The following is a 126,227-nucleotide window of genomic DNA, read 5'->3' as shown; positions in this document are numbered from 1 at the left end:
CACTCAGAAGTTCCAGCATACATCAGTTTCCCCACTTTGTCAATTCATTCAGTGCTCAAGAAAATTGTATTATACACCTAGGATATGCCAAACACTGATTGGTTTGGGGATACAGAGGTTATATATATCCACCATACACCTGATTTCACAAACCTCACAGTGGGGAGTAGGAAACAGTCAAGCAGAGAATTACAGAGCCCTGTAACTGAAGACATGATAGAGGTACCTCCTGGGCTGAATTTGAAAGGAAAGGGAGAGTTGGACCAGAGGGAGAGGGTAGGAAAGAGTGTGCAGGGGGACAGAAATGTATGGCAGGCCCTGAGGAGGAAGCAGAGCAGTTCCTAGGGGAAGTGCAAGAGGTTCCCTGTGGCTGAAGTTAAGGGTTCAAGGGGGCGTGGCCTGAAATGAGACTGGAGAAGTACACAGAGGTCAGACGCAGGGACACAAGGTACATGGGTCAGGAGTTTGATGCTGAGGATAATGGGGGTCCTTGAATGGTCGTAAGAGAAAAAGAGTGTGATCAAATTCACACTTTAGGGAGGTCGATCTGGTAGCAGAGTGTAGGATGAATTTTGGGGAGAGGCTGGAGGCAGAGAGCACTTAGGAGACTAGCAGCAGTAACAGCACAGCAGCAGCCACAGCCGACACTGCCAAGCACCATTCTAAGCGCTTCACACACGTAGACTCGTGTAAGCCACATGACAGTGGGTTCCCCCATTATCCCCCTGCTGCAGTTGATGAAACTGAGACCTACTGAGATTAAATAACGTGCCCAAGGTCTACAGCCAGTAAGTGACGTTGCTGGGATCCTAACTCAGGCAGCCCGGCTCTTGGAATCCACAGCTATGGCCCCACTGCTGCAGCAGCTTGGGCGAGAGTGAAGTGTTGCCTAACACGGTCAGGGAAGGTGGTGAGGAGGAGATAACCAAGCGAGATGTCAAGGAGAGATCTTCTGTAGAGAGGAAGAGGGAGGGGAGTGTGAAGGGAGCGTGAGAGGCACGGGTCCTGCTCGCTCAGCTGCGTGGATGAGAGGTGCTCTGGAGGAGAAGCCCGTGGGAATTTGCAGCAGCTGGGGAACCTCAGGGGAGACTTCATGCGGTCAGTGCATGTAACAGTTGGGGCTTAGGAGAGAGCTTAGAAGAGAAATTGGGAACTATAGGTATGAGAGACACTGATGAGCTCGGTGATCACCAAAGTCAAGGGGGGAGGTGGGCTGGCCTAGGGGGAGCAGGTTGAGAAGAGGTCAGAGGCATAATCCCGGGAACATCCAATTTCAGGAGTGAACTGAGCATAAAGCAACAAATGAAACCACGAGAGATTCAGGAGAAAGAGGGGAATGGGATCAGTGGGGTTAAATGACGCAGAGGTCAAATAAGATAGCACTTGAACAGTCAGCATTTCACCATAAATAAATTTTAAAAGCACACAGTAGGCTGGGAGAAAATGGTTTACCATAATTGGCAAGTATGAGAGAGTGTGAGTAGAGAGGGTAACCGGTCCTTTTATAAACTGATGGTGGGAGATTAAACTGGCACGGTCATCTTGAAGGGCCATACAGTCTTGTTTATCAAAATTTAAACATGCCTAGCCCTGACCGGATGGTTCAGTTGACTGGAGAATCATCCCATACACCAAAAGGCTTCGGGTTCAATCCCGGGGCACATATGGGAACAACAGATCAATGTTTCTCTCTTACATCAATGTTTCTCTCTCCTCCCTCCCTCTCTCTCTAAAATCAATAAAAGAGAACATGTCCTCGGGTAAGGATTGAAAAAAAAAAAGAAAAGTTTAAATGCTCCCAAATACGACCCAGCAAAATTATACTTAAGCTACAGAAACACTCAGACACATTCCCAAAGACTGACATCCAAAAATGCTCCTAGCAAGAAGCTAAGTGTCCATCTATAGACAATTATTATATAAATCATGATACAGACATCCCATGGACCAATAGGTCATCATTAAAAAGAGCGAGATAGATCTCTATGTACTGATGTGGAATAGGTCCACGATACATTGCTAAGGTGCAGAAAATATAACTAGTTAAATATGTTATATTTTTATTAAGGAAGGAAAGAAAGAAAGCATGTTTGTGTGCAGGGGGGAGCATCTGCGGAAAGGCAAATATGAGTGAAGAGAGGGATGGAAGGGAATCTTTCAAGTTTTACTTTATAGGCTTGTGTATCACCTATAATCTTGACAATATGCATGCTTTATTTTTATAATATGAAAGCTGGGTTCAGTAACCCGGAGGTCATTGGTAACCCTGGCAAAAGCTGTCTCAGCAGAGCAGAGGGAAGGAAGCTAGCAGCAGTGGGTTGAGCAGTGAGCGAGAGCTGGCCAAGTGGAGACAGCTGCTTTGTCAAGAAGTTTCCTTATGAAAAGGAGAGCACAGGGGAACAGTAGCTAAAAGGAAACCAGAACAGAGGAAGGGAGAGAACGACATAAGCAAGTTCAGGGGCTGAAGGGAAAGAAGGCAGTTGAAGGGCAAAGTGCCGGGAGGCAGGATCCTCAAGGATGTGAGAGGCAGGGGGTCCCACAGGCAGGTACAGGAATTCACCAGACAGAGAAGGAGGGACAGTTCTCATGCTGACCCTAGAAGGAAGGAAGCGAGTTCGGGCAAGTGCGCACGAGTTTCAGGCAAGTCTATCAGCTGGGGGCTGGAGTTGCCTCCAGCTTCCTTTTAAAGAAGGAGGTACAGGTTCACAACGCTCAGAAACAGAGATGGACTGGGGCAAACCTCCACCTTCAGACTGGCAGTTCCCTCCAGAAGCCACTAGACAGGCAGGTGTGAAAATCCGAGCACTGATACAGAATCTCCTGGTGGAGCCTTGGCCTGGAGCCAGAGAATTTATTGCTCCTCTGTGGGAACACCTCCCCTTGTGGGCCTCTTGGATTTCCCCCTAGGCAACTCTGCCTCAGAAGTGTCCCCATAAAGTCCGATTCATTTTTTTTCCTGTCCAACAGCCCTGACTGCTGCCAAGCCCTGAGTCACAGCGGAAGTATCAGAGGCCACATCAATAACGACAGCAGCAGTAGCAGCGACAGCAGGTAGGTGAGCTGTTCAGTCTTAGGAATGCTGGGGACATATTTCTGATGGAAGGGACTTGGAAACTTCAGTCTGAGTCCCCTCCCTAAGAACTGAGGTGATGAATTGCTAAATCTTAGAGCTAAAGATAACTGTCTTCACCTAGACAGCCCAGTACCAAAGAACTTTCTGTTTATAAAAAATAACAGAAATAGTCTATCTGCACTATCCAGTATGGTAGCTACTAGTCACGTGTGGCTACTGAGCACTTGAAATGTGACTAATGTGGCTAAGAAACTAAATTTTTTATTTTAATTAATTTCAATTGAAGTAGCCACATGTGGCTAGTAGCCATCATATTGGGCAGTACAGATCCAGAACAATCTCCTTTTTTTCCAATGAACCACATCAAGGCTCAGAGACCAATGACTTGTCCAAGCTCACATGGCCACTAACAGCAGAACCAGGATTGGAAACTGGCTCTCTATTCAGCGCACCGTCAACGGACTCAGAGGAAATGAAATCAACCTAATGAAAATCAAGAAGTGAACCAGTTGGGAAATGTCAAATTTGGGCTCTCTTTTCTACGCCTTTGGTGTTCCATTGTCTGGGACAGAGAGGTACCTAATGGAGTTCAGAAACCTCAGGCTGAGATCCAACCCCTTGTTACAGTGAACAGAATACAAGATTTGAGGTCAGGTAAAAATCTTTAAAAAGTCTTAAAAACTGCTTAACATCTAATTCATATGCGTCATTCTAGGTAAGTTGCTTAACTCCTAGAGTCTTGGTTTCCTCATTCGGAAAGTATATTTTGTTCTGAAACTTAAATGATACACATTCTGAAAAGCACTTTTCCCGGAAGCTAGACCTTCACAGGCACTCAACACTACAGCTAGTGTGACTGCTGTTATCCAGGTAACTGCACATTGAAGACTCGCCGCTTTCCCTTGCTTGGGGATGTAGTGGGAGAGACAGCCTGCTATTAGTTGACAAACTATTTCAGTAATAATGATCATGACAATAAATGCAAACATCATGCTTTATATGTGTCTTAAGTGCTTTTCGGGTAATATCTCACATAATCCTCAGCCTCATTTTACAGATGAGTAAACTTAGAGACTCAGAAAGGAAAGGTCACTTGCCTGGAGTTGGTCAGCCAGCAGAGTTCTTAACTACCACTCCCATCTGCTGCTCTCCATGCGTAATGAGCCTCTATCTGGCATTAGCATCACCTAGCCTGGAGTCATCACATTCTTCCCCAACACGGGAAAGAGAGAGGGGACAAAGAACATTTGCTAAACAGCTGGACTCAGAGGTTCTCTCCTTGGAGTAGGCAGCTTAGGTGAGTTGGCCACAGGCTCTGAGCACTCACTGGGCGAGAGGCTGGGATAAGGAGTGGTGGAGGGATTGAGGTTGCTAGGTTGGGGCTTAGGAGGCAGTGGTGAGTTTGTGTTCACTGCTCTGCCTGTATTTATCCTTTCAATTGCAATCAATAGCAAATGTGACGAAATATATTCTTAGTGTCACTCAACACTGTTTTCAAAAATGTGTTAGGCCTTGGGTAGGATTTTAACTTTTACCAAAAAGCTTTCTTTCCAAATTACATGGTCTTGGCTCCAAAGCTGATAGCTATGGCAGACCCAATTCCAAGTGTACAAGCCAAGAAAGAAAAGCAATGCCCTAAGAGGGGCTCATGGTAAAAGCAGATGTTTGGGGAGTGAAGTGAAAGACAAGGAGAGGTGGAATGGGGCCCCCATTCAGGGGCGGGGGTTCTCAAAGGGATGTGGCATAGAGAAGGAATCTGTGATGATTGCTGGGGTGGGTGGGGCAGAGACAGGAGGCATGAGGTCCAAGGAAGAAAGCTACCAGACTCTCCAGAAGCTTAAGTTCCATCTCCATTCTCTTAATGAGCTGCTCCCCTTTCAGTGTGAAAGATGCTTAAGAGAGGCAGTGCTGCTGGATAGTAAACCAGGGGAAGGCTGAGGCAACCAGAATGTGGAGAGGGTCAGACAGGACAGAGGCTGCTGAGATCAGGGCACAGATGGAAGAAATCTGTGTGGTCCTGGGCAAACCACTACCTCTGTGTGGGCCTCAGTTTCCTCATCTGTGAAACAGAAAGATTGGCTAGAAAATGCCACAGGTCCTGCCCAGCCAGGCGTGGCTCAGCGGTTGAGCATCGACCTAGGATCTAGGAGATCCTAGAGGTTCGATTCCTGGTCATGCCCGGGTTGTGGGCTGCAGCTGATCAATGACTCTCTCATCACTGATGTTTCTATCTCTCCCTCTCCCTTCCTCTCTCTGAAATCAATAATGATATATCTTTAAAAAAAAAGAAAGAAAGAAAGAAAGAAAGAAAGAAAGAAAGAAAGAAAGAAAGAAAGAAAGAAAGAAAGAAAGAAAGAGAGAGAGAAAGAAAGAGAGAGAGAAAGAAAGAGAGAGAGAAAGAAAGAAAGAGAAAGAAAGAAAGAAAGAAAGAAAGAAAGAAAGAAAGAAAGAAAGAAAGAAAGAAAGAAAGAAAGAAAGAAAGAAAGAAAGAAAGAAAGAAAGAAAGAAAGAAAGAAAATGCCACAGGTCCTTTCCCAGTATGAACCTTACCAGTCCATAAAATGTCAAAGAGCTGACCTGGGAATTAATTATTCGAGTTATCAAGAGCATCCCACACCCTCAGGGACTCCGCCCCACAATTAAGCAATCTAATCCACCACTCACTTCCTCTACTGTGTTCTCACCACCGCCGCCCTTGTAGTCAGGCACATCTGCTCTCCTGGAGGTGTCCTACAGGTGAAAAGCCCAGAATCCTGGTAAGTCTTGGGATGCTCACCCTCCCCACCATTCAGAATACCTCTGTTCTCTGTCTCCCTTGACACCAGCTTCCATTTACCCCAGGTGTCTTTCCCTACCCTTGTTCTCTTCATTCTCTCTCTTTAGACCACCCTATCTTTAAAGGGAGAGTTTCTGCCCTCTCCCGTACACCTCTCTCCAACAACCACTTAGGGCAACTCGATGCCCACCCCCTTCCCTTCCCAACTCTACCAGGTCTCCATGCTTGGGTCAAAATTGGATGTGAGGGAGGACCAGATACTGTGGAGTCCCTCTTCCCATATGTTAAATGCTAATGTGTGTGGATATTTATAGAGAGAAAAAATACTGGAATTGTATTAAAATGACTGACTTTTTTGTTGTTAAAAAGATTGCTTAAGTGTTTGAAATCTTATAAAATCCTCATTCTATAGCATTTTCATGAAATAAACTAGAATCATCCCATCCATGTTTTTTCTGAACTACAGTGAGTCTTTAAGGGGCTGGCAAGTTCTCTGGATAAGAGAATCTCCTCCTGACACCAAGAACGTGACCAGGTGATCAGTAGAGGCCAGCCAGTTCAAGGGAGTTTGGTTTTTCATTCCTGAAAGGGCTGTATCTTTCATTCTGGGCTTAAGGAATAGCAAAGAAAGCAAATACACAGCACATTGAACAATGGCAGTAAACTATACACAGCTTGACTAGCGCTATCTCAAGGATTTAACTTACAAATATGTTTTATATGTGAACTATAATTTTGTTTTTGGTTGTCAAATGATTCTTTGCAGTTCTTAACTAGTTGGGCATTCCACCACACCACTGTTGATGTATAAGGGTAACAGCCATCAACAGGGCCGCCCACAGACTGGGTGATCCCCAGGATATCTTTAACGGTTCCAGAGAGTTCTCTGGCTAAAGATCGGTGCTATATCTGTCAGGCAGTGTTGACAATCTCATCAAAAGTGATGTTTCCAATGCACTTAATGTTTTTCTTTTTCTTCTGTCTCTTGGCGGTTCTTAGAGGGCTTTGATGGTCAGGACAGAGGCAGAGGTACCACCTCAAGCTGGGCCTGTCTGTTCTGAATGGTCAGTTTCCTGGTTATCCTCGGACCCTTCCAATCACCTATTGCCTTGGCATCATCACCAAGCCTTTTAGGAAACAGACCCAGAGGGCTGATCTTGAGATGAAGGGCAGACGTGGCACTGACTGTCTGGTACAGGACTTTCATCTCATTGAGGTAGAACTTAGGGAGCGTGATGGAGGAGGCAGGTATCAGGTGGAACTGGATTCGGGATGCATGAAGAAAGTTGCATTTGGCCTTCTCTGATCCTAAAGCTCAACGGTGTGATTTTTTTTTTTTTTTAAGAAGCAGGTCTGCAGACTGAAAATAGCCTGTAGAGCCATTCACAGTTGGAATTTTGGCTGCAGCGCTTCTAGGCTCTGCGACCATAGGCTGGTTTCTGAGCCTCGCTGTGTTTGTATTCTCACAGGTAAACAGGAGCTTCATCATATCTATTTGTAACGATCAAGGGAGATCATATACCTGGGAGGCACAAAGTAGATCTCAGAGTGTCATCTTCTTATTGTCCTTTCCTTAGTTTCTCCCCTCTAGAGACTGGTTAAAAAACAAACAAAACGTTCTCTCCACTCCCCTACACCCATCCCCCCACACACACCTGGCCAGTGGCTGGAGGTTATTGCCCTGGCCTGGTGGCCTGGTTCTCTTTTCTGAGTTCTCTGCTTCTACCCTTATTTGCATGAGAGTAGAGCTTACCCATATACCTGCAGCCTGGCCCCAGCAGAGCTGAGCACTGGATTGTCTAGAATGAGGGCTTATCTGTGAATCATGCTTGTCCGCTGCTGCCTTTTCCCATAGGAAAGTTTCTGTCGCTGCCCCAGCCCTGCCTTCTCACAGTTGATGCCCATAGATATGGGGTCTTCTCTCTGCAGGCAAAAGCTTTCTGCACCCATCAGTGATCGGCCTCCTCTCTCAAAGGTCCGTCTTCTCCTAGGTCATTTGATCCCTTAAGCACATCTCTGATCTTCTGTTCATAGAGGTGAGCCACCGTTGACCTCACAAGTTCATGACCCTGGGCCTCTGAGCAAACTTGCTCTTGACCACAGAACTACAGAGCCAGTGATTTCTCGCACGTCTTGCCAACAACACTGGCCAAGCCAGCTCAACTATCTGCCTCTCCCACTACCACCCCTTCCTCCTGGCCAGAGAGGGCCTCATTCTTATCACCTCATCTTTCTATATTCATGGGCTGATCAAATCTGCTCTACCTGTGGTTTCCATGTGCTGAGAAGGCAATTTATCTGGCCCCCATCACTCAGGGGAGAAAGTAATACCTTCTAAGGGAGGTGAAGACTAAGAATTCCATCACTGTAAGGGAAAGGGGCATTATTTTTCCAATTTCTCTTAACACTACTCAGCTTTCTTCTTTGTTACAAATGATTAGTGATAACAGACTTTCTTCTGCTAAAGCAAAAAGCTTCCTAGGAGTTTTGTTGTTGATGATGTTGTTTTAATATTTGTATTTGCTTTGCAAGGCTATACACCTTTGGTTAATCTTTTTTTTAATTGAAATATAATTCATACACCATAAAAGTCACCCATTTACAGTGTATACTCGGTAATTTTAGTATATGCACAAACTTATACAACCATCATCACTATCTAATACAGAACACTTTTATCACCCGGAAAAGAAATCCTGTGCTTGCACTTATTAACATTCTGCTGGCCCCCCCTTCCCCCCTCCCCCCCGGCAGCCACTAAATGTACTTTCTGTCTCTACCGATTTGGTTATTCTGGATGTTTCACATACATGGAATCATACAGTCTAAAGTGTTTTGTGTCTGGCTTTTTTCACTTAGAATACTGTTTTCAAGGTTTATCCATATTGTAGCATGTATAAGGATTTCCTTCCTTTTTATGGTTGAATAATATTCCATTGTGTGTGTATACCACCATTTGTTTATCTATTTATCAGCTGATGAACAGTTAGATTGTTTCTACTTTTTGGCTATTACACTGCTATGAACATTCATGTGCAAGTTTTTATGTGGACGTACATTTTCATTTCTCTTGGGTATATATTTAGGAGTGGAATTGCTGGATCATATGCTAACTCCATGTTTAACTTTTTGAACAGCTGCTACTTTTCCAAAGTAGCTGCACCATTTTACATTCCCACCAGCAATGTATGAGGACTTCAGTTTCTCCATACCCTCCTCAACATTGTTATTGTCCATCTTTTATTATTATTATTATGAGCATCTTAGTGAGTGTGAAGTAATTCCTGAGACTTTTATGTTTTCCTCTTTAACACTGGGTTCCATTTGGAGGTGGGTTACAGGCTTTCATATGGTCACAGGATGCTCATACCTTATGATAAAAAAATAGCATACTGGCGAGGTATTTTGCAGTTCAAAAGAAAGTTAATTTGGTAACTGGTTTACTTTAGTCTATTTCCTCTTTGAAAATTTGAATAATATTTTAGAGAGGCTACAACTTCCCCTAGAAACAAGCTCTCCACTGATCCCATAAATCCCATAACAAGGGCAGAATCAACAGAGACAGGTTTACCTGGGTGTGCTGGGGAGTCAGGAATGGGTGAAGGCATGCACTGGCAGGACAAGAAGGGTCCCCACCAAGACTGGGAAACCACAAAAACAAGGATAGTATGTCCCCCACCTGCCTTCTCTGCTTCCTGCTGCCCCTTATTATTTATCTTAGAAGCATCCTGGCTTTCTCTGGCCCCATATATGCCAGAATAGGACGACCCAGAGCTCCCACGATAATCTGTTACATTCCCACCCACTTGGAGAATCGGTCAGCCACCTGCTTATGGCTTTTAATATGTTTTTTCAAACTACACAAATACTCCCAGAGAAGGCCTCCTGCCTCCCAAAAGAACAATGCTGGAACATGCTAACTGAGTAAACTTTCTCCTAGCTCGAGCATCCTGAAATGCTACGCTGCTGTCAGTTTTTCTAGAACAGTCCTTTTAAAATAACTTACAGAAAGTTGGACAAAGGGATTAATCTCTCAGCTTTACAGTCAACCCTTATCTTTTTGTAGGGGTCCAACCCAATTGGATAGCTGGCTTAAACCCCCCCCATTGAGAACTGAACGGCACCTCATGTTTCTGACATTAAACTCAGCCTCAAGAGTGAGGGATGCTCACCACTGAGGCATCCAAGACAACAGGTTCAGTAGAGATTATCCGAAGGGAAGTTTCCACAGTGATTTGGATGATGGCAATGTCATGAAAAGTGCTAAGAGCCTCTCTTTGACTTTGAAGGGAACTATACTCTTTTCATGAAATGTACCATTTATCAGTAAATGTGTCTGATAACATTAGAGTTAGAGCCCCTACTATTTCCTGAAGTGAAAGTTACTTCCAAGTAATATACAACCAATGCAAAGAATCCTATCCAAGGTTTGTGGGCAGAAAGGCTGGAATCTGGGGAGGCTTTATTGTGCCATAACACTCCTCTGTCTTCTCTAGGCCACAGATATGGATGACTCAAATATAAAAGACTTTTATTGGGAGAATTACACCTGGGATGACTTCAATTACAGTTACAACACTGACATGCCCTTTTCGCCAGACTCTGCCCCATGCTGGCCAGAATCTCTGGATGTCAACAAGTACGCTGTGATCATCATCTATGTCCTGGTCTTCCTGCTGAGCCTGCTGGGAAACTCCCTAGTGATGCTGGTCGTCTTATACAGCCGGGTCAGCCGCTCCGTCACTGATGTCTACCTGCTCAACCTGGCCATGGCCGACCTGCTCTTCGCCATGACCTTGCCTATCTGGGCTGTCTCCAAGGCAAAGGGCTGGATCTATAGCACAATCCTATGCAAGATGGTCTCACTCCTGAAGGAAGTCAACTTCTACAGTGGTATTCTACTACTGGCCTGCATCAGCGTGGACCGTTACTTGGCCATTGTTCATGCCACACGCACACTGACTCAGAAGCGACACTGGGTCAAGTTCATATGCTTAGGCATATGGGCCTTATCCCTGATCCTGTCCCTGCCCATCTTTGTATTCCGTAGAGCCATCCACCCACCTAATTCTGGCCCAGTCTGCTATGAGGACCTGGGTGCCAATACAACTAAATGGCGTATGGTGATGCGGGTCCTGCCCCAGACCTTTGGCTTCCTCCTGCCACTGCTGGTCATGCTGTTCTGCTATGGATTCACCCTGCACACGCTGTTTCAGGCCCACATGGGGCAGAAGCACCGGGCCATGCGGGTCATCTTTGCTGTCGTGCTTGTCTTCCTGCTCTGCTGGCTGCCCTACAACCTGGTCCTGGTGGCAGACACCCTCATGAGGATAGGGGTGATCAAAGAGACCTGTGGACGCCGAAATGACATTGGCCGGGCCCTGGATGCCACCGAGATTCTAGGCTTCTTCCACAGCTGTCTCAATCCCCTCATCTATGCCTTCATTGGCCAAAAGTTTCGCCATGGACTCCTCAAGATCATGGCCATCCATGGCCTGATCAGCAAGGAGTTCTTGGCCAAGGAAGCCAGGCCTTCCTTTGTTGGCTCTTCTTCAGGGAACACTTCTACTACCCTCTAGGACCCTCACCCCTGTTGCAGCCCCACAGGGTTCCTCCCCTCCCATCAGCACCCAAGCCTTATGTCCACTGGCTATTCACAGTCTCTGTGTTAAGACAGCCCCTCATTGTGGTCACAGGAAGTTGCTGAAGCCAGGACCTTACCAGGCCCCATTGTATGTCTTAGAAAGCCTGCCCTGGTGCCCCACCCTTTACTGTAATTACTATGTCAACTGCTAGAGCTCTGGCCATCCTGCCACTGAGCCCATAGCACTCTGTCCTCTGAGACATTTCAAAGACATTCCAGTTCTGCTAAGAAGAATTACAGGCAAGGATGTGCTGGTAAGCCAGTCTCCTACAGGAAAAAGTCCTGATTTGTAAGGTTCACCATGTTCCATGTTATAAATACTCCCACCATAGCAATTTAAAGAGTAGTGGTGTTTAGCAACCGCTCACAAAATTCTAGGAAATGTGATAATCTGTTTTCACAAGCAGATACAAACTAGCCTCAGCAAAACATTGCTTAAGAGGAGCCTGCTGGGGCCAGAGGACTCCTGGGAAATAGTCCTGATTTAAAAATAGAGACATACGCACACTCACACATCCTTGGGTCTTGCCTTTGAGTATAGTTATAGGATATGATATGTGGCTCTCAGGCAGCAATTTTGTGACAATGAGGCAAAACGCTGAACACCCTTAAGCTGATGGAACCAAAGGATAAAAAGAGATAAAGGATAAAAGAAGGAGCCCAGAAATAAACTTAAGCAAGCACAAGAGTAAAACCGGTCCCTTACCTTACACCATATACAAAAATTAATTCAAAATAGATTCAAGAACCAAACATAAGAACTAAAACTATAAAATTCTCATAAGAAAACAGGATAAAGGCCATATAAAGAATTGCTACAACTTGAGAGAGGAAAAAAAAAGCATTATTCGAAAATGGGTAAAGGATTTAAAGAATAGACAGTTCTCCAAAAAACACATAGAAATAGCTATGGACATGTATATACTAATAATTATGGAAATGCATATCAAAACCACAATGAAGTACCACTTCACATAGATGAGGATCACCATTATTAAAACAAACAAACAAAATAACAAGTGTTTGCGAGGATATGGAGACACTGGAACGCTTGTGCAATGCTGGGGAGAATGTAAGATGTACTGCCACTTACAGCATGATGGTTCCTTCAAAAATTAAACATAGAATGACTGTGTGATCCAGCAGTTCCGTTTCTGAGTGATAGCAAAAGAACCAAAAGCAAAGACTCAAATTGATATTTGTACATTAATGTTCATAGCAATAGTCAAAGATGGAGACAACCCAAACGTCCATCAGCGGATGACTGGATAAACAAAATGCGGTAGATGCATCCAATGGAATATCACTCAGTCTTAAAGAGGAATGAAATTCTGATATATGCTACAATATGAATAAACCTTGAAAACATTACGCTAAGTGAAATAAGCCAGAAACAGATACTGTATGATTCCACTTATAGGAGGTACCTAGAATAGTTAAATTGATAGAGACAGAAAGTAAAATAGTGGGTACCAGGAGATTGGAGGAGTGAGAAATGGGGAGTTATTGTTCAAAGGATACAGGATTCGGTCTGGGATGATGAAAGGTTCCAAAGGTGGATGGATGGTGGCGATAGTTGCACAACAATGTGAGTGTACTTAATGCTATTGAATTTTACACTTAAAATGTTAAAATGGTTGGCCGGGAGTGGCTCAGCGGTTGAGTGTCGACCTAGGATCCAGGCGATCGGGGTTCGATTCCCGGTCAGGGCACATGCCCGGGTTGTGGGCTCGATCAATGGCTCTCTCATCATTGATGTTTCTATCTCTCTCTCTCCCTCTCCTTTCCTCTCTCTGCTCTCTGAAATCAATAAAGATATATTTTTAAAAATAATAAATAAATAAATAAATAAATATAAAATAAAAATTAAAAATCCTTAAAAAAAAATCTTAAAAAAAAATGTTAAAATGGTAACTTTTGTTATGTATATTTTACCATGATTAAAAAAAAAAAACTACTTACAAAAAAGCAAACCTGGAACCAACTACCTATAACTTCCTGTTAAGTGAGATGATTAAATATCTTTTTTGTACAAACCACTTTTAATTGGGTATTTCATTACTTGCAACAAAAGGCATCTAAACTGCTACAGAGAGGCTGGGCAAAGGTGAGCAGAGGTCCCTATCGGGGGTCTTTCCAATAAATAAATCCCTTGGCTGTCTATTGGGTGTATAGAGAGGATTGAAATAGAGATGGAGGCTAGCCTTTCTACCTGCTTCCTCCCCAGCCCAAGCCTTCTGCTGCTGAATGGTATTATGGAAGGACATGTGTCCCGGGATCATCTGGTGCTTCTCCTGTCCTTGGGTGAAACAGTAGTCAAGAGCATCAAGAGTGGGACTTAGAAGGGTCTAGTAAGTCCACCCAATCAGCGGAATTGGATAGCAGGAAGCCAGAGCACTTCCTTGAGCTCAACCAACAACTCCCACTTTGAGTTTCACTTCATTCTCTCCTGTGTAGCACCCAACACACACACACACACACACACACACACACACACACACACACACACACACACACACACACCCCATTCAGGGTTTGACAAAAGAGAACCCCAGAATGGAAAAATAATTCAGAATATATCACCCTGACAAACACAGAACTTGTCTCATTCCTAACAGTATGTATTGAGTGCCTGCTGTCCCAGGGTTTTGGGATAGAGCAGCAGTTAAACCAAAGTCTCACTTAGGCAGAGCTCCTGGTCACAGGCTGGTCTCTGAAGGGCCTCTGGCTCTAAGCAGCCTGCTAAAGTAGTAAGAAAGCAAGAGGACCTAAACTTCACAGTCACCAAACTTTTACCAGGTTCTACTCCCCTTCATGGTACCAACTATCTGACCACTATGTCAAGGAGATAGCAGCTATGGCTATGAAAAGAGGCCTCTCTGGGCAGGCAGAGCAAACCTCTGGAGCACACAGCGGGCAGGTAACTGCCACTCCTAACTCATCAAAGTGCTTTTCCTTTTGCATTCAGTGAACAGGATGAATTCATCTACAATAATCCCTCGTTCCTAGCTCATTCTATGCCAGGCACTGTGCTAAGCTCAGGATCAGTTGTGACTGCGCTGCTCTGGCTGGGCCTTCAGAACAGCTTCTGATTCAGTGGGAGGGAAAGGCAGGGAGCATGTATTTACCAAACACCTAAGTTGCCAGAGGGACCAGTGGTGTTCTGACTGGGCAAGGCAGACGGACCAGACAGCTCCCTGAGATGACTGTCAGTGGGAGGAGGCCAAGCTGAGTTTCACTCTGCTTCTAGGACTCTGCTCTTTCCTCCTCCAAAAAGAGTAGAGGAAACCTGCTTCAAGGCAAATACAAGGATAAAATAAGCCCAGAAACAGTGAGGCAGAGACAGAGTTGCTCTTAGGTGAGCTCTGTTAATATTTACCTCTGTCTCTCTGCCTCTCTCTCTCTCTCTCTCTTCCTCTCACAGTCTTGGCACAAATAATCTACCAACGAAGCCAGCACTAGGACAGGGCAAATCCAAAGCCTGCCTTTGAGTCATTGATTTCTTCCCTCCAATGTTGCCAGGCCTGAGTCCCTGTGTCAGGGGCCAGCACCCTTCTGCCTAGAGCTGCCTGCTCAGTCTGAGTGGGCCCCTAGTGCTTCCAGAAACATGTTTCTCTACTTACACTAGATCATCTGTCTTTTTTCTCTGTCCTCTGAGTTTATGACATCTTTCTCCACCAAAATCCCTCCCCAGTCTCTACAGGATGGGTTCCCTTTGTTCATGAAATCAGAACACCCTCCAGTCTCTATTGGGTGATATGAAGAAGCACCCCAGTTTGCATGTCACATTGAACTCATTTCATGGAGACCCATGTGGAGAACCACATCACATGCAATAGCAGAGCCAGAGAGACCTAGAGATCCCCTGGGTCACCCTTTTCAATACACAAATGAGCAAACTGCGGCTATAGCAAAGTGACTTGACAAAAATCTCATGTCTGGATAGTGGCAGAGCTGTAATAAAAATTCCGCATTCAATTCATTTTCCATATTTTTTGCTTTTCTAATGGTGACATTTCAGGCACCTGACAAATATATGGGAAAACATATACTATATAAACTCCTCAGAGCATTCCACTCACACAAATAGGCCCAGCCTACTTCTCCAATGCCAACACTCCTCTGTGCCAGGGGCAGGGGTTGCTGCGGCCTCAATCATTTGATAGAAGTAAGGGCCAGCTGAGGTTAGGGGCACAGACGTGGTGTAGGCTCCGATGGATCACTCTATTCCCTACTGGCAGGCAGGGCAGTTAAAGGGACATTAGGAGCCCAACCCAAAGTTCAAAGACAGGTAAAACTAGCCCTGGCCAGTGTGGAGCGTCGTCTTATACACCAAAAGGTGACTGGTTCAGTTCCTGGTCAGGGCATATACCCAGGTTGCAAGTTTGATCCCCAGCCGGGGCGCCTGTGGAGGCCAGCGATCCGTGTTTCTCTCACATCAATGTTTCTCTTTCTAACTTCCCCCTCCCTCTCCCTTCCACTCTCTCTAAAAAAAATTTAATAAAAATTTTTAAAAAGAAGAAGTGGGGGTGGGAAGGGGATGTGGGAAGGAGCAGAGATCACTGCCCCAACTCAAGGCCCAACCCCCAGCAGCTTCACAGACAGGCAAAAGGCACCTTCCCGGAGAAGACAGACACACCACTGATTTCCCAACAGAGCCTTGCAAAGTCTGGTGTCAGACAGGTTCCCCTAGCCATAAACAACAGGGCAAGCTTCCTATCAAAGCTGGCTCTGCTCCAAGCCGGCCCAGAGGTCGGGTCAAACTCCTGATTCCCACAAGGTAGTCTATCCCATGTTTTTTCTGTATTTCACTAAAGTAATAATACCAACTAGCATTTCTAGAGGACTTTCTTGGATATCCATCATTATGCTAAGGGGTTTAATACACTAGACTGTACAGCTGGCTTTGGCACTTTGGACTCCTCTGCTGCCCTCTGCCTAATACCACCTTGCCCAAGGGTCCAACTCAGTTGCCAAAAATGCATGAGCATGACTCCCAGGATGCTTCTGAAAGGCTCAAGGGTCTCCATGTTATAGTAGCTCCTAGGAACTAGGGTCAGGGTTACACAAAAACCTTCTGTTTAAGGAAAGATTCTGCTAATTCACCTTAGGACATATATATACAATAAGTGTGTTAGTTACATCGCACTCTATGCAGATAACACCCCCTTGGGCTATACAGTGTCCAACCTGCCAATCTGAGCTGCTTTACCTAAATCGAGACTATCTGGGTAGAAGAGAGCTTAAAAGATCTACTTCTAGACTGAACTCCCTTTTTGACAGGTTGAGCAACTTGAGGCCCAGAGAGGGTGGACACTTGCCAAAAGGTCTTGAACTACAAGTGACAGAAGCAGCACCGGACCCTGGTCTCCTGGTCCCCCATTCATTGCCCTCTTCACTATACCAGGAAACGTCCTCTCTAGTCGCTGGGGACTGACCCATAGGACTTGTGGCAGGACTCATAAGATTGTGCCCATAACCTTTTCCTTCCAGTACCTGTAGATAAAGATTCAAGGGGAAAGAAAACCCAAAAACAGAAACTCAGAGGACAGTTCTAAAGTTACTCCTTCATTTAGTCATGCATTGTCATCCATCACACAAAGCAGGTAAACATTTGGAGCTGGTTTGGTGGTGAACGTGGACTTGTTGAGAGCTTTGTACAAGAGATTTTAATGCCAAGAAGTCATACAACCACACAAAGGTTTTGTTTGTTTGCTTGTTTTACATTTTTAACAGCTTTATTGAGGTATAATTGACATATAAAAAAACCTGTATGTGTTTAATGTATACAACTTGTTGAGTGTGAACATATGAATGCACCCATGATACTATCACAATAATCAAGACAATAAGCGTATCCATCATCTCCTAAAGTTTCCTTGTGTTTTTGTGTTTTTGGACTTTTATTTTGTTATAAGAACACTTAACATGAGATCTACCCTTTTCACAAATTTTTAAGTGCACAGTACCAAGTTCTTAATTATAGGCACTTAATTATATTGGCAGATCTCTAGAACTTATTCATCTTTGAGATACCTCTCAGGAACTCCTCATGTTACACTCGGTCAGTAGCTGTCTGAAAAGCACGTATTAAGAAGTGGCTTCGCCTGGCCGGGTGTGGCTCAATAGCTGAGCATTGACCTAGGATCCAGGAGATCACAGGTCAATTCCCGACCAGGGCACATGCCCAGATTGCGGGCTTGATCCCCAGTTGGGGGTGTGCAGGAGGCAGCCGATCAATGACAACTCTCTCATCATTGACGTTTCTATCTCTCTCTCTCCCCCTCCCTCTCTTTGAAATCAATAAAGATTTTTTTTTTTAAAGCCTCCTTTAGAGCACCTAATTACTAATAATCATGATCTGAGCAAAGATAGAATTTTGTATTAAGTTCACACAGAGCTATAGCCCTATTTGTACATCTCAGTAGATTCTTAGACTTAGAGCATCTCCTCTTAAAACTGGAGCTTACTTAATGAAACTTCATTTCATGGAAGAGGAAACTGAGGTTCAGAAAGTTGAAGTGAATATTTAAGGTCACACAGCTACTAAGTCTTCCTTTTCTTTCTCTTTTATTTAATTAGAAGCATTTTTCCAAATCTTCAGATTCAACTTGTGGTGCACTAGGACCCCCAGATAGATCTCTTTGTACTTAGTCACCCTGATGCTACCGGAAATTTCATGAATTCCTCACATATCCACAATTCACAAGTTTCCTTTGTCCCCTAAGTTTCATTTCTATAATACCTGCTCTCCTTTAAGGGTCTAGCACAAGTTGGATACGTAGTAGGCATTGGATACATAATCAGTTAACTGGTTATTTGATTCTTATTAACATATGTTTTCTAAAATGCCTTGGGGAATGGGGACAGGGGACAGTAACTGCTGAGTATCATCAGGAGCCCAGCCAAGAGGAATGTACAAGGATACTGGCAGAGTGGAACCCAGCACGGCGTGGCCCTTAGGGTTTACTTGCTTAGTCTCCCTCCATCCTTAACACTTTTAAAGTTGGAGCAAAGCCAGCTCTTTCAGGAAGACAGCTTTGTTGTTTACAGTTTAGGAACCAAGAGAGGTACGGATGTGGCCTCATAGGTTTCTGTTGGGCAATGTGATTTCTTCCCATGTCGGAAGTGACTGGATTTCTTCAGAAGCACCTTCCCAATCACCTTCTATATCTTACTCCTCCCACTCCATTGATGTGAACCTTGCTAAAATAAGGGGTTTCTAACAGTATGAAGATTACTAGAGTGAAAAGGGGGGTGGGGGAAATGAACACAGTAAAGGGGGCCAAATAGATTCAAATAGGTGGTGATGGAGGGAGACTAGACTTTGGGTGGTGAACACACAGTGCAATATACAGATGATGTACTATAGAATTGTACACTTGAAACTTGTATACTGTTTTTGCCCCAATAAATTTAATTGAAAAAATAAGGGGATGCTAATTCTGAGATAACGTGGGGTCACTCACTTCCAACACACACATGCATGCACACATGTGTATGCAACATATACACACACACTGTGAGTTAACTACAAATCTGGTCAATGTGTCCTCCAGGTTGACATTTAAAATTCACTGGGAGAAAATTTTAAAAGTGTTTATTTTTAAGGAAAGGAAATAAAGTACAGGAAAGGAAATTGTTTTTATTTTATGTGCTATTTGAATTTTTACTGACATGCTGTCATGATGGTGGACTCAGGAGGCATGGGAAGCAACAACACACACACACACCCTACATGAAAATGTTAGATAACATATATTTTTTATATTTACATAAATATTTGAGACAAAATGCAAAGAAAGAGAGAGAGAGATCTCTAAGGGCCAGAAATGCAAAGTAAACTTAGAAATGTATGGACTTATCTGGGAGTAGGTTTTGAAGGCACAGGAACCCAGAAAGATGCTAGAGCCGGTCTAGGATGGGAATGGTAACACCAATGGGTCCACAGATCCCATGCACAGCAGAGAACTGAAATTGGGTTCCCTGCAAAAAGCCAGGAACCAGCAAAGAGCTGATCCATCCTTGACTGGGGATACAAAAACACCTTTCACCTTTGAGACAAGACCCCAAAGTGAGCTGCCTGCCCTAGATCATGGGGGAAAGAGAAGAAAGAGGGCCACCTGAGCAACTGTTCAAAATCTCAAGCCTGAGTAGCAAATGGTGAGGAGCCAAATTTGCCCTTTAAAATGGCATGGAAACCAGGACCAAGATATAACAACAACAATAACAAAAAATGCTCTGAATCATGTGACTCAGTAGGGTGCAGTAAGGACAACCAGGACACTGCCCCTTCATAATCCAGGACAGACGCAAGACTCCCGTGAAAAAAGTACTTCCCAATAGATGAGCTCACAATCAAATATTACAGAGAACTAACAACCACTACAAATCAACAATCAGCTGACATAACAAATTCACACTTTAGGAACTAAAGAGAGTAATCTGAAAGTGACTTTAAAATAAGTATGTTTTTAAATCCAGGGGAATTTTTACCAAAAATGGAGGATTGGAGGAATGTTTTTGTCTTGGATCCTCTCAAAATCCACTGGAAATGACCCAACATATTTTCAAGACATAATCCCACAAGATACAAAAATAAATAAAATAAAAGATAAGAGATCTTTTTTTAATGGAAGTCAAAAAGTAGATGTAGCCCAGCCGGGCGTGGCTCAGAGGTTGAGCATCGACCTGGGATCCAGGCAATCAGGGTTCGATTCCCAGTCAGGGCACATGCCCCGGCTGCAAGCTTGATCAATGACTGTCTCATCATTGATGCTTCTATCTCTCTCTCCCTCTCCTTTCCTCTCTCTGAAATCAATAAAGATATATTTTTTAAAAAAAGAAAGAAAAGCCTTTAAAAAAAAAGAAAAGCCTTAAAAAAAAAGTAGATGTAAAGTGGTAACTGAGTTCTCAGACCAGAAGAAAAGACACAAAGACAGTGAAGGGAGCTAAAAAAAAACCCAGAAACATAATATCCTCAGAAAGATAAGAGGAAATGTTGTATCCATGAGGCAAGAAAGAGCTGCTATAAAAAGAAACATTAAGGAACAGGAGAGGAAAAGCCCACTGGAAATTTAAAATATGATAGAAGAAAATTTAAATTCCAGTGAAAGGACTGGGAGATAAAATTAAGGGTAACTTGATGGAAAGTGGGAAGATGAAGATATTTTAAAAAATAGGCAGAAAGTGATAAAATAAAAAAAATTAGAGAATCAACATCCAAATAAAAGAAATCCTAAGAAAAAAAGTGTAGTGAAAACAAAAGGTAGAAAAGTAGTAAAGAAATAATACAAGAAAATTTCACAGCACCTGACTTTCCAGATTAAAAGGATTTACCAGGTGCTCAGAAAAATGAATGAGAAAACAAAACCCCACCAAGGCACATTAATATGCATTTTAAAACTAAAAAGATGAAGAGAATTTCCTAAAAGCTTCTAAGAGAAAACTCAATCACATACAATAGATCAAGAATTAGTGTAGCATCAAAAGTCTAGCAGCCCTAGAAGCTAGAAGAAATTAAGAAGAACCTGAAAAATTCTGAAGGAAACTAGTTTCCAACCTAGAATTCAGTACTCAGCCAAAGCACCAATCAAGTATGAGAGTAAGAATAAAGGCTTTATTGGAAATTCAAGTTCTCCAAAATGTTATCTCCTATATATACTTTCCCAGCCAAATCCAGTAATACAGAAAAATAAGGGGAAAAACTAAAAGAATGATAGCTAACATTTACATAGTACCCATTGTATCTAGGCATTCTTTTAAGTGTATTTGTGTGTATGTGTACTCATTTAATTTAATCCTCATAGGAATGAGCAGAACATTATTATTATCCATATTTTACAAAGTGGTAAAGGGAAGTTAAGTAGTCTGCCCTTTGTCCTGAAGCCTGTAAGAAGTAGTGGTCTGGATCCAGAGCAAAGGCCCTTAAATAAAGAGGAAGATTTAATACCCATTCATGAAAGGAACTTCCTCAACCTTATAAAGCATCTCTATGAAAAATCTTTAGCTTACATCATATTTAATAGAGTAAAATTGAATGCTTTACCCCTAAGAATCGGAACAGGGTAAGTCCACTCGCACAACTTCTGTTCAGCATGGTACTGGAGGTCCTAGCCAGTAAAATAAGGCAAGAAAAATAAATCAGAGGCATAAAGAAAAGGAAGAAATAAACTGCTTTGTTGACGGATGTCATGATTGTGTACATATCAAATCCAAAAGAATCTCTAAAAATAAAACTACTAGAACTAATAATTGAATTTACTAAAGTCCCAGAATACAAGGTCAATACAACTCAATTATATGTCTATATACTAGTAAGAAAAAAACTGGGGCGGGGGGGGTGGGAGTCACAACAAAAAAATTATTTTTTTAAATACCATTTATAACAGCATTCAAATAACCATAAAATTAATACTTAGGGATAAATTTAACAAAATAGGTCCAAATCTATGTACTGGAAACTATAAAACATTTCCAAGATAAATTATTAAATATCTAAATAATTGAAGATACTGTGCTCATGAATAGGAAGACTCAATATTGCTGAGATGCCAATTTTATCCAAATTCATCTATAGAGTCACCATAACCCAAAACAAAATCCCAGTAGGATATTTTGTAGAAATTGACAAGCAAATTTTAAAATTTATCTGGAAATGTAGTTAAAGCAATTTAGGGTAAAAAAGTAACAAGCTGGGAGAGTAATCTATCCAGATTGCAACAGACTACGAAGGAGAGAGGTCTCCAAAAAAGAAAAAAATCAGTAGTTTATCTGACAAAAGTGAATGTATTAAGAAAGACACTTAGGACTGAAATAATGAAAAGTGGAAAATTCTATTGTTGAACAAAACTTGTACAAAAAAAGAAAATGCAAACATTGTACCCAACTGTAAATATTTTTTTACATAATCATTATAAACAAAAACATTAAATGTTGATTTAACCAAAAAGTGCGGTATCTGTGTCCTGGGAGAACAGAATGGGAGTGGAGAGCCGGCAGTATTGGTGTTTGCTGCACAGAGGTAAAAGCAAGAGAGAGTCTGGAGAGTACTAAATCCTCGGAAGCCAAAATAGAAAGTCAATAGGTGATAGCTAAAACTCGGGGAGAAAATCAAAAGCTAGCAGTACAAGTATGATATTTAGAAATATGTAAACCACTATTAGATAAAACAACTACAAGAGGTGAAATTTGTTGCCTTTGCCTATGGGGAGTGGGGCGGGAGGGATGCTGCTGATTTTTATTATAAACTATATTTATAAAAACTAAACAGCTCTGGTTGGTGTGGCTCTGTTGGTTGGAGCATTGTCCCATACACCAAAAGGTCGTGGGTTCAATTCCTGGTCAGGGCACATACCTAGGTTGCGGCCGGTTTGATCCCCGGTCAGGCATGATTGATGTCGCTCTCCCTCTTTCTCTCTTCCTGCCTCTCTAAAAAAAAATCAATAAACATATCCTCAGGTGAGGATTAAAAAACCAGGCACGGCTCAGCGGTTGAGCATCGACCTAGGACCCAGGAGATCACAGTTCGATTCCCAGTCAGGGCACATGCCTGGGTTACGAGCTCAGTCCCCAATCGGGGGCCTGCAGGAGGCAGCCGATCAGTGACTCTCTCATCATTGATGTTCTTATCTCTCTCTCTCCCCCTCCCTCCCTCTCTCTGAAATCAATAAAGATATAGTTTTAAAATAAATAAATAATGAGCACGAAATACTTTGATAAAAAGAAAAACTAATTTAGAAAGTCTAAGTTAACATATTCTTTAGCTCATTTCTACCCTCAAGGTTGGAAGATCCTGAGTTTAAAATAAGAATATCAGGATGGATAAAAGCATTGGTGGTGAGAGCTCAGCTGTTAACTACTTGTAGCTTTCTGGGTCAAACTAAGAGATCTTTGGCTCCTCCAGCCTCTGCGTGGAGACAGCAAAGGCTGTATTCCATTACCATTTCCTGGTTAGTGGTCATCTCTGGGAAGACACATCTCTGGGAACACCTTAAGACCAAAGAGGAGATAGTCGTTTTATTTCACCTGCATCTATGAGATTTTTCAGCTTCTGGAAGACCCTAATTAAACTGCAAGTTTCTGGGAAAGAGGCAATCGTAAACCTCTATGGAATAAAATCCAGATTATCATTATATTTGCTGGTACTAGTAAGACTAGGCCACAGTTAGGGGGCAAGGGATGGTGAGGGTACTGTGGTTAGTCAGAAAGGGAGCTAGTATACGGGTAAACAGTACATTTCAACATAATTGCTTGGAGGCTGGAACATTTCAACCAAGTCTACAAGACAAATTTTCAGCTTTTAAAATCAGCAAGCCTTGTGTAAAACACACATTCACATCCCAACCACTGTCCCCAACAACCTTTTCCTTGATGCTCACGCAGTCCTTAACCCTAATCCTACCTCTTTGACGGTGGGGCAGAGGTGTAATGGCCACCATGACGAGAAGGTATCTTAACACCGAGAAATGATGCAGGCAGCTCCACAGAGTATAATAGAATTTATTATAGGGTCATTTACCTGCAGCAATGTAGGGTCAGTGCAGACAGATAATTCAGCAATCTGCACAGGCTATTCTCCACTCACAGATTCCTGTGAGAGTGCTTTTTTTATAGTGTAACTCAGGTACTAATATAATGGACAAGACAGAAGGACAAAGAATTCAGTACAGGCAAGGAGTCATACCTCCTGATGGTCTTGTGATAAATGACTGTTTATCATAAACACTATCACCATTTTGATATTTATCATGGTTGTCATGCCATTCCCACTCTTAGTAACAAAAATATTTAAGGCTACATTGTGTAGGTTTTAGGAACACAGATAATCACGCTTGCTAATGACAGTAAGGTTGGTTAGAGGTCACAACATGAAAACTTAGAGATGGAGGAAATCTGGGACACAGAGATGGAGTTAGATTTGTTGACATCTACATTCATACATTGTCCCTACTCTCTGTCATCTCTGACCCCACCCCCACCCACTCCTCTCCTAAGATGCACCCAATCCCTGATCTCAGCACCATCCTGGATATTGAGTTCCTCCCTGAGATGAACCATCTCCCTGACCTTCGCCCTATCTAGTGATTGAAATACCAGTCTTTGATATTTTAATACACCGTGTTATTTCAGTACCAACATCCTGGCTTTTACAGATCCAAAATCCAAATCATTTATGCCTTGAGCTATACCCAGAGAATTACACATTGCATTAACAAATTTAACTGAACAATGGTGCACTTGTTTGAAGACAGTTCTGACTCTATCACTCTCCTGTTAAAACACTTCTGAGTTATCTTATTGCTATTTGGTTCCCACTTCCAAATTTACTAATGAGGACAAGCATCTTTTCAGGTATGTATTAGTCATTTGTATTTCCCCAGACCTAATATGGATCCTTATTAATTTACTGAAGCCCCTGATGAAGTTGGCGTTGGGATGGAGGAAGATGAGCATTGGGGGATACAGTAGGAGAGGTGGGAAGGAGATTCAGGGGCGGAAGGAAAGAAAAAGAAGGTCCTCGGGCCCAGTTCCCAGCCTTCCTCCCTGGATTATTTCTGCATTCTTCTGTCTTCTCTCCATAATCAGATCCAGCTCTTAGGGCTTGGGCCCCTAACTCCTTCCTCACCAACCTATTTGGAGAGTCTCAAGCTGGACAGGCAGATGCATCTCCAACCTGGCCCTGGAAGAGCATCTTAGACAATGCTCCAGGGAGGATGGTGACCCTACCAGTGATGGCTTTTTGTTCTAGCCACTAACTGGTCTAAATAGCAATGGCCACTGTGTAGCCACTAACCCATCCCAACCATTCACTCTATCTCTGACAAGACTCACCACACCCCCACATTCATCCTATTCCTAAGCCTCTCTCCATATCTAGACCCAACACCATCTTGAACGTCCCTAAATCTCACTCACATCATTGCCAGCCTTTCCCTGTTTCTGGATCTCTCCCTATACCCTGACCCTCCACCATACCCCAAGCTGCCACACCATCCCTGGCACCACCACCACCACATCTCTGATTCTAATCTCAACTCCTGATCCCAATCCCAACCTTGGTCTAAATCCCATTCCTGAACCTCACTCCATCCCCAACTTCAAACCAAATGAAGCTTTTCTCTTATATTTTCTTCTAAGAATTTAAAAATTTTAGCTCTCACATCTAGGTCTTCAATACATTTAGAGTTAATGCTTATATATTGTGTGAGGTAAAAACCCAATTTCATTTTTGTGCATATGGATCTCTAGTTGTCTCAGTACCATCTGCTGAAACACTATCCTTTCCCCATTGAATAGTCTTGGCACCATTAATGAAAATCATTTGACCACTTATGCTTAGATTTATTTCTGGGCTCTTTATTCTCAGGTTCTTTTTATCCTTTGGCTCCATCAGCCTAAGTGGATTAGGCTTTTTACCTCATTGTCACAAAAATGCTGCCTCAGTACCACACATCATGTCCTACAACCATACCCAAAGGCAAGACCCAAGATGGTACGTCTCCCTTTTTTAAATCAGAAATATTTCCCAGGAGTCCCCTGGCCCTACCAGACCCCTTTTATGCAATGTTTTGCTGAAGCCAGTTTGTACTTGCTTGTGAAAACAGATTATTACATTTTTTAGAATTTTGTGAACTGGTTGCTAAATATCATCACCCTTGAAATTGCTATGGTGGGAGCATTTATAACATGGAACTTGGAAAATGCCACAAATCAGGACTTTTTCCCCAGAGACTGTTTTACCAGCACACTCTTCCCTATAAGTCTTCCTAGCAGAACTGGATGATATGGCCACTCCTAGCTTAAGGGTGTTAAAGAAGTGAGTATCTCTCATTTTTGGCCTCTCTCAAGGGAAGCAGACTTTGCTAACAAGAAGAAAGGGAGAGTTGGAGAATCAAGTACAGTCCTTGCCACTAATGGCTCCCAAGGATGGGAACTTCTTGAACTCACTTAAAAGGATGCCTTTGAAATGTCTCAGAGAACAGTGTGCTATGGGCTCAGTGGCAGGATGGCCAGAGCTCTAGCAGTTGACATAGTAATTACAGTAAAGGGTGGGGCACCAGGGCAGGCTTTCTAAGACATACAATGGGGCCTGGTAAGGTCCTGGCTTCAGCAACTTCCTGTGACCACAATGAGGGGCTGTCTTAACACAGAGACTGTGAATAGCCAGTGGACATAAGGCTTGGGTGCTGATAGGAGGGGAAGAGCCCTGTGGGGTTGCAACAGGGGTGGGGGTCTTAGAGGGTAGTAGAAGTATTCCTTGAAGAGCCAACAAAGGAAGGCCTGGCTTCCTTGGCCAAGAACTCCTTGCTGATCAGGCCATGGATGGCCATGATCTTGAGGAGTCCATGGCGAAACTTCTGGCCAACAAAGACGTAGATGAGGGGATTGAGACAGCTGTGGAAGAAGCCTAGAATCTCGGTGGCATCCAGGGCCCGGCCAATGTCATTTCGGCGTTCACAGGTCTCCTCAATCGTCTGGATCCTCATGAGGGTGTCTGCCATCAGGACCAAGTTGTAGGGCAGCCAGCAGAGCAGGAAGACAAGCACGACAGCAAAGATGACCCGCATGGCCCGGTGCTTCTGCCCTATGTGGGCCTGAAACAGCGTGTGCAGGGTGAATCCATAGCAGAACAGCATGACCAGCAGTGGCAGGAGGAAGCCAAAGGTCTGGGGCAGGACCCGCATCACCATACGCCATTTAGTTGTATTGGCACCCAGGTCCTCATAGCAAACTAGACTGGATAAAGGTGGCTTATAGGCCTCACGGAAGATAAAGATGGGCAAGGAGAGGATCAGGGATAGGACCCAAATGCCTAAGCATATGAACTTGACCCAGTGTCGCTTCTGAGTTAGTGTGCGTGTGGCATGAACAATGGCCAGGTAACGGTCCACGCTGATGCAGGCCAGTAGTAGAATACCACTGTAGAAGTTGACTTCCTTCAGGAGCGAGGCCGCCTTACACAGGAATGTGCCAAAGATCCAGCCCTTTGCCCTGGAAGTGGCCCAGATAGGCAAGGTCATGGCAAAGAGCAGATCGGCCATGGCCAGGTTGAGCAGGTAGACATCAGTGACGGAGCGCCTGACCCGGCTTTGTAAGATGACCAGCATCACCAGGGAGTTTCCCAGCAGGCTCAGCAGGAAGACCAGGACATAGATGACTACCACAGCATACTTGTTGACTGTCTCAGTGTCTATGGGACAGGGACTATAATCTCTCTCTGTGGGTGGTGTGCCAGTGAAATTTTCAAACTCATTCCAGTCATAATCCATGAAGAAAACCAAGATTTGATCTAGTGGAAAGATTAGGAAAGAACTGTGATTTATAACTCGGATTAAAGTCACTCTCATCAAGAATGTGGGAATAGCCCTGCCGGGCGTGCCTCAAAGATTGAGCATTGACCTAGGATCCAGGTGATTGGGGTTCAATTCCCAGTCAGGGCACATGCCCAGGTTGCAGGCTCGATTCCCAGTTGGGGGGATGCAGGAGGCAGCCGATCAATGACTCATCATTGATGTTTCTATCTCTCTCTCCCTCTCCTTTCCCTCCTCTGAAATCAATAAACACATATTTAAAAAAAAAAAAAAAAGAAAAGAAAAAAAAGAATTGGGAATAGTTACTGGGACATCTTTTGCTTCTCTGTTGCTTTGGCAACTGGAGATCCCTTCCTTAACCTCCACCTTGGACTCCATTGGAAGTCAGTGAAGTCAGTGTCACCTGGCAGTGTTGTCAACCTTTCACAACTCCAGGGCCTGGTCTGGATGTGGGATGAGATGAACTATAAGGAAAAAACCTTGGCCATTGGTCAGCCCTGCAACTGCCTCGAGTCTACCTACAACTCCCCCTCTGCCCTCTCTTCAGCCTTCGTCACCCTCAGCCCTGTTCGTGCACTCAGACGGGAAGACCAGGTTGGTCCTGGACATTCAGGAAAGGCCAGTGGTAAGCAAAATTTAGAAGGAGGAAAACCCATCCCCAGTTATCTCTTTCTGTGTTATTTCCCCTCTTGTGTTGTTCCTGATTCAGTTTAACCTTCTCAAAATCTACTGAGGGAAAGAAATGATAACAACGAAGCATTCAATTGCATTTCAAGCCTTCTCTCTAAAGGAGCAATAAATGTGTTGGTCCTCACTCTAAAGGAAGTGTAAGCTTTTGAGAGAAGTCTCCAACTCGGTCCCTGAAATCACCCCCTAAAGATCCACAGAACATTCAGCATTTTCAAATATCTCTTTAAACTGTGAAACACCTTGTTGAAGTAAAATCTTACCAGAAGCCCAATGTGTAAAGCAGCTAAAGCTTCATCTGCTGGGGAGGGAGGTATGCTGCTCTCTCCATCCAGGCACCTGCTCAGGGGGTCCCCCAGACCCCAGAACTAATCAGAGAACAGTCTAAAAACTTTTGGAAAGTTACCAAGACTGGAAATAAAGATACCTTGAATCCAGTACTGATTCTATCATTAATTAGGTGTGACCTCAAGGGGGTCCTTTTACCTCTCTAGATTTCAATTTTCTCATCTGCAAATTAGGGAGGCAGAATAGATAACCCATGAGTTGCTTCCAGGCCTGAGGTTCTATAAGTTCATTCAGATCCACACATTTTAGTGCGTTGTCTCCTGCCAGTACTGCAGTTTCACAGAAAACAAAGTCTTAGGGCAAAGCAACAAACATCAAATTGGGGAGATGTCAGCCTCTTCCTTGCAAAAGGGAGAGGTGTCCAAGGAGGAGCAGCCATGCATGAGGTCAGAATAGAGCACATGGTCCCAAGGGGGGAGGCAGAAAGCCAACTGAGCAGAAATCTTCAGGTCCCAGATAAATCGATGCATTTTATAAAATACAGCCAAACCAAGTCTCCCCACCCCCAAGAAAGTCCTGGCCACCAGAGGTGGCTTCCTACCTGAGGCACCAGCTGTAAGAGCCTGAAGCTCAAAAACCAGAATGACTTAACAGCTAGAGGGAACTTAATGAATAAAGGGAAATAAGGATGCTTTGTCATAGTCTCCTCTTTGAGCCCTTCCCATGTCTGCATTTGGAGAACATGTTCAGTCAAGGCTCACAGCCCTGTCAGAGATCCGCGGGTCCATATGTGGAAGTAGGGACACCAGGCATGAAGATGGAGTTAAAGTCAGTATCTGAATTCTCCACTCTTTGGATGACTGTTTTTATTGTCTTCCTTTTCTAGGATTTATTTCTATTTATTTATTCCTTACCTTCCCTCGCAGACCACCTTCGAAAGTTTCCACTTGCCTGACACCAGTAAAGGGAAAGGATTTGGCTATTTACAGTAGAGGCGTCAGAAGGAGTCCACTGGAAGAAGGTTCACAGGGGTTCTCCACCTCGGAGCAATTTTGGGGCAATCTGGTGGGAAGCAGATGGAAGACTGTGTTTGCACAAAAAGCATATAACTTTTTCTCATATTGTAAGCTTCTTTGGGGTGACCAGGGGGTTGGTGGAGACGTTGATAGAGATGTGGAGGGAGAATTAACCCCACTCACACCAGCTGTGCCTTTGCACAACCACTGCCAACAACTGGTTGATTTGAATGGCCCTAGGGCTGGGAGCATGGGCCACCTGGAGTCTGGCTGGACAACAGGGGGACTATTGGAGCTGAGGCAATTAGTGAATGGAGGAAGTGGGGTTCGTGTCATTCTGCTTCTCTCTCAGTCCTGAAGGATGGCTTCGCTGAGAACCTGCCTCAGCTGCCCCCAGTGGCTGTCTGTCCCCTGGCTTTACACCTCAGGTACTATAATCACTTCTTCGTTATAACATGAACCCACTGTACTCCAACGCTGTGTTTACCAGCCAGCCTTCCACGCTAGACAGTGGACAGCTAGAGAGCAGGGACCCGCTCCAAGTCATCTTGGGATCCTCCACCAGGGAACAAGTAAGTGCTCAATCAATGGTTGTGCAATAAATGACACTAGACATATCTCCTGTGATTTCTGGATCGTGGATCACCACCAGGATTCAGAATGTCTGTCACCGCCAGGCACAGGGTCATACTTAAGGTATGCCTGGAAGCTTCACTTCATACAGCCAGGCTGGTCTGCCTGGCGTTGTCCTTTCCCAGCCTTCCTCTACTGTTTAGAGTTAGCACTGATCTGTTCAAGTGTAAATTATGCCCCTGCCTATAAATGCCAAATTTATCTTGCCACTGGTGCCTACAGTTCTGCCCCTGGCAAGCATATTTTTTAAGCTAAGTCATGCTCTCCACCTGTGTTCTCTTATCATGTATAAATAGTAGCAGGAAGTGTAGGAGACCATTGCCTGGGGCTACCCATGCTTTGCTTTTACTTCTGTGGGACTATTGTGAGCTGATGCCTAGACTAGAAAGGACTTGAAGACGTGCAAGTCCCTGAAGGAAGTGGACATTCCCCCTATTAGTCATCACGGGAAAAGGTAGCTCCTGAGGCAGAAAGTAGTGACTGGACACAGGAGAAAACAGACTGTCTGGAGCCTGGACTACAAAACGCCTACAGGCAGTTAAGTGCAAGCTGCGGCTACAGGGAAAGAGAGTGTTTGCCACAAGGGGGCAGCAGTCACTGGATGGGAAGTCCTTGCAAGGGACCCACCACGAAAAACCAGGACAGGAGCAGCCGTTTCTTTTTTTTCTTTTTTTTTTGAGCAGCCATGTCTTAATATCTGTCTTTAAGCCCCTCTTGTGTATAATTCTCTTCTGCATTTCCTAAGCCCTCAGTCAAGTGGGTTCAGCATTCTAGTCTATTTAGACTAATGACGGAGGTATGAGGAAAGAGTCTGGTCTACCCTCAAGCCCGAATAGTAGAGGGGAAGCAGCCCCTCCGGAGGAGCAGCAGTGTAGCTTAGGTCTCCAGTGGGAAGATGAGATCTGGAGGTCAAGAGTTGGGAAGAATCTTTCCCTCCACAGTAGGAAAGAGCATTGCACTGAGGAGGGGGAAGGGCACATATGTGTGAGCACAGGATAATGTTTTACCCACTGAAAATGTCCGAGCAAGTCTGCCCACCCAATTGTCTTCCACACCTCGCTTCCCACTTCTAACCACTTCCTCACAAATGATCTATAACGTTCCTAATGGGAAAGCACTTTTCCATTCTGTACAGAATATCCAGTGCCACAAAGATGGTCATGACATGTGCAGCCTGAATGCCAATCTGCTGGCAAAATGTGGAGGCCTCTCGTCACCCTGTCTTTAAAATGGCAGCTTCTAAGACCATGTGCAGGGCGTAGTATGGCCATGAGCATATCTATTTTGGTCTGTGCCAGCTTTTTGTCCACATCAGCATCTCTGCACATCCCTGCAGAAGAATCCACTTAAACCTGGGGACCAAAGTGGAGGTGAGGGAAGGGAAAGAAAGCATTCACCCTTCCCCCCAGGGATTGTCCCTATTGCCCCATGACAGGTTCAAGGGGACAAATGTGACCTAAGATGATCCACTCAGAGCCAAGTTCAGGCAGGCTGTTTAATCACAGTGGGAAGAGCAAGCATATAGTCTTGTCGCTGCTGGACGTCATTTCGCTACCATAAATGGCAAATCGGTACAAGGACTAAAACTAACACAGAGAGAAAGGCAGAGCTGAGGGAATCCCATAGAAATGGAACCAGCGTCCTGGACAAACCATACCCAGAAGTCATCTTCTCTCTGTACTTTTCAGTTACCTGAGGCAATACATTCTCTTTATTGTTAAGGCTTATCCAAGTAAAGTTTTGTTACCGACAACCAAAACTGTGCCCAACAGAGACAGTGCTAGAAACAAAAGGTGATCTAGAACAAGAGGAGAAGGAAGGAATGTCCGTGCATCACAGGATCCAGGCTGTGACGGTCAGGATAATGGTAGGACTTAACAGAGGAATGACCTCTTATGTGCATACCTCCTGGCCCCGATCGCCAAGCTCCGGTGGAAGCCAGAGAGGACCTTGAAGGGTGAGCACATGAGGACTCAACTCAGGGCACTCTCCTGAGTGAATTCAGAAATGCACATGAAGAATCCAGAAATCCCTGATCTGGAGTCAGACAGACCATAACTGAAACACTGGTCCTCCTTTATTAGTTTGTGATCTTGGACAAGTCTATTGGCGTGTATCAAAATATTCTTATCCATAGAAATGGGGATAATAAAACCTGCCTCGTGGAGCTGTGATGATGATGAAATGGGATAAGAGCACGGGCTCTAGAGCCAAACTACCCACCTCCATGCAAATCTCAGCTCTGTCCCACGGCCAGTGTGCCCACAGGAAGCTTAGACACTTGTCCTGGGCCTCAGTTTTCTCATCTGTAACATGACAATGAAAATAGCACCTAGCTTATAGGACTGATATGAGGACCAAAGGAGTTAATACATGTAAAATGCTTAGCACAGTGTCTCGCAGATAGTAAATGTTCAATCACTTTTAGCTGTCTTTATACACAATCCCACGGTCCTATTGGGGAAATATGTACCAAACGCACTAAACAAAGCAGACCCTGACCCTGCAATCCCACTTAATGTGAGGGAAGGAAGAAACGTAGGAAGGAAGAAAGAGAGCAAGGACAAAGTTTATCACAGGATTGTTTATAATAATAAAATTGGGTAATCATTTCGATGTCCTTCAAAAAACGTATATAAATTATAGGAGAGCTATAAAATGGAATGCTATGCTTCTGTTTTGATCACTGTGTCCCAAGTGCTTAGGAGGCATCTTAGTAATTAGGGTTCAATAAAAAGTTGTTGAAGAAAGGAAAGAAAGATGGATTATATTTCTAGAGACTGGGAGGCCCACAAAAGTGATTTTTCCCTTTCGTTTATTTCTCCTCTAGCCTCTAGGAAATAACACTGGAGGGAAAGTTGACTCCAACATGGCTGTAAAAAAAAATGCTTAGCACAGCGTAAGACCTCTAGTTACACTGGAAAACAACTGAGATAAAGCAACAGAAAAAAAGAATCTAGTCCTGGTGGCCAGGGGCGGTAGTTGCAAGAAAAATCCAGTAGAGGACAGCATTATCTTCAAATCAAACCAAACGGGCGGGGCGGGGGGGGGGGGGCATGTGAAGTAATCCAGGTGAAAATACCCTGTACCCCATAGAAGTTGGATCAGGCAGCCAACATCGAGCATCTAACACCACCCTTGAAAATTTGCAAGCCTTTTCCATTCTCCCCTTAAAGTCCTTCCAGGTTAAACTTTAGCAAGTGCCAGAGTATGAGTACAGTTTGAGATGAGCAGTTGAAGTTTATCACCCACATAATGTCACTCAACTAATCACTGGTTCAATCACTTAATAGCCCTATCCCTGCGGTCATTCCCCTTTTCCAGCCCACAGACCCTTCCTCCAGAGCAGTGTGAACCCACAGTTTCAAACAGCACCTTTGGGTACTCTCAGCAAAGCAATAGAAAGGTTATAGTTCAGAGAACTGAAAATCTTTTCCATTTCCTTCTAGCTCACTTTTTGGTCCCCCAGCACTTAGGTTGGGCTGCCATCACCATATACTGTGAAGACAGTGGCTTGAACAACAGATATTTATTTCTAACAGTTCTGGAGGCTGAAAATCTGAGATCAGGGTGCCAGCAAGGGTGGATTCTTGATGAGGGCTCTCCTTCTGGCTTTCAGACAGCTGCCTTCTAGCAGCTGTTTCCTCACATGGTACAGAGAGAGAAGGAGCTCTGGTCTCTTCCTCTTCTAATAAGTACACTAATATCATCATGGGGCCCCACCCTCATGACTCTAAACCTGACTGCCTCTCAAAGGCCCCACATCCAAATACCACGACATTGAGGGTTAGGGCTTCAAAATATGAATTTTGAGGAGACACAAACATTCAATCCATAACAAGCACATCACAACTTGAGTAGAATGATTTCCTTCCCCTATAGCACTCTCCTACATATTCATGAAGCAATGTTCTAGCAAGTTCCAACAAACTTCTGTCTTTAATGCAAGTTTGCTTATTTTCTCTTACATGGAGCCAACTCCTTTGAGCTCTACCCTGTGTGACCCAACTAGCCTAATCAACAGTCTACCTGACAGACGTGGTTGCCAGCAAAGTATCCTTGGTTGCAGTAAAAACAAGCTGTACAAATAGTTACCTGGGAGTGGAGAGGCTGGAGACGGAAACTGGGCAGGGAGGAGTCAGGTGGGAAGAAGACGTTTCATTGATAGTTTTTAATGCCTTTTATTTTTGAAACATGTGAACTGGTTCTTGTTATAAATTTTAAGTATCAAATATAATCTTAAAATGTTAAAAACGAATAACTTAAACATGGGGTGGGGAGAGTGTGGTGCTGCTGAGCACCCTCCTTTAAGCTCTGGCGTCTGCAATTGTATGTCTTCTGGCTGCTATGTCTCAACTTTCACCCAGAGAACCAAGGAGGCTTTTGGCCAATTCCAGGAAGCCTCTGGCTGGGCCCCGGGTTAGAGACCTGTTCCTTCTCTTCATTCTCTCCACTGTAGACCCTGGACACCAAGTCAGATCACCCTGGATCCCCTAGGTTCTTGCCTCTTTCCCATCACTGGTCTGCCCAGCTGTCTACACTCTCAGTCCCCCCACTGCAACCCAGGGCATCCTGGCATCTCCTTGTCTCCCACTTGGTCCTCTCTGCCTGCATTGTTTCCAGACGTGATTCCAGATAGCTCCATAAATGTATGGCCCACTCTCGTCGGCACCAAGGTAACATCATGTCCTGGGTTTTAATCTAATCCTGGCAGTAAACTCTCATTGACTATTGAAACCTGCTTATGTGCCGTGGAAAATCCCCACTTTCTTTCATTTAAAATAAGGCTCTTGATTTCTACTTGGCCATACATAGATGCAGCTTCCTGCTGAAACCCTCTCTCCCAGTCCCAATGCCGCGGATGCAATCAACCTGCAGGTGAGTTTCTTTGGCTGCACAGGACTGGTTTCTTCATTTGTTTGCTCATTTAAATTAAAATTGGTTCTCTCCACTTTTAAAATTTTAGACTTTTTCATATTAAAAAAAATAGATGGGAGAGGAAACAAGATGGCGGCATAGGTAACAGCTGTACCCGCCGCCTCCCACAACCACATCAAAATTACAACTAAAATACAGAACCACCATCACTCAGAGCCTCCTGAAATCTGGCTGCACAGAAGCCCCACAACCAGGGAGCTGAAGAAGCACTGAGACCGGGAGGAGGGGCGGAGACGCGGGCTGATCAGGGCTAGATCCTGGAGACGCGGCCGCAGGCCCACAGCCAGTGCCACAGTTGAAACCAGGGAGGGAATCTTGGCGGTGGGGGTTTCCCGGAGGAGTGAGGAGTCCCAGCCCCACAGCAGGCCCCCAGCCCAGGGCTCCAGTGCAGGGAAGACAAGTCCCCACAATTTCGGGCTGTGAAAACCAGCAGAGACTGTCTCTGAGGGTCGCAAAGGCTGCGGGAGCCCCAGCAGCTCCTCTAAAGGGCCCGGCACGGACTCACCCAGACGCACTCCCTCTGAGCCCAGCACCGGGCAGCTTGAAAGGACCTGGGACACTCGGGGAGGAACTAACTTGCCTGGAATTGGGGTGAAAGCTGGAGGGGCAGCTTCCTCCCAGGCAGACAGGCTGGCAGAGGCCATTGCTCCTTCCTTGAGCCCTCCCCACACACAGCCGGCAGGCAGGCGCCATGTTTGAATCGCCAGCACCTGACTCACACCTTTGGCCCCGCCCCATGATTCCCGGAGACCCTGCCCCTCCCCACCTGCGGCTCATCCAGGCCATTTCCAGTGCAAGTGGCCTCTTGAGCCTTATGTTTAGGACTTTCCTAAAATCTCTCAAACAATCAGCAGCATGCCCCATATGGCTTGATAAGTGGCCCCAGGCCTGGAACTAGCGGCAGCCTGCACTGGTTCACAGCTTGGCCTCTCCTGGGCACCTCCAAGCCCAGCACAAGTAGCAGCCAACTACGGTTTGCTGTGTAGCTCACGCTGGGTGGCCCTGGGCAAGGCACTGGCACAGGCTGACTTTGTACCTCCCGGGAGGCCCCAGAGACAGTGCACCTGGTGGTCAGACTCGACCATGCTGGATTACAACCCTTCCACATCCATGAGGAACACACTCAAGGGGTGCACTTGGTGAACACCAAAGCTCCACTGAAGTAAATCCTGCTCCATAGGGGTGTCTCCAGCACAGCATCTCTTTGGCTGTAGTTGCAGCTGGTCCTCACAGCCGATTGGCCTGAGGGTCAATTCCTCCCAGTGCCGCCAACAGCAACCAAGGCTCAACTACAACAGATCAGAGTACACAGCCCACACAGGGAGCACCTAGAAGGCCCAGCTCAGGGGACTGGGGAGGCTGAGCCACTGGACCCTACAGGACACCTACTACACAAAGCCACTCTACAAATTCCAGGAGACATCGCACCTCTACCTAAATACATAGAAACAAACACCTGGAAGCAGCCAAAATGTGGAGGCAAAGAAACATGTCACAAAGGAAAGAACAAAAGAAATCTCTAGAAGAGGAACTAAATGAAATAGATCCAAGCAAGCTAACAGATACAGAGTTCTGAATTTTGTTTATAAGGATGCTCAACCATATTAGTAAGGCTATTACAAAAACAACTGAGACCATCGATGACATAATAAAGCACCAATTTGAAATGAACTGAAATGAAGAATAATTTACAGGGAATCAACAGCACAGTAGAAGATGCTGAGAATTAAATCAGCAATTTGGAACATGAGGAAACAAAAAAACACCCAACCAGAAGAGCAAAAAAAAAAAAAAAGAATCCAGAAATATGAAGATAGTATAAGGAGCCTCTGGGACAACTTCAAGAGGCCCAACATTCATATTATTGGGGTGCCAGAAGGAGAAAAAAGAGAGCAAGAAATTGAAAACCTATTTGAAAAAATAATTACAGATAACTTCCCCTACCCGGGGAAAGAAATAGATTCACAAGTCCAGGAAGCACAGAGAGTCCCAAACAAGAGGAACCCAAAGAGGCCCACAGCAAGACACATCACAATTAAAATGCCAAAGGTTAAAGACAAAGAGAGAATCTTAAAAGCAGCAAGAGAAAAGCAATTAGTTACCTATAAGGGAGCACCCATACGACTGTCAGCTGATTTCTCAACAGAAACCTTGCAGGCCAGAAGGGAGTGGTAAGAAATATTTAAAGTGATGAAAAACATGGAACTACAACCAAGATTGCTCTACCCAGCAAAGCTATCATTGAAGGTCAGCAGGGCCGGGCGTGGCTCAGCGGTTGAGCGTCAACCTAGGATCCAGACGATTGGGGTTCAACTCCCGGTCAGGGCACATGCCTGGTTGCAGGCTCGATCAATGACTCTCTCATCATTGATGTTTCTGTCTCTCTCTCTCCCTCTCCTTTCCTCTCTCTGAAATCAATAAAGATATATTAAAAAAAAAAAGAAAAAAAGAACTGAAGGTCAGATAAAGAGCTCCACAGATAAGAAAAGGCTAAAGGAGTTCATCACTACCAGACCAGCACTATAGGAAACGTTGAAGGGTCTTCTTTAAGAAGAAGCTAATGAACAAAAGAATCTGATGAACTAAATAGATCCAGAGACATTGACGCATGTACCAAACAATCATATTTCAGAGGAAAGAGGGAAGAGGGGTGGAGGGTGGGAAGAGATGAACCAAAGAAGTTGTATGCATATATGCATAACCCATGGACACAGTCAATAATGGGGTGATGGCCTGGGGAGGGGGTGGGAGCAAGGTGGAGTGGGTCAATTGGGGGGGGGGGATGGGACACCTGTAATACTTTCAACAATAAAGATAATTTTTTTTAAAAAAATTAGCTTTCAAGAAAAAAATCTGGGTTACTATGCCCTCTTCTAAAATTTGGAAGATCTGGCAATACTGAGCCCATGGCTAAACCCAGCTAAAGTTGATACAGAGAAGACAGCCTAGAACTAGAAACAGAGCCACGCTCACACCATCTTTCCATTTAAACAAAAACACCAAAGCAATCAAATGGGGAAAAGAAAGTTTTATCAACAAAATGGTGCCAGAATAACAAAATGTGGGAAAAATACAAACTTTGACCCCTATATGGTACATAAACATTATTTTGAGATGAATTATAGACCTAAATGTAATAGCTAAAACTGTAAAACCTGTAGAGAAAAACATGAATATCTTCATCACTTAGGGTTAAGCTAAAGGTTTCTTGGACAAATCAAAGAAGTCAACAATCATTAAAAATTTTTTTGATAAATTAGACTTCATCAAAATCAGAAATTTCTGCCCATCAAAAAGACATCGTTTAAAACAGGAATAGACAAGCCACTGCCTGGGAGCCAGCACTGAACTGACTTAGTGGTGGTAAAAGCCTTGGCTGGCTGAGATCTCCCCAAGAGAGAGACTAGGGCGTGAGAAGGGAGGAGAGCCATAGCTCCCAAATGCACTGATTGTCTCTTGTGCTTCTCACAATCTGTAACTCAAATGTCTCACATCTTCTAGCCATGTTAAATTGTAATCAAGACAATAAATTACATGCATAAAGTTTGGAAATAGACAGGCAGAAAACTAAACATTCCCTAGGTCTCTGAAACCCAGATGCACGACAGAGTCAAGCTGCCTCCTGCCTTTTGACATGACCCAGGGACAGAGCTGATGGGTGACATTGACAGGCCCCGGAGGAAACCCATCTCTTGTGTATTTATTCCTTTTGTCCTCTTGATGCTATTTGAGGAATAAACATTTCCCCTTTAAAGATGATCCTCTTAAAAGTACAGAGATGGCATAACAAATGTACTAGTTGTCAGAAAACCTGCCTTAGAGTTACATGAAGTTGGGCAACTTAACGACTCAGAGCCGCTTTTTCCTCTTGTGTAAAGTAAAGATAATAACTGCTGCAAAGAACAAACGAGAAAACACTCTTTAAAATGTGTCCAAAACTCTGCTCAGAGCTATAAAGACTAGAACCCCACCCTCACTAAGGGCATGTGTTATTTGTATGATAACTAGTCAATAAGGATTTCATTTTGAAAAATAATAAAGAAATATGCTATTTATGCTGTGCTTTAAAGGATTTCTGCATGTGTCCTCTCATTTAACAAATATTAATAATTTATTACGTGAAAGGTGGTGTCTTAGGAATTGGAGTAGACACAGAAGACAATTGGACCTGAGCTATGAGAACTTCCCCCTACTTCCTGACACCCAGCCAATACCATTGCTGGACCCACCGTCCACACTTTCCTCCTTTGCTCCTGCCACAGTGGAGCTGCTGACCCTTGGCCACCTCCCAATTTCTCAGAAGCCTCACACTATTATCATATTTGCTTTATCTTCAACTTCTTGTCTCTTGCAGCTTAGTTGTGGACAATGAAAACTGTTCAACTCTCTTCTATACTAATGGAAAGAAGGAAGGAAATAAGTACTAGATGGAATTATTTGAGAGGAGGGAGAAGGAAGGAGACAGGAGGAGAGAAGGAGGGAGGAAAGAGGCCTCTTAAGTATATTCTCCATTCTTAACATGTTTAAAGAAGTACAGTAGCTCGACTATAATAAAAACATAATAAAGAAAGCAGTATAAAAGCAAGACCATGAGATAGGCAAAGAAGGTGCTCTCTCTCTCTCTGACCAAAAGGGCTGACCTAATCCTATATGCCCCAGCACCTGACATGGATGGCTCTCTCTCTTTTCTTTTTTTTAATCCTCACCCAAGGATATTTTTCCATTGCTTTTCAGAGGAAGAGGGAGAGGGAGAGGGAGAGGGAGAGGGAGAGGGAGAGGGAGAGGGAGAGGGAGAGGGAGAGGGAGAGGGAGAGGGAGAGGGAGAGGGAGAGGGAGAGGGAGAGGGAGAGGGAGAGGGAGAGGGAGAGGGAGAGGGAAACATCAATGTTAGAGAGACACATCAATTGGTTGCCTCCTGCATGTGCCCCGATCAGGGCTTGGGATTGAGCCTGAAACCGAGGTACGTGCCCTTGGCTGAAATTGAACCCAGGACTCTTCAGTCCACAGGCTAATGCTCTCCTTCACTTTTGAAGGATAGTTTTTCTGAATATAAAATTATTGGTTGATAGATTTTTTCCCACCCAGCACTTCAAAGATACCATCCCACTGCTTTCTGGCCTCTATGGTTTCTAGTGAGAAATCAGATGTTAATCCCAGCTCCTTGGTAAATGACAAGCCACTTCTCTCTTGCTACTTTCAAGATTTTCTCTTTGTCTTTAGCTTTCAACTGTTTGATTAAAATGAATCTCAGTGTGGATCTCTAAGTCTATTTTGCTTTGAATTATTTGAGCTTACTAACATTATTTGACATCTTTCATCAAATTTGGGAAGTTCATGGCCATCATTTTTTAAAAATTTTTTTTCTGCCCCTTTCTTTTCTTTGTAGGACTCCCATAATGTGTGTGTTGATGTGCTTGTTGATAGCCTCTGTACATTTTCTTCATTTTTTTTTTTTTATGTTCCTCAAACTAGGTAATTTTAATTTGCATAATCTGATAGTTCCCTGATTCTTTCTTCTGCCTACTCAAATCTGTTGATGAACCCCAATTATGCTTTTGAGATCCAGAATTTCCATTTGGTTCCTATTTATAATTTTTATTTCTTTATTACTATTCTAAATTTGTTTATACATCGTTCTCCTGATTTCCTTTAGTTATTTGCCCATGGCTTCTTTTAGGTCTTTGAACATACTTAAGACAGTTTATTGGTTTCCAATGTCTAGGTTTTCTCAGAGATAGTTTTTTATCAATTTCTTCTTTTTATTCAACTGTGCATGAGCCATACTTTTCTGTTTCTGTATATAATTCATATTTTTTATGAGAATTGGGAATTTTGAATGTTAAAGTGATAGCTCTGGAAGTCAGGTCCTCCCCAACACAGGGAATGTTGTTACTACTTGATGAAGGCTGTAGTTATTCATTTAATTTTTTTGAATCCTCACCCAAGGGTATTTTTTCTATTGCTTTTCAGAGAGAGTGGAAGGGAGAGGAAGGGAGAGGGAGAGAGGAAGAGAGAGAGAGAGAGAGAGAGAGAGAGAGAGAGAGAGAGAGAGAGAGAGAGAGAGAGAGAGAGAGAGAGAGAGAGAGAGATGAGAGAGGCACATCAATCAGTTGCCTCCCATACTTGCCCAACTGGGGCCAGGGATTGAGCCTGCAACCAAGCTACATGCCTTTGGCCAGATCGAACCTGGAACTGTTCAGTCTGAGGGCCGACGATCTAACCACTGAGAAAAACTGTCCAGGGCTGCAGTCATTCATTTATTTAGTGCCTTTTCCAAACTATTTTTGCAAAGACTATATTTTTTGTTGTGTGTGGTCACTGAAGTCTAATTTAGTTCTCTCCGTGGTCACCCAGTGACTTTACAGAGATTTCCTTAAATTTCTGCCATAAAAGAAAGAAAAGACTGGAAAGAGGAAAAGAGGTGTGTAGTCTCTTTAAATCCCCTCAACTGACACCACTGAGGAAGCCACTTCAGCCCAGCCTAAAGCAATGACCAGCCTCTGTGGCCACCCATCATCAAACTTCCAGGCAGATCAAAACAGGCAATCCTGATTTTTTGAGGACAAGGTCCCTATTTCTCACCCTTGCATTAGCCAGCCACACCAGGGGTATGTACATACGATCATCCACTTTACTGCCTGCTGCATGGATGGGCGATGGCAGGTGCTACATGAAACACTGAGATTCACCAAAAGTCACCAGCATCTTTCTTCATCAAGCACTCTGCTGGATGCTGCAAGTGTTCATCTAAACTCTAGCATTCCAAATACATTAGTTGATTCTGACAGTTCTTGCTAGCTCAATAGTTGTTTCAGTGAAGGGACCAATTCCTGAAACTTCCTGCCACATTATCCTCCATGACATTACTCCCATCCCCAACATTAGTTTTGATTCCACAGAAGCAGATGGGACACTCCAGACAGGATAATTTGAAGAGGTTGTATTTACAAAGGACTACAGCAATGTGCAACATAATAACTTTTCAGTCAATGAGGGACTACACATATGATGGACTACATATATAATCCCATAAGATTATAATGGAGATGAAAAATTCCTATCACCTAGTGACATAGTAGCATCTAACAATGCATTTCCCAGAACATATCCCCATTGTTAAGCGGTACATTACAAAAATGTGGATGCACTGGAATCATGAGAGAGAATGCAGTAACCCGTGACTAACAGCAGCTAAGTTGATACCACACGCAGGCCCTAAGGGTTGAGGAGAGGAGATGGTTATCAGGGCCACGAATGAAGGAAAGAGTTTTGCTGAGGTTGTCACCTTGAGAGAAGCAGTGACATTTGGTCGAGGGCCACAGTCAGCCTGAGGCAACAACCTCCCAAGGAAGAGGAAGAAGGCTAAATACTCTGATCTCTCTCTTTCTCTCCCCCCTTCACTCCCTCCCTCCCTCCTCCTTTTTCTGGGGCTCCCTATCGGTCAACCAAAGCCCAAGTGCCAGGGGGCCCAGTTGATGTGGGAGTGCAGAAGAGTGAAAAGTCGATCCAGAGGACTAAATGGAAGATAGCCAGACACCCCCCTGCCCCACCCCAAGATGACCTCCAGCCTCTATCTTTAAAACTAAAAACAGCAAATGCCTCACTATTTTGGAACAGTTTTTCTACTTTGGCCAATGAGGTTCCAGAGGATGAAGGTTTAATCAGGAAGCTGTTCTCATTATTTTTAAATGAAATGTCAAGTACGGTTTTTTATATTCTGATTTTATCAAACTTGAAACTAAACTACAAAACTATCCAGTTCATTACTAGATACCAGTATTGCATAATAGTCAAGAACATGACATATGAAATCTAAACATGTATGACTTTGAATGTATTCTTCAGCCTTTCAGCATCTCAGTTTCCTCACCTACAAAATGAACTAGTAGTAGTACCTACTTCTTAGAGTTGTCACAGGGATTCAATGAGATGGTACATGTAAGTCTATTAAAACAGCGCCCAGCACAGAATAAATCCTCAACCTCAGTAAATGTTAGCTTTTATGTCTCCAGCCAGCCATCTCTTGGCACTTCCCCCCTCCAGCTCTACCCCTCAGCTTACTGATCTGCTTTCACTTTCTGCAAGATGTCATGTTGTCTAGCCCCTAAGCCTTCAATCATTCCTCTCTATCTGCCTGGATAATTCTTATTTTAAGAACAATCAGGAAACATTTGAGGTCTTGCTCCCCAGCACATGTCATCAGTTTGGCTCAAATAAACTCTTATAAAAATTCTCTTTAAAAAAAAGAACAATAAAATATTTTTGCATATCCATTCTTTTCAAAGACTAACAATACCAAGGACAGGGGGCAATGAAAACCCTCATATATTGCTCATGGAAGCATAAATTGGTACAACTACTTTGGAGAGCAATTTGGCAAATATCTAGCACAGTTGAAGATAACGTGGATGTAACCACGTTTCAGCAGTTACATCCCTAGGACCATATTTTAAAAAACCTTCATGCCTGTACAAAGGAAATATGTATAAGAATGTTCAAAGTAGCATTGCTTATAATAGCAAAAATATTGGAAAGAACTTTCGTGTCCTTCAACAAGAGAATGAACAAATGCCTTGAAAATCCTAACGGATAATCTTACATTGGAATGCTACGTCCTAGTTTAAAAAGCTACATGTAACAACATGGGTAAATCTCAAAAACACATTGTTGACTAAAGGAAAAAATTTTCAAAATATTACAGTATGATACAATTAACAGCTTAAAATCATGAAAACAATGCTATGCATCATTTCTGGATACATGTATATGTAGTAAAGGTGTAAAAAATGCCTGGGAAGATCAAACACCAAATGCAGGATGGTTACCTTTGCTGAGGTGGGGAAGAAAGGAGAGAAAGGAATGGGTTAATGGGGTTTGCAGGAAGTATTAACTGTGAAGCAAATTTAATTATAAAACGCCGAGTTTCAAAAAAGCTGGGTGGTGTGTACAAAAAGTATTCATTTGTTCGATTTGTCATTAATTTAGATAAACCAAAAGCAAGATGAAGAAAATTGATTGAAAATCTGTCCTAGGTCCCAAGGTGGTCAAGTGACTATCCCTTTTCCCACCTAGCCTATCCCACTTCCAACTTTCCTTCATCTCCACCACCAGAGATCCATTTGCTATAGACTCTAGCCCAGTGGAAGGCAGTGAGTAGGCACAGGGCTGGTGACGGCATTAAGTGGAAGTCAGCTGGGACTTAAAACATTCTTCCCTGTTCTCATACACTCTGGGAACACTCACAGCCAAGTGTGTAAACTCTAAACACAACTGGAGGATTCTTCTCTGGAGAAAAGACCTCCCAATGTTGATATTTGTGGGCCCCCAATGAAATCTGGCACATCATTGGTGCATCTTATAGTGAAGCCCATTAATTCAGTGCTTTTCACAATGTAATGTGCATTGTGAGCTTGTTGAAATGCAGATTCTAAAGGCTGTAGTTTATAATACAGCCTGAGATTCTGCATTTCCAAAAAGTTCCCAGTGAAGCCAATGCTGCTAGTCCCTTTTGAGTAACAAGGTACTAGTCCACTCATTTTGCCCATACACTCAGCCTCCACTCAAGCGTTTTAGAGTCCCCATGTCCTTAAATATGAACAGATTGCTAAAGTAGCCTGTCTTTTGAGGATGGCCATTAACATAAAAGAGAGAGACCAAAACAAATTAGCATAAAGAAGGACCCAAAGAAACAGATCAAAGCAGAAGGCAGAAAAAAAATAACTAAAAACATACACACTATAATGTCCTCAGAGAAAAGATATTCCTATCCATAAAACATATAATATCCTCAGAAAGATAGAAGATATTCCTGTTCATAAAACAAGGATCAAATAATATGGCGAGGGGCTGGTTGGGGAAAAAAGATCTTGGGAATTAAAAATGAGAAAACTGAAACTTAAAGTGGTTGAAAATAATGACAAAGAAATGTCTCAGAAAAGAAATAGAGCAACAAAAGCAAACAATAGGTACAGAGTTTCAGTATTTCAAGATGAAAAGAGTTCTGGAGATTGGTTGCACAACAATGTCAATATGCTTAACACTCAAAAACTGTACACTCAAAAATGGTTAAGATGATACATTTTATGTTATGTATATTTTATCACTATTAAAAAGAAAACAAACAAAAACAGCCAAAGAAACAGTAAATAAAAAAGAAAATTAGCCCTGGCTTGGTAGCTCAGTTGGTTTAGAGCATTGTCCCGAAATGCCAAGGTTTCCGGTGTGATCCTGGCTCAGGGCACATCTCCATCTGTCTCTCTCTCAAATCAATAAATAAAAGATAAAATAAAGTAGAAAGTTAAAGAATCAATCCAGAAATCTAACTTCTAAATATAGATGCTCCTCAACTTACAATGGGATTATGTCCCAATCAATTCATCATATTGAAAATGCATTCAGTACTACCCTCTGGAGTATCAGTTGTTTACCCTTTGATCGTGTGCCTGACTGGGAGCTTGGCTTGCTGTCTCTGCCAAACATCACAAGAGAGTATATTATTGCATATCAATAGCCCAGGAAAAGATCAAAATCCAAAATTCAAAGTGTGATTTCTATTAAATGTGTATTGCTTTCACCAACACAAAATTGAAAAATCGTTAAGTTGAACCATCAAAAGTCAGGGACCATCTGTAATAGCAATTCAGAAAAAAAAAACAAAGAAAACAGAGGAGAAAAAAATTACTGAGGAAATAATCAAAGAAAATTTCCCCCCAAATTGAAGTACAAGAGTTTCCATTTTGAATGAGTGCTCAGTACAAAAAAACAAGAGAGTCACAGCAAAGCACTTCATTTTTTAAAAAACATATCTTTATTGATTTCAGAGAGAGGAAGGGAGAGGGAGAGAGAGAAATAAAAACATCAATGATGAGAGAGTTGTCATCGATCGGCTGCCTCCTGCATGTCCCTGACCGTGGGATCTAACCGCTATCTCCTGGATCCTAGTCCAATGCTCAACCGCTGAGCCACACCTGGCTGGGCAGCAAATCATGATAAAATTTCCAACCAATAGCCTAAAGAGAAAATCCTAATGCTTCCACACACAGGAAAGAAGCAACATAAAAAGGATCAGGGATATGAATAGGAATCAAACTTTTTAAATAACAACCCTGAAAGGTAGAAGGAAATGGAATAATGTTTTCAAAATTACAAGGAAAAAATATTTTCAAACTTGAATCCAGTAACCAGCCCAACTACAAATCAAGTCTTGTAATAGAATTAAGATATTTTAAAATATGCAAAGATTCTAACAACATATTCCCTCCCTCTCGTCCTAGGAAGTTACTAGAGGAGGTGCTTTAGCAAAACAAGGAAGTAAACCAAGAAAGAGGAGGGAATGAGATTCTAGGAAATGGGAAAAACCAGTCCAGAACTGTAATGAAAGAAAATTCCAGAATGACAACTGCACTGCACATCTAGAAAGCAGTGAATTCAGATTAAAACAAGAAGAAGGAAGGTCCTGAGACAAAGACTCTGTAAGAAGAGTGGAACTTCTGTATTGGAGTCTATGGAAAATATTGCTACACTTTTTGACAGAGTCTTAGAGCGTGCATGGTGGTTGGGAGGCAGCCAACTGCAAATATATAGAAAATTGACAAGTGAGAGAAAAAAAGTAATAATTAACTCTAAGAAAAATGAAAGGCTGTATAAACAAGAAAGCATGGTCATAGTGCACTTTTTGACTCATTGGTAAACAATATTGCACACATAATTTAAATGCTGATTCTTGATTTAATCAAAAATTGTTACATAACTATGTGGAGTGGGAACTGAAGTGATAAGAGTCGTGTTCTATCTATCATGTCAGGAAGTCAACAGATAATCCTTAAAATTAACAAGTCAAGAATTTAGTCATATAAGCATTTATTTATTATTAATCTGCATGAATATGTGTAAGAGTTGAGGGTATTGTTTCTAAAGAGCAGTCAGGGAACTGCTTTTTTCATTACAAGCCTTTAGTATATATTTTTTAAATATATATATGCATTATTTTAAAGCATTAATGTCAAAACGTTAGCATATAATTTGGGGGGACCTACAATGTCTTGAAGCTTATCCATGGCTGATAAGGAAGGAAATCTGTTTTAAAGGGCTGTATGGGCCTTGAGAACAGGTGCTAGGGTTCTTTTTGTTCGTTTTTGGATCCTAATCCCCCCTCCTGCCCAAGAGCACTTAGCAGAAAATAAATCAACTAAATTTGTTAAATTCTCCCTGGAGGAGGCACACAGGCAGAAGATGCAGATGAAGCACAAAAATGAGTTCAGACTCTGCACGCAGTGAGTAAGAAGGCATGTGTGGCAGAGGTGTCGGAAGGTCAGGGTTTCCAAGGCAAAGATAATCCTGTTGGAGCACCCGGGGGCACCTCCCCAGGCTCAGAATTGGCGGCGTGACAGGAACCGAAGGAGGCCCATCCAGGTTGCCTCTTCACCTAGATGACTTCTCATTCCTTTCCTTCATTACCCTTCGTAACAACTTCTAGTTATACAATTAAGAGCTTAGTATCTGTTTCCTTTACCAGACTATAAGCTCCATTAGGGCAGGACCTTGTCCACTGTATCCGCAGCACAGAGCAGGAACCCGCTAAAATACTCGTCGGAGAAATGTGTGCCACTGGGACAGACATTAGTGTGGCATGGGAAGGAACACACCAACGAAAAGCGAGCTGAGAGCAAAGAAGCCGGCTGGTAGATGACAACGGCGAGCTCCTCGCGAGGTCTCTGAAATGACAAGACCGGAAGGGTGGAGCAGGTCCTCCGGGACGAGCGAGCGGGAGGGAGGCGCTGGCAGCCGCGCGGGCCTGGGCACCGCAGCGGGCTAGACGACTTCCTGGGGCTGGGCTTCAGGGGTTTTAGGAAATTGGAACGGGTGGTGGCATCACGCATGCGCAGGCGCAGCCGCCGTTCTCTGCGTGCGCGTGCACGAGGGGTCGGAACCGACATGGCGCCGCGGGGCCGCGCGTCCTGGCGGCGAGCGGAAGTGGGTGTGAGAGCGGAAGTGGCCGGCTAGAGCCGGGGGCTGGGCGGGGACCGGTCCTGTGGGTGAGGCGGCAGCGGCGGCGGCGGCTCGGCGGGCGGGTTCAGGCTTCTGGGGCCAGGTCGGTCCGGTGGGTGGGTGGGTGTCTCCACAGTCAGTGCGTGCTCGGGCCAGTGTGTGGATATTCCCCTTACCCCCACCCCGGTCCCTCTCCCCTTCTTCCCTAACCTCCTACCCCACCCAGACCCTTCCTCAGGGGGCAGCAGGGCCGCTCCCTGTGTCCCTCCTTCCCTTTCCCACCCTCACCCGCCCTTGTTTCTCCTTCCCCTGTCCGGGGCAGCCGCCGCCATGATCCTGCTGGAGGTGAACAACCGCATCATCGAGGAGACGCTCGCGCTCAAGTTCGAGAACGCGGCCGCCGGGTGAGCGCGTCCCCGGGGCCGGAGGGTGGCGAGGGAGGCAGAGTTCACCCCTGCTAATGCCCAGTGTTCAGCCCACCCAGGCATGGAGGAAAGAGATGGAGGACTTGGCCGGGTGCGAGGACTGCCCCGGCGGAGTAGACGTGGGAGGCGATTGGGTGCGGTGGGGTGAGGGGCAGAGGTGCTTGGGGAGAGGCTCAGAGGAGGGATGCGGAAGCAGTGAGTGGACAGGAGTGTGCTCGCTAAAGGGCAGGAGACCTGTGGGACTTGAGGGCAGCTTGGGCCGGAACTCTAACTGGAGGGTCCCATTGCCCTCTGTTGGGAGCATGGGACCACTTCCCTCCGTAGTGCCCGTCATTGTTTTGAACGCAAAGACAGCTCGCTTGGATTGGATTGGAAGTTTTCAGGAATTCCCAGAGCTGGAGGAGGGAAGAAGATGAAGGCCCAAATCCTTACCAGCCTTCTCGCTCCCCACCCCTAGCTCTTCGTCTAAAGGAGCAGGAGAGAAGACTGAAAGCAGACCCAGCCTTGCTGCTGGAAAAATTCAGTCTCTAGTTTCCCTTTCCTGAATTCTACAGTGAGAGACACTGGCCATTCTGTTACATATATCTCAAGCAAAGCTAATAGTCTTCCCATCCACACCCCTTCCTTATCTCTCTTCTTAGGTTCTCATTCTCTTTTCCCCACCCACTAGCCTTTATCTGGTTATCTTTTACGTTCTTATACCAGCCCCCTGGTCTGTGATTTCTTTGGCAGTCCTGGCCCAGGTAGATACTTGAAAGCCTTCAGTCTGTAAAGGTCTTAACCTTTTTTACCATTGGCTTTTTTAAAGGTGGGCTTTGGGCAAATTTCCAAGACAGCCTTCTCTGTCAAATACGAGAATCAGTAGAAGACAGCCTCCTCCCCCAAAGCTGCTTTGCTTTTAAAACATGGGCCAGAGAGTTTTGCTTCTAATTTTTGGTGCCCTGTGGTTAGTCCCTTGCCTCATTTCCCCATCTTTGACAATGGGGCTTCACATTTTGGTTGCACAGTTGAGGAAATAAGTGTAAACTTTTTCTGGTGAGTTGGAAACTAGTAATAGGAAAGTTTGTGCTTGGAGATCCATAGACGGGAGAGGACTAGTGGAAGGAAAATTCTGAGTGGTCATATGAAAGTGTGGCTTGGAAGCATTAAAAGAAAATACTTCCAACCCACTGCTTAAATTGAATATATTGTGTCTCCTATCTCTTGTAAGGCCATAGATTTTTATCTGTAAAACAAAGCACAGCTTTCCTTGAAGTAACACATACAGTAAGCAGCAGCTTTGTTTCCTGCCAGGGGCTGCTGTTGCTTATATTTTAGGCTAACTCACTTCTTGTCTTAAACCTCCACTTACCAGTTCCTTTGCATTTTACATGTTGAAAGGAATCAGCTCAGAGTCTTATTTTGCGTGATTGCTGTCTACTTTTAGAGCAGTGTGGCACATAAGAGGAAGTTAATTAACTTCTGCATTTTCACAGCTGATCTTAAGTGCCTTCTCAAGTCCAGACTAGTAAAGAAATGAGACCTAGGTGGTTATAAGCTGGTGCATTTTCAAGTAGGGGCATGCCTTGTAGTGTGGGAGTCTGTTCACATCTATTTGTATGTTAATAACTTGTGAGTCCAAAATGTAGCCCATTATGCAGAACTCGAGCACTGTTCTTTTTAGACAATTACTCTTAAGAGCAACTAACCATTTTAGAGGTATTAAAGTAGTCACTCAAGTCTGGAAGACATTGGAACCTCTAGGGCATTTCTTACAAAGTATATGTTGTAGCAGTGTTGGGTATTGGTACTGAGCAGCAAGGTTTGGCTTTTATTTTGGCCCATCTTCCCTTTGAGATGTGACTTTAAATAAGCAGGCTCAAAGGATATTCTGCTGAAAAGCACTTTGAAAACTTTGAAAAGAGACCATGATATCTGGGCTTAGGGGTAGGGCTTTCCTGGGATTGCACATGTAACACCCTAGTGTGAATTTCCAGGCATGCAGGTAAGGTGAGGCAACAGTAAGGTAGTTAAGTATTTATCAAGGCGCATGCCTAGGGCAGAACTTCCAGCAAAAGATAACTAGTGTGATAATCATAAACATGTATGGGAATATACCAGTGCTCAGCACCAGCAGGAGCAAAAAAAAACGGGGGCTTTCTGAAAGAGCCTATTGGCAAAGTTAGTTAAGGGGTGAGATGTGTTGGGGTGAAAATCAGAGAAAGACATTAAGGAAAGGAAGTAGCTTGGAGGAGAAACCGTGGAGATCTGAAAGGCTTGACCTGTGTGGAAACCTGCTGGAGAGGTCAGCTCCACCCTACTTTACTCTTCTCAGAGCAAACCAGTTGGGAAGATTATGGTTCAGATTCACCCTTTCCAGAGTGAAACGTCCAACTCTGATGTCCTGTACGATAGCCAGTAGCCGCATGTTGCTAGTTAAGTTTAAATAAGAATTAAAATGAAATAAAATTAAAATTAAGTTCCTCACACTAGTCACAGTTCTAGTGCTCAGTTGCCCATGTGGCTGGTAGCTGCCGTATTTGGACAGCACAGATGTGTAACATTTCCATTTTTGCAGGATGTTCTAATGGACAGCACTTTTCCAGCTACTGAAAATGTAAGCATGAGTTAGTCTCAAAAACAGTTCTGTGACATATACTTCAGAAAACTTTCCTTTTGAGGTTGATCTTTTTTTAAATGATGCATCTCAGATCATCCTGTTGGGTCTTCTTGCCTGTGAAATCCTGCTAAAAGTCTAAATTTCCTTTGGGTAAAGCAGTCCTATCATCTAAGCTGTTTAAGAATACATTTGGTCATGATAACATTTTCATTTAGAGGCATTTCCAACAAAGCCTAAGATTCATTCCAAACAAATTGCTTTTTATTTTTTCCTACCACGCTCCTGGGAGAGTGGCTTATTGGAATGATTCATGTATCTTCACAAAATGATAATTATTAGTAAGTTGTCCTCCTAGTAGCCTACAAACTAAGAAAATGTGACTGATTAAAAAGCTATACTCAACACTGCAAATAACCTCATGTGCAGATCTTGTCAACAGCATTGCCTTTTCATTTAGGAATTCTTACCCAGACCCCTCCCCCCCCCAATTAAAGCAGAAGTAATCTGGCAAATTAAATTCTTTTGTTACTCTATACACACCAAGAACTTTTCAGCCTCAGAAGCTAGGTTGTCAACTTAGCTAGAGTCTGGGGTCCAAGATTGAGGAAATGCTGTCAGATGCAAATTTCTGTTGATTTTAAGTGCGAACTGGCTCCTTGCCACCCTTCTGCATATTGTGGGGAGCTGTGGTTCTGTGAGGGGGAGTGAAGCTCAATAAGCAAGCATTGCCAATTGGGGTGGGCGAGGACTGTGGGAGGAAATATTTGAGAAAGGAATAAATTAAATCTTGCTGATACCTTGTCCTCATTCCCAAATATGCTGCGTATGTCCTCAGAGAGACAGACTGGTTTGAAATGACTTGGAATTAGAACATTGTTCAAGCATTTAGAAGAACTGGAATGTAGTGACTGATTTGCTAAAAAGATCTGGTTGGTCTTTTTACAGGTCATTATAGTTACACACTGCTGCCTGTCCTCTGGCTTCCCTGGGGCTGCTTTGGTCATAAAGCCCCAGAGCTACACTCCACCAACTGATGATTCCTTCAGGGTAGAGTCTATCAATTTAGTCATCTCACATACCCCTGCCCTGGCATACGCACTGTATATATAATTGTCAGTTCAGTAAATATTTTCTTGAAGGAGTGGCTGAAGCCACCTAGAATGATTCTTTCTTTAGGAGCTTATCACTTTTCCGAAATTGTGTGGATTGGCTTTTAGGTCCGCTGCTCCATATTTTGAGATACTGCTTTAGCAGAGAGTAGGGCCACCTCTTACCTAATATGGTCTATTTTTGTAGGCTTTACTCAAAAAACATGATGGGGGGCTTATAAAGGACTTAAAGGAAAAATGATCAAAAACCTTTGTAGTAAGATAGTGAGCAGATTTCAATAATTCCTTTAATTCAGTTCATGGAAGGGATAACTAGAAGAGAGAAGTAAGTGCCCAAAGGGAATTGGATACATTTGGCAATAAAAACTCCAAAATCTTTAATGAGAAAAGTAGATTGAATAATACAGTTGCCAGGAGTTGTTGTTTTGTTGTTGTTGTTTTTTAAAACATATCTATTGATTTCAGAGAGAGGAATGGAGAGGGAGAGAGAGAGATAGAAACATCAATGATGAGAGAGTCATTGATCGAGCCCACAACCCAAGCGTGGGCCCTGACCGGGAATCGCACCACGATCTCCTGGATCCTAGGTCAACACTCAACTGCTGAGCCGTGCCCGGCAGGGCAGGAGGTTTTTTTTATAGTTCTTGAAATCCAACTGAATGAATTTAATATGTTTTAATGTCTTGTGCTGTCCAGTCAGTAATCCTGAGGACTTCTTCAGCTGGCTTGTTCTAGGATTCCAGACATTACAACAGTCTGATGCTAATAGTTCTATTTCTCCTTGTACTGATCCATTGCTGATTCTAGGAATTACCAAAATCCCAAAACCTCTCCCAGCTGTGGCTTCAAGCCTGGCCTCCTTTGACATCACCTAGAAGAAAAACTAGTTTATTGATCACCTTCTGTGAACTAGGCACTTTGCTATAAGCTATAACATGGCTTCATTTGATTTCAGATGTGCACTGTCACAGATAGCAGTTCCCATTTACAATGGAGAAAACTAGGGCTCTTGGGAGCTGTGGAGGAGTAGACATATATACCAAGCATTGTGCAGGCACACCCAGCACTGGTGATTCCTGACCTTATGATATGTCACACACAGATTGCTAAATTTAGGTAAATGGTCTAGCCTCAAGGTCCTGCCACTGGACTTCCCTAAGGACTGTGGGGATCGTTTTCTCAGCATATCTATAACTTAGTCATAAGACGCTGATTATGAAACTTTGCTGTACACATAGCATCTCAGTGAGCTCACAACAACCTTGTGAGGTGGGTGTTTTAATCTCCATTTTCTAGAAAAGGAACCTGAGGCTCAGCGACATTTGAGTAACATTGACTGTGGTTACATAGCCAGTAGGTGATAGAACTTGTGTTGAACAGTCAACTCTGAAAGACTTGCTTTTCCTGTGAATAAACTCAGCCCCACTATATGAAACTTTAGCAGATGGTAGAACAGAAAATAACCATTTATCTATTTAGCCTGTTACGGTTAAGTGGTACACTTTTCCCCAGACCAATCTTGCACCCCTCTGTTCCATGATTTTTTAAACCACAGGAGTAAACAAACACCTGGCCTTGGAATTGAGACAGATCCTATTATGGGATATTTCACACTCAGTACGGAGTTGAAGCACAGAGTTCTCAGACCTCTTAACTCCCAGGTGTCTTCTCTGGCAGACTTTTTTGGCCTAATGCTCTCTCTGCAGCCTGTCTCTCCTCTGCAACCTTTTGTGCAGCCATAAATAGTAAACTAAAATATTAATGGCAGTGATTTGACAAATATTCTCAAGTCACTCAGCAAACCACTTAGCATAGATCTTGGTGACTTCTCCCACTGGGGATCTGTGCTCAGGGAACTTCGTGGAGAAATGTAAAATTTCATAGTCAAAATGTTTATAGCTTGGAACCCTAAGATGATTGATTTCTTCTGGTCTGTTAATGAAGTGGGAGAGTGAGGAACTCAGTCCTTCATTGGGTGAGTTAAACCACCCCCACTTACTTATTATATGATGCAATGTGGACTTTTATAAACCCTCCACCCTTTCTGGCATGGCCAGCCTTCTCCAGGAAAGTATGTTTCAGTGCTTCCTCCTGTTGTTCAGCCTCTAAATATCTCATTCAAATGAACCATAGATTAAAATGCTCTTCTTTCTTCTTTGTTCTTTTCTAGAGGTGAGGAATGTTGTTGGCCATTCCTTGCCTTTGTTGTTGGCTACAGTTTCAAGTGAAAGATCAATTTAAATTTTCACCTAGTTCTTTTCATCATATTCTGAACTCATTGTTTCTTCATAAACCAGTTGATGCTTCCATTCTTAGAGATACCCAGAATGTTTTTTTAAGTCACGTATAGATGGCTTTCAAGAAGCAGGGTAGACAGGTCATTGGGGAGAAAAAGGGACATCTGTAATATTTTAAACAAAAATAAAATTTTAAAAAAAAAAAGGGTGGAACTTTGTATGTGATTTGTATGAATTGATTTTTCAACAGGGCTAACGTATGCTCAGTAGAAACCAGTTTCCTTGCAAGGTACTGTTTAGCTTCTGCAGCAGCTATTTTAAGCAGTCATAAACTGTGTTATATATTCCATTATTTCCCAGCAACCCTGGAGGGCAACTCAGTCTTGGTTACTTTTACAGGTGAGGGAGCAGTGAGGTCCTGAGCAAGTTAGGCAAGAATAAGTGTGAAAATGTGTCTATCTTGTCTACTGGCCCATAAAACAAAGTGGAATCGTTTTGAGTTAGTGATTTGAGTTAGTGGTAGCTAGCTGGTAAACAGTTTCATTTGAGAAGTGGGGAGAGCATGTAAAGTAGCTTTCACTAGGGGTTAATTGACCATTATTGTCTATAGCCAGGATGTATGTCATGCTTTCTAGGTAATAACTCAGTAGTATTTATCAAATAGAAGTCCGTGTACCAGGCTAAGCTGGGAAGTGCACAGAAAGCATTAGGCTGTCAGTGCCTTCCATGATAGGTTCTTTCATGTCTGTTCTCATTTTATCTTTAGCAGTTCTATGAGGTTGGTAGTATCACTTGTGTTCTCCCATTTTATGGATGGGTAGGTCAGACAATAGAGGCATGGGTATTAATTTGTCTGAAAATATGGTCCTGATGAAAAAGCTACAGTTGGAAAACAGGTGTGCTGATTGTTCTCAGTGGTTTCACAATGTTGTTTTGTGCTATACTTTCTATGGAAGTACAGCACTGGAATTACAAAACAAAACTAGGGTAGAACCAGTAAGATGTGGCTTCATGAAGGAGAGTGGTGAGTACTTTGGTGATTTAAGAGAGAAAGAAAGATGTGTAGGAGGACTTACATATTGTCTTTGAAATGGAATAGAAAGCACTTTCTGTTTTGTTTTATGGCCTGAAAGCATCCTTTTACTTTAACTAAATTAAAAGCATCCTATATTCTATTTAGCAGTTTTCCTGCTGAATGTACTACCTCCATCACTACTGTCCTGTGGGGGAGGCATTGACCAAAAGATGGCATCTTGTGGTTCACATACACAAACGTGTATATCATGATCTTAAGGAATTCAGAGTTGAAGGTGAGCACCAACCACAACAGAGATTCCACATAAGCTTGGAAACAAGCTATTATCTGTCCTGCTTCCTTTTTCTATTCTCCACCTTAAGTATATCCAAAGGTTCAGATGCATGAGAAAATTGTGTATTCAGATCGGCAGTAAGCATAAGATTGATACAGTGGTCTGATCTTAAATAAAGCGCAGGAGCCTTTGCAAGTTCCCTTGAAGGCAAGCAGCAGTACAGTTATCTTAACTAAGGGACTTTTGTTTTGCAGAAACAAACCAGAAGCAGTAGAAGTAACATTTGCCGGTAAGTGTCTTTATCTCAATCCTCTAAAGAGAAGGCACACTATAAAAAATAGAAAACAAAATTGTTCCTAAAACAAGCTTTGACATTTGGGGTACTATCTCTTAAATTGTCGAGTCTTTATGAGGTCTTTATCGTAGATGATTATTTTATGAATTTATTGAACAATATAAAGTTACCTGCCAATATCTTAGAAGTTTGGGTTTAATTTTGTGGTACAAAATAAGGTTTTTTAATTTTGAAATACTAAGTTATTATCTTCAAGTAGCCATCATCTCAGTTTGCCTAGAACTAGAGTAGTGGGAAAACACGAAAATGCAGAGACCTACTCAGCAAGTCAGAGAGAGATGTTACTGCTTTCTAGTCCCTGCAAAGAATTAAATGTCAATACTACTCACTTGCTGTGTGAACTTTGAGTTATACAACCACCCTCTATAAAATGAGGGTACTTGACTAGATGATCTTGGAAGACGTTTTGCAGCTCTGCCGTGCTGTGACTTGGTGGCAGGCACACTCCCCATCCCCTCCTGGCGAGGAATGCTAGATCTCCTTAAAGAGATGGCAGTCACCACCTAGTTTCAGCAACTACATAGGGTAAGTTCTCTGTGTACTGCAGGAAGATAGAAGCCAAAGAGAGAGGAGGCCTATAGATTAGAAAAAACTTAAGGGATAATCAAATGCAGTTATGTGGGCCTTATATGGATCCAAATTCAAATAATAAAACGGTATTAAGAAAAACTTCTTTAAGGAAGCATTTGAACACTTGAATAGATATTTGATATTAAGAAATTAAAAATTTTAGGCATTACAGTGGTATTGTGGTGGGTTTATTTTTTTGTTTTGTTTTTTAAGTGCTACTAGAAATACATTCTAAAATATTTGTGGTATGATGTTTGGGATTTGGTTTAGAATAAATCATTGGGAGGGGAAGGGTGTCTAAATAAAACAAGATTGGCCATATGTTGATAGTTGTTAAAGACATAATGGGAATAGGGGTTCATAATATTGTTCTTTTTACTTTAATACATGTTTAAAATATATCACAATAAAAGTTTTAAAAAAGAAATTTCCAGCACCAAGCTGTGATTAAGGTAAGGATAGCTTTGTAATTTTAGAAAAGAGCAAAGAGATGGGTACTTAACAATTCTATCCCAGTGTTTCTGCTGACTGCCTACATGGATTTAAAATAAATGCCATTTAGCCCGGCCAGGCGTGGCTCAGCGGTTGAGCATCGACCTGGGATCCAGGAGATCGGGGTTCGATTCCCAGTCAGGGCACATGCCCGGGTTGAGGGCTCGATCAATGACTCTCTCATCATTGAGTTTCTGTCTCTCTCTCTCTCTCCCTCTCCTTTCCTCTCTCTGAAATCAATAAAGACATATTTAAAAAATAAAATAAAATAAATGCCATTTAACTTCCATGCCTTGTTGTAAGAGGGACTTTCTTCTGGCCTGCACCAGACAGGTGCTTTGAGGTATTATTCCCCAATCCCGAGTTAAGCAGTCTCTCTTACTTTACTCATAGATTTTGATGGGGTCCTCTATCATATTTCAAATCCTAATGGAGACAAAACAAAAGTGATGGTCAGTATTTCTTTGAAATTCTACAAGGAACTTCAGGCACATGGTGCTGATGAGGTAAGTCCACATCATTTTCCTTGTTGACAACTTGCAACTCAGAAAACTTGCAACCTTTTGTTGACAACTTGCAACTCAGAGAAGACCATAGCACTGAATTCCCCCCTACTGGCACTGGCCACTCTGGACAGCTAGCTCACCTAACCCGGAGCTCTTAGGCTTTGGCTTTGCCTGCTTGCTTTTTACTCTAGAGAAATAAAGATGTTCCCTAACCATTGAAAACAAAAACAACTTTAGTTCTCAAAAAACGTAGCAAAGAATGCTCTTTCTTGACCAATGCAAAAATGGCTATCACAAGAATGAGATGGATTCTGTTCTTTTTCTATAACAGTGTCAAGCAGGTATATTCATTCTGGCCTGTTTAAAGTTTATAATCATAATTTTTCATTCTGAAAATGTAGACACAAATCTTCCTTTAAATTTTTAAATGTAATATTCTTTAGAGCTGGCCTCTTTAAGCATCTCTTCTTTTCTATGACTGCCTTAGGGGAAATAAGAAAGGATGTGCATGCGTTGTGAAACTCTTAGTGGCCATGCCTTATTCACTGGCTTCTTTCAATAGTTAAAGTAGCAGGTTTGGTTCCTGTTGAACTATATTTGCTCTGGGGAGAGCCATTTATGGAAGAAAGAAAATTCTATTACACTAGTTTGCGCACATTGTGGTTGGGTCTCAAAGCAGGAAGTATGACTCAGTTCCTGAATCAGTTTTCAAATATCTTTTAGTTTTAACAAGCTAGGTTCTCCTTAATCCGGTGAATGAAGATACAGTCATTTCCATTTTCTTATTAAGAATAGTAGCTTTTGATTATTTAAAATTTATGTAATGAAAAGACTGTTTGCAAAAGAACATGATCAAAATTTCAATAATTTTTTTATTTAAAAACTAAAATTGTATGTTAATCAAACAATACCAAGAGCCCTAGGCAGTCACTTACCTTAGTTATCCATATGCAGTTGATTTGCCCCATAAATTCAAGGGAAGAGTCAAAACCTTTTCTGATTTGCCTCTTAAGTTCAAAGAAAGAAGAAATGTATAGAGAGTTTGTATTCATAGTTATTTTACCTGGAAAAGAAAAGCTTCAGGAGAAAGATCTAGTCATATAAAGAATTACATTATAAAAAAGATAATAGCAGATTCTTCTCTTTACCAGATAAAGAGCAAGAAGAAACAAGTGGCTATTAAAGTGGCCCTGCTTATAAAATAAGTACCTAAAAAGAATTGTTAAACAACTGAATAGACAACCAGATTCTCCCTAGGCAGTCCTTCCTGTAAAGATCTAGATGCAATAATAATAATAATCCTTGGAAGGGAAAGAAGTGTTAATTAAGCTAGATTTCTTAAATCTCCTCTCCAGTCTGTGCTTTCTATACAGTGGAACGCTAGAACACGTTGCTATTCTTAGAGCTACCACAAGGGTCAAAGAACCAACCCCACCCACTCAAGTGGGTGGAGTGGGTAACATTCACAGTGTTGGAGCAGAGTGCACAGTAAATGGCTCCCTGGGTTGGTTAAACAGTGACCAGCCTGTGATAACCACAGGAAGCTTGTTACTTAGTCACAGGCCCTTTTTCAAGGCAGAAAGCCTCTGTCACTAGGGTAGGAAGGTCTGATGGGGATGATTGATAGGTTGCCTATACCCATCTCCTGGTGCCAGGTTGAAAGAGTGGGCACAAATTGAAAAGTGAATCATAGTTAAAAGTGCAAGTGAAATAAACTGGAGCATTGGCTGGTTTGGCCAAGGGGAGGGAGCAGAGGAGTTGAACATGGTATAAATTTGGCTCTAAAAACCTCTTAGATCTCAGAATATTAACTTAGTAAGCCTGGAATTAAACTTAATCTTAGGGGTTGTGGTTTCTCCCACATCTGATTTCCCCTTCCTCCAAATACCAATAGTACACATAGTACAGAATTGTAGCTCAGGAGCAGCGTGCTACTTAAGATTCTTATGGGATGTGTATGTTACTCCCCCCCCCCCCAAATGCATTAGGAGAAGTGGTATATAAAACACCTGAAGGTCAGAACTCTCTGCCACCAATAAACTCTGTGACCTTGGACCTCTTCCCTTCAGTTCCTCTTCTGTGAAAGAGATACCTCACAGTGGCTGTATGGTCACCAAGTAGGAACCATATGTGGCATTATTTATCTTTTGTCTTTATACAAACCGATATGATCACGGATTCGTGCTTTGAGGTCTACTCTATCAGCTGAGTTTTGAGGATTGAGAATTTCTTCCAGCTAAAGGAAAATAGTTAAATAAATATGTGGAATATTAAGAATACTTAAGAATGGGAGCACAGAGAACCTTGCCATGTGATAATTTTCTTAAATGAGACATAAAATATATGGTTTGCTGCTGATTTTTTTAATATCTAGAGAGTACATTGAAAATAAGATTAGAAGATAAACATTGATATTCACTCACATCTATTTATTGCATATCCTAGTATATGGATATATGGCACTGAGACCACAGCAATCAACAGGACAGTATATTGACCTTAGTCTTACCTTCTTGTGGAATAGTAATGACACCTCCCCTCCCTAATGAGGGTTAGTAATAAGCCATGTCTGGTTTTACCTATTAACATAATAAAAACTACAGAATACCAAAAAGGTTTTTAAATTCTAGTGGCTTTAATACTTACTTTTTCTGTCTCCAAATAGCTGCCTTTTTAGTGCTTAATGTGGTCCCATGTAACATTAAGTCAGAACTATTCCTTCCAAAGTAAAAATGTGGTTTCTTAAACCACGTTAGCCTAGGAGCAGTTTCTACCAGGTGAAGCAGTCTCACTAGCACAGAAAAATAAGAAGATGTAAAAAGGTTTTATCATTGACTCCAGAAAGCTGTAAAGTAGCCAGCAGGAAGTATTGCTTTGGGGGAAAAGACATTTAGGGAGTACAGTCTTCTGTGGACCCACCAGTATAACTGACTGGCTAAGATTCAATAATCCATTGTCTTTTGCCTATAAAAAGCTGGTGATCTAAATAATTTTAAAGCATGCAAAATAAGCAAGCTAACTGGAATCAGTTTCCAACAATTCTGGTTTTCTCTCCATTCACCTGGGTTAGTGGTTTGGCGGGTACTTACTTGATAACTATCATCACCTATACTCACTTGGCATGCGTCCTTTTGCTCTATTGAAAAAAAAGATGATTACCTGCAGTGTATGATCTGACACATACGGGTGTGACCAAGTCCTAAAAGAGTAAAGGATGAGCCTTGATTGAAAAACAGATCCTACACTAACTAACCTTTTGGATTTAATCTCAGTTCTGTGAGTGACTTGCTTGGTAACTCTCATAAATCTGCTTCCCCCTCTGTATCCAGTTTCCCATCCCCCAAATGAAAGGAAGAATGCTGGCTTAGGAGAAGCTTGGCAAATACAGTGCTTTAAAAATAATGAAATTATCATGGCCTTTGGATTAATATATTTGTTTTTATGTTTTCTAGTTACTGAAGAGAGTGTATGGGAGTTTCTTGGTAAATCCAGAATCAGGTATGTAGTAATGTACGTGACTGAAATGATATGGAAGGAAACTTGGCCTGTTTGTACTGTGCTTTTTTTAACCAAAGGATTTTGTTTAACTATTATTTTGCAAATATTTCTGTGTGAGCTCAGTTCCCACTTCAACTCTCTCCATAAAAACAGCTTTTAAGGGGCTTTGCATTGCCCAATAATGGTACACAGTGTGGTGTACAGAATTGATGTGTGTGTTATTGTTTTTTTAAAATACGGGTTTTTTATTGATTTCAGAGAGAGAAAATGAGAGGAAGAGAGAGAAACATCAATGATGAGAGTCATTGAGCAGCTGCCTCCTACATGCCCCCTGCTGGGGATCGATCCCGCAACCCGACATTTGCTCTGACTAGGGATCGAACTGTGACTTCCTAGTTCATAGGTCAACACTCAACCGCTGAGCCACGCCAGCTGAGCTGATGTGTGTTTTTAACATTTACTCAAAGGGGCCAGTTAACTCTTTCTTAATCTTTTATCCAGAGTCCCCTTTGTGTTTGCCTTTTGAGAAGACCAAGCAAGTATTGAGTCCTACCCCAATCCCTAGTAACACCTTTCTGTACACAGCACATTTGGAGAAGGAAAAAGAATATTCACAACTGTTCTCACATCTTCAAGTAACAAAAATGGCCATCTTTGATCAGAATAGCTATGTTATACGGCTTTAAAGGAAGTTTAAAGTGGAAAAAACTGAACAGTATTTTCGTCCCTATGACTAAGTTATCATCTCAGATTCTGAGGCATTTAACGGGCCCCATAGTCAGGACCAGGTAGTGAGACTGAGCATAATGTTTGTTACTCAACTATTGTTACCATGGTGCCAGGATTAGCATATTGTTTTAAGAAGGAAGATATGTCTGTCCCTTCCTTTTAACAGCAGCTACATTTGCTAGCATATTTTCTCCTCTCTTGCAACAGGGCCCTGCCTCACCACTCCCCTTAGAATACTTTCCCTGTCTCCTGTATTCTGCTCTGGAAACAAAATATCAAATACAGAAAGGTGCCTTTGGAATGTAACTTGTTACTAGGAGTATTTGTGGATGGGAGCTTTAACTGCAGTCCATAAAGAATACTGAAATGTGTTAATCCCCAAATTGATGGTACCAGTGTATCACAGAAATAAAAACTAAAAGGTAAATAACACTGTAGACTTTAAGAGAAATCAAGGAGTTTCAGAAAGAAAGAAACAAAACTAAAACAAAAACTGTAGGAACTCTTGAGCGTGCTTGTCATAGCTCAGATCCTAAAATCTATCAGAACAATCAGAGTAGAACATGGAGAGTTTATGATTCTGTCCCTGGGCCTTTTCCCACTTCCTGCTAAAGTGCAGACACTGTGAGATTGCAGACCTTGTGTTCATACCAGTGCAAAATGTGTGAAAATAGTATCTCTCTTCTTTTTCTATGGGTTTATCTGGGCAAGTTTGGAAAACTCAGCGGGCCGTACGAGATTTTTTACTTTTCTTCGTCCTTAGTATGTTCTTTTCATCATATCAGAAGCCTTACTTAAACTCTGACTTCAGCAATAGTTTTATTTAGTTTGTTTTATTTGGCCTCTTAAAACTAGCAAACCTCAACTTTAAATATTTTCTTTTTTAATCTAATCCTGTAGTCTGTTTGCTTATTGGTTTTTGGGTCCCTAAAATGGAATAATACTTGATATTATTTAATATTGGAGAGCCAAAAATGTGCTAAGCACTATCTAGAACCAAGATTTAGATAGCCCATGCTCTCAGTGAGGATAGACTCAACAAAAAACAGAGACCTCAGGAATGTTCTTGGGAAAAATTAAAGGTTCAAGATATTTGGCAGTGTGAAATCTGTGCAGTTCTGGTAAAGTATTCCCATCAGTTACGTAGAATATGAAATGATCCTCGGTGATGTACTGATAGATATTCTTGCAAAATCATCTGTAGGCATTTGGGCACATATTAATCATTTCATTGTATAATCAAGTGTGCCAGCCTTGTTTGCTGTAATTCGTACTCAGTATGCTGTAAGGAGCCATGATAGTGTAGTGATCAGCAGACTTGGATTTCAGTCCTGTCCTGCCTTATTTATTGATGACTCACTGTCTTCCAGACACTTTAAATATACTGTACTTTCTCTTAAGTCTCCCAGTAGTCTCCCCCATCTCACCACACTTTTTTTTTTTTTTTAACAGATGCAGGAATTGTAGAGGTTAAGCAATCTGCCCAAGGTCACAAAAGTGGCAAGGCCAGGATTTGGATCCAGTTCTGTTCAGTTCAAAATAGAGTAGCCTCTACCTCTCTATCATGCATTTGTCATGGCACTTTACCTTTTTGAGGCTCTTTTTCCCTCTGAAATGAGAATGACTCTCTGACATGCCTGCTTCAAAGAATTCTTATGGAGATCAAATGAAGTAAAATATTTTAAAACATTGAAAATTTTACAATGTGTACAAATAAAAGCCACTGGATTTCTAGATTTTTCCATATCCTTCCTCCTTCCACAAAGGATTTGCAATAGCACATAAGGAGGTATATTTTATTATCAGAAAGCTACCCAGCTTGTTGGCACTTGCCACATTAAACCTCAGAGAAAAATGTAGCTCATTATAGCTTGATGGTATATACAGTCTCCTTCATAACTGTGCCTGGAGCACTGTATTTCTAGTCAGTGTGCCCAGAGTTTGACTACCTCCTGTTCCTTGTTTGTAATCAGTCATCTTTGATATTGATTCAGGTTTATGCTTAGCATTTAATTATATATATTTTTACAGTAATGTTACAAGCATTGAGATTTGATTTTGCCTCATTTGTCCTATGAAATAGATGAGAATGGACAACATTCTACCAGGATTAAAAGTATGATCATTGAGACAAAATAAAATGTCATTACAACTTGGAAAGTTGTTTGTTTGTTTTTAAATAGTATAACTGCTGGGTGTTTTTTCCCCTCCAGGATACAATGTCTCTTTGCTATATGACCTTGAAAATCTGCCTGCGTCCAAGGATTCCATTGTACATCAGGCTGGCATGTTGAAACGAAATTGTTTTGCGTCTGTCTTTGAGAAATACTTCCAGTTCCAAGAAGAGGGCAAGGAAGGAGAGAACAGGGCAGTTATCCATTATAGGGATGATGAGACTATGTAAGTATAGAATTTGGTCCTGAAGCCTGGGTGTGGCTGTCGCATGCACTTACCAAAGACATACAGTTAGGTCAAACCTTAGACTCTTGTGAACCCGTGAAAGCGTCTTCCTCATCAACTCTTTGAGCCAGGATGTATGATTTGGGGACTAGGGGGACCACTTCCCTAGTCTCCAGATATTGAAACTTGGAAAAGATGAAAAGAGAATCCAGTGCTCTCCTTTAAGGCACCACTGTTCTAAGTCCTCTTCAGTAATATAGCCCGGATAATCAGGCAGAGGGTGACCATAGATTCTGTGTTATTGCAACTCTTAGATCATCTTCATACTATGAATTTCATTGTATATAAAGAAATAAATTCTTTAAAGTGCAGTTCAGAGAATCACTAACTCTAGACCTCATTTCATACCATATGGGTAAAGTTAATAACATTTTGTGGTTTTCATCTCCTGCTGCTCGCAGGCCATGCATTTATTATATAAACTTTGTTGGCCATTACTATTTAGTCTCACTGGGCACACCTTGTTTTATGAACTAAGGGATTTATGACTCTACCCTCCTACTTTACTTATAGATCAGAACGTCTGTGTGATTCTGTACTTATTCTCATGGATTTTGTCCCCCTCAGGTACGTTGAATCTAAAAAGGACAGAGTCACAGTAGTCTTCAGCACGGTGTTTAAGGATGACGATGACGTGGTCATTGGAAAGGTGTTCATGCAGGTATGAAGTGGGCATCTTGGGGCAAGACCATGTGTGGTGATTATACCCTGGCACCAAAACCCACCATAGGCTTAGAAGAGAGAACTGGCAGTTCTTTGATGCTGAACCTTATTGAAGATTTAATTAAACAGCCCCCACCAAACTCACTGAATGTTTTCTTTTTCTTACTGGTTTTAGCCTTTGCAGGACAGGACAAGAGGGTGATTTGAGTATTAAACATACTAACAATATGACTAAAACATTAAGCATCTTTCCTGCCATGGGGGTCTTTGATTTAAAGCTTGGTCACACTTCCTGTCCTCTTCTGTTCCTCAGAATTCTGGCAAGATCTATTGACTTGGTTTAGTCCTAAAGTCTTTTCAGAATGGAGCCTATAGAAAATTCATAAATCGTAGATAATGCAATAATAGGATAGAGCTGTTGAACTGATAGTGAAGAGAATTGGCCTGAGTTTGATCAAAGTCACCATAGAGTGTGTCCCTCACAAGAAGCTCGTCTATGTGGGGTGCAGCAGGACAGTTTGTCATTGGATTTCTGAGTCCGATACAGTACACCCATTGTGGATTTTGTCATGCTCTCTGCTAACCAGTTGCTGGCACTAGGACATGAGAACTCGTTGGTGAAGTGGTATCCAGGCTGGTTGTTTCTGAGATGGCTCACCATTCAAAATCTAGTACAGCGGTTAAATTTTTAAAGAAACTTGTGTATGTTCTTTCTGTTCCTTGGCAAGGTGATGAGATTTAAGAATTCTGGGACAGAATCTTTTTTGCCAAATAGAGTTGAAAGATAGTTGTGCTTAATATAGTGAGGATACTTTATTACGTGGCTAGGGAAATCTTCAAAAGTGATCTGTTTGATCCCTCTGTCATGGCTTTTTGTTTTTAGACTAATGAATCAGAAACTCTAATTTTGGAGTTCCTATGCAGAAAAATTGGAATATTGATACTTCCAGCATTTGAGAGTACTAAATTCTGTGTGTGTGTGTGTGTGTGTAAGTTTGTGTACATATACATACATACATATACACACACACGTGTGTGTGTGTGTATCTCTTGGGTCCAAAATGTAAGCCTCTAGACAGGCACTTAATGTGTTTTTATGCAGAATTGACAGGAATTAAATGCAGTAGCACAGAAATGAGGGTAAATCCTGGCAGGGAACTAATTTTAAAAGCTATGACGTATATATTTGGATTTGGCTGGTTTTTACCGATCTTGTTCCATTTTATTCCAGGCGACATCTTAGCTGCTTTTTATACTTAAACAGATCTTATCTTGGAGAGTGTAGTGCAGATTTGTTCCTTCTGAGAATTCTGTGTATTCTTTTTTCATGTATGAATGTAAACTCTTCCCTCAAAGTACATGTGGTAGGGGGCTTTTCTAAAAGGGAAAACAAAGTCTCTGCATTTTTGCGCTGACAGCATCTCCAGTTAGTGACTGGCCTGGCACCATATAGGCACATATGGTGTCTGGGAATGTGAAAAAGCTATGCTCAGGAAGCCATCTGCCCTGCCTCCCCCTCCAAATTCAAAGACGGGGGTAACTTATTTCAAATGACCATAAAAAAACCTAAACTGACTTTACTGGGGTTTTCCCTAAAAATCCTCTGAGCATTTTCCTGGGCCTGGTTATTTTAAATTTCTAGGAGAAAGGAGAACAGTGGATGTCTGGCACAGAACATTGTGACCTGGGACACTGAAGTCCCTCGTGGTCACTAGTCTGCTTGCTGTGGGCCTTAGTGGGTTTTCCCATGCCAGCATGCACTCCCAGCCTGGTCAGAACACAATTCCTGCTTTTGTCATTTGGCAGACAGACTCTGAGGGATGCTTACTGTCTGTAGAAAAAAAGATAGGGAGTTTCCAGTCCCCATTCACACAAATGGTCTAGTGCTTGGCTTTGGTGTGTTAGCTTTCTGGGCGTACAAACTGATGTATGCCCACAAAGAGAACGTCTTGTAGATGTCATCATTTTAATGCTTATTCCGTGAGAAACAAGAAGTACAACACTTTTGGAGATGGAGTGTAGTAAACTAGAATTTTTCCATATTATTAGATCTTAAAGTCGGTAACTGAGAAAAGTTAAATAGAAACCACTGGTTTCTGTATGTTTAGGGACAAGACACAAACGACCTGCCTTTTTAGGCAGTTGTGAAGATGTTATTTTGAGAACCCTTGCTACCTGTATACATGTGCGATTATATCTATAGGATATTTTCCTGCCCTGGGAACAGAGCCAAAGTCAGTCATTTTGGTAGATATTGCCAAACTCTCCTCCACAGAGGTGGTAGCATTTTTCCTCCCACCTAGAATGTATTAGCCTGCCCATTCCTCCAGAATGTGTTGTTAGACTTTGGGATTTCTATCAGTCTGATAGGTTAAAAATGGTATCCTATTATGAGCAAGGTCAAATCATCTTATGTTGAAGGTTTTTGTTTTTCTTGTGAGATGTCTCTTTATGTTCTTTACCCATTTTTCATTTGGGTTATTGATCTTCTCAATTTCTTTATATATGGGGGAGATTAGCCATTTGTCTTTGATAAGAGTTGCAATTTTTTTTCCAGTTTGTCGTGAGACATTGTGGGAACCCCCATGCAGAAGTAGTTTATTTACACATAGTTTGAGTCATAGTTAGAAACTCCTTCCCTACTTCAAGGTTATAAAGAAATTGACCTGTATTGTTTCTCTAGAATTTTCACCGTTTCATTCTACACATGAATCTTCGTATTATCTGTTTGGAGTTTTTCCTGGTATATAACATGAAAGATGGAGAGAACCAAAGAGAAAGATGTGAGATTTCTAAAGGATATTCCCAAATCAGAAGTACTCATTTGTTAAGTCTTAAATGTACTATTTTCTATATACAGAACTAATAAAATGGTGATAAGTACTCCATCTGGATGTGAATGCCACATTTATTATAAGTGAATTGGAGCCTTCAAGAAGTTACTGAACACAAGAAAATGCTGGCAGACAGTTATTATCTGTTCTCTTTTCTCCCCTGGGGCTGAAGAGTAAAATCAGTAGAAGTTCGAAAACCTCCCAGCCCCTTTGCAGAATGAAAGGTGTTTTCTAGAGATGGACAATATCAGGAGTTTTGCTTTAGGAATTTACATTTTGAATGATCTTGACTCCTTTTCTGGCTCTCCAAATATTTTTCCTTTGGAGAACAAAATTCAAAAGGGAGCTAACCTAACAGAGCTATGTTGACTTATTTTTCCACGGAGATCCCAGGCTAGGCATTAGAACTCCTCAAGTGTTATCCTTCCTTTGCCGTTAATTTGCTGGAGGCTTGCTGATTAATGTGTATTTTTCTTCCCTCCAAATGGAAACATAGTTTCTGCTCCTTCCTTTACAGTGTATGATACTAGTCAGCTAGGGTAGAAGTGCTTTCTTTCATTCAGCAATCCATGTGCTAGACAGCCTCTTTGAAGGACGGAGGAATAGCTAGAGAGGAATATAGCAGGATCCTTGGCTTGAGGAACTCAGAGCCCAGCAGGGAAGCCAACTGCATTAATGAATACTGCAGTATCATAGAGGTTTGTAGAAAAGACATGGGAAACCCACGGAGAGAGCAGCCAGTTGCCCCAGGCTGCTGGAGATGGCGTTATAAAAGAGGTCATATTTGAGCGCCGTAGAAGAGCAGCTGTTTAAACATGCTTTTAGTGCTCATAAAACTCAGGCCTTGATAAATCCTTGGTTCTATCCCTCTGCCATCAGTCCTAGTGAACTTGGATCACCTGTTCTTAACTGGCATTGCTGGAAAATCTAGTTCAGTTCTTAAAGATCTGAGTTGAAACAGGGATGCCTTGTATCAGTTATTTATTTACACAAGAATGTATGGATTGGAAAAGCTTGAGATTTGGAGATTGAAACAGAGAAGGAATGGCTGATTGTCTTATCCTCAGTCATTTTGCTGTAGTTTGATAAGGATGGGTAGGGATGATGATGCAGCATGATGGCTATTTAGTCCAGGGCCATTCAAGAAGCAGAATAAAATATCAGGCTTTCATTTCTCATGTCATACGGCCCCCTTGTCTAAGTGAACACTAAGACAACTCAGTTTCTTTAACTTTGTTGTCTTCTCTGCCCCCAAGAAAAGCTTAAATTTCATCTAAAGTTCTGATTGATGAATTCTAAATAGAACAGGATCTGAGATATTTCAGTGAAACAAGACTTGTGTTAACACCCAGAGCCCAGAGAAAGTGTGGTATTCATGGGACTGGAAGAAGTGCAGATGAGGGTGAGGGGAGTGATGAAAAATTGGTCAGCTCATCAGGGGCTTTATATGCAAAGATAAAATGAGTTAAGACTTAAAGCTTAAGCTTAGATTCCATTCATCCAGAAATTTTAAAGATTTTCTGAAAAATATCACCTCTTTCACAACGAAACAAAAAAAACTATTAAGCAGTTACCCTTATCTTAAACGTAATCTGGTTCTCCCAGTGCTTTGCAATTGGTCATCTGTTTAGTCTCAGATGTAACTGTCACCTGCAACACTCCAGGCCAAGGGAAAGGGAGAGGATTAACAGTGCTTTCAGCACATTTTGAATATTGGATCTCTCCTTTCTGAATCTGAAGTGCATTGACAGCAGCCAGCACTTACAGTAACCCACATTAGGCATAGCTGATTTTTAGCCATCTGCTGGTCCACAGGGCTACAAAGGTCACACCCAAACCCCATAGCATAAGTTGCTATTCATTTTACACCAGATTCTCTTGTGGTTGCTTTTTGCTTTGTCCTGTCAGGAGTTCAAAGAAGGACGCAGAGCCAGCCACACAGCCCCACAGGTCCTCTTTAGCCACAGGGAACCTCCTCTGGAGCTGAAAGACACTGATGCTGCTGTGGGTGACAACATTGGCTATATTACCTTCGGTAAGCAGGGTGGGGTTGCCGTGTTTGTGTGCCTTTGATGTGTTCATACTACAGACTGCCTCACTTTGACAGATCTTTGTTGATGTTAGGGGGGAGGGGGGCAAAAGCAGGCATACCCAGTTGTTTCCGTTGCCATTGCCATGATTAGGAGGGGTGTCACAAGACACTAATTACAGGTCATGTACAGTAGTCAAGTCATCTTCCTTTTTTCCTGTTTTTCTTAAATCATAAGGGAAAAAGGTAGCCTCTGATGTCAAGTGTTGGGAGTTAAGCATTGCTGAGCAGCTGGGTGGGAGTTCTCTGTCATTTGGCATTTTCAGGGGGGTTTTTTTGGAATTAGACTGGAGCTCCAGCCATGATTCATTTATTCCACTTTTCCACTGAAGAAATTCAGGTCTTCCCAGCCTGTAGTTGCTTCATTCAGCCTAGTGAGCTGACTTAGCTCATTGTTAGAGCTGACAGTTTGGAATAACAGTGTGCGCACATGCTGTACCTGATGACACTAAAATGTCCCCTTTTGTGAAGTTTTCATTCACCTCAGTGCTAAAGGTGTACTGGTTTATTGGTGATGAGCGAGTTGATTTACCCTATTTCATTAAATCTAAGCTACACTTGTGGGGGTTTTTCACGGTACTATCTTTGAGGTTGGGATGCAGCCTACAGTTCATGGCATATCACAGTTTAACTGGCAGCATATCTATCTATGGTACATAAACTGGTGGTAAACTTACAGTCATGAGCATCTTAGATTTTGTACAGTGTAGTTTTCCTATCCTGGTAGTCACTTCTTTTCAGGGAACATTGACACAGGTCCCACCCTTCTTATGAAGCATTCCTTTTCATTTCAGCAAAACTTTATACTCAGAGGATTTGCTCATGGTGAGACCACTGAGTAGAGTAGGTACAGGAAATAGAATTCAAGAAGCCAAGGGGGGTTGGGGGTGCAAGTGCAGAAGGCTGAGTGCCTGCACAGGTCTGCAGGTGGTCAGTGCCATGGGACGAGTTTTTCTCAGTCCCCATCCAATGCAGCCCCTTCTGCCTGTCCTCATCAGGAGAGTTCAAATCCTTATTATTTATACCTTAGTGTTAGGTTTTTGCCACAAGAACACAGGGTCTTGTCTGGAATCTAGTTTCTCTGAAGGCTTACTCTGCTTCAGCACCAAGGACATAGGACAGGCAGACTTTCTTTCCTAATCCTGATTTCTTAAGGTAAAGTGTTTACTCCAAAGTTAGCAGATAGTAGTATCACCTTTCAAAGATATTGCTGAGCTGCAGAGGCGGGAGCTAGTGGGCATGTGGCAAGCAGGGTTTTCATATTTTGGGAGTGCACAGCTACAAAACTTAGATCTGGGATGATTGCTCCCTTCCTCATCTCCAGGAGAAAACCCTGACAGCCTGGGCAGGATGAAATAAGTGGATTGTACTTAAGCAGGAGATGGGAGCTGACTGGGCTACTGGTCTTCCCGCCCTTTGGCATTGGTGTTACACGCTGACTCCTTGTTTGTGCCCCCACCCTCAGTGCTGTTCCCTCGTCACACCAATGCCAGTGCTCGAGACAACACCATCAACCTGATCCACACGTTCCGGGACTACCTGCACTACCACATCAAGTGCTCTAAGGTAAGAGGAGCCGCAGCATCTCGGCTCCTGTGCTCTGGTCATTCTCTCCAACCAGAGCTGATAACAAAAAGTCATCCTGTAGTCCAGGCTGTTGCTATGAACTTTAAGCAGGTTCTAGAGGCTCAGGAAATCTTGGTTTATTCATCTCCTCCCCAACCACTCCCCATAGCAGAGAGATGGATATATGTCTCTTGCTTCCCTGCAAGGCCCTGTGTCAATCCCAGGGTGTATGTTTCCAAACCTCCCTGATGACTTCTAATGAAAGCAAAACTATCTTTCTAGTACATGACTCTGCTTCAGTACTCGTTGTGTTTGCCCCCAGGCCTATATTCACACACGTATGCGGGCAAAAACATCTGACTTCCTCAAGGTGCTGAACCGTGCACGCCCAGATGCCGAGAAGAAAGAAATGAAAACAATCACGTGAGTAGGGCAGGTCCACAGCAGGACCACCTTCCTCTCCTGAGCTCACTGAGCAGGAAATAGTGGGGTCTGGTAGCCTGGCCCTTCAGGTGTCTGGGCAGTAGTTAGCTACTGTGAGGCAGCAGGGTTGGGCCAAAGCTACCTGACAGGCTTTTTAAAAATTGGATGAACAGGTTTTCAGTTCTGAATGGGCAGGGCTGGGTTTCCTTGTTTTCACGTGTTTGTGAGCTAGAAGAATGGCAGCTACAAAAAAAACAAAGGGACCTTTTTACCCAGATAAGCTGTTCTCTTTGGGACTGAGTTGAGAGGGTCAGTCTGGTCCTCCTTAAGGTCTTTCTAGAGAAGGAGTAATTTCTGCACCAACATTTAGTTGAGTAAATAGGCCTGGAAACACACACACTCCAGTGTTCTTTTTCCTGGTCTGCTTCTCAGCAAAATTTATCAGGGATGGAAATGGTGAGCTTGTGCAGGAGAGGCCTCTTGATCCAGAGCCTAGAGATTTAGGTCTTTGTGCAAGGTGCCAGGCCTTGGTTCTAATTCTGGTGAAGTTTAGTCAATCCTGCTCTTGAGATAAGGTAATAGATGCTTATATATGCCCCTTAACTGCCAGTGTAGTTGCCAACAACCAGTACTCTTGCAGGTAACCTTTAGTAGGTGTGGTGTGCATGAGGCTTCAAGCTCCCTCCTCTGGCATGAGAGGTCTGTTCTACCAAGTTAGTTTCTGGTGCCACTTGACAGGATGAGAGGGGTATCTGACTCTTATGTGCCTGGGCAGAGGGTTTTCAGCCTCTGAAACATCAGATAGCAGTTAAAGTCACCCCTGACTTCTTTAAGCAAATGCTATAGAGATTTCCCATCTCACTAGGAAATTGGTACCAGAGGCCTTTCTGTGGAGTAGCTCTATGCCTCCTGCCCAGAGCCTAAGGAGTGGTGTTCAGCCTGTAACTAGATCCTCTGCTTAGAGAGAGATCCAGGTACCATGGAAACAAAATGGCATCCTCATTCCTTCTACAGCTTTGTGGCCTTTCGTAAAGTGAGGGGAGGCAGAAGAGGGTATAAGTGCTGAGACACACGTGTTCTTGCTGCCCCTTCAGAACCATGCTTCCATCCTGGAGTTTACAACCTCCACTTCTTTCCCTGCTCGCTTCCCATGGGAGTGCTTTTCTCACCAGGCACCACTTTGGTGACCTTCAGTGTTAGACAGCCAATTTTGTGCCATTCTCAGGACGTAGTGGAGAGAAGGCAGTTAAGTAGTGCCCAGGAGGTGAACAAGCAGCTAGGGACAGCAGAAGGAAGCCTGACTAGGCCAGCCTGTCACACACCAAACACCAGGCATCATATCTAGGTAGTCATGGGGCTGCCTGCGTCTCACAACTGCTTGTCTGTTCAGGAGATGAGACCACTAGGCAGCCATTGCCCAGTGTCTCCCACAGTCCTCCCCCATCCTATTACACAGCCAACAGGTGTTCTTGGGAGTCACTGCAAAGTGAGTGCAATTGTCTGAGGGGCACGCTCTCCCTTTCCTAATGGGGGAACTGGGAGAGGATGAGTCCTTGAAATGAATAAACTGCCCATAAACCTCCTCCCTGGGACTTAAAGAGCAGCTTTGCCTTTTTCTGTCCTCTCTTTGGCAGAGATGGGCCCCAGAAAGAAGGGGGAGGCAGACAATTACATCCATCCCCAAAACAAGATCATGTTACCAAGGGTGGGTAGGAGTTAACTGATTCAGCTGTGCAGGAGAAACACCCCCCCACCCACACACACACACACTCCCTGGTACAACAGGATGGGAGGGGTCTGCAGAACCATGAACAGCGTGTAATAGGGTGGCGGGCCTGCTGCGGGAAATGGCCCTGGATCAGTAGCAAACCATCACTCAGCACCCCACAGTGCTCTGACAGAATCAAATACTCATGAGCTTTTTATTGGAGGTGGAGGGTAATAAAATACGGTTTCATTTTGGGGTGGGTGAGACATTCAGGGCAGGAAAAATTTCCTGTAGTTCTCAGCTCTTGCTTCCAGGCTGCTTTACCAAATACTCTGTCGTTGAGAATCAACCTGTTCCCAAAGCTGGCCCTTCTGGGGGAATACTGGGTGGAACAGGACACCACGACTCAGAAGCCTAAAATCGGGCAGGTATTCTGTAACCCAGAGTGTAGATGAGGGTTGCTTCTTTGGTCATTCTGCCCCCATGGTGAAAGATTTCAAATGGAACTGCCTTCTGCTGCTCAAAAAGGTATAAGCTGTGTAGAAGGATCCTGAACACTCTACCAGGAAAAGGCTTGAGCCCAGTCTGAAATGCAAGTAGATTAGGCCATCCAGAAACTGTGGACAAATGATCCTCCTCTTTACTTGGTACATTTAACGTCCTCATGGGCTTATTACACAGATATTTCCTGGTACCCCACAGTATTCAGTAGGAAGAAAGAGCGGGTGGGACCTTTCCACCTTGTGCTTCGTGCCTCTGGGATCCCATCCCTAGTCCAGGAGTGTGGGTGGAAGAAAAGGTGAGCCCAAAATTAGCCTTCACACTTGCTCTCTGTTTTGAAGGGGGAAGACGTTTTCATCCCGCTAACTCTTGGGAACAGGAAGGGGAAGCAGCTGGCAACTGAAGGCTGGAACACTTGCTACTGGATAAACGTAGCTCTTAATGTTGCACCTCTTCAGGTTCTCAAGGGATTCTCCATTTTGGTTCCATTTTGTACACGTTTGGAAAATAATCTGCAGAAACGAGCTGTGCTTGCAAGGACTTCATAGTTCCCAAGAATTAAAAAAAAAAAAAAAAAAAGAAATCCACTTGATCAACTTAATTCCTTTTCTCTCCCCTCCCTCACTCCTCTTCCCTTCCCCCCTCCTTCCAAGCTGTTTTGCTTTGCAATATGTTACTGGTAATGAGTTGCAGGATAATGCAATCTTAACTTGTTTTCTCCTGAGTATTTGAGTTCAAAACTCCTGTATCTAAAGAAATACGGTTGGGGTCATTAATAAAGAAAATCTTTCTATCTTACTTGAGAATTTGCTGGATTTCTGGACTGTGAGTCCAAAAGAGAGGAGACAGAGGAAGGTGAACCTGCAGACTGAGCTGGAAAACCTTAGGTTCAAAAGCCCCTCAGCCTTCACCTTAGAGAGAATGGCTAGCTAGTGAGCTCTTGGTTGTCATTTCTGAGTAAACTTGAATACGTTTGCTATAAATCTCCATCACTAAGTCTGTTTGGCTATAGCCAAGACGCTCCCCTGACAGTGACAGGCACATTGAAGTGTTTTCTGGAATTTTCTTGTATCATGAATAATGTATAGCATTTCCCCAATGCGTTCTGGGATATGTGTGGTTCTGCAGGACACTGATAGATATTTAGGTGTGGATCTGATGAAAACCAAGTGGCCACATTTTTCTTACATAACAGCCCAGAAGACTGGCACTCCACAAAACTCACTGTGGGAGATTCTTGCCCAGCATATAGTACAGAGCCTAGCAAAGTATATTGTGCCCTAGCAGGACACTGATCTCTAAACTTGGTTCAGCCCTGGCCGGTTTGGCTCAGTGGTTAGAGCATTCGCCAGCAGACTGAAGGGTCGCGAGTTTAATTCCAGCCAAGGGCACATACCTGGGTTGCAGGCTTGATCCCTTGCCCCTATTGGGGCGCGTGCAGAAGGCAACCAATTGATGTGTGTCTCTCACATTGATGTGTCTCTCCCCCGCCCCCCCCACGCTCTCTGAAAAGCAATGGAAAAAATATCCTTGGGTGAAGATTAAATAAATAAGTAAAACAAGTACTCTTTAATAAATAAATAAAATAAGCTTGGTTCAGAAAGTTTGCTTGGTAAAGAACTATCAGGAGAATTTTAAGGCTACCTGAAGTGGTCTGAGGGACATCCTAATGGTTTGTTTCTATCTCCTTTCCCTTTTAATTTGTCTCCATCTAATGCTCAAACTGGGTTGAGGCTCATTAATGAATTGTGAAATTTCCTGACTGCATCACAACCAGCATTCTTATTTTCTATACTATCTTGAGATAATTATAGATTCACATACAGCTATAAGAAGTAATACAGAGATCCCGAGTATACCCTTCACTCAGTTTCCCCCATGGTAACAACTTCCATAACTAATACAGTATCGTAGCCATGGACACAGTCCTGGCCTCACTTAGATTTTATCCATTTTACATGCACTCATTTGTGTGTTATTTTTATGTGTGTTTATCACATGTAGCTTTGTCACCAGCATTTTTTTTTTTTAATGGAATAGTACAGACTAGATCAATCAGTGCTTTACACCTATTAAGGGTAAGTATCGATTTTGAAATGTTTTATTTATATATATCCACATCTTATCTGGATTGTAAAATACCTTTTTACTATGGGTTGTAGGCAAGAAGTTCGAAAGCCACAGGGTCATTCAGTCATCCAGACTTCATTTGACATCATTTAAAAGGGCCCTTAGAAAACTCGAGGCACAGTCAGGGAGTTACTTGCTCATCCCAGCAAGCATGTCCCCTGGAAGGTGCTGTCCCCTTGCTGGTACTGACCCTGTGGCCTCCAGTGGAAAGAGTGCACCATGTGAAGTTGGCCTGGTGTTTTCTTGGGACACAGCCCCTTTTCACCTACTTCTATTGGGTGGAAAACCTGACTAAATTAGATATATTGGGTGATGGTGACATGTATGTATTCTGTACCTCAAAAGGTAATAGGGGGTTTTCAAGGGTAATTTTGGCTAGTATCAGTTTTTGCTTTTCTGCTGATTTTAGAACACAACTCCTTAGTAAGCTGGAATTCGCTGTACTCTTTCAGCCAGTAGTGGGGATCAGATTTCTGAGAATCTGAAATCTATACACTCTATAGGTGGTAAAACCATCTATAGAAAATACGGAGTTAGAGGGGAAAACAAGGCCTTGCATATTTTTTACAGCAGTAAATCCCAAGGCAGTGTCTTAATTCCAAGAAAAAAATCCATGCTGATGAAGACCCCTCTCCAGAATTGCTCCTGTGTCTTCAGTGTCAGGACTCACTCGGCCCACCAACTTCAGCCAGGTCCTGTAGGACTGAGGGAGGTCTCAAGATCAGAGTCAGCACACTGAGGATGTAGGCTGGGGGAAAAGTAATCTAGCCTCAATTACTGCTATTTGGCTCACCTGCCCCAGAGTCCACATCTGGAAGGGGTAGGTAACCTTGGATATAGCTGTAGAGGTGGAAAGCAATGTTTTGAAGACAACTGGATATCACATAGGCAATTACAGTGCCTATAATTATACTTGATGCCGTCTTAATTTTAGTTCCATTCGTATACACTCAAGGGGATCAGAAGTGTCAGGACTGCTAAGGAAGCAAAGTCCAACGTAAGCCAAGGTCATTCTGTCTTGGGTTTTCCAGGTCCTTCCCAAGAGAGTTGGTATTTTTCCCTGCTTGGGTGGCCCTTAAACTGCAGTGGCAGTTGAGGAGGGTGTTGGTGGGAATCTGTGCCTGGTTAAAGTGGGCCCTGTGTGTGCTAAGAACTAGGAGCTTGGCAGGAAAGGGAATAAGACTGACAGGAAGTAGAAGCGTGGGGTCAGAGGACAGGAGTTGAACCCAGGAAAAGGAAGTAGTGCTAGCTGCCACTTCCACTGTTATGGGGAGGTGGTACTTAGCAGTTGCCATTTCAGTTCCTTTTGGTTTCATTTGAAGTTGGAATGATGGACACTCATCCCAAAAGCTAGAGGCCTAAGACCCAACCTTGGGTCTCTGGGGTTGTGGGGGTGGGGGTAGTTCATGCAATACTCCCTTTGGAAATTGGTAAAAGCACTTAGAGCTGCCTGAAGCCAGGACCTGGCCAGTCTGTCACAGGATTGTACCCAGAACCCTTCGGAGACTCCCAAGGGCGAGTGAAGAGTCAAACTTTGGCTTAAGAAGACCAGGCAGGGTCCAAGAAGCCCCAGTGCCCTGTTGCCTCCACTCATCCAGTTAGTACCTCCAGCCCTCACATACCACACCCAGACACAGAGAAACTCATATACCCAAGAGAATGGAATGGGCAAAGGAGGCCAGAAGGGTTCCCTGCCAGAGTCTGGATTGGGCACCATGATGCAGACTCTTAACCGGTGGGTCTGGAGTGCTAGAGCCTTCAGTTAGCTGTATGGAGCATCTGCAAACTGCCTGCACCAGGGTTCTCCTTTGGGCAAAGGAGTCAAGGCATATGAGTCAGTCCCAGGGATTGATGGGGGAGCAGAAAGGAACTGGATGATCCAGTAAGGAAGAAATGGCAGAGCAAGCGGAACAGAACCCAGGCTTCCCAGCTCCCACCGCCTAAACTGTCCCCGTTCACACGTCATCCCACACACAGTGTTTAGACAGAGCAGCAAAGAAGAAACACAGACATCCTGGATCCCTCAGGGAGGAGGCCAGGGCTGGGAACAGAAGGAGGTCTGTTTATTCCTGGCAGTCCAATATCCGAGGGGCCCCACACCCACTTCTGTCCAGACTCCAGGATGAACTCTCCCAGAGCCTCTGACTTCTGCCTGACAGCGTGGAGCTGAGGACCATCTGCTGGAACCCAGTGTCCTCCGCCCACCAGCTCCCTTGAGGATGGGTTTCAGGCGAGATGCTTTCCTCTACACACTTTTCGTCCCAACAGAAGTCCTGCCTTTCCAGGATCCTCCAACCCTTCAACCCTGGTCTCCCCCAGAAAGCCCCAAAGTCCCCTTGCTCCATCCACTTGTGCTCTTGAGCAAGGAAGTGTTTCTTAATGTCTCACCTCCAGCTTTCTTGCTGCAGTTTTAGCCCGTTCCCTCCCATTTCAGGTTTTAGGGAGTATAACTGGCTTCTCTCCCTCACCCCAAAGCCACCCTTGATACAATGTAGAAATGGGGGCACAACACTCTTGGCTTTCTAGCCCTAAACTTGCCCTTCCTGTCACTGTACAGTCATGCACTACAAAAAGACATTTTGGCCCTGGTTGGTGTGGCTCTGTTGAGTGTTGTCCAGTGTATCAAAGGGTCTCCAGTTCAATTCCAGGTCATGGCATATGCCCAGGTTGGGAGTTTGGCCCATCAGGGTGCATGCAGGAGGCAACCAATGTTGTTTCTCTGTTGCATCAATGTTCCTCTCTCCCTTCCTCTCTCTCTGGAATCAATAAAAGCATTTAAAAAAAAAGACATTTTGGTCATTGAAAGTCTGCATATGGGACCATGGTCCCATAGGATTATGCAGATGTAAAATTCCTCTTCTAGTGATGTAGCAAAACGCATTACACAAATACTTACCATTGTGTTACAATTGCCTACAGTATCCAGAACAGTAACATGCTGTTCTGGTTTATAGCCTGGGAGATGTAAGGGAACAGAATTGGTCACCCCAAATACATCTCTTTAGCATAAGGATTATTTTAGGCTGGTTAATTTTAAGAAACTCTCCAACTTGGAAGAAGCTCTGAAAACCAAGTAGAAGTTACTCTTTGTAAGAGATAATTGTGCTTGTAAGGAAAATTTCCATTTGTAAGAGTGTCTCCCTCACTCTCAGTGTCTACCAGGAAGAGGAGAATGACCTTATCTCTAGAAGGTCTTACAGTGTAGAAGACCATGACTTAAATCTGTATAATAACCTTACCCCTTGTTTACTGCACCTTCCCCCCACACCCAACATCTTTTGTCTTAATCTGCAGATGGTATTTAAGGTGTTGGCTTCAGGCATTTTGGTGAGTTACTCAGTTTCCCTGGGTAGCTCCCATGTGTACAGTAGGTATGCCTGTTATCAAACTTGTGTTTGTTTTTCTCCTGTTAATCTGTCTCTTATTACAGGAATGTCTCAGCCAAGAACCCAGAAGGGTAGAGGGAAAATTATTTTTCCTCCCGTACAGAGCTCTAGGCTGTACTATAGGCTATACTAACCCTAGGTGAGTAGTAGGCTGTACCATATAGGTTTGTGTAAGTACATTCTATGATGTTCCTACAACAACGAATCTAACAACGCATTTCTCAGAATGTATCCCTGTTAAGCGGCACATGACTAAACCTAGTTTCCTCAGTTTCCCTGTGGAGCAAAAGCGTCATTGGCCTCTTGCTTTTCATAGGCTATCTGCCTTTCTCAGGGGAGTTCTTTCTTAGAGGGGAGGATTGGCTGGAGGGAAGGGACATGCAGAGGAGGACAGAAATCCTAATAATGTTAATAACAAGTACCTTTCATTGAGTGCTTATGTGCCAAGCACTAATCTAAGTTTTTATCACATTATCTCATTTAGTCTCAACAGGTAAGTACAGTATGAGCCCCATTTTACAGATGAGGAAACTAAGGCAAGTGAACTTTAGTTACTTGCCCAAATTCATACAGCTAAAAAAAATAGGATCTCAGCCAGGATTCTGAGATCCAAAGCCAGGTTTTCTGATTCTAACACTGGCTTGTGCCTCTTAATTATCGTGGAAGAGGAAGGAGAGGAGTCATGTGTTGAGACCCCTCCCCCACTCAGTAATGTCAGGCACTGGGATCTAATCAGTTATATGTTACCTCATAACATTTTCTTTTTTTTTATTGAGTTTTTTTGAGAGAAAGGAAGGGGGGAGAGAAACATTGATTCATTCCACTTATTTATGCATTCATTGGTTGCTTCTTGCATGTGCCCTAACCAGAAATCGAACCCACAACCTTGGCATATCAGACAGTGCTCTAACCAACTGAGCTACCTGGCCAGGACCCATAACATTTTCCACAACAGCCCTGAGCGTAGCTTGCTTTCTTCCCGTTTTACAGGTGGGAAAATTGAGGCCCAGAGGCAGCTTGCCCAAGATCACACCCCCAGAGCCATTTGTTCCTCATAGCCCAGAACTCAACTCACAAAGTAATTGAGAAAAGTGGGGAATGATTCCAGATTCTAGAAGTCAAGGCTTGCTTTATAAACTGAAAGGTCCATCAGGCAATAAAATGGGGGGGGGCGGGGGCAGTGAAGATCCTCAAACCCCACCCTCACCCCACCCCCACTGCCACCATTGCACACACACTCCTCTTTGGCAGACAGGCAGAATTATGGAGCTCAATGTGCTGTCAGCTGGTTGGCCACTCAGGGGTATAAGGCTCATAAAGTGTAAATGGATTAGCTGGAGTGGAAAGTGGGGAGGGGTAGAAGAAATCATTATTCATTAACTGAAATGCATTTCTCAGATTAGCTAGCCAGTAGCAGGGGAGAGGTCTCCAGTGACATGAGGGAGGATCTACCACCTAAGTGACAATCTATGGCCAGTGGTTGGAAAGGGGGAAACTCTGGTACAGCAAGAGAGGGAGGAAGGCCTCCCAGTTGCTACAGCCAGGGTGTGCCAGGTCCCACCCTCAGAGGCGGGGCCAGGCTAAGCCCCGCCGGCCTCAGTTCCATTCCTCTGGAACCCAGGCAGGGGCAGAGTCTGGGCCGCCAAGAGCCTGGGGCCCTGCTGTCACACAGAGTAAAGGCACCATGCTCTCCCAGGCCAGGACATCCAGAAGCCCTGCAGGGCTGGCTGCAGCAGCTCCCTGACACTCAGAGGAAAGCCCAGGCCGGGCAAGCAACACCTGTCTCCAACTGCCATGTGAGTAGCTACACCCCTCCCCACCCGGAGACCTCAGCCCAGATCCTGAGAGGCCATTGCCACCAGAGCCACTGGGGTCACACTACCCACACACCACTGGGAAGTCGCCCCTGCCTTTCTTGTGCTCTGGTGGAGGTGGGGTAGGGGACTCACTCCAGGGGAGTGCTGGAGCTCCAGCCCAGAATACAGAGGTCAGGTCTGAAGGAACCATGAGGTCTTGTGGGGTTTAATAAAGTTGACTACCAGGGACAAAGGGGAACAGAAACTGGAGGGCTGCTAAGAAGGAAAGATGTCCTGAGAGGGGAGGCACTGGGGAAGATTGAGGAAGAGAAAACGGGGGAGGGGGAAAGGGTGCAGCAGCTTGGAGGTTGAGCTTGGGGGCCCTGGGGGGAGTTGACGGGGCAGCTTGTCCCGAGCTCAGGGTGGCTGTGGGCCCTCTGATCCTCCCACCTGGGGGAGGGGGCAGTAGGAATCTTTTCCTTATTGACTTTAATCCTGGCAACAGCAGCTGCTCCACTGTTGACAAAAGCAGGAGTTCCCATAGGGTCCAGGACCCCTCCCCGTTCCCTGATGTGGCAGTGGGGCCAGGGCACTGGAGGACTGAGAACAAGGAGCCAAGTGAAGGAAAGGACAGGGACAGATCAGAGTCACAGAGAGGCCAGGCCCTGACCAGCAGCTCTTCTTCCCTCTCCTCTGGGGCCAGCTTCAGCCCTAGGGTATAGAGGGGTGTCCTCCTTGCTGCTGGCATCTCCACATTCACTGCCAATCCCTCCACCACACCCCCGCCCCCAGCAACTCCTCTCTCTCCTCCAGTTCCCAGGAAGGGACCTGTTGCTAGTGTGGTGTGGATGAGTCAAGTTTATGGGCTGGAAATCCTACCCAGAGGCTGCTCACTGATCTGTAACCAACTGGCCACAAGGGTGGATGGGGGAAGGGGGTGCAAGGGACAGGGCATCCCGCTTGCTGCCACCCTTGCCCTGGCCTCATCACTAACTCTAATGCTCAGTAAGCCCTGCCTCTGCCTCACTCCAACCCCCAATCCTTAATGCTCTGGTACCAACCAGGCTTTGAGCATCTGAAGACAGGGACCCCTCTCCTTCATCTCAGCATCCACTCCTAGCACCTGGTCCCAGCCCCAAAGAGGCTGTCAACTTTTGCTGGCCAGAGGACCACTACACACCAGCCGTTTCCTGTCCTCCCTTTGGCTTAGAGGCCTCGCAAGGTGGAGGCAGGGATGGACAAGATGCTTTCGGGCTAGATGGGTCCACCTTTCAGTCCAAACAGGCATAAACACAGCTGCTCAAGGGGGACCAAGCAGGTATTGGAAATGGGTGAAGCGGCCTGTGAGCACCTGTCTGAAGGGAGCCACCACTCCACTCCACTTGGTTGCTACCATATAGGACATGTGTTACCACAACTGATTTCTTAAGAGAAGTAAAAAAATAGAAATTTTAATGTAAATTTTAATTGGCCATTAATTGGGGGGAAAAAAGTATATATAGCCTACAGTGCATTGGGCTGCAACCTCTAGATTAATGTGCATCCCCCGAGGACAGTGACCTGCAGCCCCACCCTAACTCTGGCCACCCCGTCCTCTGTCCAGGCATGCCAGCCGTTGCTCCAGGTCTCCCCCGTCCCCGGGCCCAAGATGACACCCAACAGCACCAGGGAGGTGGCCAGCACTGTTCCTGTGGGGGCCTTTGGGCTCTCCCTGGTCCTGGCAAGCCTCATCGTCGTGGCCAACCTGCTCCTGGCCCTGGGCATTGCTGGGGACCGGCGCCTGCGCAGCCTGCCTGCTGGCTGCTTCTTCCTGAGCCTGCTGCTCGCTGGGCTGCTCACAGGGCTGGCACTGCCCACACTGCCAGGCCTGTGGAGCCAGAGCCGCCGAGGCTACTGGTCCTGTCTCTTCCTCTACTTAGCTCCCAACTTCTCCTTCCTCTCCCTGCTTGCCAACCTGCTGCTGGTGCACGGGGAGCGCTACATGGCAGTGCTGCGGCCTCTCCGGACTCCTGGGAGCACTCGGCTGGCCCTGTTCCTCACCTGGGCCGGCCCCCTGCTCTTCACCAGCCTGCCTGCTCTGGGGTGGAACCACTGGGCTCCTGGTGCCAACTGCAGCTCCCAGACTGTCTTCCCAGCCCCCTACCTCTACCTTGAAGTCTATGGGCTGCTGCTGCCTGCCGTGGGTGCTGCAGCCCTTCTGTCTGTCCGTGTATTGCTCACTGCCCACCGCCAGCTGCAGGACATCCGCCGGCTGGAGCGGGCAGTGCGCAGAGGGGCGCCCTCAGCCCTGGCCCGGGCCCTTACCTGGAGGCAAGCGAGGGCGCAGGCTGGAGCCACACTGCTCTTCGGGCTATGCTGGGGACCCTACGTGGCTACCCTGCTCCTCTCGGTGCTGGCCTATGAGCAGCGCCCACCACTGGGGCCTGGAACTCTGTTGTCCCTTGTTTCACTGGGCAGTGCCAGTGCAGCAGCTGTGCCTGTGGCCATGGGGCTGGGTGACCAGCGCTACACAGCTCCCTGGAGGGCGGCTGCCCGAAGGTGGCTACAGGTGCTGCGAGGAAGAGCCTCCCGGGGCCGTCCTGGCCCCAGCACTGCCTACCGCACCAGCAGCCAAAGCAGCATGGACCTGGACTTGAACTAGGGGAAGAGCCTCTGCTCACTCCTCCTAGAAGCATCCATCCATCTCAGCTACCAGGCTTGTCCGTGTCCGCACACCTCTGGATCAGAGACCCCGACCCTTTTTACCACACCCTGGTAAAATAAAGCTCCTCTGGCACAGTTTATTAGCATCTCATTCCATATTGCAGAAAGGGAGAGGCAGGTGGAGCAGCTGTGGAAAGAACCTAAAGCCAGACGGACAGCAAGGGAGATTCCAACTCTGGACAGAGCAGCAATTCTAGGTGAGGTGGTACCACTGGCAGAGGGCGGGCTGAGTGCCGAAGTCCAGCAGATGTGGGGAGGTCTCACCCTGATATGCCCCTCACTGTTCTTCCTCAGGCCCAGCCACCACAAAATCCACAGACATTGTCTCTGGGAAGTATATTTTATTTACATTTTTAAAATCTGTAACTAATCTCTCTTCCTCCTTTCCACCCCCAGAGACTTGGGAAGGGAAAGAACGGGCACCTCAAACACCTACTCCCCACATACAAATAGGCACCCCAAGACTCACACCCACAAATGAAAGTGAAAGAGAAAGAGGTCTGAACCTCCCTCTGAGGGACCCCCCCAGGTCTGGGGGAGGGAGGAGGGACCCTAGGGGTGGGTCTCTTAAGAGAAGAAAGGGACAGAGGGGGGCAAGTCGGTGTGAAGGGGTTGGAAAGTAGTCCGAGGCCCCTCCCATCTTCTTCCCTCGTACCCTCCTGCCTCTGCTGGTGAGGGGTCTCCCTTCACCTCAACACCAGACACAAAGCAGAGGCTGCAGCCACTAGCGGTCAGGTCTCTGGACACAAAATACTTTTGCTTTGTGGTCTCCTGATGTGGTCACCACCAGGGAGGCATCTCTGTGGACAGAAAGCATGGGTTGAAGGGACGGGGTCCTTGGGGCCGGCCCAAGCCCACGATCCAGGGGCCCCTGGGTGGCCACCTCCAGCACCCTAATTCTACACCCTCAGTGCCTAGCACTGGGCTGACATGCCCATGTCGAGTGAGCCCACTTGACGCCAGCAATCAAATAAGCAAGGGAATGAGAGGAGAGCCACGGCACAGGGGAAGTAGTCCCAGCCCCTCAGCCCCAGGACTGACGTGAGACCCTGCAAGTCACTGTCAACCAGAAGTAGCGACTCCCTCAGGCTTCCCAGCATGCCTGCCTCACAAGCCACAACCAGGCCTGGGGTCCCCCAGCTTCCCTCAGGAATCCCCTCCCAGACCCCTGGGTCCCTGTGGCCCTCCACATGCTAGTCCCACCTTCCAGATACAGAGACCCCCCAGCCCTTTCCCAATTCACTTACTTGCTGAGGGCAAAGTCCAGGATCTCAGCTGTGTGACCCCGGTAGTCAGTGAGCAGACGGCCAGTCCGAGCGTCCCAGAGGCGCACGATGCCATCCAGGCTGCAAGTGTAAACCACGGCGGTGCCTGCCTCCCACAGCAGCTGCACGATACCCGACTGCACCAGGGTGTGACAGAGGCAAGGTGGAGGTCAGGGGCAGAGAGGTGAGAGGCATTTGCTCCCAACTCTCATGGAGAGAGGGAGGGAGGGTGGGAACATGGGCCATAGAAAAGACCAAGCAGAAGCCAGGTCTAGGGTAGATGCTCCAAGAGGCCTAGACTGCCCTACGGCCATGGCTGCCTGTACCTGGTGCTGACACTGGTGCCTGAGGGTCTGCGTAGACAGGTCATAGATGGCCAAGGTCCCATCCAGGTAGCCAACAGCTGCCAGAGGCATCCTGGGTAGAGGAGAGCACCACAAAGCTCACAGAGGGACGTGGGCGCAAGTGTCCTTCACTCCTTCCTAGTCCCCCGGCCCAGGCCCCTCCCCAAGCTCAGTCCCTCTCATCTCCAGGCTGTCTCCAGCCCAAGGCCTCTGCTCACACTCACACACTGCAGAAGCCCAAGGATTCCACTGAGTTGGACTCGCTCTCCTCCCCTTCTCCCAGGTTGGGCTGGGAGGCCACAGTCTCAGGCCTGAAAACACCCACCACCTATGAGCCAGAGGAAAGGATCAGAGAAGGGCCTGGAAACTTGGTCCTCTAATAGAGAAGGAAGGCAGTGAGGCAGGGAGGCCGAGCAAAGAAGAAAGGGGAAAAGATGCAGAAAGCAGAAGGCTCCACAGCTAGGCTTCCGGTCCTACTCACCTTGCCAGTGGTGGCACTGACCAACTTGGCCTGGCAATCCACGGAGCCCGTTAGGATCAGGCTGCCATCCTGGTTGGTGGCAACACAGGTCAGAGGGCCCTGGTGACCCTCAGTCCCTAGGATGGAGCAAGGGGGATAAGTCGGACTTCACCCTGTCCCCTCTGAGTACTGTCCCAGGTCTTAGCCCCTCCCCCACAAAGGCCCAGAATAACACTTCCCCCAACTTTGATACCTTTTAGTACGTGGATAGGGTTTCCCTGCTTCAGGTCCCAAATCCGGATAGTGCCATCTTCGTAGCCGACCACAGCTCTCTTCCCTAAAGGGCCGGAGGCACAGACAGCACACTCAAAGAAACACCCAACAAGGGAATTGGGAGGGGGGGGCAGGGGGAAGAGAGGGAGACAAGAAAGTGAGGGAACAGACACTGCCCCAGGGCCCAGCAAAAGAAACCCAGTTCAGGGTGGAAAAGAGGGAGCTGTCTGATCTGGGGCCTATGAGGTCAGTGCTGAGAACAGGCTCAGAGTTTGTGGGCTCTGGCGTATAACCCTGCATCAGACCTCTCTGCATTCAAGAAAGGACCCTCAGGGAAGCTTCTCTCACCATCAGGGAGGACTCTGCCACAGGTAGCTGGGCAGTTGGGACCCTGGAAGGTCTTGCAGTCACCATTCGGGACCTTCCACATCCAGGTGTTGCCATCAGCAGTGCCTGCCAGCAGGACAGGTGCCCGAGGGTGCCACTCCATCCACTGGACAGAGAAGAAGGGTCATCAGGGAGGTCCATCACCCCATCCCAACTAGGAACCGGCCTTATGAGCCCCACCAAGCTTCCCCTGCTTCTGAGTCAGCGGGGACACTTTAGATAATGGACACAGACTTTCTTGTTGTACTTGAGAGTGTACTGGCTCAGAGATGGCTTGGTCTGGTAAAGGTGGGGCTGAACCCCCAGCTCTCACCCACTACCCAAGGCCCTCTGAGTTGAACCCCTCTAATGATCTCACCTCCAGATCTCCTGCTTCAAAGGACCAGACCTCCTCCTTGGTGTCCACCTGCCACACTTTCAAGAGGCCACTCATGTCCCCTGTGGCCACTAGGGTAGAGTCATGGCTGAAACCAGCACAAGTCACAGAGTCCTTATGGCCTTCAAAAAAAAAGCAGAAAGAGAATGTCAGGGCACCTAGTGCTGGGGGCACATGGCCCAGATATCTGACCTCTTAAAGGACCAGCTGGGAGAAAAAGGGCAGATCCCAGCAGAACTCACTGTGATTGCAGGAACCAACACACCCAGGTCTCTCCACGCAGACACTGCTGGTCCTCCACTCAACCACGTATAGCCCAGGTCTATGTCTTACCCTTCTGTCCTCTGCCTGGAATACCCACATCCTTCCCTCTTTCCAAATACTCCTACATCAGCCTGTGTCTCCTCTTCTCAAGCCTTTCCCAGACTCCCTTGCCCATTAGTGCCTCCCTCCGCTATGTTCACGACAGAATACTCTATTCTTCTTGGAGTCCTCAGTCTTCTTTGCCAGTCCATAGAGCTGGCAAAATGGGGGTCAATAAATGGCTGTTGGATGCACAACCACTGCAGACTAACTCCCAAAGAGTTCCAAAGGGACACAACTTCACCTGGGCCCCCTCACCTGCACACTCAAAGAGCAGCTCCCCATCGCTGAGCCTCCATACGAAGGCTTTGTCATCTTCACCTCCTGTCACTGCCAAGGTATTGGTCTTGGGGTCCAGGCTCACACAAAACACAGATGCTGTCCCAAGAGATATTTCACAAGTAAGGGGATGGGGCTCCCACCTAGGGTTCTGTCCTCTGGGACCTGCAGGAAGCCCATCCCCTTCTACCCAAAGCAACACATCTTTCCTCCTGGAAAAGAAGGATGCATCCAAGTTCTTTTAAGTTTCAAGCATCAGATTGTTGGAGAAATCCCTCCCCAAGCTTGCCAAGCTCCAAGTCCTTCTCCAGGGTAGATCCCCCTATGGTGCTGCACCCTTTACCACCCCACACTGATGCCATGGACAACAGGAGGGTATATGTGCAGAGCTTACAGCTCTCAGCATGGGATGCCACAGGCTGGGTACAAACAGAGGGAGGAAAACATTGTTTTACTGATTACTGATTAAGAGCTACTATTTGAGGATTATATAAAATATGCCCAGAAAGATACTATAACACATAACTTAAGCTAAAGTAACTTTTTAAAAGAAAACTAAGACCCAGGGAGATTAATAAAAATCATAAATTGGTAAGTAGCAAAGGTAAGACTTGGACAGGTTTCTCAACTGACTCCAGGAGTCAAGCTCTCCTCCGGTCCATCACACTGCCCTCTACCTGTGAGTTCCTCCAGAGCAAGGCCAGCAGTTTCCTCTCTCTGTCCCTCAAAATGCTCAGTACACAGCGAATGTGCCATGCTCAAATGCCTGCCTGGCATGAGTTTATGATGGATCTGCTCAGAGACCTACCTGAATGCAATGCAAAGGTGACCTCGCTATCGTCTGGGCCCTCCATGCTGCCAACCACCCCTTCCTGGGGTTCCAGAACCCAGCCCTCCTCATTGCCCTCTTCCTCTTCCTCCTCTTCCTCAAAGTCCACGTCTTCCATCTCCTGGGCTAGATCATCTGCTTTGGGAAGAGGGTTAAAAAATGGGGCTCAGCAGGCGGTACGAGGGATGAAGACAAGTGTGGGGAGGCCTGGGGCTGGGGTGGGTCATGTGGCAAAAGAGTGAGGTCAGACGAATGAGATGAAGGGGGGGCGAGAAGCGGCATCGAGGAGGCGAATGTGACAGAGGACAGGAGAGGTCTCACTACCTGGGGTTGGCCAGAGACTGTGTGGAAAGGGAGGACCGAGGGGATGATGGGAAGGGGGTGTGTGAGGGGAAGGGCCGGAGGAGACGTCAGGGGAACCCCCACCCCGGCCAGGCCTGAAAACTAAGTGTGGGGGTGGAAGAAGGGGGGAAGGGCGAAGGAAGTCGGTAGGAATGACCGGTAGGGTGTAGAGGGGAGGGGGGAGAAGCTGGGGTCATAGGCCAGGGGTGAGCGCCTCCTGTCCCATGGCCTGAGAACCGGCAATTCTCACCCGGGTCCGGCGGACCGGGATCCAGTTCCACCACCTCGATAATCTCTTCATCACCATGGAAGCTTAGAGTCTCCAGTGGGGGGGTGTCAGCGGCAGCCCCGCTTTCCGATTCGGATTCCATGCGGCGAAAGCAGCAGATCCACTTCTCTGGGCCCAAACGCCTCCCAGAGTCAGCGCTGCGCGACGACGCGGAACTCGGGCCCCTCCTCCCCGGGAGGAAATAGGCGTAAGAGACTCTCCGGAAGGAAGAGCGACGGCCACTTGGCCAATAGGAAAAGGGGTTGACAGCTTAACCACCAATCACAGAGCAGAGTTGGGAAAAGGGAACGGGGCGTGGCGGGAGAACACAAACTCCGCCCGACCTGACTCCGCCCCCGACTGGAGGGAAACAAGCGAGCGGGCGCGCCTCTGGCTCTCCTGGGAAGAGTAGTTTAGCCTGGTCCGCTCCGAGGGCTTTTGGGAGATGTAGTTTCTGATCTGTAGGCGGGACGGAAGGAGCGGGGGAGGCCCCTTACGCAAACTACAATTCCCGACGGGGACCGCGGTGTAGGGGGGTGGGATCTGAACATGGCGGCGGTGGTAGCTGCTACGGCGCTGAAGGGCCGGGGGGCGAGGAATGCCCGCGTCCTCCGGGGTAAGGAGAGGGACCCCGGGGAGGACAGGACTGCAGGGGATCCCACCCCCCTTTTTTTTAACATCCCGCCCGGCGATAGCAGGACGCCAGGGCTGTCGATTCCTGCTCGCATCCTTCTGCAGGATCTTAAAGAGTTTAGGGACTATGAGGTGGTCTCTAGAGGTCACCCAGTCCATCCCTCTGCCGTCGGGTTACACAACACTTCTGGGTCCTTGCTGCGAGAAGGAGTCCCAAGGAAGCCTTTTAGGCTCCCGCGCTCCAGGTGTTTCACACTCACCGCAGTGCAGAGGAAAGAGCCCTGAGCTTCTGGATCCTTGGGTTCTAGCCCCGGATAATTAGCAGTTTGACCTTGGGAGAAGCAGTTCGTCTCTCTGGGCTTCAGTTTCCTCTTCTATAAAACAAGGAGACGGAGTAGACCACCTTTAAGCTCCCTTCCAGGGCTAACATTCTGCGGTTTGAAAACATTTTCGCGGATTGCCTTCATACGTCTCTTGCGAGTCCCACTGCAGTCCTTCCATCCAGTCTTCTGAGGAGATGAAGAACAGTGAGGCTCGCTCTCCTGGCACCAGGGTGATGAGCCCACAGTGACGTGGGGGTGGCTTCCAAAGGTGTCACCTCAATGGCGATTTTCCCATTTCCCTTTGGATTCTCCCTGGCACTTGTTACAACATACTGCAGTCACTTCCCTTCCTCAGGTCTCAACCACTCCTTTCCAGGCTTTCACCTCATCCTCTTACTGACCTTCATATTCTCTCTCCACAGGGATTCTCTCAGGAGCCACAGCTAACAAAGCTTCCCAGAACAGGACCCGGGCACTGCAAAGCCACAGCTCCCCAGAGTGCAAGGAAGAGCCTGAGCCCCTATCTCCTGAGCTGGAATACATTCCCAGAAAGAGGGGCAAGAACCCCATGAAAGCTGTGGGAGTAGCCTGGTGAGTTTTAACTAACCCTTTGCCCACTGATAGGGAGTGGCACCGGGGGAGGGCGGAACCCAGAAACTTCTTCAGGTGGTAAGCTGAATCCAGGATTGTGGGGACAGAATTGCTGGGTGCAAGGACTGGAATTGGAATCTCAGAGGAATGGAGCAGGGGATGGGGAGAAGTATGTGGAATTGGAGAGGCAGTGAGTTTTCTCTGGAGTAAGCTGAGCTAATCTGATTTGTATTTGGTTCCCTGGCCTCATCTTCTTTTGGGAACTTGGGGTGAGACCCAATTGAGGTTTCACCTAGGTGTTTAGTACATTGTTATTCAGATTTGACTTTGACCTTAACACATATTATTGTTCAATATTAAAGGAAAAGGAGGGGAAAATTACTTTTTTTTTAAAGGTAACTTAGCAGAACTAAATCTTTTTTTTTTTTTAAGATTTTTTGAGAAAGCCTGGCTCAGTGGTTGAGCATTGACCTATGATCCACGAGATGGTGGTTCCATTCCTGGTCAGAGCACATGCCCGGATTTCGGGCTCCATCCCCAGTAGGGGGCATGCAAGAGGCAGCCAATCAATGACTCTCACCATTGATGTTTCTCTCTCTCTCCCTCTCCCTTCCTCTCTCTGAAATCAATAAAGACATATTAAAAATAAAAATAAAAAGATTTTTTGAGAAAGAGGAAGGGAGAGGGAGAAACATCGATGTGCGGAAGCAAGCCTGCAGCCTGGGTATGTGCCCTGACTGGGAATCGAACCACCAAATTTTCGGTGCATGGGACGACACCCAACCAACCGAGCAACACCAGCCAGGGTGGAAAATTCCCATTTTTTTCAGCACCTTAGGTGTTCCAGGACTTTACAGTGTAAGGTTTTAGTATTTGTGATAAGTATTACATCCCCATTTCACAGATGAGAGAACAGGTTCAGAGCTGGGATTCTTACCAGGTCTTGTGACTCCATGCCTTTCCCCCATACCAAGGTGTTCCCAAGCAGCAGTTACTCAGATTATGAAGGGGAATCTGGGAGAGGGCGTGGGGCAGTTTGGGCAAGGGAAACTTTGCCAAGACTTGAAGAGGGAAAAGGGACGGGCCTTCTGGAGAATCATGCACAGGCTGTCTCGCAGGATTGCAGGGCTTGTGTTGAGAGGTGTCAGGCTACAGGGGAAAGGAATGTCAAGATTGGCAGAGACCCCACTACAGTGGGCCTTTTGTGCCATGCCTAGGCATTTGGACTTGGCAGGGAAGTGATGGAGAGCTGTTAAGAGATTTTAAGCAGGGTAGGTAGTGGCAGAATCTGATATGTGTAGGGCCCTCCAGCAGCCAGTAAGGAGGCTAAATAGACACTTGAGGTATTGCAGTGTTCATGAAATCAATGAAGCTGGAATGAGATTCCCCCCAGCTCCTCTGGCTCAGGTGTGGCCCCTCCCCAAACCCCATGCACATCTCCCCACCCCTAGGGCCATCGGCTTCCCCTGTGGTATCCTCCTCTTCATCCTCACCAAGCGGGAAGTGGACAAGAACCGTTTGAAGCAGATGAAGGCTCGGCAGAACATGCGGGCATCCAACACGGGCGAGTATGAGAGCCAGAGGTTTAGGGCCTCCTCGCAGCATGCCCAGTCTCCTGAAGCTGGGTCCAGGGTGCAGACCTGAGGAACACTGCAGCCCTCCCCTAGACTGCATTGACTGTGGCCTCCAGACTGCGAAGTCCTTTGAGTTTGGCTGCAATTCTGGTCCTTGCCTCTAAGGTCCACGAGAGGGCGCGTGAAGCCCAGGCTGCTACCAGCCCTCATCCCTCCTGTCCTTCCCTCCCTGAGAAGCCAGCCAAAGGCAAATAAAGTTATTGAGTGTTTGAGTGGAAAGGAACTGGGACTGGATTTTTTAGTCCCTTGGGATGGGAGGGGCAGAGGGCGGGGTTGGTTACTCATGAGCTGTCTCACAGAAGCATTCAGTGTTTCCCACTTAATGGTTGGGGAAACCACTGAGACTTGAGCAACAAGCCTAGGCACAGGCCCTGGGGACCAAGCCCTCAGAGCTGCTGGCCAGGAGGGTGGGGACTTTCTCAGCTTTGAACAAATGAAAAAACAAAGAGGGCATCGAGGGTGTGAAAGAAAAAACCCCACTACTCCTCAATGGCTCAACCTCTCTGGGCCTGTTACCTTAAGAGGTTTTGGACTAGTGATTTCTAAGGCAGGGGTCCTAAACCTGAACCTGCAGTCCATTTCCATCTCCCTCACCCCAACTTTTAAATTGTGTGTACACATACAGCTTTGTGGGGAAGAGAGTTCATAGCTCTCGTGAGCTTTTGTAAAGGGTCATGTGCTCTGAGTGGTCCCTGCCAGACCCAGTAATGCATGTCGAGCTTTCACCAGCCTGTTGTATCCATCACCAGGAAGCGCTGGGGTAAGGTGTATTTAATTATCTTAGAAAAGGTGAAGGTAGCAAGCCAAAATGCAAAGGTAGGCAGTGGATGCTTTGGGCAGAGCCAAAAGTGAAGAATACCAGAGCCAAATGGGGTTTTAGCTTCTAAACGTAAAACTTTATTACATTTCTAGTTATGTCCTTTTATGTGATATACTTAGGACCAAGGACTTAATAGAGAAGTCCTACTTATACCCTTGAGCTGATTTGGTTTCCACCCCACCCGATAGTGACCCTCGTCCCCCTTCCCCATTCCAGCTTGAGGCACTTGGTGTCATGAAGCAGTAGCTGGCTAGAGAGATGAGGTCCAAGTCTAAAATCCCCCAGTGAGAGTTAAGAAGAGAAGGGAAGTCTTCTCAGGGCCTTCCCCAGGTTAGCAGAAGGAAAGAACAATATTTGTCAGACTAGGTGGGGTACCCCAAGGCATTTTCCATGCCCCCAACTCAGTCTCTTCATCCTGGTCACTTCCTAGCCACACTTATGATCTTACAAACCACCCCATCTCCTGACCTTTGCCCTCACTTTCTGACTTGAGCGGCCTGACCATGGAAAGCAAGAGATCCCTCTGATCAGAGATCTCAGAAGCACCAGGGAGGCCCCCCCAGGCAGCTTTGGAGAATGGGGACCAGATGGCTGCAATGGACCTGCTCTCTGTCACCACCACAGCCATGAGGAAGCCCAGGGTAGATGCTGCTCTGTGTTGGCCCCTGCACTTGACTTTGCTCTCCTCTTCCTCCCTCCCCAACCCAGATAAACAGTATATACATGCCATTAACGGAGGAGCTGAAGCAGAGGGACCCACAGGCACAGGTCTCTTATACCTCCCTGAGCTGGGAAGTAACAAGGTTTGCCAAAGGAATACAGAATAATGGCCTAAGCGTCCAGCAGGCTGGGGACAAAGCTCTTTGGCTCTGTTAGGGGTTGAGGGAGGAAACAGCTCCAGCTATGTAGCCCAGAAGCCTGTGGCAAAGGTGGGATGGGAAACCTCATCCCCTTGAAGTCACTTCTACCTCCATATTCCCTTTTAGTCACAGAACAGGCTCTTTTCACCACTGCCCCCTCCGACCCCAGCAGTTAGGGTGAATTTGGTGCCACATAGTAGTTGGAGGGAGAAGGCACATCTTCAGCCTGGTCCCCGCCAAGTCCATCAAGGGCAAGAGTTAGTCCCCAGTTCCTCCAGCCCCATCAGTTGGTACCCACACAGCCACAGCCAGAGGGGCCACCCACTCCGGACAAAGAAGGAAACTGGGCACATCACTTGAGAAGGAAAGGGATCTGTGGCCCAGACCCTGGTCACAGGGCCCAGCCCTCTAAAGATGGGAGCGCCCAGGGTAGAGCGAGCAGAACTGGGGTGCTCTTTAATCACGACTCCCCACCAACTGCAGCACAAAGGTGAAGATGTAGATGATGTCCGTGTAGATCTGCAGAGCACCAGTGATGTAGTCCTCTGGGCTGATGGTGTGCTTCCGGTTCCCCAGGACCAGCTGCGTGTCATAAGCCAGGAACTGCAGGGACAGGCATGAGTGAGGACCCAGGGGTACAGTGCCAGAACTCATTTCTGGTCTGCAGATCTGTCCCTCCCAGGAACCTCCATGCCATGCAGTGTGCTTAGGGGACACACTAATGAACGACACAACACACTGTCTCTACCCTTAAGCAGTTAACAGTCTAGAAAGTACAATATTCCTCCTGAGTGTTCTACAGCAAGCAGTGTGATCAAGAGGGTGGGAGTGCCCAGAAAATCAGCGGAACCTCTTGACAGCAGGGAGAGTGAAGGGTAGTTTTAGCCATATTCCCTGCCTCCCAAGCAGCCTAAATTCATGCTCCATCTGCTCAGTTCCTGTCCCCTCAGCTCCCCTTTCTAGAGGAGGCAGGGTTTACTCACCAAGGTGAAGCAAATGGCCCCCAGAGCAGCATAGACCATATGAAGCCAGTAAATCTGGGGAGAGGGAACAGGAGTGGTGTTAGAAATCTTAGCAAAGCATGGACCAAGCTGGGCTTTTAGGACCAGCTTCACCTGGGATTCTGGCATCCAAGTGGATACATCCAGAAAGCCACCTACGTAAAAGGACTACCTCTGCCTTCCAGATCCTGGAAGAAATTAAGAATGGTAATAGATTTGGCAGAGAAAACAGCCCATTCTCCAATGGCCATGTAAAAACCAATCTCCAAAGTGAGTTAAGATACAGAAGTGTCCATTATATTTCTGGAAAAAAGAAGGTGGTTGGATTGCAGCTCTGGGAGGGGTGAACTCAGGCATGCACTGGTCAGTGAGCCCCATCACCTTCTTCCAGCCACAGTCAACCTTCAGGAGTGATTCTTCCAGCCCAGTCTGGGAGGGACAGACTAAAGAAGAGGGCTGGGAGGGAAGCACCCAACCACCTAGATGAACATCGGAGTTAGAGAGTACCCCCAGGGCAGCCCTGCTCAACAGCCTCCCAGGTGTCTGTCTACTGAAGGGCAGAGCAGCAGAGCAGCCCTCCTGTTCACATGCTTCTCCTTCCAGCACTGTTCTCCCCTCTCTGCCATGAGGCTCCCCTCAGCCTAGAGGCCTCATGCTCTCCCCAGGCTGACTGGAATGAGAGAGGAGTTGGATTTAGTGATCCCGAAGGATCTTTCCACCCCAGCCCATCTTCTTGATCCTTTGGGTTCCTTTCCCAGTCTGCCTCCTAGAGAACCTGGTCTCAGCTGTCAGACAGATCTCGCCCACTACTTCCCATAGGAATTCTGTGATGCTGTCCAAGGCCTCAGGTGCTATGGCACCCAGGGCTGCCTGTTGCTGAAGAGGAAGTAACTATACCTAGCCAAAGGGCTTCAGCAGTGGTACCTCTGCCACCCAGCCAGGTTCTGGAGGCCAGAGGCCTGTGGGGCCTGCTGCACTCGTTCTACAGAAAGTCCTCCCTGAGCACTGGCTTCGCTGACCCCAGCTCTCCCAAGACACTCACATATTTGAAGGACAGCACAATGGCAGTGACAATCCCAGTCACCATCATGACAATTCCCAGAACACAGAAGAGGCCTGTGCACGAGGTGAAGTCCACCTGCCAGGGAAGAAGAGCGAGGCTCCTGTCAGACGAGTGTCACAACCAGCAGCCCAGCCAGGCTGGCCCTGCCTCCCCCACCAGAGTCCCAGTGCTGCCTCCTGGGGGGCATGGGAGTGACAGTGACATTCTAAGGACAGACATAGGAAGCAGTTTTATAGATATAGTAACTAGGAAGGAAAGGGGATTAGGGTCTCTAAGGGAATCCCCAGTGTAGGGCTCTGGGCCCACCCACGCCTACTCAAATGCCAAGCTTTAAGGGCCAGCTCTGCACAAGAAAGGGGGGTGGAGTGGCCAGGGAAGGGCCCCTTATACCCTCACCTTGGTCTGGAAGCAGAAGATGGTGACTGAAATGGACACCACAGCAGTGATGATCATGGCAATGATGACAGCTTTGGTTTGATACATACTGAAGAGAAGGAGATGAGAGAGGCCAGAGGCATAAGCCACATATGACTGACTTCAAAGCCACCATTTCCAAAAGGACCCTGCCCAGAATCCTCCGTGCAGATGACTCCCAGCCCAGGGATGCCCACTCCCCCATACCACTTTCCAAGAGCACAGTGGTTTGTCCCTGAATGTACCTGGAAATGGTGCCAGTCATGAAGCCCAGGGCAAGAGTCTGAGGGAAGGAGGGAGACAAGAGTGAAACACTTAAGAAGAGAGTGTTTGAAGGACTCCATGGTGGAGTGTCAGAGCTGGGGGAAAATGTGACTGAGGAGACAGGAATCGTCAGGGTAAGGTGGCGGAAAGAACCAGGGACACCTTCCACAGTGGCATCCCCATCCCTCCCCTGGGACTATCCTCCCTCACACCATCTCCATATACCCCCTCCACCCTTCTAGACTTACAAAGAGGGTCAGCAAGATGATGTTCCATGGGAATCGGCGTCTGAAGGGAAAGAAACCATGAGTAAGTGACAGGGCCAGACAGGAATCAGTCTTTAGCAGAAGGAAGTTTTTGGCCCAGGTGCCTAGAGAATTAGGCCTTGGCCTGGGGGAGGGGAGGCTGGCTCAGCCTTTGGTACCTGCTCAGGTGTTCTATGCAGGGACAACACAGGGCAATGGGACAGACCTAGCCTGTGGGGCCACGAAGACCTGGATTCATTTGCAGTTTTTACGCTATCTGTGACTGTGAGAAAGTTACTCAGCTTCTCTGAGCCTTGGGTTCTTCCTATTTGTTCAATGGTTAAAATGTTATGTATCTTGCAGGGTTGCTGTAAGAATAAGAATAACGGGCTACATAGCTAAATAGATAGGCAAGGTACTTTGTTGTAGGCTTTTTTTCAAATTATAAGAGAAAGTTTATTTAGAAAGTTACATAGGTAGCAGAAGTGAGCCACCTGGGCTGCACAGGCTCACAAAACTAGTTACAGAAGCAAAAGGGCCCTTGGAGCTTAGGAGAGACAAAGGCAAAGGTAAGGCGCCTGGGGGAAGAAAAGGGGCAGGGAAAGGCGCCGGTACCAGGCAAGCGACTTTGTACACACCTGAAGGTAGCTATCATCCTCATTCCTGCTAGCAAGTCTCCAGTACACACCTGAAGGTAGCTATCATCCTCATTCCTGCTAGCAAGTCTCCATTCCAGCTGCTATAAGGAATCCCCTTCCTTCCCCAAATACTTGGCCCCACTCCTGCCCCTGGCATCCCTTCTCATTGTCTAAGTCTCTGGGACTCACCTGGGTCCCTGGCAGCAGGCAAGGGTCAGGTAGGTGACCAGGAAGACAGCACTGGAGAGAAAGAGACAGAAAGTGGTCCACAGGCCTGACCTGCTCCTCAGCTCCTCCTGACCCGGCCTAGCAACACCCACCAGGCCAGCAGGCTGGAGGCCCACAGAGCTGTTGGCAGTCTGAGAAGAAGCTACTTAGTAGGACAAGATCACCCCAGCCAAGGGCACTGAAAACCTCTGTAACGGGGGGGGTCTGGCTAAAAAGAGGGTGAAAGAGGCCATAGCAGACAGGCTAACAACATGGGGACCATTTTGCTGCATGAGTGTCGCCACCAGTTCCCCACCCCTGCTCTCAGGAATTCCGTGCTGCAGCTACTACTCACTGGGTGGCCTACACCCACACTTCCCAGCAGAGGTGGCAACCATAGGACCCCTCTCCAAAAGTATTTGGGTCCCTGCCCTGAGAAAAACCAGACAATTGTCACCCCTCCTCCCCTTGCCCCGAGCAGAGAGGAGAGCAGACTCACTAGGATACATAGTAGACGGCCACATTTCTCCTCACAAACTCGCCAACAGGCTTCCTGTGGGGCAGGAGAGGGCAAGAGAGAAGTCACAGCCATGTCCTCTAATCACAATATCCAGCTCGTCTTCCAGCCCATCTGAGTAAAGGGCCCACCCCACCCCACCCCACTCCTGGCAGGTGCCCGAGAGCAGGCCCAGGACCCCAGAGCTCATAAGAGGGGCAGAGAGGCCTAGACACTTACACAAAGGTGAAGATAGCGATGATGGCCACTGTGATCAGCAGCTGGACGGAGATGATGCTGTAAACCTGCAACACAGGCGGTCACTATCCCACATCCCTGGCCTCTCCCCAGGAAGTAGCCAGCCTCCCAGACCACAGAGCCCAAAAGACTCGTCCTCCCTTGTCTGTTGGTGGGAAGGGCCTCCTTCTTAATTTCCACTCGAGAACCCTCCCTAGCTGCAGCCAGGTGGAGAGGATGGCTCAGGTATTATATACACCTCAGAGCTGACCTCCACCTCCAGCTGCTCCTTGACACCCCCATCCCTGTCTGACATCCAGCCTCAGTTTACTGCTTCCCTCCCCTGCTTCACTGCATGACCAGGCGTGGCCTCCGCAGTGGCAGCAGTTCAGGCTGACATTGTCAGGGGTCCACCTACTCTGAGCAGAGTGCCGTGCAGGCGTGAGATGGGGAAGGGAGGGGTCGGCTACGATCATTTTTTGCTTCGAGTTGCTTATAGTCAAACAGGAGGAAGAAATTTGGGGACGGCAGAACACTGCAGAACCCGCTGAGATTTCCCCAGATTGAATCTGCCCCTGACCACAAAACAAGGTCACGGAAACAGGAGCAAAAGGTTGGGGAACAGAGGTCAGAAGAGTGCAGGGCTAGAGAGAACCTGGACGGCAGCAGCTATTTCCATGGAATGAGTGCCACAGGGCTAACTGTGCCTCCACACCAACCTTCCCATTCCCACAGCCTAAGGGACCTAGGTACACCTGCCTCCTAGGCCACATCTCACCTTTCGAATGAAGGTGTGTCGGACTTTCATGTCGTCCCACTCTCCAGCGCCGAAGCTGTCACTCACTGCTCTCTCCTCGGCATCATAGCCTGGGCCTGGGGACAGATCACATATGACCAACTGGAACATGTGGCCTCAATCCCAAAGCCTCCATGACAATTTCTCAAGAGTTTCAGGTATCTCTAGCCAAAAACCAAGTGTTATAACTTGAACTCCTCGCCCAAGCCAGGTCCTCTAGATGCCGACAGAGTGAGCCAGAGCTGGCCTGAGCACCATATGGAGCCATGTGCCCCTGTCACGAAGGCCTTAGGTTAGAACCATTCCATCAGCATGCATTCATTGAGGGCTCCTGGGCAAGGATGCCCAGCCCACATCTGCATGCTCTGGTGTATGAACACATGTGGTTGCAGGCACATGGTCTAGAGCATCAGCCAGAGGAGCTGAGGGGTCAGAGCAGGGGACTCAGAAGGAGGAAAAGGAAGGTAGAAACATAGCACGTGTGTGGAGGGTGAAAAGTATGTAGACAGTGATCTATGTCTGGCCAACATTAGGACTCAGAGAAAACAGATATGTCAGGGGTACATGTTCACAGACAAGGCAGGACTGGAAACGTGGCTAACGCACTGACATTCGCACAGAGCAGATGAGCATGGCCAGATGAACCTTGGCTGTGCTCCAGGCCTCCAGAGATGCTGCAGGGCCTCTAGCATTCCTGGAATGCCTTGAATGCCTCCCCAGGACTGCTTTCAAAGTCCGTGTGTGGGCTGCTTAGGAAAAGTCACTGCCTTCTCATCTTATCTCATCTCAACCAAACACAGCATTTACTTGCCATGGCGGTTACCAAACATCCAAATGACCTCTGGATGTTTGCAAAAATCAGATATTACCATAAAGGACAAGGAAATGTCAGCACCAAATTTTACAAAAAAAGTGCCCCAGGTTCCAAAGGGAGAGAGGAATTGGTGGGGTGGCAGCTGCCTCATTAGGAATGGCCTCATAAGGTAGCAGCTTTGAAGTAGTTGTTTCACTCGACCACTTTCTCATGTGATGTGTAACTCCCGGTGTGTCTTATGGACTCAGTCTCCCTGCTGAATAAAGGGGCTAACAGGTGGTCCAGGGGAGCTCGGTGCTGAGTAGGGAGGTAACAAAGGTAGGAAATGGAGAGATGAAAAAACGGATGAACAGGGAGTTGAAAAGGAAGGAAAGAGGCGGCCTCAGGTGCTGTAAATTCTCCTCCTCCCACCCACCCCCAGCCACCCTTCAGGGACTCACCGTAGTTCATAGGCATCGGGTGGATGGGGGGCATAGGTTGTGGATAGCCAGCAGGGTGACCATAGCCAGGCTGTGGGTAGGCAGGGTAGGCAGGGTACCCGCCCGGCAGGACAGAAGGCTGCCCATAGCCCCCCTGGGGCGGAGGGTACAGGGGGTTGCGGTCCTCATATGGAGGGGGTGCACTGGGGTTGGACATGGCTGCTCAAGGGCTGAGGGGAGACCCCAGCTTCTGGGACCTGAAATGGGAGACAAGAAAAGCAGTCATGAGTACTCAGGCCTTAGATCACTCCACCCCAGTCCAGCTGGCCTCCATGGAAGGACACCCTGATAATTTTTCTCAATCATGGGGTGTCATTCTCTGCCCACACCCATCCTCCCCACCGCCACAGTGCCCCTGGCCCACTAGCTCAGCCCCTGCCCCTCACCTTCACACCAGCTTTCTGCTCACAGCCCTCCTCCCTGAGCAGCCTTCTACCATGGGAAGTGTGGGGGGGGGGGGGGCAGCAGCCCAAAGGGGTCACTGGGCATCATTGGGGTAAGCAGTGAGGAGCAGGGGCCTGGGGACTCCCCTGTGATCATTTAAGAAAGCCTTCTAGCCCTTCTAGCCCTTCTAGCCCCAGTGTGGCTCATTTGGTTGGAGGGTTGTTCCATACACCTAAAAGTGGTGGGTTCAATTCCCAGTAAGGGCACATACCCAGGTTGCAATCCCCTCTTGGGGAGTGCATGGGAAGCAACTGATGGATGTTTCTCTCTCTCTCTCTCCCTCCCCTCTCCTTTCCTCTCTCTGGAATCAATTAGAAAAATAATGATAAAATAAAAAAAGAAAGAAAGCCTTCTAGTGACCAAGGAAGAAGCCCAATGGCCTAGCAAAGTCTGGTGAATCACATGGCCAGCTGGGAGCCATTGAAGGGGTCAGCCCAGCCCCCACAGCAGCTGGCAGGAGTGTCAGGCCTGAAAGGCAGAGCTGGGGAGCAGCCAAAGCCCTGAGCGCATGGTGGGGGAGGAGGCAGAGGACAACAAGCTAGCCCCAGGGCTGGAGCCACCAGGCTCAGTGTGGGAGGGCAGAGGCCTGTGGACAGTGGCAGGCTGAGTCAGGGGGCATCTGAGTCCTGGGAGAACGGGTGCAAGGGGCTGGCGACCAGACCTGGGAGGTGGCACAAAAGGGCAGGCCTGAGACAGACAGGACTTTCTGGTTCCTTCTAATAGCAGCCCAGGCATGTCAGATGGGTGTGTGGCAGCCATTGCTCTCTTCATGGCCTTGACAGGGAGTGGAAAGTACTTGTAGGGCCTCCAAGCCCCCTGGGAGGAGGAGAGGGGGAGACACACGTTTTGAACCCTAGGGTCTCTGGTATCCCTGTGATTCCTGCCTGTCTCCGCCAGGGGCAGTGGCTAGCAGGGAGTACTGAGGATTCATGCCACAAGGTCCAGTCAGTACCTTCTCTGCAGGAGGAAGAGCCCCACAGCCAGGGAGGGCTGAGGACAAGGCCCCAAATGCTCAGTTCAGATGAGGGAACCAAGGCTCAGAACAGTGAAGTGATTCCCCAGGATCACAGAACTGGCAGGTTAATGTTACCACCAGAATCGAGGCCTTCAGGGTCCTGGGTATGTGTCCTCTATGTTATGCTGTGTTCTTTCTTTTCCTTTTTTTCTTTTTTAATTCATGATTCTTACAGAGAGGAAGGGAGAGATTGAGGAACATCGATTTGTTGCTCCACCCATTCATGCATTCATAGGTTGATTCCTGCATGTGCCCTGAATGCATGTGCCCTGACTGGGGATTGAACCAGGGATTGAACCCGAAACCCTGGCATATGAGGACGATGCTCTAACCAACTAAGCTACCTGGCCAGGGCATTTTATGCTGTGTTCTTTATGCCTCTTATGCCAAATGAATGTCCTCCAGGCCTGATGTTCCCCTCTGAAGTGGCCGAGATGCGGGCTTGGGAAGAGCTAAGGAGGAGGTCCCTCGAAGGCCCCTATTAGGGACGAGCCCTGATAGAGTCTGGGCCCCTTGACAGAGCCACCACCTCCCCCTAGAGCATCTTCCAAGAGGCGGACCTTCAGGATCCCACAGGAAGCACCCCCGGATCCAGGTCAGCAGACAGCCTCAGAGCCTCTGATGGAAGGAAGAACTGGCTTTTTAGGGCACCTGCACAGTTCAGGGATCAGATAAAGGATTGTCTTATCTTTTCTCTCTTAGGACTAGGATAAGAGAAAGAGAGGAAGGCTGCAGGGAGGGGTGGGGAGGACGATTGAATAACAGTCCAGTCTCTAAATGGGTTATTTTAAGGAAAGCTGTTCTCCGTCTTCCCAGAGTAAGTGGACCAGCGCAGCAAGAATGTGTCAGGTCAGAAATAAGAAAGATGTCCCTGACAGTGAGGGTCTGACACAGCAAACCAGCACATCGAAAGTGGGATCATGGCGCAGGTCCGCACCGTGGAGCAGCATGACCCGAGGGAAGTGGGAATGAGAGAACAGGGGAGGGTGAAAATTGAATGTGGTGAGTTTAGGAAACTGAGATTCACTGTTTTTGAAAATGTTTTGGGTTTGTGTAAGGGTGAGAAATTTTTCATAAGTAGTTATAATATGTGTCTGTCCTTAATAGACTTAAAGGAAAAAAAAACTGGGGTCCCCTCCCATGAGCAAGAGGCTCCTTGTCCCTATACCCCTCTATCCACCCCTTCCCAAAACCCCCTTTTAACTCCACCAAGAGAATGGTGGCTTTCTGCAGGTCACCTTTGGAGTCAGGTTATCTGTCATTATTACCATTACCATCCAGGTGGTGGTACACAGGTGAACCGGCTGAACACAGCCCAAGAGGTACTGGCAAGAAAGGCCCTGTGGTCAGAAGCTCCAGCTGAGCCACCAGTGTCACCAGTACCCAGTTCTGTTGCCTCCTCGGGGTACACCTCTGTGAAGTGAGCTGAGTGGACCAGATGATCCCTGAGCTTATTTCCAGCTCTAACAGACTGGAATCCTGGGACTTACCTGAGAAGCCAGGCTATGCAGTGCCTGCCCTTTACCTGGCCAGCCCGCTGCCCCTCCCTCCTTCCTCAAAGCCAAGCCTGACAAACAGGTCCCTCTCCAGACTAAAGGGTGAACCAGGGAGAACAAGGCCAGCCTTAGATGAGCCACCAGGACTCTAGGGTTCCAGCCGGTGCAGAGGGCTGCTGACTCATGAGGACACCCTCTGCACTCCTGCCCTCCCTCTGACTCTTCTGGTTTCAGAGGAATTCAGTAGATCTGTCTGTTGGGAACACAGCAGGTCACAGTCTAATTCTCTGGGGCCTCAGCCACCAGCCCATACTCACCAGAGACCAGCAGTAACCACCTCACCTCACTATGCCTATTTCTCTACCTGGAAAATGGGTTTTAACACTATAATAGTGCCCTCCACAGAGTTGTAAAAATTAAATGAGAAAACAACATAGAACTCTTAGAACAGTGCCTGACCCCTGATAAACAGTAAATGTTGACTATTTTTAGTTATTATTTTATTAAATCCTCACGGTAGCCCAACAGGGTAGAAAATGTTATTATCCCTATTTACAAATGAAGGAATAGGGGCTTAGAAGAATTAAGTCACTTGTTCAAGGTTACTTAGCTAGGGTGTGAGGAAGTCAAGATTTGACTCTAGAGCCCATGCTCTTAGAGCCCCTGATCAGACCCCTCATTCAAACACCCTATCTATTCAGACTTCTCATCACTTCTCATAGCTTCCCATCTAAGACCCTCTAATGACAATGAAAGGCTTAACAGCAAGTAGATTCAGAACCATTCAGCCCCTCCCATAATCCTCCAGTTCCCAAATCCTGAGCAGCCACCAGGAGGAAAAGAGGGTAGTCAGAGATAGATAAAGTCTTACACGTAAGAGCTGAACTGAAACTCACTCAGCTGGGGCAAGCCCACCGCCTCGCTTTGCCAACCAGCCATAGTCAGGGAGGTAGTGACCTGCCCTTGATCACAAAGCTGGACTTGAGGTCGGGACTACACCTCAGGTCTCAGGTGTAGAGGCCTGGGCACAGGAGAGGGAGAGAGTGCCCAGGCCCATCAGGGAGAGGCTAAGCTCAGCCACACTCACCTCTGAGCAATGCCAGCCTACGGAGCCTCGGGCTCAGGGCTGCCAGTACTGGCAGTTTCTGATCCTGCTCCCTGGCTGCTGCCCCACCTACATGACAGCCCTGGCCACCTCTTCATCAAGGCCTCAGCTAGGGATGAGGTTTGGGGTTGGCATTGGCCTAGGTAGTAGGGAGAGGGGGAAGTGGCCAGTGTTTACTTTCAAAGCTGTGACTAAAGGGTGGGAGCTGGAGAAAAATGTAGAGTTGAAAGGGCAGGAGGGGAAAGATCTAGAGAAAGGATGATTCATGCCCAAGGACTAGAAACCAGGAATCAGGTCATCTGGGTAGCTACTGGAGTGGCTCACAGTCTCTAGGGGCTAAAAAGGACCATTAAGATTCGCCATTGGAAGCCAGAATTTTCCTGAAACACAGTGAGCATTCAGCTTCTGCTGGATACACTCCAGTGACAGGGAGTAAGACTATTCCACTTGCAGGCTGCTTGAATCACCAGAACATTCTTCCTCACAGTGCCTGTTACCAAGACATTCAGACTCTGTCCTATCCTTGCCATGTTACAGATTTGAGTTTGCTCCCCTCTCTTATGGCCCCGATCCCTCATCAGGAAGGAGCCGGCACCCCTCCTTTCTCCTGCAGGGCCCCAGACCCAGCCATCACAACAGCAGAAGCCGGTGGGCTCAGACACAGGACTTGTCGGCTGTCAAGGTTTTCAGGTGCAGTCTTGGGGAAGCATCTCCTTCCCCTGGAAGTGTGGCCACCATGCTCTTAGCCAGTTGAGGCCTAGGCTCAGGCTCCCCTGGGGGCATCTGAAGGGTTAAGGCTCTGGAATCTGCAGAGAGGCCTGTGCTACTGGGGTTACAGCAAGAGGGTGTGTGTGTGTGTGTTGGAAGGAGGGGCGGAAAGGAGCAGCTGACTGGTCCAGGCAGCGTGCCCTTCTCCCTGCCAGGAACAGATACCCAGAGCCAGAATGGAAAGAATAGCTCAGAGAACAACATCTCAGGAAACCCCACCTAGCAGGCGCAGGAGGGCAGCCCCTGGCCCACTGTAACCAGGTCTCTTAGGACAGTCTCTTTACCTCCCTCTTCCTTTACCTACCCCAACTCCCCCAGCTCTCTCTCCTCCTCACCCAAGAAAACACTTCACCCTCCTACCCCAGCATATAGCCACCAGGGCAGAGGAGTGAAAAGATACACCCAGGAGTGTCTGGGCAAGTCACCAGGCCTGACGCACACAGACCAAAGGGCCCAGAATCCACTTATCCTCTGCCTGCCTGGCCCCTGGGATTAATAGGATGATGCTGAGTGGATCTAAAAACTGAAAACGTCAGAGCTGGGTTGGACTTTAGAAATCATCTGGTCATTTGACAGACAAGGAAAACCCCAGAGCCAAGTAAGTTCCTGCCCTAGGCCACGAGAAGCCTCTGGGTCATGGGTCTGGAACTTCATTCCCAGCCTTGCCCACTGTCTGAGAAAGATAAACAGAAGGCAGCACACATACCCCTGAGGCAGAGCCAGAACAGTCTACCCATTTCCCCAGTTCCCTGTGCCCTCCTGCTCAGAAATAGATAAGACTGTCAGCCCAAGACTTCCTTCCCAGCCCCTGTCTAGCCAGGGTGGCTTCTCTCCAGTCAGAAACTGAGAGGGGTGGCTCCAGTCTCCAAGGAAGGGGAAGCTGCCCTGGAGAACTGGGAGGACCCAGGCATCCACAGCTTCTGGGCAGAACTGTGTCATCAGTGTGTGTAGTCTCAAAGACTGCAGGGGGCAGTGGTCAGAATGGCCTGGGAATACAGATAAGGAATGAGGAGGCAGGGAAGGGAGAATCACTTACAGTAAGTAGCAAGTACTCAGTACTTACTACCTGGGACTTAGACACAGGATCCTCACAAGGGCCCTGTGAGACCCATATTCTTATCCCCACTCTACAGGTGACAAAACTGAAATTCAGAGAAAAACAGGTCCCATAGCTAAGGTTCCATAGCAGGTGGACAGCAGAGGGTTTGAACCCAGATCTGATGTCTGATTTTACACCTGCCTAGAGCAGATGCCTCTGAGACACACCCCCAGTCACCTGTGATGAGGTCAGCACCCAGGGTGGGCTGAGGTAGAAAAGATCTTTGCTGTTTATACTAGTTCCTTCTCCCTTGTAGAGTCCATCCAGGCCAGGGCCCTGGGTTAGGAGGCAGGGAGCGGAGTTCCTGTCTAACCTGGCCCTAACTCCACTGAGTGAGTCAGGGTAGACCACTTCACATCTCTGGACTCAGTTTTCTCATCCATGAATGAGTACACTGAACCAAAGATCAAAGTCCATGCCAACTCTAACAGTCTCTGATTCTGAATGAACAGCCTAACAAACCAGAACAGGAGGCTTCAGGGCAGAATGACCTACTTCCTGAAGAATCTAGACCGAGGTCACCACTCATGTTAACTGATCTGGAGGAACATCTACAGAGGCAGAGGCATATGGCATGTTCTGGGTATGGAGGTGGCCAAAACTCCCTCTCCTCCCAAACTGCCCCCATATTGCCCTCTGGACCCTACAGCCAGCATCTCCTAGGGGCTCACTCACCCCAGAACCTGCAGAGAAACAGGGTAGCACTAGAAAAGAAAGAACGAGGCAGAAAGCCAAGAACCCTGGGTTCAAGTTCTAACTCGACCACTAACTAGTTGTGGGAGTCCAAGCAAAAGGACCTCCCTTGGCCTCTTTTTCCCCCTAAATCAGCCCACGTGGGGGAAAGGAGGGGTGTCTTACCTGGAAATAGAGAGTGGAGAGCTAGAATCATCAAGCCTGGCATTTCCCAGACTGCTCTAAGGAACACAGCCCCAGGAGATGGGAATGGATGAGCTCTGAAAACAGATCAGTCTGAAAAGCAGTCCATATCCCCTTTGGGAAATTCACAAGGCACAATAGCATATTAGGCTGCTGAGAAGTCCTTCAGTGAGCAAACCTGTTCAACTTCGTTTAACCCAGTGTTCGTTCAAACTTTCTTAAGCCTGAAACATTTGTTATCAAAGCACACCTAATTAATAATATCCTATGGGATGCTGACTGGGCCACTTTGTTTTACAGACAGACCCAACCCTGAGAATGATTCATGTCCTAACTCCTCATATCTTTTTTAATTTATTTTTAAATGTTTACTGATTTTCGAGAGAAGGGAGAGAAAGAGAGAGAGAGAAACATCATTTGTTTTTCCACTAATTTATGCATTCATTGGTTACTTCCTGTATGTGCCCTGATCAGGGACTGAACCCAAAACCTTCTCACACCTTTTTTTAAATTGAGGTATAAATGACATAGAACACTATATAAATGTCAAGTGTACAACATAATAATTCAATATTTGTATATACTGCAAAATCACCACAATAAGTCAGTATCATTTGTCACCACACAAACTTACAAAATTTTTCTTGTGACAAGAACTTTTAAGATTTACTCAGCAACTTTCAAACATGCACTACAATATTATTGACAAACTCCTCATATCTTAAAATCTGTCCTTACACACAGCCCCTCAGAGCAGTCATGTTAAGTACCAGGCATGCCCCCTCTCAGAGAGTCAGCTCAATGCCAGGATCCTCTCAGAGGGTCCTTCCTCTCCATGCCCCACCCCCTAGCTGCTATTATAATCTCCACTGTGGGATTTATTGCCAAGGGCTGGGTGGCATCTCCAATTAGCATAGACCTAGGAGGCCGGCATCCTCTGACATCACCTTAATGTAACAAGAAAAGTACAAGTCATTACACACAGGAATCAGGACTCACCTTCCTCCCTGCCCACTGTGTTAAGTGCCCTCTAGGCACCCTGCACTGCGGCCAGTGCACTCCTGGATACCATCTTTACTTCAAAACAAAACCCAGGTTTGGGCCTAGGATTCCAGAGTCTTAGGGTTCAAGATTCTTTCAAGGCTGTCCCCTCCAAGGTGTTTCCAACAGAATACTCCAGAAAGCGCACATCATGTTGCTAGCCGAGGCCTTCCCAGAGCTGTGTGAGCTTAAGCTTCCACTCTCTGGCCTTCCCAGTGCTGCCCTCTGAAGACACACAAGTGTGTCCCCCTTCTCTGGGGCTTCTGCTCTTTCAGGGCCCAGAGTGAGACGTTTGGGGGATAGAAGTGCTCTGAGGTGGACAGCTTGCAGCTAAGGCCCCCATTCCCATGGGAGGAGGCTAAGCTGAGGTGGATATTACCTCAGCTCAAGACATGAGGTTCTCCCCACACATAAGGTGTAACCTGTGATTACCTCTCTGAGGTGCCCATTTTTACAAGTAAGGCCCTGAGTTCATGGCATAAGAAGGCAGGAAATCAGGGCCCTTGACACTGTGTGGTCCCACCACTTTTTCTAAGTTACAGACTGGGTCTCTGAGTCTTCATGACTGGAGAGAGAGGGAGAGCAGGCAGGTGAAAAGGAAGTATGGCCGCCTTTGTCCCAGACAAAGCAGCCCCAAGGAAGCACCTAGCTCCCCCTGCCACCACTGGCCAGGCCAAAGGCGCCAGCTTTGAAACCAAAGCTCCCCAGTGAGATGAATATTTCAGAGCCCCAGAGAACTGGACACCTAAGGGACCTTCCATGACATGTGCGTTTCTGACCCTGGTTCCCAGGCCTACCCCACTTATCCCATGTCCAGGTTCCTCAAATAGAACCCCACCAGCTAGAGGCCACAGAGGGCTGAGAAGGGATGGAGACCCACCCCCGGGGCAAGAACAGATGCAGAACCCACAAGATCAGAGCCAAGCCTCCCAGCATTCTTCCTCTACTTGCCCTCCCACTATCCCCGGGCTTCTTCCCCAGTCTCCACTTGTTTACCCCTTTCCCATTTTCCTGCTTGCTTTTTACTCTGACCCAAAGAGGCCAGGAGGACAATACTCCCCCTGTAGCTTTTTGAACCCAGCCTGAGGAAGTGGCAGGAAGCAGGCAAGGTGAAACACAGCCACGGAGACAGAAGTGGCCACTTCCCCACAAGGGCAGGGGCTGCTCACTATTTCTACTCTGTCTTTCCCCACCCACTAGAATACTCTTCACCTGTCTACACCAGGGCTGGCAACCTGAGGCGGGGTGGGTCCTGCGCCACCTCCAGCTCCCACCAGCTGAGGGCCATGACAGCCCTCATTCCACGCACAGCTGGCCACCCAGGGCTGGCACTGTGGACACGCCCTGAGACAGACACGCGCCAGAAAGTGGGGCACATGACACCCTCAAACTCTGGCCCGCCCGCCGGCGCGCACAACCAGACACTCGGCTTCCAAAGATAAACGGGCAACACTCGCCGGTCCCAGGCGCACAGGGAAAGCGAAACTCCAAAGGAGAGAACGACTGATCCCCGTTCTGGCACCGGCTCCCGGGGCGGGGGCGGGAGCGGGCCCGGCCCGCCGCGCACTCCGAGAAAGTTTGGGGCCCGGGCGCAGCACCGCCCCAGCCCTGGCTCTGTCCCCGCCGGCCCGCAGTCCCCAACGCCCGCCGGCCGCAGCCCCCCGGCTTGCCTGGCAGATCCGGACGGCGCGTTCCCAGCCTCCAGGCGTCGCACGTCCCGCACCACCGGCTCTGGCCCGGGCTGGGCTGGGCGGCGCTCCCCGCCCCGCGCGTCGGCCCCGGTGGGCGGGGTCTCCCGGCGCCGCCAGTGGGGCGCTGGGGTCCGCCCCGGGTCCCGCCCGCGCCCGGCCCGTGGCTATGACGAATTCGCTAGTCCTGTATTTTCGGATTTAAAGGCAATGCGTGTGAACAAAAAAACACGGAAATACAGGATGACAAGCATTTCGTCCCACCCCGTCCCGACTCCCAGCGGGAAGCGCTTGCTTTTGGCGCTTCTTTGCCTTTACGTATTTCACATGTTTTTCTAGAGCCAGGTCATATTGTATGATGTTTTGTTTGTTGCTTTTCTTTTACTTAATATTTTATCACAAGCATTTTCTTGCCACTAAGTATTATTCAAAAGCACACTTTTACCCCGGCTGGCGTGGCTCAGTTGGTTGAGCGATGTCGCGCAGCGGTTCCTGGTTCCACTTCCTTCAGGAAGCGCGCCAGGGTTGCCGGCTCCACCCCCAACCCCAGTAGGTTTCTGCAGGAAGCCGACGATCACTATCTCTCTCATCTAAGTTTCTCTTTCTCCTTTCTCTCTAAAATCAATAAAAACTTTTTTTTTTTTAAGCACACTTTTAATGCCTCAAAGTATTCTATTACATAGCTATGCTGATTTATTCTTTCAGTTTCTACTGGACAACATTCAAATTGTTTCCCATTTTTTCATTATTAGATATAAGTCCGTGATGAACGTCTTTGACAGTTCTAAGCTTTAAAGCCAAGTGCACTTTTTAGGTTTAAAACTTCAAACATCCAAACACAGAAGTGCAACTTAGAGTCACTGTCCCTGGGGTCAAGGCATTTCCTGCTTGAAGTAGCTTCAACCAGGAAAGCAGCCTGAGAGTCAGAGCCCTGAATTGAGATGTAAATTACTACTGTCAGTGCACACCCTTGGGCTGAGGGGGTTAAACCCCTCTCTCAACCCTCCACAAAAGGAAGAAGGCAGTATCAGTCGGACCTTAGAGATGAGGAAATGGTTTCTGGGATGTTTTGAAACATTGCCCGATTTTGAACAGTTCCAAAGTCCATGTTTTTTTCCATTACACCAAGGCTGCCCCTGGCTGGAGGTTGAGCAGCTTTATTTAAGGAGCTTATCTCATGCTAATAGCTACAGATCAGCACTACCACTAAACGTCTCTCACAGCCTGTCGACCCTTTTCCTTTTTGAATGGATGAGGATTGACTTTGACAAAACAGGTCTAGAAATGAGCACAGCTAAAAGACCAAGACAACCTGAGCAAGTCCTGATTCCAAACCCATCCCTAAGCACTTTTCCTGACATTATTATCCCCTGTGGCCATTCCAGCTCTTTTATGGAGCAAGGCTTGGGAAGGGCTCAGGACTTCCTGGAAGCTCATACGCATACTCAGTGTAAGTGAAAGAAACGTGTTTACTGCTAAGCGTAGTAAGCAAAGTTGCCACTTAGATTGTGCATTTCAGACCAATCAAAATAGAAATACCTCTTAAATTGCCTTCCCCCTCCACGCACACACTGTATATTTATTTGTATAAATAGATATAACTTAACTAGGAGTTATTTAAGGGGATTGACTGGTGGACATCATGGTGGGTAAATTGCCCCAACCACCTCAGCCTGTTACCAGACAGGGGACCTATCCCTGAGCAGGTTTGCCTAGGGCCAAGTGTGTAGGTTCTTGACTTCGTGTAGAAAAATTTCACAACACGAGTCCAGGTGACTCTGAGGGTATGTTTATTAAAGCTGGGGAGAGTAAAATTAGGAAGGGTTTAGGGTAGAAGAAGCAACAGGAAACCTTAGGTTGGGCTGCCTTAGGTCTCTGGGAAGTCAGAGAAAAGAGGGCCTTGGGAACAGGTTCAGGGAATTAACCTGGGAAAACCTGCCACTGCCCATTGCTCCCCTGATTGGAAGTCTTTGGGTTCCCTTAGAGTTTAGTAGATTTGTGCCTGTGGGGGAAGAAGAGGAGGAAGGGAATGGCGTAGGCATGCTCTCTAGATGGAGAACACCCTGGGTCCTTTGTCTTGAGGCTTTTATCTCTCTCTTGCAGATAGGAATCTTAGGGGAGATCTCAGGGCAGGGTTTCAACAAAATACTCATCCATTTTCCAGGTATGTTCTTTCGGCGTCGTGGTCTCTACTGATTGGTCAGTGCCAGGGGAGGGGGTCGGTTGTCAGACATTGCTGCTGGTCCTGGCATTGCCCACCTGGTTTTGCGGCTTTTCTGGGCCTGGAGCTGAAGAACAACTGAGGCCTAGATGTTAACTCTAGGGAGGTCACCTTCTGTATCTGCTGTAAATTGCTCTACCATTTTGTTAAGCTATTTGTCTCAGTTTCCCCATTCCACTTATCCTGGTGTATTGGCCTGTCTCAAACTGTTATCAGTGGAAGAGAAGTTCTTGAGGTGCCTTAAGGAAAATAATTTTCTGAGGCCCCAACGGGAGGATGGGATTTCATTAAAATATTTATTGATGATGTAAAATTAAGGGGGTTCCCCTCCAAGTTCCCATCTCTGTCCATCTTGCCATGGAAGAAGTCCAATCTTGTCTTCAGCAGGGCCAGAATTAAGGCCACTACCCAGAATTTCTGTTCCATTTTAAAGTACAGTCCAGTCCAGCATCTGGATAACTTAGCCTGTGTTCCTAGCTGCAGTGCATTGCATGTGGGGTCCACATGGCCATGGTCCATGTGGCTGCTTAAGGCCACATGGCTATGGAAAGAGAACACTCAAATGCATAGGTGAATATGGATTACGGAGCAAGAGAGAAAAGTGGAGAGGGAACTCTTTGGGGATTTTTTAACTTACTAAGATTTTGTGTGTTTCTAATGTGGTCCACCCTTTAGATATCCATTGTTCCCCAGGCTAGACTGACAGGCAAGCACCTTCCCTATGTCACCCTGATTTCTGCGCATGTATCTGCCTCCCCCTTTGTTTGATCCCTTCCCCCAGTGCTCTGCAGGGAATGGACCGGTGGTTCCTTGGAGAGTGTAAAGCTGTAGCCTCCTGGTGAAGCTGCCTAGATGACCATGCTTATAATGAATGACTGTCCCTTTGCTCTCTTCCTATTATTAATATTAACAACTATCTAAGTATGTCAATAACAAAACCCATCAATGTAAGTTCAGTTCCTAGGGACAGAAGGCCGCATTTTAGGAAGTCTCCTCCCAAACCATGAGATCACCAGAAAGAGTTTATGGAACAAATACAGCTCTGCTCAATTTTAGTCTCCTTGTTGAGCACAACATGGAGCCCTAGGTGAGCTGTAAAGCCCTGCAGAATCTGGCCAGTTCTCTGATGTCCCTGCATGCTCTCTACGCTTTGGCACCTTCTCCAGAAAGTGCTCTCCACTTTCTAGAACTTCCAGAGTGTAGACGTCTCCAAGGAGATTTGTTTTCCAGCCAGCAATAATATCTGCCCTATAGGAAAGTGAAATGTGGGGGAACACACAGACAAACCACACAAGCCTTGCTGCAGGCTCTTTCTCCTGAGCCCATTTTCTGATCATGGAATCAAGATTATAATCCTAAAAGAGCATCTGAAGCACCAGGCCCAGAGTGACAGTTTACAATAGGCATTCAATAAATGACCTCCTTACCTTGACCCCTTTTAAGCACCTGGGTCGAGGTAAGAAGCATCCAAACCTGTAGAGAATTTTTTATGAGTTGATTTGAACCAAACTGACAACAATTGCCGGGAAGCAAAATCTCAACAGATTGGGAAAATGCTCCAGACAATGGCAGTTTTCCAACTTATTTTATACATTAGAATCAAAGGAGGTTACATGAAATCTATCGATGGTACATTAAGGAGGCAGGAAAAAGCAAAGTGGGGAAAACTCTGAGACTGGATAAAAAGTGAAATGGAGAGACACTTCTTTTACAGTAGTGAGTATAGGATAGTTAACAATTACCATTTACAGCAAATAGAGATGGTTTGCAGGGAATAAGATAACATGAGGGGTTCTGTGGTCTCCTGCTCTGGTGGGAGATTGTGCCCTGAGGGGTCTGAAAAAGGAGATTATTCTGACAATCCAAAGGTATATTATCATAGATATAAAAGACGACAGGCCCAGTTAAGGTAAAAATTGACCTTTATCAAGGAAGCCACTGGCCTAGGACATGACTATCCTCCATGGCTGATTTTTTCTGTTGTTGTTATTGCTCATCCATTTATTCAACTAAACATTTGTTTATTTACTCATTTCATACCAGTGACTCAGATTCAGAAGTTTCCTCAGAGCAAGGGCAGTGAGATCAGATTTGTGGGCTGATCCCCAGAGCCAGAGACCCCTCCATGACTCACTTTTAGTTAGGAATTTTTATGTTCAGATCACCCCGTGCGGTTACTTTCTGTCTCTGAGTTTGTAAGGCCACCCTGCAGGCCTCTCCCGAGCTTGTCAGGTTTAGTACATGGCCCCTTTTTCACCCACAAGAGAACAACATCTGAAGCAAAGGGCTTAGGACCCACAGTCCCAGCAATCTAGGACTGGGCAGGTAGAGTGGGGTAGGAGTGGTAAGAAATGGGACTGGGCAAGAGGCAGGGGACCAGGAATTGAGATTTTTTACCCCAAGAGCAATGGGGAGCCATGAAATTGTCAATTGCCATCTAGAGGGAGGTTGGAAGTGGGGAGAAGTGTGGCAGTGCCCCATAAGTGTCACCAGCTTCTGCAAATACAGGTGAGGAGGACCATGTGGACATAAGGAACATCCAGATCTGTAGAGAATTTTTATAGGAGTTTATTTGATGACTGTGCCAGGAAACAAGATCTCAAATGCTCCAGAGAGTAACTTTGCAGCTTCTTTCATGTGTTTGAGATTAAGGAGGGGAAGGTGGGAGAAAGCAAGTTCGGGATTGGGGATTGGATTGCAGGGTAGTTAACAAGATTATGTGCTCTCTTGAGGGTTAATACACCCTTTGAGTATTACTTCTGGTATTTCAAAGGTGTGCTAACCTTTGCACAAAAACAATGGTCAGGCTGCCTTAAAACCCTTCACTAAAGAAGTTTCAGGCCTTCATTGTCACTACCCACCATGACCTGCCCAGTTAGGAATTTATGATTAGATCACCCTGTGAGGTTATTTTCCATTTTCCTTTTTTTTCATCCACAACCAGTTAAATTTGAACTTCAAATGACTAATTTTTTGTATAAGTATGCTCCATTGTCCCGTATAGTATTGGAGGATACTTATACTTAAAAAGTATCCATTGCTTATCTGAAGTTCAGATTTAACGGGTGTCTTGTATTTTTCTGCCCTGTGAGTCAAGTCAAGCCAGTGGCAGCAGGAAAGGGGTTGGAGGAATGGAAGGGATTATGCTGATGTTTATTTTAGGGATGGGGTAGCCAAAGTTTAGTGAATGATGAGAGTCTGTGGAAGGAGATTGGAAGGGTGTGCCCCTCGGGTGTTCCTCAGAGCCCAGGTGGAACTAGAGGGAGTAGGTGGGAAAAACTCACTGGATTGGTGAATCCAGAGAACTTTCCTGGCACCCAACGCCAACTGCAGCCCCGCCCCAGGGCTCCACTAATCATTCTAGAAATTCCTCCAGCAGTGTGCCTGATTACTGAGAGCTGTGGTTACTCCACCCAAGAGAGGTCTTTTCATTTATCACTAACTTTCTCAAAGAAGTTGCCTTTTTTTCAGAGCCCTTTGTAGTCTCTGAATTGAGGCATTTAACCCAGCCTGGGGTAAATATGGCTCTTTCTCCCACTGGAGGGCAAAGACAAAGTCTCATTCATCTCTAGGCCTCAGCACAGCCCTACCCCATCATCTGCTGAATTGAGGGAACTCTAATACTCTAAATTGGGGTCAGCACAAGGCTCTCAGGCACGAATGACAAATATATGGGGAGGGGGACAATTAGAGCTTTTTTTCCTAAAAATTAGCTTTATTATCCATAAACATTAGTTAGCACTTTCATAAACAAATAGGGAGTAGAAAAATGGTGGATTTGGATGTCCTAGAAGGGAGGATTTGTCATAGCTTTGCCACTGAATGACCATGAGGCCTGGGGCCCATCTCTTTATCTACATAGTCACGTGCTTCATAATGATGTCTCAGTCAAGGACGGACTACATATGCAGTGGTCCCATAAGATTATAGTGGGAGCTGAAAAATTCCTATTGCCTGGCATTGTAGCCAACACAGTACTCACCTGTTTGTGTAACAAACCCATTGAGCTGGAGTAAACAAAGCTACTATGCCGCCAGCTGTACAAACATGTAGCACATACCCTTCTGTCCAGTACATGATGCTTGATAATGACGATAAACTGCTATGTTGCTGATTTATGTAACTACTATACTATATTTTTTATCATTATTTTAGGGTGTTCTGTAAAACAGTACTGTGCTTTTACACTGGCAGCAGTCTCATCCCTCTCCTGCTTACCAAGTATCTTGATTGCCCCATTTTCCCGTGTGCTTGATTTAATCTCCTGTTGTTTTGTACAATAACATGCCGTACAGGTTTGCAGCCTAGGAGCAATAGGCCATACCGTACAGGCTAGGCGTGTAGCCGGCTGTACCGTCTGCATTTGTGTAGATGCACTCTGTGATGTTCTCACAATGACACCCAACACGTTTCTCAAAACGTACCCTGTCGTTAAGTGGTACATGACTATAAGTGAATTAATCATACTGCTCTTTCCCACCTCCTAGGACTTTTGAAGCCTCAGATGAAGTCCTCTATGTGAAAGGCTTGAAAAATGGCACGAGGGGATGTTAGTGACTCTAGCGGGCTAGACAGAACTGGAAGTGGGTTGGGCAAGAGCTCCTCTTACCCTAGAGAAGGCGTTGCCATTTGAGGAAGGCTGGGCCAGGACCCAGCCTGACAGACATGGAGCTGCAACCAGGGCTCAGGGTGATGCTTTCCAATCTCTCTTGACCATCAGAATCACCCAAAGGGCTTTTGAAAGTGTTTGCTTAGGGATTCTTTTTTTAGACCTCGGTGTCAAAACCCTCCAGGGAGGCAGAAACAAATGCCCCAGGTGAATCTGATGATCAGCCAGCTCTGCCGCTTGCTCTAGAGACCTGGGTCCTGCTGAAATCTAGTGGCTGTGTGACATTTGATGATTACTTACCTTCTCTGAGCCTTGGTAGCCTTATCGTCAAAGGGAACAATATAGGGTGGTAAGGATTAAAAACAGCAGTTTCCAAGTGCCTGGGACATAGCAAACACTGTCAATTATTATTATTGGTGGTGGTGAGATAGAAGCCTAGTGATTAAGTTTTAACAACCTCAGTTGAGTCAGCGGTGTGACTGCATTTGGAAGACTAAACAGGACCAGGGTGGATGAATTTGCTGTACCTCAGGAGGCCCAGGTTCCAGCTGTGTGCCCTCACACCCTGCCCACTGCCACCATGGACTTTGGCCTCCTGGGTTATCCTGTTGGGGGCTTCCCAGCATTTGCAGCCCCCTCCTGGACAAGAAGCTCTTCTTCATATTTCACTTGCATTTATCTAAACTCCACTCTCCAAAAAAAAGCCAGCAGCCATTTCCTCTTATCTTATTACCTACCCGAGACAGTAGCTACCCTAGAACCTCTCCTTACCAATAACTGCACCCTCTCTATAACCTCAATTTCAAGCACCCTTCACTCTGACCACTATCTGCCTGTCCGGTGCTATGACCCCGGTTCCAACAACTTCATGCTGACCCCCGTCAAGGTTGACAATCTGTGTGTCTTACCTCCTCTTGCTTCCCCTCCCAGCCCCACTTCCCTTCTTAACCAGCTTAGAACCATTATTACAATCACTCCTCACTCCTTGCCTCTCTCTGCCTGTGCTACTCAACAGGCAAAACCCCAGCTCTGCACCAACACAGCTGAAAGGCAGGAGGAAAACATGCGAGGTGCTGACTGATATCACCTCCAGCTCTTGAAGACTTAGGTTTTTCTGGTCCATTCATATAGACATTCTCACCCTAGCCTAGCGGTTTGGCTCAGTGGTTAGAGGTTGGCCCGCGGACCCAAGGGTCCTGTGTTCGATCCAGGCCAAGGGCACGTACCTTGGTTGCAGGCTTGGCCCTGGTTGGGGTGTGAGTGGGAGGCAGCCACTCAATGTGTTTCACATCAGTGTTTCTCTCCCTTCCACTCCCTCTGAAAAAGCAATGGAAAAAAATATCCATATCCTCGGGTGAGGACTGAAAGAAACAACAACACATAGACATTCCCATCCTAGGTAATTCTCTGCCCTTTCTCCAGTCTCTTCAAAACTCAACACCTCTGCAGCCTTGCTCTCAACTTTGACCTTGCTTTCCTACGTCACTGAGCAAAGAAAAGCAATCAGAGAACTGCCACCTGTATCTCCACTTGGCTATCTAATAGGTGACTACTTCTCAAACTTTAATGTGCAAACAAATCACATGGCGATCTTGTTAAAACACAGATCTTGCTTTAGTAGGGTGGGGCGGGGCCGGGAGTCTGTGTTGCTTGGGAGCTCCAGGTAATGCTGCTGCTACTGTGTGGACCATACTCTGAGAGGTGAAGTCAAAGGCATCTCAACCTCAGTACCTCCAATACTTTTAATCCACATCACCATCCCCACCCTAGTCTGAAGGAGGATTCTGCAGCTTCCTCCATCTCCACCTGATATCCTTCTGCCCCTCCCGTGCATGTTCAGAAGGATCTCCAGCCTTGTGAGTGCTGTCCCATAGAATATGATGTGGAGACAGGCTAGTAGGTCAGGACTAGAGGGAGTAGGGAAACTGAGACATAGTTAAACAGCCAAGCAGTTTACAGCCGTCTAGTAAATTGCAAAATCCTATCTTTTGTAACCAAGGACACTTAAGAGTAAATGGTTTACACTCCTCTGGACCCGGAGGGTGAATAGCAGAAATCCAATTAGTGCCATTTGCCAACCACACCTAAGCACAGGTGCTGTTAAGGGAGTAAATCTCATTTTGGCACATCAGCATAAAACTGTTGAATACTCTATTGAGATTATCCCTTAAGACATCCCCTAAATTCCCAGCCTTTACAACCTCTCAAACCGAGTGTCCCAGCATGCACTCCCCCTCCCAGGAGCACTCTGGCATCTTTCCCTTCCTCCTCTCCTTCCCCCACAGGCTGGCATCTCCTAAACTCTAAGGGACCCCACCTGGCTTGCATCCAGGGAGCAATGGGCAGCAGCAGATCATCCCAGGCTAACACCCCCCCCCCCCACCCTGTCCCCAAGGTCCCCTTTTCTCCGACTTCTTAATGAGCCACGCAGCCCAGCCCAGGCTCATTTCCCATCCAGTCCCTCCCTGGTTGCTTCTTTTTTTTTTTCTTGGTTAATCCTCACCTGAGGATATCATCGGTTTTTGGAGAGAGGGGAAGGGAAGGAGGGAGGGAGAGAGAGAGAATAACACTCAGGTGAGACACATTGATTGGTTGCCTCCCACACGCACACCAGGACCGGGGATGGGGAGTGAAACCGCATCCCAGGTACGTGCCTTTGACCAGATATTGAACTAGACTCTTTGGTGCATGGGCTGATGCTCTAACCACTGGGCCACACCGGCCAGGGCTCCTGTTGCTTTCTTCTATCCTAGGTCCTTCCTTGTTTCACTGTCACTTTTAATAAACGTCCTCTAAGATTTCACCTGGACTCATGTTGTGAAATCTTTCTGGCATGAAGTCAAGAACCCACACACTACCGGCTGGTCCTAGGCAGACCGGCTCCGGGCCACGTCCCCTTTCTGGTAACAATATGACACATCCCCCCCCCCCTTTCTCTAATCAAAAGCTTGAAAGAATACAAGGGGAAAAAACCAAAATATTTATCATGCATGATAAACTTGTCAAGAAATGTCAGAGCCACATAAATAATTTCAATTTTCCAGTAGCCACATTTAAAAAGTAAAAAGAAACAGGTGAAAATAATTTTAAAATATTTATTTAATCCAACATATTAAAAAACATTATTTCAACATCTAATCAATAAAAAAAAGTTAATGGGATTTTTTCATGCTAGGTCTTTATTTTTTTACTATTGTTTATTGATTTTGGAAGAGAGACATAAAAAATGAATTAAAATTAAATAATTTTAAAATCAGTTTCTCAGTTGTACTAGCTATATTTCAAGTACTATTCAATAGCCACATATGGCTAGTGGCTACCATATTGGAGAGTACAGACCTATCACAGCTATGCTGTGGTCATCAACCCGGGGAAGACTATACGGGTCAGAGCCTATGCCATAATTTATCTCGGACCCACCCCCCAGATGTCTGCCCTAGGGCCTGCACTCGGTACTTTTTGCTGAAATGTATTTATTCCCAAATTAAAAATTATTTCTATGAAGACACAATCAGTTCCCAAACATGACCACTAGGGGGCAGGATCCAGCTATCCAGCTATCATCACTTGACAAGAAAAGGGAACCCTAACAATTTTCTAGATAGCTGGACGATCGTTCAGGACAGTGTTTTTCATACTACTGGTCATGACCCATTTGTAAAATCAATTAAGTGGTTCATAGGAACATTTATAAAAATAGACTAGAAAAAAATCAGAATATAAGCACTACGATCAGCCCTCTGCATCCTCAGTTCCTGCATTAGGGGATTCAACCAACCACAGATTGAAAATATTCAGGGAAAAAAGTTACATTGTTGCTGACCTGTACTGTGTACAGACTTTTTTCTTGTAGTTATTCTCTAAACAACACAGTATATCAACTATTTATATAGCATGTACATTGTATTAGGTATTATAAGTAATCTAGAGATGATTAAAGTATACAGGAAGATTGTGTAGGTTATATGCAAATGCCATGCCATTTTATACAAGGGACTTGAGCATCTGCAGATTTGGGTATTTCAGGGGGTGTCCTGGAACCAATCGCTCATGGATACCAAGGAAAGACTGCATTGTTGTTTTGGGTAACTTTGTTTTTTAGTTTTATTTATATATTTATTGTGTGTGGGCCTGGATGTAAAATGCATTTGTTACTGTGAGTCTTGGTCAAAACATTTGAAAATCACTCTAATCTTTCTTATCTACAGATAAAGAAACTTAGATGGAGAGGCCAAGGCACTCCTCTTAGGTGACATCCAAGAGTAGCCTGAGTCAGACAGGCAGTGTGTGTGTGGGGGGGGTATCTGTGTATGGGTGTGTGTGTGTGTGTGTTATATGTGTGTGGTGTGTGTATATATGACGTGTGTATGAGGTGTGGGGTGTGTATGTGTGTGTATATGGTAAGTGTGTATATGTATTTATGGGTGTGTGGTGTGTGTATGTGTATATGGTGTATGTATGTATGTATGATGTGGTGTGTATATATGGTATGTGTATATGGTATGTGTGTATGTGGTGTGCGTGGTGTATATGTGTGTACAGGATGGGGCAAAAGTAGGTTTATAGTTGCCTGTATGGAAAATAATACACTAATTAATAAATAACAATACAAGAATAAACTCTACATTTTGTGTACCCACAACTCTAAGCCCACCCAGTATATATGGCATGCATGTGTGTATGGGGTGTGTGTGTCTGTGTGTGTGCAGTGGTAGGCACGCTGTGACCATTTCCCACTGAAGGAACAAGTTCTGTGAAGGTGGTGGAGGCCACCTAGAAGATGAAAAAGGTTGGGGTGTTCTGGAAACTTCAAGGAGACCCGTGTGGTTGGGGACTGGTGAGCACTGGGATGTGGCCTGAGAGGAGACTGGGGAGGTGGGCAGAGGCCAGATCTGCAGGGCTTCTTGGGGTCATAAGGATTTTGGATTTTATCTTATAGGGAAGCCATCGAATGGTTTGGAGCAGGGGAGGCCATGATTTGGGTCATATTTTAAGGAAATTCCCCAGCTGAGTGGAGGATGGGTTGGGGGTAGAGCATGAGAGCAGGGAGGGCATGTCAGAGCTGTCTCAGTTGTCAGGTGAAAGATGATGGCCAGCTCGCACCTCTGAAGAGTCAGTACACCCCTGCCCACAGCCACCCCAAACCTGCACATCTGCTTTAGCCTCATCTGGCTGGCTATTTTCCATTTGCCCCCCATGACCATCTCCACCCTTCTCCACTGTGCTCTGAGCGGACACATCGATGGGCTGGGTCTTGTCCTCCAGCTTCAGTTGGGTTTGGCCAATGGAGAGCTCCAAAGGAGAGGGGAGGAGGCGAGGAGCCAGCAGGGTCAGGGTATTTGGTCCTCTCCCTCTCTGAAGGGTCACCAAGGACTGGTTCGTCCCTCAACCAAAGGTGGGCTACAGCTCTAGTCAGGTGGCCCTGTCCACATAGCTCTGCCCCTCCAAGTTCCATTACTGCTCCCTCCCTTCACCTATCAGGCCTGGAGGTGGTGACAGAGCCCCACTGTCACTAGCCCTGGGGAACTGCACTGTCCCTCGGGTTTCCTATACGCTGCCCATAGCCTTGGAGAGCAGTCCTTTCATAATGCTGTCTTCCAGTTACCAGTTTGAGCGTGTTATCTGTTTCCTGGCAGACTCCCTACCCTGGCTGTCAACAGCCTATGGGCAGAAAGAGCCTGGACTTTGGGGTCAGATAAAACCAGGGCTGGATTCTGGCTCTGTCACTTCTTAGTTCTGTGATGGGGTAGGTTGTTTAGCCTCCCTGAGCCTCAGTTGTTCATCTCTAACATGAGGACACTCCTTACAGAGTTGTTAGGATGATGAAATACCACTTGCAAGGGCTTAGTGCAGGCCCAGGGCACAGTAGATATTCATACACTCCTGTTCTGCTCTTCCTTCCCCTGCAACCCAACAAACACTTATTAACCGGCATGGGTCAAGCGGGGTGCTAGGCACTGGGGTGGGGGAACCAAGAAGCACAGGGCACTGTTTTTGCCTACAGGGAAGCCACAGTCCTGTAAAGGAGATGCTGTCCCCCACCCCCAGAATCCCCCATCATTCAAAGTGGAAAGGAGTGAGTTACTTTTCAAACCATTTACTTCTTTTTGACTACTATGAGGTAGGCATTTTTCCCCGGTCTGGAGATGGAGTAGTGACCAGAATTGCAAAGAGTTGTGGTGATCAGAAAGGGGTGCTTCATCCCAGTACTCCAAGGACACATACGAGAATCAACCAATGAATGCATGAAGTGCAACAACAAACCAATGTTTCTCTCTCTCCCTTCCTCTTTCTCTAAAATCAATAAATTTTTAAAAACTTTTTTTTAAAAAGAAAGGGGTTGAAAGAGAAGGTTGGATTTATGTTTAACTTTAAAGGAGCTGTACCAAAAGGTAGGGCATGTCAGTCTCCCTGGGGACTGAACTCACCTCCTCCCTTCCTCCTCCAGGAGAGCCTGCAAAACTCCCCAGACGGAGAATCCGGGGCTTAATGAGTTACAGCTACTCCTGGGAGTGATTTAGAGCACCTCAGGTGTGCTGGGGCAGAAGGTAACTTGAGAAGTGAGCCTTAAAGGATTTCCCCAGGTGTGGTGGGGCACTTGTAGTGGGGCAAAAAACCCAGGACAGTGACCAGTGCAGGTCAACTGAAATGGGGACACATGACATTAGTGGAGGCATAAAACACTAGAAAACTAGGTTGAGACTGTATTATTAAGTCAAGCAACGTGAATTTAATTGTATTGCCTGGTCGGGCGTGGCTCAGGGGTTGAGTGTCGGCCTAGGATCCAGGAGATCAAGGTTCATTTCCCAGTCAGGGCACCTGCGAGGCTGGGGCTCAATCCCCAGTCGCGGGCGTGCAGGAGGCAGCCAATGACTCTCTCATCATCGATATTTCTGTCTCTCTCCCTCTTCCTTCCTCTCTCTGAAATTAATAAAGATATATTTTAAAATAATAATAATAATAATTGTGCAGACACTGGCTTTGAGCAGGGGGCAGGCCTGACAGGATCCTCGGCTTCCAAAGGCTTTCATAACTATGTAATAAGGTGGACAGGATCCTGCTGGAGGTGCCTGCAATGAACCAGGTATTAGGACTCAAGGACCCAGATTGGGGTGATGGCATTAGGAGAGAAAGAATCACACCCTTGGCATTCACTCATAAAATATGCCTGAGCACCCACAAGTACCAGACGAATGATACAAAATGCAATAACATCAATGAACATTTAATAAGTAACTGTGATGAATTGGGCCTGCATCCTTTACTTGAATAATCATAGTTAATCCTCAAAATAGCTTCGTGCAGACTATCAGTCCCTTTTGCAGAGAGACTGAGACTCTCTTATACCTGTCCCACCACTGGGATAATCAGGGAGAACGTGGACATTTGGATTTGGAACACAAGGGGGAAATTAGGGAGGACATTTCTCATTGGGAGTAATGAGATATATCAAGTGAGGGCTGAAGTCAGGGGAAGTAGTGAATGTAGACTGAGAAGAAAAGGCCAAGGAATGAACCCTGGGGAACCTGGACATGTGAGTAACAGCAGCAGCCTGGGAAGCTTGTAAGGGACGTGGGAGGAGAACCAGAAGAGGCCGACAGGGAAGGTGAAGGAAGAAGAAGCCTCTGCCCAGAGGCTGAACAGTGACAAATGGGTTTGAGGTTCAAGGGGCCGGAGCCAAATTAGGATGGAATGGTGAGGGCAGAAGCTCAGCTGAGTAGCCCGAGCTGAATGGGAAGTGAGAAGCAGAGGCAGCAAGGAGGACTACTTTCTTTGTTTTAATAAAATGATACTTTTTATTAAAATAGTAATACATTTTTATTATAGAAGGTCAGAAAATACTTTTTAAGTGTTAAAAAAAAGAAAACAAGTGATATCCCATGAGCCCATCAATCAAAGATCATCACTGGTAGCATTTTAGGGTTTTTTCTATGCATTTTTATTTTAGCAATCATATCAATTATACAAAATTTATACAGTTTTGGCTCCTGTTTTTTTCTCCCACTTTATGTTAAAATGTAAAACTTACCTACACTATTAGTTGGAGTGTTTTGGGCTGCAAGTATTAAAAAAAAAAAAAAAACAGCTTGGCCAGGCATGGCTCAGCAGTTGAGCATCAACCTAGGATCCAGGAGATCAGGGTTCGATTCCGGGTCAGGGCACATGCCTGGGTTGCGGGCTCAGTCCCCAGTCTGGGGCATGCAGGAGGCGGCTGATCAATGACGACTCTCTCATCATTGATGTTTCTATCTCTCTCCTTCTCCCTTCCTCTGTCTGAAATCAATAAAGATATTAAAAATGAATAAATAAATAAAATACTTTTTAAAAAAAATTGTGCTTATTGTTTAGGCCACTTTTAGTTGTGTTATTTTATTTTATTTCTTATATCTTCAAGGCTCTCTTATGTCTTCAAGGATATTCGTTCCATCTCCTTTGAGCTCTGCCATCTTCAGTGTGTTCGAATATCCTCTTAAACTGCTCCCTTATGGTCCTAAAATGGCATCACAGGCAGATGGTGGCATCCTGGAGCAAGAAAGAGCACAGTTCTATTATTCCCCTTTCAACAATTAGGAAAACCTTCCTAGAAGGCCTCCAGCCCCATCTCACAGCTGTGCAACTTGGCGTAATTGGCTTGATATCTCAGTCCCTTAATGTTCTTATCTGTGCAATTGGAATTATAACCGTATTTGATTCATAGGCTCTTTTTTAAGAAAAATATG

At 45.8% G+C, this 126,227-nt stretch overlaps 7 protein-coding genes across 8 annotated transcripts; 4 read left to right on the top strand and 3 right to left on the bottom strand.

Moving 5' to 3' along the window:
• The first annotated feature begins 10,354 nt into the window (after window positions 1-10,354).
• Window positions 10,355-11,428, top strand: LOC107524751 (C-X-C chemokine receptor type 2). The gene has a single exon (XM_087819381.1). It carries the CDS (start codon window positions 10,355-10,357, stop codon window positions 11,426-11,428), a length of 1,074 nt encoding a protein of 357 aa, XP_087675507.1.
• Window positions 11,429-26,729: 15,301 nt separating this feature from the next.
• CXCR1 (C-X-C motif chemokine receptor 1) lies at window positions 26,730-27,764 on the bottom strand. The gene has a single exon (XM_016196898.2). The coding sequence runs from the start codon at window positions 27,762-27,764 to the stop codon at window positions 26,730-26,732; it is 1,035 nt and encodes a 344-aa protein (XP_016052384.2).
• A 20,913-nt stretch (window positions 27,765-48,677) lies between these two features.
• On the top strand, window positions 48,678-75,227 carry ARPC2 (actin related protein 2/3 complex subunit 2). The gene is made up of 10 exons (XM_087819598.1): window positions 48,678-48,759; window positions 56,290-56,324; window positions 57,846-57,958; window positions 61,411-61,456; window positions 64,399-64,585; window positions 65,213-65,306; window positions 70,051-70,177; window positions 71,697-71,797; window positions 72,120-72,220; window positions 74,771-75,227. The coding sequence occupies exons 1-10, from the start codon at window positions 48,686-48,688 to the stop codon at window positions 74,793-74,795; spliced, it is 903 nt and encodes a 300-aa protein (XP_087675724.1). The 5' UTR covers window positions 48,678-48,685; the 3' UTR covers window positions 74,796-75,227.
• Window positions 75,228-83,347: 8,120 nt separating this feature from the next.
• On the top strand, window positions 83,348-84,515 carry GPBAR1 (G protein-coupled bile acid receptor 1). The gene has a single exon (XM_016196793.2). The coding sequence runs from the start codon at window positions 83,390-83,392 to the stop codon at window positions 84,380-84,382; it is 993 nt and encodes a 330-aa protein (XP_016052279.1). The 5' UTR covers window positions 83,348-83,389; the 3' UTR covers window positions 84,383-84,515.
• Window positions 84,516-84,573: 58 nt separating this feature from the next.
• AAMP (angio associated migratory cell protein) lies at window positions 84,574-89,822 on the bottom strand. 2 transcript variants are annotated; one of them, XM_016196791.2, is made up of 11 exons: window positions 89,613-89,822; window positions 89,000-89,158; window positions 88,171-88,290; window positions 87,532-87,671; window positions 87,135-87,279; window positions 86,767-86,850; window positions 86,535-86,650; window positions 86,278-86,381; window positions 86,036-86,126; window positions 85,692-85,846; window positions 84,574-85,244 (listed from the first exon to the last, which is right to left on the bottom strand). In XM_016196791.2, the coding sequence occupies exons 1-11, from the start codon at window positions 89,731-89,733 to the stop codon at window positions 85,169-85,171; spliced, it is 1,311 nt and encodes a 436-aa protein (XP_016052277.1). In that variant the 5' UTR covers window positions 89,734-89,822; the 3' UTR covers window positions 84,574-85,168. The 2 variants fall into 2 exon arrangements, with proteins under 2 accessions (XP_016052277.1, XP_016052278.1); XM_016196792.2 differs by having other exon boundaries at window positions 84,575-85,244; window positions 89,000-89,155.
• A 351-nt stretch (window positions 89,823-90,173) lies between these two features.
• On the top strand, window positions 90,174-93,665 carry LOC107524756 (putative thioesterase PNKD). Its single transcript, XM_016196795.2, has 3 exons — window positions 90,174-90,246; window positions 91,009-91,177; window positions 92,629-93,665. The coding sequence occupies exons 1-3, from the start codon at window positions 90,180-90,182 to the stop codon at window positions 92,819-92,821; spliced, it is 429 nt and encodes a 142-aa protein (XP_016052281.1). The 5' UTR covers window positions 90,174-90,179; the 3' UTR covers window positions 92,822-93,665.
• Window positions 93,666-94,837: 1,172 nt separating this feature from the next.
• TMBIM1 (transmembrane BAX inhibitor motif containing 1) lies at window positions 94,838-101,454 on the bottom strand. Its single transcript, XM_016196794.2, has 11 exons — window positions 101,107-101,454; window positions 99,835-99,929; window positions 99,060-99,124; window positions 98,823-98,876; window positions 98,306-98,356; window positions 97,482-97,521; window positions 97,215-97,252; window positions 96,952-97,039; window positions 96,535-96,630; window positions 95,475-95,528; window positions 94,838-95,094 (listed from the first exon to the last, which is right to left on the bottom strand). The coding sequence occupies exons 1-11, from the start codon at window positions 101,300-101,302 to the stop codon at window positions 94,948-94,950; spliced, it is 924 nt and encodes a 307-aa protein (XP_016052280.1). The 5' UTR covers window positions 101,303-101,454; the 3' UTR covers window positions 94,838-94,947.
• Window positions 101,455-126,227: the final 24,773 nt, after the last annotated feature.

Source organism: Miniopterus natalensis, chromosome 8 (assembly GCF_054644295.1).
Source record: "Miniopterus natalensis isolate mMinNat1 chromosome 8, mMinNat1.hap1, whole genome shotgun sequence".
In the NCBI taxonomy this organism is placed as follows: domain Eukaryota; kingdom Metazoa; phylum Chordata; class Mammalia; order Chiroptera; family Miniopteridae; genus Miniopterus; species Miniopterus natalensis.
This window is presented reverse-complemented; position numbering and strand designations above follow the sequence as displayed.

Excerpts from the sequence above, each read along its gene's own strand:
- TMBIM1 (XM_016196794.2), bottom strand. The coding sequence starts at position 101,302 with ATGTCCAACCCCAGTGCACCCCCTCCATATGAGGACCGCAACCCCCTG. Across the intron at positions 99,125-99,834 it reads GACACACCTTCATTCGAAAG|GTTTACAGCATCATCTCCGT; the intron begins GTGAGATGTGGC and ends CCTGTGTTGCAG. Across the intron at positions 97,253-97,481 it reads TCATCTTGCTGACCCTCTTT|ACTCTTGCCCTGGGCTTCAT; the intron begins GTAAGTCTAGAA and ends TCCTTCCCTCAG.
- LOC107524756 (XM_016196795.2), top strand. The coding sequence starts at position 90,180 with ATGGCGGCGGTGGTAGCTGCTACGGCGCTGAAGGGCCGGGGGGCGAGG. Across the intron at positions 90,247-91,008 it reads GAATGCCCGCGTCCTCCGGG|GGATTCTCTCAGGAGCCACA; the intron begins GTAAGGAGAGGG and ends CTCTCTCCACAG. Across the intron at positions 91,178-92,628 it reads AAAGCTGTGGGAGTAGCCTG|GGCCATCGGCTTCCCCTGTG; the intron begins GTGAGTTTTAAC and ends CCCCACCCCTAG.
- GPBAR1 (XM_016196793.2), top strand. The coding sequence starts at position 83,390 with ATGACACCCAACAGCACCAGGGAGGTGGCCAGCACTGTTCCTGTGGGG.
- ARPC2 (XM_087819598.1), top strand. The coding sequence starts at position 48,686 with ATGATCCTGCTGGAGGTGAACAACCGCATCATCGAGGAGACGCTCGCG. Across the intron at positions 57,959-61,410 it reads AGGCACATGGTGCTGATGAG|TTACTGAAGAGAGTGTATGG; the intron begins GTAAGTCCACAT and ends TATGTTTTCTAG. Across the intron at positions 61,457-64,398 it reads CTTGGTAAATCCAGAATCAG|GATACAATGTCTCTTTGCTA; the intron begins GTATGTAGTAAT and ends TTTCCCCTCCAG.
- CXCR1 (XM_016196898.2), bottom strand. The coding sequence starts at position 27,764 with ATGGATTATGACTGGAATGAGTTTGAAAATTTCACTGGCACACCACCC.
- LOC107524751 (XM_087819381.1), top strand. The coding sequence starts at position 10,355 with ATGGATGACTCAAATATAAAAGACTTTTATTGGGAGAATTACACCTGG.
- AAMP (XM_016196791.2), bottom strand. The coding sequence starts at position 89,733 with ATGGAATCCGAATCGGAAAGCGGGGCTGCCGCTGACACCCCCCCACTG. Across the intron at positions 86,851-87,134 it reads TGGCAGAGTCCTCCCTGATG|GGAAGAGAGCTGTGGTCGGC; the intron begins GTGAGAGAAGCT and ends CCGGCCCTTTAG. Across the intron at positions 86,651-86,766 it reads CCCTATCCACGTACTAAAAG|GGACTGAGGGTCACCAGGGC; the intron begins GTATCAAAGTTG and ends GCTCCATCCTAG.